The following is a 144,179-nucleotide window of genomic DNA, read 5'->3' as shown; positions in this document are numbered from 1 at the left end:
CAGGTACTCAACTAACGCTAGCACTAGCTAGCTAGCCTTTGTTGACAGGGGGCTATCGAACAAAGGCAACCAATCACTGAACAAAGGCGACCAAAATGTTCCAATTAACTTTCAAAAAGGGAAAACAAAGGGTCAAAGTTTAAGATGAAAACACGGTCATCACCCAAAAACAAGGTCAGGTTTATTTTAATGTCCACAGTGTTAGCATGGTTAGCATTGCAAAGCCTCTGTCCTGATTGAAGGTCCTATAGCATCCCCTGCTTTATCGTCTATTTTAAAATAAATGGGACCATTATTTACTGAATGAACATCATGCTGTATTAAAGAAGACTTAAAACAAGCAATTGAGGCTATGAACTCATTATGAAAATGTTTTAAATAATGGATTTTCTCATCGACGTATGTGCAAGCCAGCTTCTTTCTGCAACTAGTGGAATCGCCCCCTACTGGAAATGAGATAAAATACAGGTATAAGGCTTCACTTTTCAGACCCGGAATCTCAGTCAATTTTTTTTAAGACTATGAAAAGAACACAACGTCAGTCCATGGCTTACAAAACATTATTTTCAAAAATAGATTTACAAGTAAACTGCATTTGTATCTATATTCTTTGGGTATAAAATGTGTGTACACTATGTGTGGCTGGAATTGAGATTTCGCACTGTGAAAGAGAGGCCTGTGCCCCGGCATTGTGTTTCACATAAAGATGTGGGTCATGTATTTCCCTTTCAAAAATACATTTCTATATTTGTGCTAAAATATTCATGACTCTTCACTCTTTTGTTATGAATGTTTTGGTAGTTTTTGCACAGTATGCTTTTGCAATCTACCTCATGGATTTAGATAGTTGATGATCAAGAAAAGATATAATAATTTAATAATATTTAATACAAACATGATAAAATACAAGCCACAACCACAGTGATTTAAAATATATATATATATATATATTTTTTTTTTTAATTTTATTTCCTTTTAAGCTCAATGGACTTTTCTCACTTGCTTTTTTTGTGTGGGTTTTCTCTCAGCAAAATTAGTTTTCTGGTCAGGGATTTATACAAAGTTACACCAAACAACAGAAAGGTGAGAAGACATTCAAATCACAAGTTTGTCTGAGTAGATTTGCATTGACTCAATACTGTCTGCTTCAACTAATCAAAAGTGCTTTGATTAGTTAGGATGTGAGTTTCTGTTGGAGCCAACCTAGGCTCCAAACAAAAGGTCCCACTCACAGTGATCAAGCAAATGCTTCGTTTTAACACTAAAATGTAAAGAATCCCTTTAAAATGTTTCTGTACAAAAATGCCATCATATAAGCACAACTCAGTTTCAGGAACCCTTTTTAGAACATGTTTAATCATATTTTTAATGAGCTACACTTTTCCTAAAAGTCAGTGGGACAGAAATAATCCTGCTGTGATATGGTGTTGGAATCCCAGTCATGAAGAGCCACTCTGCAGTGAGTAATGTGAAGATCACCTCCAACACCAGCAGGGGTCCACCACGTTGCTCAAATAGCAGCTGAGGCAACCGCCTGAGGCATCCCAACCATGAGGACACTCCCCTATCAGCTGGCTGGCAGCCAAGCCTACTTTGTGCCGATTGGTTGGCGAGCAACTCCACTAACTTTCCATTGGCTGTTTAAAGAACCATATGACAGCATATGCAAATTGTCTCTATGGGGCAGTTGAAATCCCAGAGTGCTGAGCAACCCTCGTCACTGTAAGGCAGCAAGAGCAAGAGAGAGGAGGAAGAAAAGGATGAGTGAGGACAGCATGAACTTTTAGAAAAGATAGAACTCAAAAGGACTGACAACTGTTAAAAAGCTCTTCTCTCCTTGGAACTGTTTTTTTTCCTTTATTCCATGAGTGCTACAAGGTAAGGGTCAGAGAGAGTTCTTGGTTTTCAAAAGTGACGCATACCATGCTGAAACTTAGACAAGATTGAACGTCTGTATCAGTTTTTGTGTATGCATGATTTAGATTTGAAGCATTTTTAGATTGTAGCTGCATAACATAAAAGCAGAAGCATTATTTTTGAAATTTGGGACTTTTTTTTTGCAGAAACAGAAATTGCAAAGTATTGCCATTTTGCTGATTGCAGAAGTGACAAGTTACATCATCACCAGAACTTTTATAGGTAGAAAAGTGAAGCCACTGTTCTAATCCCTCCCTATCTATTTCCACCTCCCTCAAATTTCCTTCTCCCTCCCTCCTACACCAACTCCCTTCTTCTGTCCCCCTCTCTCCCTCGCTCCCTCAGTGTGCTCAGGTCTTTCAGTCCGTCAGCAATGCCTGGCCCAGTCATGCCGATGGACGTGGCTATGAGATTCTACATCAGCCACTCTCCGCCTCCTCTCCGAGGTTTCCTCAGCTCCTACGACAAGCTGCAGAGGACCCAGAAGAACCAGGCCAGCCAGTCGACCAGGCGCAGCCACAACCAGCAGCTCTACAAACCCCTGCGGCCCTGCCTCAGCAACCAGCAGAGAGCAGTGGACGATAGCGACTGCACGGCCTGGAACAACAGCAAGGCCGGCAAAAAGAAGGTGGTGTTCGCCGACACGAGGGGCATGTCGCTCACCGCCATCCACGTCTTCTCCAAGTTCGACGATGAGCCGTATCAAAACAAGCGCTGCAGTGGAATCAGCGAGGAGCTGCAGTTTGACATGTCAGACCTGGAAACGGCCACGATGGACCTGAAGATCAGCTCGGTGCGCAACCTGGCGCTGGACTTTAAACAGCCTTCGGCCGACTACCTGGACTTCCGGAACCGCCTGATTCAGAACTCGGTCTGCTTGGAGAACTGCTCGCTGCAGGAGCGCTCCCTAACCGGCACCATCAAGGTCCGGAACATGGGGTTTGAGAAGTCGGTGCAGTTGCGTGCCACCTTCGACTCGTGGGCAAGCTTCAGCGACATCGAGTGCACCTTCATGAACAACGTCTACAGCTGCCAGGATACCGACACCTTTGCGTTCGTCGTCGATCTACCCGCCTACATCCCCCCGCAGAACAGTGTCGAGTTCTGCATCTGCTTCACAGCCCAGGGCCAGACCTTCTGGGACAATAACGACGGCAAGAATTACGTTCTCAAGCACATCGGCTGGAACGGAGAGGACCTGAACGTTCGGATGCCCCCGACTTCCGTTGAGCAGAAAAAGCCTTCAGAGCACAAAAACGGAGGCGTGAAGTCGCTGGAGATGGAGTTTGATCAGTTTGGCAGTCCACGCATGTCCAGCGGACTCTTTCCTGGTTGGCAGAGCTGGGGTCAGATTGATAACACCGTGCCTTATTGGTGAACACATCAGGATGTTTGCTGAAAATGACATTGGACTAAGATAACAGACACTGACAGGCCATTCAGTGCAAATCCAGCTGCGGGTTTGAGTTTAGACTGGCTCTCAGCCACACAATGAAATTAAGCAAACAACTTTGCTTTTTTGTATTAGCAGAGAAAGTGTACAAACCAGTGAGAAACCTAACTTTAATGTGCTCAACTGACCTGCTTCTCGCAGTAACGTGGTCATGCGGCCCAAGAGACCTGATGGTCTGTGGTTGGAGGATGAGGGATAAATGGGAAAAATCTATCTTGTTTCACATATTCCTCCCATGTAAAATATTAATGTGCCTTCTCCGAGTGCTTGCCCACTAAAATACAGACAAGTTGTACAGCCCACAACAAATGCTGAGCCCCTTTTAAGGGCCTGATGTATTGGTTAAATATGCACTGATTGAGATGTCTCTCTCAATGTGATGTCTGTAAACCTAAAAAAGAAGTGGAAAGTGGAGCTGATTAAGTCCTTCATATTGAAGGGAAAGTACTGGGGAGTGCACGGTGACAAAATGCTTCTCTACTAAAGGAAACACAGCTGATTCAGTTCTGAAATGCAAAATGCACACTAAACTTTTGCACCTTCAAATGAGAAAGTAATTTAACATTGTTAAAAGTGGCCTTTAAATCATGCAGCCCATTCTTTCTTTCCCTCTGTGAAAATTGCACATGTCTGATGAGAGATGTTTGAATGATGTAATATTAAGGTGAGTTTGTTGAGGAATTTAGCTGCTGTCAACAGACGTGTCTCAAGAGAGACTGCACGTGATTGGTTGTCTCGAACAAGGAAGACCTTTGGAAATTCCGGTGGCTACCGTATGTCGAGAAAGGTGTGTTTATTCTGTGATGAGTGTACAGTATGTGTGGCTGGAAGGGAGATTTCTCTTTGTTTAAGAAAATCAATTTTTTCTCTCACTGTGAAAGAGAGGCCTGTGCTACAGCATTGTGTTTCACAAGATGTGGGCCATGTATTTCCCTTTCAGAAATAAATGTTTATATTTGTGCTAAAATATTCATGACTCTTGACCCTTTTGTTATGAATGTTTTGGTAGTTTTTGCACAGTATGCTTTTGCAATCTACCTCATGCATTAAGATACTTGATGATCAAGAAAAGAGCAAGAAAAACCTACTGTAAATATTTAATTATATTTAATACAAACAATAAAATACAAGCCACAACCACATAAATCACTTGCCTTTTTTCATTTATTTTTCTTCATTTGTTGTTGGATTTTCTCTCACCAGAATGAGTTTTCTGGTCAGTGTTTTATACAAAGTTACAGGAAACAGAATAAACAAAAGCTGAGAGGACATTCAACTCAGAAGTTTGTCTGAGTAGATTTGCATAGACTCAATACTGTCTGCTTCAACTAATCAAAAGTGCTTTGATTAGTTAGGATGTTTCTGTTGGAGCCAACCTAGGCTCCAAACAAAAGGTCCCACTCACAGTGATCAAGCGAATGCTTTGTTTTAACACTAAACTAGGGCAAAGGCAGACAGACCCTTTGGCATCCAAGGAAATCAATGCCTTTTTAAAACTTACTATATAGTCCAGTGAAATTAGTTGGTGGTCCAAATATAAAAAACATATTTTAGAGATGCGACATATACGCAGCAACATATCAAAGTTATTCATGGTTCTAATATACATATACAAATAAAAAAAATATACATTATGCTGAATGTACGGTGAAGGCCGTTGCAGTTTTAGGTACTTGTGACTGGGTTATCTCTAGTACAAAGTCCAAAGGTGTGAGAATTCACAGCCAGCGGGTGGGCGTATTGATGACGTTTCTATCATGCGGCTGGCTAAAAAAAACCGGAAGAAAACAAAAAGCATCTGAGTATAAGAAAGAAGAAGGGTGATTTACACAAAGATGGCAACCAAAATGTCTAGATAGATAGATAGATAGATACTTTATTGATCCCCAAGGGGAAATTCAAGGTCCCAGTAGCTTAAAGACATCACACACAATACACATACATCATAAACAGGATGATAAAATAACTAATCCACATGAATAATATGGACAATAAAAGAAAAGATATTAAATATCAACTGGAAAGACGCCGAGATTCAGGAACTTCTGTCTGTAAGGACTGACTCCAAAAAAAAGGACTGAAACGGCGAGAGACTCGCTTGTTTATCACCAAATTATGAACCAACTACTTGGCCGCGATGTAATCCGCACCATCTCCTGTAAACACATTCTCACTCCCAGCACGTCAAAAACCAATGCTTGGTGAGGTGCCTCTGGCGTCATTTTGACGGTCATTTTTCAACGTGCAGGGTTAACCCACTTAGTTAGGGTCTGGAAAGATCGTGGGTGGGGTTACAAAATGTACGTTGGGTACTCCTGGGTCTCCTCTGTCTTTCATATTACTCGCTACCGTTGTCGTTCGTCATCTTGCAGCGCCGCTGTCAAGAGCTATGCCCGGTGCGTTCCAAACAGGCGCTTAAGGGGGATTTTTGAGTCCGTATCTGACCCTGAAAGACACTGACCAAGCGTCAGTATTTGGCGAATATGGAATGAGAACGTTTTGGTCCTGCCTCCTGCACGCTCTACCCAGGCGCCACCCCTCGCCTTAACCATACGGAATATTTCCAGGAAGTTAGAAACGCATCCGTCACGGTGCTACGTGTGAGAAAGAGAAACTCTTGACTATGTCTGCACCTGATTCGTCGGACATTGTCCAGAGTGTATATGAGAAAAGCCTCACACATCTCTCAAATACCCAATTCTACACGCAAATCCATTCTGAACACAATCTACCTCATGCATTTAGAATTCAAAAATTCCCCTTTATGTGCAAGCTCCTGTGGCCGGGTTGGCTCTGTTGGTTGAGCAGGCGCACATAAACATAGAGGTTTATGCCTCGACGCAGAGTTCCAGGGTTCGAGTCTGGCCTGTGACAATTTCCTGCATGTCTCACCTAGCTGTCCTGTCCATTAAAAGGCAGAAAAGCCCAAAAATAATGATCTTAAAAAAAGAATCCCTAAACAAATCATTAAACCTCAAACTACATAGACTCCAAACTCCACAGTTGAAAACATAATTTCACTGTAAACTTCTCAAAATAATGCAAAACCCTGCGTTTATTGTACACACGGAATGAGGATGAAAGAAGGAAAAGGGCAGAATTGCCTGCAGCGTTGATTTTTCTGCAGTCTCATTTCCATTGTCCATGCTGCTGTCCATGTTGGATTTGTGTTCAGCAGGAAGAATGCTCACTCCCTTTCCTTGGCATGCACAAAGGAAGGACCGCAGGCTGAACCAGGATGAACTTTGGAAGCCTGAAAAATGCTGCCTTATCGTACTTTTAACTCTTAAAGTACAGGCTTAACTTTGCTTTTCTGGGTATTTCTCTTATATATAGAAAATCTTTACTTAAAGCAGTTAACAGTGGCGTGACGTAACAATTTAATGGCTCATAATGATATTTTACGTAATGTCTTTGCGGATATACGTGGTCATAATTGAATGTTACCTCGCCAAGGTTTTGAGCCTTGACTTCAGTTTTGTTGATGTTTCTAAAAATGTCATGGCTGCTCATTGGAACATGTAACGGAGTATTTCCCTAAAACTTCAAAACATCCTATGGGGTTATACATGACAAACACACTCTAAATGAAAGAATACATTTTGTGTAAAGCAAACTGTACAAGCATTAGCTTTTCATTTTGGGACAGTTTGTTGGATAATCTTAATATTCCAGGTTGATCTTCAGAGGTGAATCTGACCTGCAGGACCTCCAGTTATCACTGTAGAAAATGGAAAAGCTGATCCCACATCAGTTTCCAAAGACGGCTTCATCCTGAACTCAACCTGCCCTCAGGCTCCGGCTCATCTCCACCTGCTCTCTGATGGAACCACATTCCTCTAATACCTGTAATTTCCTGATGGATCACCGTAACCAGCCTCCTCCATCTTTCGGTTTTTTATTCCCTTTCGCGTACGAATGCAGGATTCTGTTCATACAGTAGCATTCACTGTCTTTCTGTTTATTGCACGGCCTACTCTCATTTCCTTTCCTTGGTTTGGTTTTACTGTTTACATTCTGTTCTTTCTTTATGTAAAGTCAAAAGGTACATCGGCAAAGAATGAAGGAAATACCAAGACATTTTTACCAATAGTGTGTCCACACTCGTCCGGCATTGTTTAATGGACATACTTTTCACATGCATCAGGCTGTTCTCATGGATCATTTGTACGTATTGCTACGAAAAGTAATGCACATATCCACATATTTGTTACACCAAGGCCCACATTGACTACTGCTGTATAAGAGCACGAAGATCCGATCAGGAAGGAGGTCGGGGTGGATGTGTGGGTCCTAAAACGCAGGGCTTCCAAGAGGGGGGGCAGAGTTCATGTTCTGGAAGAAGTTATTTGGAAAACACAAGACTTTCACCCAGGAAACCAGTGTTTGTGTCCCAGGAGTACTACTTAAGGGGGCCGGGTGTATTAACCCAAACCACAATCGTTTTTTCTAATCTCAACTTGTCGTTTTGGTAACCCTAAGGCCGGTTACACACTGCAGGCGTGGCGTGAGCATGGCGTTTCTGTTGCGTGTCAGCTGCGTGGATATTTCTATGTCTTTACACACCAGAAACGTGTCTGCGCTGCTGCTGCTAGCCTTGTCTGGACACATGTATGTTTCCCATTGATAAAATGAAATACCATGTTAAACATAAATATATACTGATTTGATTTCAGCAAAGACAACGTCGGCAGTATTGACGGCAATATAGGCTACAGAATATTTCGTTTTGTATTGACAGGCGCAATATTAGAAAATCGATTAAAAAAAATTACATTCATATAGGCCTATCTGCATTTATATCAAAACCTAGAGGCTTTCAAACATCAACATGTCATTTGTTAATATGTATTTGTGTCTAAATGACATAAAAACATATTTTCCTGTTCTATTTTGCCTGGAAACGCTTCCAACACGCTTGCGTCTCGCGTGAAAAATAGGCGTCGGTTCTATTTCTAGCACGCACGGATGAGACGCGCGTGTCACGCCGGCAGTGTGTAAGCTCTAACCTGTTAACATGGGAGCCGAAATATAAACGCCACGCGGCTGACACGCTCGCGTGACGCGTCCAGTGTGTAACCGGCCTAACCCTAACCACTGTCATCACCTTATGATTGCTCACCTTTTGTGAGCTAAACTTTACCGTAAAGTTTTCTCTACGGAGAGTAAAACAGGTGACCAAGTGGACGTCGGTGTGTACATGCACCTGTCCTCGTTTGTTTTTAACCGAGGTTAATATTAAAAAGCTTAACATCCGAACTTGATATCAAAGTGCATACGTGTGTTTGTGTGTGTGTACACTTGGACTTCACAAGGCTACACAAATGAGCTGACTGTTTATGTACTTTTGACTGTGCGTGTCAACTTGTCTAAGTTGAAAGCTCAGGACAGCTATTTATCTGGCAAGTAACCAGACAGATAAGCATCCAGCCGGGACAGGTGGTTTTATTTTAGTCTGTTTGTGTGTGTGCGTTCAGTGTGTTCTCTGATGGTCCTGTATCGATCCTGAGGGGTCCACCGGGGGATCAGACTCTGGGCAGTAACAAATTCAACTTCTTACTTGTGATCCCTCTGAAAAGAAGTTATTTTGGACTTTTAGGATGTTGTTGTCAACAATTGTCATTCAAAGTACTTTCAAATATGTTCTAATGTAAAGTGTTCACAATGAGGCCTTTGGGTTATTTTGTAACGAGAGGTTGCTGTGTAATTCTGTGTAAAAATTACAATTGCTATATATATCAGAGGTCACATGCCTCCGGAGCTACTAGGGGTTAAGTGTCTTGCTCAGGGACACATTGGTTGATGTATCGCAGTGGGAATAGAACCCAGGTCTCCCACAGCAAAGGCATGTGTCATAGCCACTGGGCCATCACCACCCCATATGTTCACTTCCATTGTATTGGGATGGAAGCAGAAATACGGACGAGGATTAGGGCCACATGTGAAAAATAAATTATTTGAGTTTAAAGTAAGAATTCTGAGAAAAAAGGTCTGAATTCTGACTTTATTCTCGGAATTCTGACTTTAATCTCAAATAATTTTTCTCAAGAACTCGATACATTTTTTCACATGTGGCCCTAATCCTCTTCTGTACAGAAATCTGAAGGTGAATACATACAACTTCTGAGCAATGTGCCAAAGTGCAACTGGACACAATGGAGGGGAATATAAGGGGTGTAAGAGTTGTGGAAATGCATCTCTCTCTCTCTCTCTCTCTCTCTCTCTCTCTCTCTCTCTGCATTTGTTTTCCCCTTCCGTTCCTTTGTCTTAACAAGCTCAAGAGACTATACAAGCAGGGGCGTAGCACAAAATTCTGGGCCCTGTAGAAAGGCATTTTCTATGGGCCCCTCCCTGCATCCACAGCTATTCATTCTAGCATCTTTTTGGGCCCTCCTGACATGAGGGCCTTGGGTCCCATTTTCCCCCCAGTCTGATGCCCCTGTATACAAGACACCTGCACAAGGCATGAATTGCATGTATTTAAAAATAAATTGTAGTTATGTTCTAAACAAATGGTTTTTCATTCCATTTTTTTCAATGTATAGGATCTCAATAAATTTCAGATTTGTGTAAATAACCAAACTTATTCGAGAATTAGCGTAGATATTCACTTACTGTATACATACGTAGAACACAAACGTATGGATTTGCCTGGGAGAAAGTCCAGCACCAGAGATGTGTTTGGAATTTTCTAGATGTTTTTTTTAAAGTCTTACAGGTTTGAGCACGTCTGTCTTAGCACTGAGGTTCTTTTTCTGTCGTGAAAAGGAGGAGAGTCATGGTGGTTAACCAGGATGGAAATAGTCAGAGTGTCCATGTCGGCCTGAGAGCTGCTCGCTGCAACAGACTGGAAGATAGCCAGGAGAGTTGTCTGTACATTAAGGAGACATGTAGGCATGTAAGGAGCCAAAAACACACACGCACAGGAAAAACTATAATTAGCACTAACCCATGACTCATGACTTTTGTTATCACTTGTGGTGCCATAAGAGAATGGTGAGCCACAAATAAAGTCCAAAATGAAGTGTAATTAAAGCTTCAATAAAAAAAACAATGTTGAAAGAAACCATTGTGAACAATGGTCTCCTGTGTCTCGACCACCTCCTTTAACAAATTTTAATGCTGTAACAACATCACGTAACTCTTTTCTTTGCCCTTTAGAGGACAGCGATCACTCTCTCAACTGTGTTTTACTAGCCTGACGTGGTCATACTCAGATTCTAGTCAGAATATGAGTCTGATGCTGCGCCATTGGGCTGTGATTATGGCGTTTCAACCAAACCACGAAAGAAAATGCCTCTGCACTCAATTGGGTAGACCCACAACCAATCAGAGCAACGGATAGACCTCTAACCAATCCGAGCAACGGATAGACCTCTAACCAATCAGAGCAACGGAGACAGACGTCACAGAAGCTGCAAGTCAAAGGCAGGCTTTGACAGAGCAAAGACAGAGGCGGCAGTTTCCGTGTCGTGTGGACGGGTGAGGCGATGTGTGTACATACGTGATGGCGGTTCTCCGTTCCTCTTTTAAGATTAATGCGCTGTCGATATCTTCTATAACAGACGCGACGGCAGCCATCTTTGTTGTAAACAAATTCAACCCAAGCGCTCTTTTGGTGACGTGGTTGATAACGTTACTGTTGATCATCTGTCCATCATCGTATAAAGCCCGCCCCCTGACAATTTGATTGGTCCAAACAGCTCTGGTTCGAGCATAGTTGCTCCACAACGGATCAAGTCCAGACCTAACTTCCCGACCTCAGATGTTGTTGCTAAGTTCGGCTGGCATCCAAGCTAGTGTTTTACAGTAAATGGACAAACTATCGATGCTCACAGTTTTGATCCAGTTTTGATAAAAAAAAATATTTTGGATTAATATCTGATTGTCAGTGTCATCTACCTTTTCTAACACGGCTTAATGGGTTCATCATGATGAAAACCACAAGATTGATCTTCTGGGGAACATGACTATTGACAGTAAATCATCAATCATGGAAATCTACCATTTCAACATTTCAATTTCAATTGTAAGTTTGACCTCATGCCACAGTCAGTGGCAATACACACATTGACTTTAATGGAAACCTATTGACTCTGTCGCAGATCCGGAGTGGAAATTGAGGCTAACTATCTTAGGAGTTATCGTCTGGGGACCATGATTACACAGCAGTTTGGCCATTAGTTGTTTGTGTAAAGGTCGTTAATAAATCCCAGGGTTTCCCGTACATTGCACAGCTGCGTTGAATCTAAAAGAGCTGCTAATGAAAAGATTTAATTGTTGTGGTGTCACTATAAAGTTTCAGTCTCCAAGGATATGAAGTAGAAATGCTCATTCAGAAGTATGTATTAACTACAGATTCAAAATCTCCTTTTATTCCAGACCTGAAAATAAAAAAACTCCCTACTGTGACACAAAGCAAAAACACTTATGTACTCAACCAACCATGCACAAATAGAGCAGCGTCTGTCTATGGTGCACAGGTTGGACTAATTTGCTATAAAAAAAACAAAATACAGCAAGCAACAAAGACCTTCCTGTTTCCATGCTTCCACTGCTGGCTTCGTCCCATAACCTGAAGGGTGTTTCTGGGGCTGAGCTTCACACACCAGGGCCTAAACAACCGCTGGGAATTGATTTCTGATTTATGGAAATGCAACACCTTTTAAATCTTTAGCTTTTGGAGGGCAGACAGGCAGAGGAGTTCGTGAAACAGGTTAGAGGGTCGGGTTAGCAGGGCTGCAAGTAGGTTGTGGCCTTGACCGCAACACCAAATTTGGGTACAAAGTGCTGTTTCAGCTCCCAGATTAGCCCGGCAGTACTAAATGTTCTGCAGGAAAAAGAAAAAAAACAGATTCAGAACACGACACATGTTTTTAGAGGTTTAACTGTGCTGGAAGTCTCATGTTGGGAACTTACCTGGCTCAGATACTGTAGTATATCACATATTATATTTGGTTCAGGGCCAAGCAACAAAACCAACTTCTTCTTTCCACAGAAGTGTAGCAAGTGTAGATTGCGTCTACGTCTACATGCGTTTATGGCGAACAGCCATCCCCTCCCTTATCAAAAACCACATCACATACTCTGCAGGAACCTTTTAGCTCCGTCTATTTGTGCACTATATGAAAGAGGTCATGATTGTTGCACAGTAGCAAGCTGCTCCTCAAAGAGCGTCTTTATTAAAGTTCAGTTACATAATGCAGTAAAAAGTAAATAGTGTAATGGCATCCTGTGTTTAATAAAGCTCACTGCTCCAAGACCTGACGTCAGCAGCACTTTATAAACATGGAATAAACAGAGACAGGCTGCCTGGGAGACATGCATCGGCCTGCTGTTTCTGCTTCTGCAAAAGGAAGAAACAAGAAAGACGGAACAAAAGCAGCAATGTGCATGCATACCTTTTAATAATAAACTTGCAATAATAATGATGTGTTGTAAATCCATACTACTGTGTCATGCAATGTCAAAACATTTCTGGTGAATCTAGATTGAGCATACATGTCCAAATCCAGTCCAAATGTTTTCTGCAAAGATAATAGAGGAGATGGGGATGAAGAACGGCATAGTCTCATAAAAACTGTATGATTGTCCTTAGTCTACGGACCACTTACCAGGGCTGTTCTCAAAAGTCTTTTGGAACCAATTGTACATCAACTTTTAAAGTGCTCATATTATGCTCATTTTCAGGTTCACAATTTTATTTAGAGACAATATCAGAATAGGTTTACATGTTTTAATTTTCAGAAAACGCCATATTTTTGTTGTACTGCACATTGCTGCAGCTCTTCTTTTCACCCTTTGTGTTGAGCTCTCTGTTTTAGATAGAGACCTCTCACTTCTGTTCCATCTTTGTTGGGAGTCGCACATGCGCTAGGTAAGGACTACTAGCCAGTCAGAAGCAGAGTATGAGGGCGTGCCCTGACAGTACCTAGGTAAGGACTACTAGCCAGTCAGAAGCAGAGTATGAGGGTGTGCCCTGACAGTACCTAGGTAAGGACTACTAGCCAGTCAGAAGCAGAGTATGAGGGCATGCCATGCTAGCAGCTAGGCGAGCATTAGAACGTGTGTTCCAAAGTGACCACGTTTGTCTTTGAAGTAAAGGCTGGACTACAATAGAGCTGTTTGGAGCAGTTGGTGAACAGTGTTTTCTGTTGGAGATGGTAAGTCCCTTTGGGGTGGATTTTGGGCTTTTTCACTTTGCAAATCTATAACGTGCACAAAAAAGATATATAACACAATAAAGGAAAAAAATAAAAAGCATAATATGAGCACTTTAAATTACTTTGTAAGTTCCGTAAGAACATCTCTGAATGCTAACCATTTAAAACGACACAATCTTTGACCATTTTCCTTTTAAAGCTATATTAATACAGTTCATTTAAATAACTGACCCCAAGTCCTGTCAAAGCAATAAGCCTAATCAACAGGGGTTTGGTAGAGACTTTGGTATGCAAAGCGTTCTGGTTTACATGTGTAGTCAGAGTAGTATTAACCAATCACATATGACTGGGATTTGGCTGCACGCACGTAAACAGTCCGTGTGATGCGGAACGAATTGGCCGAAATGCTATCTGATCGTCTTGTGGTTGGACAACGATTTAGCTTTGTATTAGCTTTTTATTTATTCATCTGCATTCAAATGCATGACATCTGTTCATAAAGACGTCGTCTCTCAACTCCATTCTCACGTCTCAAGTTGCTTTTCCGATCTGGCGCATTAAAAAGGAAGACTTTGCCCAAACGACTGCTGGCTACACTGAAACAAGAGAAATATTGGCCCTTTCTCCCAGAGGCTATCGTCGTCAGACTGATAGCACATGAGAGAGGTTAGTTTGTGCAAGCATCGGGTTAGTTGACCGTCCTGCAAATGAACATACCTCGAGCACGGATTTTAACTGTGTCTGAGCTGGCCTGATAGGACACCTGTCAGCCAATGAGACATACATATGTTCAGCTGCCATGACATAATTCAAAAACAGAGACATGAACATAATTAATTGCAGAATTAAAACAAATAACGGACAACTTCCTCTTTATTTTCCTGTCTTTGCCTCAGCAAACAATACTCGACCAATACAGAAGGGAGGAGACTTGAATATAGTAATTTAAAGGTAATGTAAGTGTATAGTTGTATGTCTTTGTATTGCTGTACGTGTGAGTGTTGTATGATGGATACGCATATCTACTTGATTTTTTTATGTAATAATATGATATTGTGAAGTAGGGGCAGGACTATATTAGCATTATGCCTTCTTCTCAAATGTATCCTTTTTTTGTTCTTTGGTAAAAAAAATCAAGTCAAAACCTCAGTTCAAGAGTGTGGTTTGCTGTACAGCATGTGAGGAGGTAACTCCACCTGTCAATAAAACGGATCAGACTGAAGGCTGGGGTCAGAGGTCAGGGGTCAGGGTTAGGTGTATGGTTAACATTGGATTATTGGATTATACTGATCTGTTGGAAAAATCCATACAGAGGTGAGGAGGGTGAGGATTCCTCTTCATCCTTCTGGTCCCAGCAGATCTGTGCAGTTGTTGCTGTTTGATGATAAACAATGAAGACTGCTCAGTTTATAAGGTTATAAACCAAAGCATGTTTTACCTTAAACAGAGTTGTTTGGTGTGTGTTTGTGTGTGTGTGTGTGTGTGTGTGTTTGTGTCATGTGAGAATCTTGTGCGTCAGAATGTATATTTGTGTCTGAGCGATGATTCTGGCTGTGTAAGTCAAAAAGCAGAAGATCACATTCCTCTGTGGCAGAAATGTGTGTGTGTGTGTGTGTGTGTGTGTGTGTGTGTGTGTGTGTGTGTGTGTGTGTGTGTGTGTGTGTGTGTGTGTGTGTGTGTTGCCGCACACAAGATTTGTGCATGCCTTCCCGGCTACGCCACACATCAAGAATATCTGTATTTTTCCATGTTGAAGTCCACATAACAGGAACTAAAATCAAATCAAATAAACTTGACATTAACTCTGACCTTTGACACGGATATCCGTGGTGCCCAAAGAGTCCTAAAGCCCTGTTAAAACTTGCAACAATTTGCAACCCGCCGCTCTGCAGTGTTCTGAAACCTGCCAGTTTACACCAATGCAGCAAGAGGAGACGGTGTATTATCTGCATAGAAACGACTCTTTGTTGAAACAGGAGACGTCTCTTACGTTGTAAAACCAGCCTCTGGAGACTCGACCAGCTGAGACTCTATTGGCTGTTGAAACAGGAGACGTCTCTTACGTTCTAAAACCAGCCTCTGGAGACTCGACCAGCTGAGACTCTATTGGTTGTTGAAACAGGAGACGTCTCTTACGTTCTAAAACCAGCCTCTGGAGACTCCACCAGCTGAGACTCTATTGGTTGTTGAAACAGGAGACGTCTCTTACGTTCTAAAACCAGCCTCTGGAGACTCGACCAGCTGAGACTCTATTGGCTGTTGAAACAGGAGACGTCTCTTACGTTCTAAAACCAGCCTCTGGAGACTAGAACAGCTGACTTCTCTGTTGGCTGTTGAAACAGGTGACATCCCTTATGTTCTAAAACCAGCCTCTGGAGACTTGACCAGCTGAGTCGCAGCGATGCCATCAGCTGGTTTGAGTCGAGCTGAGACGGGCCGGTTCAGACCGCTGCAAATTTCCCCTGCAATGTCCAAAATGGTTTTGTCTCGTTGCGAATCTTTAGGCTGAACTGGGTTTAATAAGGTTGGCTATCTCCTGACTTTTCATCCGGCACCATCATCAAGTACGTTACAGTAGCATGCTTGCTATAGCATTTAGTTCAGCAGCCTCACAGAACTGCGTGCATGGCTGCAGACTCTTGACCTATTTTTGGTCACAGCGTGTTAAAGAGACAGGAGATAAGGAAGCTCTGACAGAAAATAGTTGGAGATGTTAAGATAAAGATTATTCCACAGCTACAAAGACTTCTCTAAATCATAACTAACTAGAATTCAGAGTTCTTAGAATATTTTAAGTTTAATCTGTTGTAGGTCAACTTATTCATAATGATAATAAGAGCTGCTGGAGTTAAACACCCACTTTAACTTTGCTCTGACGCAAGCCGCAGGTACGAGGTAAAACTGATAAGACAGTCCATTTACCGAGAGTAGAACATGCCCCCAGATTTAAAACACATTTAACCAAGTATATTAACTCCAATTCTGTACAATTTGAGGTTCTGGTACTTTTTTAAATTTTTTAAGTTTGAGACACTTTGTAGACCTTGTCTAAACTAGTCTAAGTAGTTTAACTATTAGGAAGACCATGCACACATGCATACATAGGTTTTCTTTTTACAAAGGTAATCTGCATTTCAGAGTTTGTTCTCATTTCATGTTATCTACAGTATAAAGTTGTGTCGGTGCGGTCTCTGAACTGTGAGATGCTTCTTGTCTGTGTATTGCACCTCATGTCTCACACCTCAAAGGAATGTGCCAGTCAAACACAGACATGGACACTTGGCCAATACTCTCAGGATCTACTGAAAGCTAGTCTCGCATCGCCAGACCTTCCTCCACAGCGCTGCGGAGGACGGTCTGGCTAATCCACACAGCATTCCGGGATGGGAGAAAAACGTGCTCTGGTTAATTGTCATTTTTTCAAACCAAACGAAACGTTCTTTCTCCCATCGCATCCAAAAGCCACACTTGGTCAGATTTTTTATTGGCACAAAAAGTCTCTTTAGCTTTATATTTAGACGTGCTTGGTTGGGACTCTTGGCGGGTTACAAAATGGAAATGTTACGATACGCGGGACCAGAACGGGACTTGAAACCCGGTCTCCTGGGTGAAAGTCCTGTGTTGTTTGACCCATCCTCCACCCCAACCAACCTCCTTACGCAGATTTTCGGTCTAACTGAAAATCTGCCCACTGCATTCCATACAGACGCTAAAGGGTAATTTTTGCATTGGTATCTGACGCTAAGAGTGTCAGTATTTTACGAGTTGGTAGTGACCAGCTTGACCGGTCGGACACAGGTACAGTGGCGTTGCAAAATGGCCTCGGGAAGGAACTTGTTTAGGTGGAACTTGTGGGGAGATGAGCTAGCTCTGGAATCAAAATCAAAATGGGTGTTGAGTGTGTGATGAGGTTTCCCAGGTCGACCGGAGTTTAGAATGCCAAGACAAAATAGGAGAAAGTGACGGACATCAGGCCGAAAATGATCCGGCTGAATTTCCGCAGGCACCGAAGCAATCCCCTAAATAAAAATATCTTCGATATAGACTAACTGACTCCTGCAGTTTATGGTGCATCTGACCATCCTGCACGTTCTGACGTGTAGACAGCATGAACTCATTTGCAGCATCATGGGTGCCATCTTCTTTTGGAGATGTCAGCCTCACTCACGTTTAAGAATGAAGAGCAGCTATTCCTGGAGGGGCAGCTGAGGGGGTTTGCCTACAGCAGTGTGCTCTAACACTGTAACACGATGCCCTGCCGCCATGGCAGGTCCACGCTGTGGGAGCGTGATCAGCTGGAGAGGGGGAGGCAATAGGAGGGTGGTGAAAGTTGAGGGGAGTGGAGGACGGGGGGAGGAAATGTAAGGAGAGTTGGAGAGCAGAGAGAGAGGTGACGCAGAAATAAAGAGCCTTTCAGAGCCCTGACCTCAACTAGACCTTGTTTAAATCCAGACTGAGCCCCGAGTGTCAAGAAACCAGCATTTTCCATGTTGAGTATCATAATATAGCAGGAGTTCACAATTTGTCACAGAACGATATCGGATTTTGTCCGAGGGACCCCTAAGATAAATTGTTATGGTTGATTAAATACATTTAGAGCTTCAAAGACGAATTGATTAATCGATTTGTCAACTATTAAATTACTCGCCAACCGTTTTGATAAAAGATTAAGATTGAGTTATTTTTCATGATTCTTTGATGTCCGCTTGTTAAAGTGCCCATATTATGCTCATGTTCATAATTGTATTTAGAGGTTGTACCAGAATAGGGTGATGTGGTTTAATTTTCAAAAAACACCATATTTTTGTTGTACTGCACATTGCTGCAGCTCCTCTTTTCACCCTGTGTGTTGAGCTCTCTGTTTTAGCTACAGAGTGAGACATCTCACTTCTGTTCCATCTCGGTTGGGAGTCACACATGCGCAGTAGCTAGGTAAGGACTACTAGCTAAAAGCTAGCGCTGCTAGCGGTTAGCCACCTCGTTCTCAATGGCAAAACACTGCTACAACACTATAGAACTTCTTACATGTCCCTTGTCTGCAGGTATTCCACGCAAAGTTGGAAGTGCGCCCTCGTTTAGAAGAACTCTCCCCGCTAATCCTTGTACTGACCGAAGTTGGAGAAACAGCTAGCTGATGTGGCATTAGCTAAAGTGGTTGGCACACACCGAATGTTTCGGCCAATGATGTAGACGGCCCTGCCGATTTTGACCAGCTCACCCGGAGACTGACGGTAGGACACATTCAGAAACTTGTATCTCACTCAAAACAGCATGGATGTTTGTTTTTTCAAGTTTGTTTGCGTGTGGAAGCACCAGAGACACAAAATAACACCCCAAATCCCAGGAAAAAAGGTTTTTTTTTAATAATATGGGCACTTTAAATGTGAATATTGTTCTAGTTTCTTCTTTCTTCTGTGACAGTAAACTGAATATATTTGAGTTGTGGACAAAATGAGACATTTGAGGACATCATCTTGGGCTTTTTGGGAAACACTGATCCACATTTTTATACATTTTATACAGACATTTTATAGACCAAACAACTAATCCATTAATCAAGGAAAGAATCCACAGATTAATCGACAAAGAAAAAAATTGTTAGTTGCAGCCATATTAAATGTTTGTTTCTTTGGGTCAAGAGCAAAAAAAAAAACAACAAAAAAAACTTTACTGCTTATAAAGGCTCACAAGGCAGCAGCCAGCTCGAAACCAAACTGAAATAAATGCTGGAATGGACAGACAAATCATTTAAATAGCCTCGGGCTACTGTATGTGCCATCGGAGATAGGAACAAATTAAAGCATCCATTAGCACCAGTGATGCATACTGTATGCAGGAAGGGCAGCTCTGGGGTTTTTTTTGTCTGAGAGGGAATGTTAATGGGGTCTTGTTGTGTCTGCTGTCAGAGAAACGTGACGAGGAGAGCCGGAAAGAACCGGAATCCATGTGAGATGTGAGTTGTTGTGAATAGACAGAGAGGAGACAAAGAGAGCAAAAGCCTCATCAAAGCACGCACGCACGCACACACGCACACACACACACCACACATACACGCATTAATAGACTCTACGCGCTCCTACAAATCAAACAGTGATTGAACAAGCACAGTGACGAGGGGTGAGCAGTTGTAGCCCTTCATTTTTACTTCTACTTTAGAAACATAGGAACACACACACAAAAAAATTTTGTTGCCAAAAAATATCACACTTTCAAAAAGGTCAGATGCCAAATAAGGCAGAGTGAAGGACAGGGAGATTAAGAGGTTGCTTTGACTTTGGACTGTACTAATGAGGCTGCTGGGAGGCATGTTGGCAAAGTAAAATAGTAATTTAAAGTTTTATTTCTGACCCTTGTTAATCGATCATTAACCGTTTACCAACAAGCAAGCAAAGGCCTCCCAGTTCACCCCATCCCGGGAGGCTTGGACATACTTTCCACGTTCCGTGGAGCGCTGCACACTTGTACCTGTCATGCAGCCACGATGTTCCGTCCGTGCATTGTTGTGGACACATGCAGACGCTCCACAGCGGCTCGTGGTGTGTACTTCTAATCTGTCTCCACAGCCGCCACCTGGAAAAGTTACCTAGTGTTGCTTTAAACTTATGAAAGGACAACACAAATGTTAGAACTTTGTGAACGAAATTAAAGACTTTCTAAAGAAATGTAAGACTTTTAAGGTCTTATTTTTCAAATAAAAAAGAGCAGCTTAAAATGCAACTTTCTATTGCAAGTAGCAATTAAGAACTAGATTGTATAGCGTCGTTCTCTTTTATCATGCAAAAAGTTTTTTAGCAACTTGTTTTGTTACCAATATTGTTTCTAATGGTTTATCATTGACATCCCTACCCTCTAGTGATGCTCTTAATATTTGCTCTCTCACCAGGAGTTAGATGTGAAGACTGTTATAACTTTTATTTCCTTGATATGTTCAGTTTATGACTTTTGACATGATTTGCTGTCAATGACATCAGGATCTGCAAAACTCCAACCTGTTGCAACCAGGACAGCATGAAGGACAGGTTGATTTAGGGTGAAGATGAAGATATAATGGGGATAGAGGGCATTCACGGCGCTGTGGTTTCTATTCAGCGAGGCACAGCAGGTGCAGAATGAGGTTGACTTGATTACGTGGTGTTGAAAGTCACACAACACGGTGCTGACACGCAAGAACAGGACGAAATGTAACAGGAAGCTACGCAGAGCATGAGACTGTGAAGGGAACTGTTTCAATCCGTTCAAAACATTTGAACCTGTCAGGCCTCTGGCAAGAGGCTAGTTCGACTATAGCTTTACATTTTTAGACACAGTATCCCGACTGAACATTAACATAAACCCTTCTGTGATGATCCTTTATTTAATATTAGTCTAAATAATTCATAATTTATAAACTGTTTTAACTCAAGAATTAGGAATAATTTCCTATAAATGAGGTTTATTGACCATGAATTCCAAAAATAATTGTAAAACTGGTATTAAGTTGGTGTTAGTGCTGTGTATACATGGTAGTGAAAAGAAGCGTTAAACGTTGATTGAATGTTGATTTTGTCATCATAATTCTGTTATCACAGACACTATTGGGCTCTCTGACGACAACCACGTATATCCGGGCAAACAGAGCAAGGCTTGTAAAGCTTTCCATACAAACTTATATTAAATGACTAATTCCAAAGACTGCAATCTGCGCGAACAGAACACAGAAATCAGCTCCCAGAATTAGCTTCTTTTGGTTGATTTGTGAGGATTGGATATTGCTGCTGTGGAGCTCTATTCTTGAGTTTGAGTAGCTCAAAGACTCCAGCATGGCAATATTAACCAGAGCTGCAGATTTGTAGACCTTTTTGTGCATTTCTTCCACAAGAATAGTGTTCCAAAGTCAAAGTTTTATATTACCAGAAAAATATGCTAACCATATTGTAAATTTCCCCATCACGTATTTAAAGGCACAGTAGGTAAGACTTATAAACTAACTTTATGTCATATTTGCTGAAACTGACCCTATGTTTGAGTAGAACTACATGAAGCAAGTAATTAAAAAAATTTAATCCGGCTCCTCTGGCACCACCTACAGACTGCAGTGCGATTTGCAACAACAAAATCCACAGCTCCCTGTTCAGATGCACCAATCACGGCCAGGGGGGGGGGTGTCTAACCGTGTGGCAATCACTGCTCATGCACACACATTCATTCTCCCTTGGTGGTGGCTTAGGAGACAGTTTTGGGCTTTAGTGGAAAGTGGCGAGGGACTGAGAAGTTGTCGATGTTCAAATTTTTTGGCTAAATCCTGGACCTTTGCAATCCTACCTACGGCACCTTTAAGGCCAAATGTGCATGCAATTTGTACATGGAACATGTTATACATTTTTCTCTTCAGATGTACTGAATGCATTAACAGTCACAAGGTGACACATTTGAGTACAAAAAGTTCCGACAGCTCAAACAGGTGGATGCGAGATATTGATGGACGATGTGGCATGTGTGCTGCAATAAAGGCTATGTGGGGTAAAGGCCATATACTGTATATAACACTGTAGAGACAAGGGGGAGGGGAGACGAGACAAGAGAGTGGTAGGGGGTGAAAGGAGATTGGAAAGGGTGCAGAAAGTGGAAGAATAATTGAGAGACGGGAGAGGGATAATAAAAAAAAGTAAAAAATAAAAGTTGGGGACATTTTAGATAAAGAGGTGAGAGAAAAGATCAAAGTTTGGACAGAGAGACGTAATGGGTGAGTTTAGTATGTCCAGATAGGTGCAGCACAGTCCCCAGCTGACCCTGAATGGGGGTGGAGGAGATGGATTCTCCATGTCAAAGATTTGAAATAACTATACGTTGCTTTCAATAAATGTATGAACATTTTTAGGAGTTTCTGTAAGCACATGTGCATAAAGCTTTTAGCTGGCCATTGACAAACATGATTGGTTTAAAGAAATGCCAATATAACAGAGCACTTTTTCTCCCATCCCAGAATGCTGTGTGGACTAGCCAGACCTTTGTCCGCAGCGCTGTGGAGGAAGGTCTGGCAGAAGCGAGACTAGCTGAGACCCAATCCTGCAACCTGCTCCAGTCCATCAACATGGTGTAGAAGAAAATGAATTACCTAACAGTTTTAGTCTCATTTTATCCTAATATCCTCTTTCCTGGGAAGGAAATGTGGGAACATAGGGCCTAATTTTGGAATTCTTTTTTCGAAATGTGGGAACATAGGGCTATGGGAACATAGGGCATTCACTTTTTGTTGTTAATTTGGCAATAAAAGCTTTATATATACAGTATATATAAGCTGAAATATTGTTATCCCTTGTGTTGCCTTCCCGTCAACCTTTTTTTCATTTGTTTTTGCTTTTTCCAACGTTTTTAATTGTAAAATCTTTCTTCTACACATGTTCAGCACTTATTTCTACGTCCCATATTTTCTGATATAAAATAAAAATTGAAAACGGGTCAATTTGACCCGAAGTTAACACAAGGGTTAGATGTATTTCCTTCTTCATCCAAGGAAGTAAATGCAATTTGATGTGCCGAATAGAAAGCAGAAAGGGCTTCACATGAACACACAATATTAGAGGTTGGTTATGATTTTAGTAGTTTTATGGTATTTTTAAGTCTGTTATAAATTCTGCTAAGGTTGAGAAAGCTCATCAGTTGAGACAGCCGGGTCCGTGCATTTAAGTCATCACATAATTTTTTGGAAAAACAACAAAAATCAACTAAGAGGAAATAAACTACAAATCAAAACACCATGTGGTGAACCAAAAATGATGAAACAAAAAAAGGTTTAAAAATATTTGCGCTCTTGTGAAAGTTTGTTTACAATTTCTTTTGTATTCCGAACACATTTTCATGAACGGGTTCTTATATCTTACGAAAATGCATGCACACCAAAACGTAAGACATCGTAAAAAACTGGGAGACCGTCCGCTGAATACGTCGCATACTTTTCCAATGATAGTGCTTTTTGAACATATGGTTTATGAAAACAGTCTGTCCATAGCAACAAATATTAACTTTTTTTCAATTTGCTTTTGTGATGCCGCCGTCACCCACGTTTAGTTGCATCATCCTAATAGTTTAAACATTAAATGTGCTGATGTGACACAAAAATGCCATTGTCATTAAGCAGAGCTCCCACAGTGTGAAATCACTAACGATTACGGTTGAAAGTCCCAAACTAAACCCTGTCAGTCATGATGTTGTAACCACACCGGAGACGGTGATTCATGGGTTCTCGTGACATACTCACTGGTGAAATACTCGTGAAATACTCACCGGTCACAGGGCGGGCCCAGGATCAGTTGAGATCCAGAGCCCTGAAATCTTTCAATGAGTCTTCCATCGATAAATCTTGCACCGTCAATTAACTATTATTTTTTTTGTTATTATCATAATGTATGACCCTTACTGAATCACTATTTTATGTCACTTCATTGATTTAAGCTGGCATGGAAGAAATACATTTAATAAGGAATCAGCTTTGTCAAAAAGGCCAACAATGTCCAGTCAAATTAGCTGTAACTTTTATGGCAAACATAACAAAATGCTCCAGGTTTTGAACTAATTTTCCAACCACTCTGTCTTTGAAATAATAAACAAACAAACCAACAAAAAATGCCAAAAGTGATGAACAGTAGAAGATTAGATGGCTTGCGATAAGCCAGCCCCTTTAATTTAAAATTCTGACGAATACATCTGATTACTGTAAGTTCAGTTGGGCAAGACTCAGCCGTTTACCTAAGAAATTCAGTCTTTGCACAACACAGAAATACACACACACACACACACACACACACACACACACACACACACACACATTTCTAGGATGTGATTCAAGTGAACTCATCTCTCAGTCTCGTGCTGCCTGGGGGAAGATAAACCCTCCATCACTTTTTAAAGTCATGTCGCAGTCATTAGTGTTACAGGGATTTCTTGTCATTAACACAACAAACTCATAACTGTAGGGTGTCCCCGACTAAGAATTTTCAGTTAAAGCTTTAAATCTCTGCCGCCCACGATGCTCCTCCATCGGTCCTGGATCATGGCAAGTGGAATGTAAATCTGTCATTGGAGCATTTGGATTCATTCACGCGCTTTGAAAATATTTATTAATTCAATTCAATTTTATTTATAGTATCAAATCATAACAAGAGTTATCTCGAGACACTTTACAGATAGAGTAGGTCTAGACCACACTCTATAATTTCCAAAGCCCTAACAATTACAGTAATTGCCTCAAGAGCAAGCATTAGCAGTGGCTATTGCGACAGTGGTGAGGAGAAACTCCCTTTTAGGAAGAAACCTCGGCAGACCCAGACTCTTGGTAGGCGGTGTCTGACAGGGCCGGTTGGGGGTGTGATGAACAGTGGCGATAATAGTCACATTAAAGATAATGGAACAGTGACTTCGAAGGTAGTCGTTGTAGTTCATGTCATAGCAGGGCATATCGTGTCATACTGAGTAGTGCAGTCTCCTATACGGGATCCTGACTACTCTGTGCGTATGAACATCACATTGCAGGGAATCGCAGCAATCGCAGGTGCAAACAAATCCTGAATACATCTGCTCCAAATATATAATCTTGATTTCGATTTAACATCGGGGATGAAACTGACAGAAGTTTGACAACATACTGTATCAGAAATCTTTTTTTTTTTTAAAAGAACCTGTTTTATGAATGTTGCAATTACGGTTCAGTCCAGTACAACATGCTACATTGATCGTTTCAGATAGTTCAGATTTGATTATAATTTTAAAAGTGTACACACTTAGCTCATCTTAAAACTGGTTCTCCAGGTCTAAGACTTTTCTTTATACATTGCAGTTAAACAGTGTTTCACAGCACGGAGACAGAAGAACAAACAAGAGCACACATACAGATATTTACTTGACAGAGCACCAAGACGAGTGAGTCAAGTCTCTGCAGCCTTGTCCTTCTAGCCAAATTGTGTCATCCCCCAATGAAGAAGGTAAATAAACTTCTGGAATCTTTTTTGTTTTTTTTAAAACAGGTTGAAGTGCAAAGTACAGTTTCCAAAAGACACAAGAGTGCCCAGAACAGAGGATAGATAAAAGTTAACTTTATGTAGAGACTAAACAACTTCCTAAACTTAAAATTATTTTCAAATCAATATATCACATCCTAATAGCACGGATTCTTCAGGAAAGATTAAGATGAAACAACTTTTAGAACGAGTAAATGTCTATTAACTGATGGCAAAAAAAAAATCTTTCTGTTCCCACATTCTTCAAACTCCCCAAGAAAGAATCCTGTATAACAAAAATATCAACTTGTGTTTGGATTTCATAATGACCTTTGAACAGTGGTACCTTTTTATTATAAGAAAATATGAAATATTTATTCAAAATTCAATGCAATTCAATTTTATTTATAGTATCAAATCATAACAAGAGTTATCTCAAGACAAAGGGAAGGTCTAGACCAGGGATCTTCAACAGGGGGTCCGGGACCCCCAGGGGGTCCTCAGAGTCACTCCAAGGGGGCCTCCAAATTATTGTTAATTTTTGAAGGTTTTTAAAAAAATTAAAAAGTCTTAACATGATTTCAACATATTATTAGCAAATATAAATCCCCACTGATGGTAGGCTTACTGGCCAGTAAGTAATGTAGTCACTAAGGTAGCCATCCACAGAGACAGTTCATCCCAAAGGATTGACTGTTTCACATTTGTTTCACATTTTAGGGTTAAAAATTAAAACATGATTTATAAAATCATGCCAACAATTACTAGGCTATTTAAATAGCTTAGTATTCTATGCAAACAGGTATCTATAAATGCTTTAGGCTGCCCTAAAAGTTATTGTAGGACCAGATTAATATGCAACTTCATTTTATACAATATATGTAGGAGGGGGTCCCTGATCCATCTCTCTTTCAATTAAGGGGTCCTTGGCTTAAAAAAACGTTGAAGACCCCTGGTCTAGACCACACTCTATAATTTACAAAGACCCAACGATTACAGTAATTCCCCAAAGCAAGCATTTAGTACAACAGCGGTGAGGAAAAACTCCCTTTTAGGGAGAAACCTGGGACAGACCCAGGCTCTTGGTAGGCGGTGTCTAACGGTGCCGGTTTTGGGGGGTGATGAACAGTGGCAATATTAGTCACAATAAAGATAATGGAACTATGACTAGAAATAGTAGTTGTAGTAGTTCATGGTGTAGCAGGGCACTACAGGGCTTTACAGGGCTTTACAGGACATAGCAGGACATAGCAGGACATAGCAGGACGTAGCAGGGCACTGCAGAGCGTAGCAGGGTGTAGCGGGGCATAGCAGGGCGTGGAGCAGGACCACGGCGATAGCTGCAACCATGATTTAGGGGCCACCCTAGTCCAAGGAAAACTGCTGGGCGACAAAAAACATAAGGGCTCCGGGGAATAAGCTCCCCCAAAGCTAGGTTAGTAACAAGCATTTCTGGGACGTGGATGCTTTTCACCCCACTTCCCTCCGGAAGGCATCTCAGGTCTCTCCGTTCCCGAACCAGCAGGTTCAGAGGAAGCTTCTTTCCTGCGGCGGTCACCCTACTGAACTCTAGCTCTGCATCCCTGCAACCAACTAAGCCCTCAAACCCCCCTATCCCACCCATAGTGTCCTATTTATTTATTTACAAATGTACATACTGTAACTACACTTATACATAGCCATATTCTACTGCTCTTCATACTATTCATCCTGCACATACACTTATTCTCACTACTCTTATAATGTTACTGTTACATAGCTGTACATACTGTACATATCTGTCTATATGGTTCATACTGAATATCCATATGTACACTGCATTTATCTATATTATTTTTTACAACTATTACAATGTTACTGCTGCTACATTGTACATATCTGTACATGTTGTTCATACATTGTTCATATTATGTAGCCATATTTATTCCGCTCTTATAAGGTAACTGCTAATACACTGCACACATTTATATTTAATTCATATTGCTCTAAACCACCTCTTGTAAACCAACTGTACTCTGTCTTCACTGCACTATATTTATTGTCCTGTCTATGCTTGAATCACATTGCACTTTTCTGCTCTTTTTGCACTTTTTGTTGGACGCAAACTGCATTTCGTTGTCTTTGTACTTGTACTCTGCACAATGACAATAAAGTTGAATCTAATCTAATCTAAATAGCAAATGAAGAGAACTAATCTTGGCAGACAGTAGGACCATCAGCTCTTTAAAGACCGATGATGTGCAGGCTGCTCCTTTGGTTTGTATCAGATTCTCACCTGATTTGATCATTACTCATGCTGCTTGTCTGCTCAAACATAAAGGAGAAATTGCATGTTAACTTTGGCAATAGTTAATTCGAGTGATGCAATGTTTAACCAGCAGTTAATGAGTAATGTGAGAAAGAGCACGTAGACACTTTGGGTGTGTTTGCTTTGTAAATTACAAAACCAATAAAAACAAACATGATGAAACAGCTGTGAAGTTAAGAAAAGTCAAGGTTTAATTTCCCTTCGCCTGCCGACTGGGGAAAAAAAAATGCAGAAAAATAGAGAAACATTTTGAGTATGATGGAGATGGTGCAGAGTAAAACGTCAGCCTTAAATGGCTCTTGGCTTGGAGTTTCCCCTGTTGCATCGTCTTTCCTCTTTGCTCAGCAAACTACAAACAACCACAAAAGTCACACCTGACACTAAGGAGTGATGAAAATATTGTGACAATAAAAAAGACTGGACGGCTCGGATGAGGTCACTTTTTTTTTTATTAAAGTCCAACAAAGAAACAATACACTTTGCGTATGTTCTTGTGTGGCTCTGAAATGCTATTTCTGCTTCTACATTATGCTAGCCTAGAAATCTAGACGCACCCTGGCGGCAGCAAATGTAGTTTTGCAGCCAGGGTCAGTCTAGCAACGCTCCGTTGGCTTGCGAGCTGGAAAAACCAAACTCTAGTCATGCCAATCAAATCGTGTATAGAGTCAGTGGGCGGGGCTTAACATAATGTAATGACTCGCACACAGGCAAGAGTTCAGTTAGCTCGTTTATTAGCCAAAAGCACAGCCAACAGGCATTGGAACATAGAGGCCCAAGTCTCGGCCGGAACTCAGAGGAAGAACTTCCTCCACAAGCCCCCTCTCGCCAGGCTGCCAACCATCAGCTTGCCCGGGGTTATACATAGGTGACTGGCAGCCGGTCGCTACAATAATGACGGCAGAGTTGCGACGGTTTCTGCGTGAATTCCCTGTTACTTGAAAACAAAGTAGATGGCTGCCCTGACTCTGCAGACCGGGTACGGCAAAAGTTCAATCTATCAACTAGCTCTGGTTGGTTGTAGCACTATCCTATTGCGTGCAGAGTGAATTTGAAAGACAACCGTTGATCCCGCCCCTCGGATTGAGCCCTGCCAATGGTGAGTTCCATTTTTGTGTATTCATACATTTAAATCAGTGATTCTGTAAAGCACTTTGAAAATGGGCTTCATGGGCCTACGCTTAATGAAGATGGATTATGTTGATGGGGTCTAATCGACAAAGTCCTTCTCTGTTGTCCCAATAACCTCATTAAACGTAATGTACTTTCCAATTGATTACACCTTGTTGTATTAGATTCTGCTTTATGAGTTGAATTTGATTGTATCCATCACCAGGCACAAAATGACTTTTCCCTCTGCTAATTAACTATCAGACTGTAGCTTACATGCTCATTTCTCATAACACTGTTCAGATCATGAAGTAATTTTTAAACACTGCAGCAAGCTTTGGAGAATAGTAGAAGGGTTGTAAAGTAGATTGTAAATGAACTAAACCATGGAAAAGCATGGCTATGGTTATAAGAATGATAAGAAAGAGTCCATAAACATGTGATGCCATATGGGTCCAGAGGTTTATTTTAGCCCCCAGTAGTCGTCTGTAAAAGGTTAAGGAACATTTTAAAGGACTCAGAATGTCGACTGTCAGAGAGACTGACTCACTCTTACAGGGGGGAATGCCCACATGTCTGCATGTCCTACATTATGTAGGACATATAGACAGCTAAACGATAAACTTGAACCGGCTGTCTGTTTCAAGTAGTCAGTGAAGGACAAAGTGGTCTAAACTGGGTGAAGAAATAAAAAAAAAAAAGAATTTTAAATCATACATTTTTTATAATTGGGCTTGAAGTAAAAGAGGAATGTATTTTGAATGCATTGGATTACATTTTTCTTTAACCTTCATCAAGTAGCATCAAACCTGCTTAAGGACGCTAACGTTTGTTTTTATTATTATTAAAAAAACCTCCATTAACATTGATTTTGAATAACAAATGTGATAAATATCAAGAAAACTAATTGAATGAAATGGAAAACACTCAAACAAGTGCAATGTTTTTTTTTTTTCTCTGAAGTGATGTGAAAGTGATGAAGGTGAAGGGAAGTGATGCAAGTTTAAAATGTCATAGTGATCTTTATGAACGTTACAACAGCACGTCCTCCTGCTCGGACAAAAAAGGAAACTGTGACGGCGATACTGAATGGAGAGGAAGTAAAAAAATTAAAACCACTTCAGTTCACTTTGAAGAAGTGGCTTATGGGCTGCTGTCATTTTTCTTTATATAAAATACTTTCACACTGCAGACATTCAAGCTACTTGTGAAGGGTCACTGGTAGTGATGAACCTCCAACGATCGATTAGTGTGTGTGTGTGTGTGTGTGTGTGTGTGTGTGTGTGTGTGTGTGTGTGTGTGTGTGTACCCTTATTAGTGGGAGATTGACCACCTAGGGACCATATACAGTCAGCAGAACAGGGAGGACAGTCTCCAAGTTTATGGCCTAAATGTTGCGTCATGCAGAGATCATTTTACATCACACACCCTGTCACTAGAGAACTGTGGACAGGTCGTGTTTACTTCTGGATATTTGGCATATGCTTAATGTTGTTTACATGCATTGGAATTAATCTGATGACTTTTCACTGGTGTCGGATGGATATATACTAAAAATATCCACTTGTGGATGGACAGAGAGGAGTTTGGGTGGAGTAAAGGAGGAGAAAACAAGTTTGGGGGAAGAGGATAACCAGCTCAAGTTCTGTCTTCTGCCTCAAATGTTTCCAGGCGTTTGGCATAAGTGGCAGAGATCTGCTCAAAGAGGTGATTATTTTCATGTTGAAAAATACAGGAAGGTTGGCAGGGCTTCATAATGAGAGCCTTGGCAGAGGACGGAGCACTGTAGCCAATTTTAGCATGAATAATGAGCTAGCTGAGGCCTGCTATCTTGGGTTATAATGTGCCATTTCTAAAGCTGTTACATGCGTCACATCAATACATCATTACTTGAGACAGTGGTATGATTAAAGGAAACCTGACACCTGAGCAGTTTGGTCCGTTTGAGCCAAACCCTGGAGCGTATCGTCAGATAGTCCGGTTTGTTTAAAAGGTCCCATGGCATGAAAATGTCACTTTATGAGGTTTTTTAACATTAATATGAGTTCCCCAAGGCTGCTAGTGGCTAGAAATGGTGATAGGTGTAAACCGAGCCCTGGGTATCCTGCTCTGCCTTTGAGAAAATGAAAGCTCAGATGGACCAATCAGGAATCTTCTCCTTATGAGGTCATAAGGAGCAACGTTACCTCCCCTTTCTCTGCTTTGCCCGCCAGAGAATTTGGCCCACCCATGAGAGAGAGAGAGACATCATGGCTTTCATCAAGGCAAAGTGGCAGTTGGTCAAGGCCACACCCCACCCTCCACCTTGCCCCCCTCTCTCCTCCTCAATAGCTACAGACACAGAAATGGCACACCTAAGGAAAGCTCATTGTGGGACTGGTTCTAGTGGCTGTAATTCTGCACCAAGGCTGAATTTCGGGAAAGAGACTTCAGATACAGTATTAGGGGACCACTAAGGTCTATATAAAAGAGACTTCAGATACAGTATTAGGGAACCACTAAGGTCTATATAAAAGAGACTTCAGATACAGTATTAGGGGACCACTAAGGTCTATATAAAAGAGACTTCAGATACAGTATTAGGGGACCACTAAGGTTTATATAAAAGAGACTTCAGATACAGTATTAGGGGACCACTAAGGTCTATATAAAAGAGACTTCAGATACAGTATTAGGGGACCACTAAGGTCTATATAAAAGAGACTTCAGATACAGTATTAGGGAACCACTAAGGTCTATATAAAAGAGACTTCAGATACAGTATTAGGGGACCACTAAGGTCTATATAAAAGAGACTTCAGATACAGTATTGGGGACCACTAAGTTCTATATAAAAGAGACTTCAGATACAGTATTAGGGGACCACTAAGGTCTATATAAAACAGACTTCAGATACAGTATTAGGGGACCACTAAGGTCTATATAAAACAGACTTCAGATACAGTATTAGGGGACTATTAAGGTCTATATAAAAGCATGCAAAGAGCACCATGTCATGGGACCTTTAAAGCGTCGTAAAAGCTCATTCAAACTCTGGTGCGGACCAAACAACTAAACTCTGGTCCGCTGGAAAACAGGGGTCTTGGTTTGCTTCCAAGTTAACTAGTGTTCAGTTCACTTTAGGTGAGAACGCAATCCGACCCAAATACAGGAAGTGAACCAAAAACAGAGCATTTACTAGCCTGCAGTTTCAAGCTTGCACACAATTTACCAACTTATATAAGAGTTGTTTTTCACAACAAACGGAAAGTTTGGTATTATCAGTTCCCAAGATCAAAGTTTAAATATGGCAAGGTGGATGCCCTCAATCTGCTGTTGCAATTATAGTGAAGAAACTATCTTTATCTCTGTCTGCTCTGAAAGAACAGCACTCTTGCTATTTTGTGATATAAAGCAATCCAGCAGGGTTCCGTCTAAATTTAATCTAAAATGTAGGCTACATGATGTCACTCTTTGTGGCTGTCTTAGGCCGCTTTCACACCTACAGTTCAGTAGAGAGATAAAGATAGTTTCTTCACTAGAATTGCAACAGCAAATGGAGGACATCCACCTTGCCATATTAAAAATTTGGGTTAGGGTTATACCAAACTTTCTGTTTGCTGTGGACAACAACTTTGGTTGGACCTCTGTGTCTATCAGAAACATGTTCATTGATTGACTAATTCATCCTCCCAACATAATATTCTCTTGACTCAACTAAATTAGTAGATTGTACGTGAGGAAAACATACTGATGAGGAGATGGAAAAGTGGAGGTAGGAAGCAGACTTTTGCACTTCTCTCACTTTGGTGTGATGAGGAAGCAATGACGAAGCTAACAAGCTGCTTGTGTAACTGTTCTCGCTCTCTGCCAGTTATTTTTCTCCCCAAAACCAGGTTGGTAAAGTCTGCAAATCTGTCGAGTCAAACTCTGAAACTCCTCCAGACCGCGGACGGAATGAGAGTTTACAGCACACAAAGACTGCTTCTTTACATCTGGAGCAGAAACAGCAAGAGCATGTTTGGGCTGTGTGTGTGTGTGTGTGTGTGTGTGTGTGTGTGTGTTTGAGAGACAGATTTTATCATGAGGGAGAGAAAAAGACTGTGGGGAACCAATACGAAAGGTTTTTTTTTTTTTTACATTCACTTTTCAGAAAACAAGGCAAGCAGTTGTGAGCTGTCTTAAAACTAAATTAAATGACAAATGAAAATCACATTAGGCTTAATTTAAACTTAAAAATCTCAAGAGTTTCTGTTCTATCACAGCATAGGAATTCAAGTTATTTTGTTGAATATTAAAAAGTATTTCTTCCCCCAACAAACATTTTAAATATTCTTATTGGGCTTTAAATTGTCTTCTAGAAGAAATTACAAAAGGCAATCTACTTTATATGCTTATATAAATAGTCTTTAGCGTTGCGTGTGAACGTGTGTGTGTCACTGTGCATGCACAATGAATGTCTGTCTCCTTATCTGCAGTCTGTTTATTTTATTTTGGCCGACACATCAGTTTAATGTGTCAAGACTGGAGAGAGTAGACTCGGGTCAGCTGAGGACAGAAGGCTGCAGGAGGGTTTAACCACAGGAGGAACATTTACTGTAACGTTCCAGACGGGAGAATTAGTGGTGTGTGTGTGTGTGTGTGTGTGTGTGTGTGTGTGTGTGTGTGTGTGTGTGTGTGTACCTGTTTTACTATATTCGTGGGGTCCAAAAACCGGAGAATACAGTATACTTGTGGGGTCTGCACAGCCTTGTGGGGACCAAAATGTTGGACCCCACAAGGTTAAAGGGCTGTTTGAGGGTTAAGACTTGGTTGTAGGATTAGGGATAGAATTAGGTTATGGTTAGGGTAAGGGTTAAGGTTAGGCATTTAGTTGTGATGGTTAAGGTTAGGGTAAGGGGCTAGGGAATGCATTATGTCAATGGCGGGTCCCCACAAAGACAGTGAAACAAACATGTGTGTTAGAAATTACAAAAATATATATATATTTATATATATATATATATATATATATATATATTTTTTTTTTTTTTTGTGTGTGTGTGTGTGTGTGTGTGTGTGTGTGTTATGGTTCATGGGTTGTTAACACTGGAGAGGGTTAACCCTAAAATTTACAGTTCAGTATAATAATTTAAGGAACTGAGAGATAAAATACACGAATAAAAGTTACAGTGCAGTATAAGAAATTACAGTTATTTATTTTTCAATGTGATCGTCACCACAAGGCTAAGTTATTTTCTTCGGCAACCTTGTCAAAAACCCGGAACGGACTCGCAGACGGTCTCTTAATAGCGGACTCGCAGACCGTCTCTTAAATACCACTAGATAAAAGACAAGAATAAAATTGACAGTGCAGTATAAGAACTGAGAGATAAAATACATGAATAAAAGTTACAGTGCAGTATAAGAAATTAAACAGCAGTTCTAGAATGTCACACAGCGTCATCAATGCCACTTCAGTATAACAAATGAACAGTTATTTAAAGAAAGGCAACATCAAAAAGATAGGTCTTTAGCTTTGATTTAAAAGAACAGAGTTGCTGCGGACCTGCAGTTTTCTGGGAGTTTGTTCTAGATATGTGGAGCATAACAACTGAATGCTGCTTCCCCCTGTTTAGTTCTGACTCTGGGGACAACAAGTAGACCTGTCCCAGATGACCTGAGAGGTCTGGGTGGGTCATAGCTAGCAGCAGATCAGAGATGTATTTTGGCCCTAAACCGTTTAGTGATTTATAAACCAGCAAAAGTATTTTGAAATCAATTCTTTGAGGCACTGGAAGCCAGTGTAGAGACTTCAGTACTGGAGTGATGTGATCCACTTTCTTGGTCTTAGTGAGAACTCTGGCAGCAGCGTTCTGAATCAGCCGCAGCTGTCTTGATTGATTTTTTAGGGAGACCTGTAAAGACACCGTTGCAGTAGTCAAGTCTACTGAAGATAAAAGCATGGACACGTTTTTCCAAATCCTGCTGAGACATAAGTCCTTTAACCCTTGATATATTTTTAAAGGTGGTAATAGACTGACTTTGTAATTTGTTAAAATTCAGGTCTGAGTCCTTGACTACACAAAGATTTCTGGCTTTGTCTGTTGTTTTTAACATTGTCGTTTGAAGCTGAGTGATGACTTTTAATCGTTCCTCTTTTGCTCCATAAACAACCACCTCAGTTTTTTCGTCATTTAATTTAAGAAAGTTCTGGCACATCCAGTTGTTAATTTGTTCAATGCACTCAGTTGTTGTACTGGACTATAGTCCCCTGGCGATAAGGTTCTATAAATTTGTGTTTCATCCGCATAACTATGGTAGCTTATTTTATTGTTTTCCATAATTTGAGCCAGTGGAAGCATGTAGATGTTAAACAGGAGAGGCCCCAGAACTGAGCCTTGGGGAACGCCGCACGTCATATTTGTATGCTCAGATGACTCAGAAAGACTGAAATTTGCCACTATCTGTGTTTAAGTGGATGTCATTAAAGACTTTAACAAGAGCCGTCTCAGTGCTGTGGTGTGGTCGAAAACCTGACTGGAAGGCATCAAAACTGTTGTTTAGTGACAAGAAAAGGTTGAGTTATAGAGAAACCGTTTTTTCAATGATTTTACTTAAAAATGGAAGGTTTGATATCGGCCTATAGTTGCTCATTAGTGACGTGTCTAGATTGTTCTTTTTTAAGAGTGGCTTGATGACTGCCGTTTTCAGGGCCTGTGGGAAGATACCTGAAAGAAGAGACGTGTTTACAATCTGTAGAAGATCTGTAGCCAAACAATTCAAAACATTTTTGAAAAGGCCTGTTGGTAGAATATCAAGGCAACAGGAGGAGGTTTTCAGATGTTGTATAATGTCATCCAGGTTTTTACGGTTAATCATATGGAATTGGGTCATATTGGAATTTGTTTTGCCTGGAAACTGTGACAACAAACTCTGTATTTGATATGGAAGCACTGACTGTTTGTCTAATTTTCTGAATTTTGTCTTTGAAGAATGTGGCAAAATCATTGCAGGCCTCGGTGGATAAAAGTTCAGATGCTACTGGTACTGGAGGGTTGGTTAACCTATCATCAGTAGCAAACAAATCACGTGAATTATTATTGTTTTTGGCAATAATGTCCAAAAAGAAAGATCGCCTAGCATTCCTCAGTTCCAAATTATAAATGCAAAGTCTCTCTTTATAAGTGTTGTAGTGGACCTGGAGATTAGTTTTTCGCCACCTGCGTTCTGCTTTTCGACACTCGTTTTTCTGTTCTTACCAGTATGACATTTCTCCATGGAAATCTTTACTTACCAGAGACAGCTTTGACCTTAGTGGGAGCAATGGCATCAATAACATTTGTAATTTTACAAAAAAATAAATTACATAATGAAATTATCTTTGCTCGGCTGGAGACTCACCAATGTTAACAACCCATGAACCATATCTCACACGCACACACACACACACACACACACACACACACACACACACACACACACACACAGTGTAGAGAAAGGTCTACTATGTTTTGATCAACGTTTGAATAAAGAATCATTAACTGTTTTTATGGCAGAAAATGATCAAACACACCTTTGGAAGTTAAAAGGCCTGCAGATTAATACTTTAACTTATTAGGTTCTGCAGTTGATTGATTTGTGGTTTTGACATCATTGCTACTGTCTCAATCAAAGACAATTGTCATATTAAGACACTATGTTTTGCCAGAACTTAAGATATGGATGACTACTTAAAGAGGAAGAAGACCTAATTGTTAGTCAAACTTACTGCAGAGGGCTGTTACTGTGTATGGCCATTACTCAGATGTACAGAAGAGACGCACATTGCTGGGATAAAAGCCTGACATGTGGGGGATAGCATCGCCCAGGACGGGTGTGATTGGTTTAAAGAAATTGAAACAAGCCAGAGTGTTTTATTCCCCGTATCTCAGAATAGATACGTGGGTAAGCCAGACCATACTGTGCGGACAAAGCGCTGTGGACATAGGTCTGGCAATGCGAGACATTGGGTCAACAAAAAAAAAAAAAAAAAAATGTGTTAACGTTTTCCACTAGAATTTAAGACTGCTGGCAGAATTACATTAATTCAAAGCACTGTTTTGAGTATGGTGAATGACCTTTTAAGCCCAATAAAAACATTTCTAAGTAACATGAACTTAATTGTCAACATGAATGCAAGTATTTAAGTTGATGCAACATAATGTTTTAAGTTAGGTGAAGAAGCTTTTTGGCTCTTTGTCTAAGAGAGTTGGAGATTTTTGATGGGACAATAAGGACGTCAGACAGGACCTCAATTTTAAAATATAAACCAACATTATTAATGATCAGACTTTTTTCCAAATGATATTCAGGCAAGTCCTCATAAATCCACCAGAGTTTAAAATTCACAAACAAAGCGGAAAGTAACGGACATCCGGCTGGAAAGAATGAAATCCGGCAGAATTTCTGGCTGCAACGGAGCAATCCCGGAAGTGGAACATCATAGATATACGCTATATCCTTTCTAATAAATATTAACTTCCAGCTTTATTATATTGTATCAAATTAGCTTTAAATCACGGTATATTGTAAGATTACAATTTATGTAATTATGACGTTGCTGTGTCACGGAGGTGAGAGTTTCTGTCTGCAGTCCTGCGCAGGACATTATCGGACATAGGACACAGACCGTCGTTGCCCGTGGTCTACATATTATTTCTGTTTGTTAAAGAAAAACATTAAAGTAGGACAAGTCCCAGCCACAGCGGTCCGGTACCAGACAGAGGACACGGACTGTCCCTGGACGCGTCCCAAAAACAAAAACAAGAATGAGACTTTGACTTAAAAAATGAGTTTGTATTAACTGAAGTGTCAATAACAAACCGTTCCTCCCCTGGCTACAGATCAACGGCAGGAGGAACTTTATTTGACTTCATGAAGAGATTGTAAAGGCCTCTGTGTTGAACCAACTGAATCAACACCAACAAATAAAATAAAAAAAGGACCAGCTTAAGGTCATTGCCCCAACACTTGGCACTACAGTGTGATTATTTTTGAAAATGAATAGGGTGAAATTTGCTTAGTCAGCCGGTCTGCTCTCCTATTAAAAAACATAATGGTGGACTGTCAGCGGGTTACTGAGTGACAAAGCGGCGCTGGCCGTGGCCTACATATTTCTGTTTGTTAAAGAAAAGATAAGAATGCTCGTTCCCAGCATTAAAGTAGGACAACTCCCGGCCACAGAGGGACCAACAGGCAGAGAGAAAACGCTGAGCATTAATTGGTTTTTACAGCGACGGAGAGGGAAACACAGAATGTGAACATGTGTGTGTATAAGGCAGTACAGCTAGGGGGCGTAACTTTGGGTTAACCCTTGTGTTGTCTTCAGACTTCAAAATGTCTACATCAGAAATATGGGTTTCTCTTTAACTACCTAATTTTAATTACCCCAAAATAACATGGATGATTCCATACAAACGGGCTTTGCAAGTACAACAAAAGATCGGATCTCCACTTTTGAATTTTGGGTGTTTTATTCAATGTTTTAAAACAGTATCCTCACTGAACGTTGACATATACAAGTCTGTGATTATCCTTCCTTCATATATTATAATATTAGTCTAAATTCATAATTTTTGCTTTTTTTAAATGAAGAATTAGGTATAATTATACCAGGGAGAACCCGCATGCATGGTGGAATGGAAGAAAACACAAGGGTTATAAGAAATTATAGTTTAAGAGGGTTATTGGGGGACATATCCTTGGTGAACAGTCAAGGCAGTAATCTTAAACGTAATTTATGGTTCTGCGGAGGCTCCACAGAGCTTTCGCCGTAGCCTACATAAGTGGCCTGAGGTTTATACTTGTGCGTTGGTGTGTGCGTTGATTTCTTTAAGAGAATTGCATGGCCGGCGTGTGTGTGTGTGTGTGTGTGTGTGTGTGTGTGTGTGTGTTTGTTAGCGCGAGAGTGACCGTGATTAGCTTCAGAGCGAGTAGTGACTCTAGAGTCATAGTGAGAGGAACCCCTATGTTTTCTGTGAGCTGCACCAGTCACATCGGTGTATCTGATATAGGCGGGCCAGATTCGAGCTAAACAGATGACGACAGTGCTGCGACGTCAAAGTCATTAGTAAACATTGCAAGATGGTTATGGATGAACACCAGTTGTTTGATACAGTTGTGGCCGCTATAATGAAAGAGTTAGACTTGGCTTTTTATCTAAAAGAGGAACAGAAGACGGCGCTCCAATCGTTCCTTTGCAAAGGGACGTTTTTGCCGACCGGATATGCCAATAGTTTAATGTACCAGTTAGCTCCTCTGGTAGCTAAGAGTTTAATGTACCAGTTAGCTCCTCTGGTAGCTAAGAGTTTAATCTACCAGTTAGCTCCGCTGGTAGCTAAGCATATGCATTGTTGTGATTGCTCGTAGTGTTATCCAATTGCGTGCAGTGAGATTTTCAAACGCATGCTTGGTGCCGGCCCTCGAGTTGGGCCATTTTCATTTCATTCATCTTTCGGATTTGGGTCTGGATTTCCAGGCTATTGCACGTGTTATTTTTTTAAATGTTGCAGCCTCGTGCTGAACTTGTTTAAACAAATTTTCCCCTTGACTAATCTCAAAACTAGCAGCAACTCACAATTATTTTTATTGTTGATTTTTCTGGATGAATGGATTAGTTGTTGTGAAAAACTGTGAAAAATGTGGATCAGGGTTTCCCAAAAGCACAAGATGACGTCCTCAAATGTTTTGTTTCGTCCACAACTCAAAGATATTCAGTTTACTGTAATGGGAGCGTGCCTTTGTTCCTACAGCTCTATGTTCTCACATTTCTAAGAAATCTTTTTTTTTTTCACTGAAAATTAGGCCCTATGTTCCCATATTTCTAAGATTTCTTTCAAAATTAGGCCCTATGTTCCCACATTTCTGAGATCTTTTTCCAAAATTAGGCCCTATTTTCCTTTTTCATAAGTTTGTATCAGATTTTATCCCCCTGTCTCCCAATTTGGTAGCAAATTACACCCAACCTATTATCCAGTACCAATGGACTACAGATGGAAGGTAACCTAATTTTAAGAGAAATCTTAGAAATGTGGGAACATAGGGCTGTGGGAACATAGGGCCTAATTTGCAGTGAAAAAAGAATTCTTAGAAATGTGGGAAGATAGGGCTTACCCCACTAGGGCTGTGCTCAATTAAAGAAATTCTTAGTCGACTAACACTCATTCAATTGTATCGACTAATCGATTAGTTGATTTAATCGACAGATCTGTAAATCTGAGTTTCTCCGCAAAGAGTCATGCAAAAGCACCACTTTAATTCTTGTGTTTACCAGAGATGTGCTTGTACGTTTCTTAGAAATAGGTCATTCACCATGAAAAAAAGCATAAAACATGACCAATCGACTAAAGAAATCTAAGTTGACTAAGACCAAAACGACCAAATTAGTCGACTAAGAGGGAGCAGCCCTAGACCCCACTGTCACAGAGGAGAGAAGAAACTAGAATATATTCACATTTAACAAGTTGCAATAACAGAATTGCTTACTTTCATCTCAAAGTGACTTTTTACCATGGAATTAAAAAAGAAAAAAACTATTATAGTATAAATATATAGTATTATAGTAGTCTCTGGACAATTATTTCATTAGAAAGGTACTTTGCTCAGTTCAACTTAAACCCTGAGCAGTCCCTCAGTTCCTGCTGCTAAAAAAAAAGCCACACAGCATAATGCTGCTTACACCATGCTTCACAGTTAGGTTGGTATTTTGCAGGTGATGAGCGGTGCCTGGTTTCCTCCCGACATGGAGCTTAGAATTGAGGCCAAACACTTCAATCTTGGTTTCATCAGTCTTCTTACAGTCTTAGACTCCTCTAGGTGCTTCTTACAAGCTCAAAGCAGGCTTTCATGCATAACTTAAGCCCAGAACTTCTTCCATGTAAAAATTATGGAGGGCACAGAGTTCTTATGGTCCTTCAATGTAGCAAACTCTCCCCAGATCTGTGCTTTAACACAATCCTGCCTCTGTGCTTTGCAGGCAGTTCCTTCCACCTCAATGTTTGCTCTGAGATGTCAGCTGTGAAGCCTTATATAGACAGGTGTGTGTGCCATTCCAAATCATGGCCAATCAGTGGAATTTAGCACAGGTGGACTCCCATCAAAGGTGGACTTCTCAATCAAGAGAAATGGGAGTAGCACCTGAGCTGATCTCAAGTGTCTAAACAAAGAGCCAGCATGTCAATGGGATATTTCAGTTTTTTTGTATTAAATTTGCAAAACATTCTAATATTCTCTTCTTTCTTTCTCATTATGGGGTATTGAGTGTAGATTGATGAGAGAAAAATGTTAATGTCATGTTTTTCCCTTGGTTCACTGCTTTAAGCCCAATTCATGGTCCTGCGTTAAATCGACGACCTTGGTACTTATGTAGGTATGTATGTGCACCTCTCCAGAATTGTAACACGTTGCAGCGCCATAGACCGCAACAACTGTGATTGGTTGGGGTCAGCCCTATGTTCCCACAGCCCAATGGTCCCACAGCCCTATGTTCCCATATTTGTAATAAAAAAGATTTTTCTTAAAATTAGGCCCTATGTTCAGGGTTAGGGTTAACCCTATAAATGTGGGAACTGTGGGAACATAGGGCCTAATTTTGAAAAAAATCTTAGAAATGTGGGAACATAGGGCCTAATTTTGAAAGAAAATCTTAGAAATGTGGGAACATAGGGCCTGATTTTGAAAGAAAATCTTAGAAATGTGGGAACATAGGGCTGTGAGAACATAGGGCCTAATTTTCAATGAAAAATAAGGTCTTAGAAATGTGGGAACATAGGCACGCTCCCGATTGGTCCGCTCGGCCGTGGCTTGGCTCGCATTTCGCCCTGCTCATTTCCGAGTTCTCCTCCTCTGAACAACATGAAATCAAGGGGAGGGTTAACTTCCCCGCCCTTCCTCGTTTTTGTAGTTCAGGTTTTAAAAGATGCATTTACTGAAGTTTGTGATGTGGGAAAAACAAGAACAGTGTTTCAGCGTCTGTGTCTTCAGTAGTTTTTCTCTGTGTAGTTTGCGACTGCTTCCCGCCGGAAGCAATCTCCTTCCAAATTACATCTCTCTCAAACCTTAAAATCTGGGTTATATCAGCGTCACACAAACGCGTCAGCACTTACCCTATCAATTAACTACTCAAAAGACACTAAACTGATAAGATAACACAGACGTGAACTAACCACAGTCAGTTGCCTCATTTACGGACTAACGGCATAAACGTTAGTCAAAGTGTCAAAGTATATTTTCTGTACATTAAAAAGGCACTGAGTGACATTCCTTTTCATCTAAATTTTAAATAAAGGGCCTATTATTCCCATATATTAATGACATAACTGCAGAATGAATATAAAGGAAACACAATAGATATTTGACGATATTTTTGGCATTAAAAAAACATTCCGGCCTGGCGGGGGTCCTGGTTGGCCTGGCGGCCCTCCAGGCCTGTACAATTATAGGGAAAACACTGAACTTCAACAAAATGTGAAAAGGTCTGAATACTTCCTGAATCGCTTCGTGCTGCTGTCAGTGTGAATGTTAAGGTGTGAGGTGTCTAACAAAAACAAGCACAGTCAGCAAATCTTTTTTTAGAGAGTGAGGACCCCTCGTCAGCTTTTACTGTAGATACAGTTAGCAGTACATACAGCACATTATATAAGACTTGGGCAACAGAAAAGCACGGTACGTAACGGTAACTAACTAAGGACAGAGAGGCATAACAAACTGTTGAAACTCAGGTTAAAAACCCAACACAAGTGTACACAACATTTAACAGATACTGATGGACCTGAAGGTTTATAATTGTTAAATAATAATACCGAAAAAAAACACATCCAAAATACATTACCTTTCTCTACTTTTCAAACATCTGACAAGTGAAAATAATTACATCTCAACAAAATCCTTAGAATCAGTTTGAACTATTTTCAAACAGATTTTTGACCAGGTCTTTACTCTGCCATCCCACTGTATAACCTGACACAGTTTGGTCCCATTTACAAACACACATCTCACAAAAACTACCTTTCTGACGTCACGTTATCCCATGTGTCTGAGCATGAGTTCCTCCCACATCATCTCCCATTTCAAAGCCATACAATGTGTCCTTTTTGTATTCAGCACATGGATGCTGACCTTTTTTCGCAGTCAGCAGTTGCTTTTGATGATAAGTCCGACTCGGGATGTGAATGTGGTCCTTCTCAAACAGATTCTTGGAGAGGAGCTGCTTCTGGCTCCTGCTGTTGCCGTTAACTGATAGAAAGGGTCCATTGTTGTATAAGGTACATTTTCAGACCCTTTAGACGCTCAGTGAGTGACCCAGATCAGAGCTGATTGACTATTGCCTGGTACACCTATGGGTCTCAAGACCACTTTTTGAAGGTTTTGGTCTCGTCTTGGAATCGACCGCATTTTTACTCTTTTTACTCGGTCTCAGGTAAAGAGGACTCAGGATTTTATTTCAAGATCGGTCAAGACCACAACTGCCTTTTGATTCTTTTACTGAGGCATTTCTCATGATACACTTATTAGAGGTAAATGAAGAAGAATCTTAATTTTTTTTTATGGGAACGTGGATCTTTCAGACCAGTTTGAGGAGTGCCTTTGGTTAGCATTTTTTCCACATGTATCCAATCCAATCCAATCCAATTTTATTTATATAGCGCATTTCACAGATAAACAAATCAACAAAGCGCTTCACAAGGTACATACAAACAAATATGGGGTAAAGAAAATACAGCATGACATGAGGAGAGACGAGGAGAAAAAGGCAACTCCCAGACTATGCCCCCACTAGGAGTACAGTGTGGGAACAGGAAAAAAACACCTCAGCAACATAATATAAGCACATAACCAGTACAAGGGCAAACAAGACACGCAATGTGGAGGGGGGGTGTTGGGTGCATGGGGATGGGGGTGTTGGGGTTGAGGTAGTCCAGCACAGGCAAGCAGACATCTGGTCCTGCAGCCAAACAAAGGCGCTGGTCCCAGACCTGCCCACCTGACTGGGGGTTTAAGCGGTGAAGGCGCTGGATAGGGGGGTGGGGGGTGGTTGCATATCTGTATGTATGTAAGAGTTTGTGTATGTGTAGGCCTGAGTAGTCAAGCTACGTCTGGCCCCCGTAATCTGGTTTTCTCAGTCCGCACGATTATCATTGCGATACACAGCCGGTCGCCATGGAGTCAGCCTTGAAACAGGACCCAGTACGAGTCAACAATCAACAGGTGTCAGTGGGAGTGGGGTAGGGAACGCAAGAGTGTGCCTCGCTGTAGTGTATCGTGTAGTGTATCGTGTCATGCAGTGTGGGAATCGCACTCGCACTGGTCTCAACCCCTAAAAGTCTTGGTCTTGTCACAATCACTGAAACACCTAGGCTGTCTTCACCCGAAAAACGCCCACATAGGTTGTTTGTGCAAGCAGCAATTATGACTTATATTTACGTTTATAATAGAGGCGTCTTGACAGGAGCAAAGCTGGAAGTAAGGTGAAGAAGTATTAAGGCCTTTACACACTGGGGATGTTTTTCGTGTGTAAATAATTTGCATGTCAATAGATTTTTTGTTGTTTTAGTCATGACTACTTCACACAGAACGCAATAAAGCGACGTAATGTTTTTCGAAATAAGGTCGATTTTCCTGAGCTTTCGCACCGCAAATGAAGACATCAACCAATCACGTTGTGTTGTTTACTTATAAGGATCATAATACAAGAACACGGAGGCTGCTGTCCCAACCACAGACTGTACAGACGGCAAACTGTGTTACTCCTTTCAACCTTGACAAAGGCAGCGTTTACCAGAGACACTTTTTCTGTACATGTCTACTTTGTTTTTTTCCCGTCACGTTCAGCGTCATGTGCGTAACCGGAAGTAAAGTAGCGTCTGATTTTAACCCAAACCAACATTGTTTTTCTAAACTTAACTAGGTAGATTTTGTAATATAATAATAATAATAATAATAATAATATTGGAGGGAATGATCACTTCGGTATCATTCTCATTTTCATTGAAAAATGAAAAGAAATGATTAGGATCAGGATCCGTACCAAACAAAGATTTGTTCTTTAGTCTGTAGGATCCGATTTGTAGGCCAGTACGTCTCTGCAGCACCACAATACTTCATTCAGAATGGTTTGACAAAGATTTTGCCTTTAACAAATATTAACACTAGTCCATATTGCGATTTCGAAAAATTGCGATTAATTGTGCATCCCCAAATTAGATGGATGAAATAAATGACCTATAGAGACGCATTGCGTCATACTCTGAAAGCCACACCCATCTCTCCATTGACTTGTATTGCATAAAGGTGTCCTTCTCGTCAATTTTGTCTGCTAGCAAACAACAGAAAAATGCCTAAAAGCTGCTGTGTGTTGATATTCACCACCAACAATGTAAAGCACTTAACTTAAGTTTTTATAAGCTGCTAACCCAAAATGCTGAGATTTTATGAAGACAAAAGTGCAAACAGATGTGAGGAATCAGCAGAGAGAATGCGGGCTCCTGACACTAAGGTAATTATGTCCGACGTTAGGTTTGGAGCAAGCATTGTGATACCATTTTGAATATCCGAATGTCAGTTTTAGCTTAACCATATGTCTTTAAGTTGGGCTGACACACGTAACGTTGGACATTAAGTTAGCTTAGCGTCAGGATCCCACAGGCTCTCCATTCTCTCTGCTGATTCCTCCCGTCTGTATCATGTCTGTCTTCATAAAAGCTCAGTTCTTAGGTTCGGCAGCTTATATAAATTTAAGTAATGGGTTCTGTACATTGTTGGTAGTAAATATCAACCATAGAGCAGCTTTTAAGCATTCTTCTGTTGTTTGCAAGCAGACAAAAATGACGAGGAGGAAAGCGTCACGCAACACAAGTCAACGGAGAGCAGCAAGTTCTTTTCCACTCGGTTGGGGGCGGGACTTAAATGCGCTCAGTCTCTATATTGTCGTATCGTCTCAATACCCAAATAACTAGTCTATTAGTTCTAGACTAGACTATTCACCTATAGGTTAACAACAGAACAGGACATCCAGAAGCAGGTGGCTACCTGCTTCATATTCTCCACGACACAAAAAAAACAAACTGAACTGTCAATCAACAGCTCTGGTTCAACCATACCGTGATATTACAACATTTAAAACAAAATGAACAAAACTTCTGCTGCAGCCTTTTTGTTCATTAAAACAGGCAGCAATGTCAAAAATGTCAAACAATCTAAATCTCATGACACATCCTTCCCTCACCGCGAAGCTTTACATCCTGACAGTGTGCCGCAAACAAAGCTAAATGATACAAAACATGCCTATGCCTTCATGAAAATAGATTTCAAACGTCACCAAAAGCAGTGACGTCAAAATGAACACAATATTAAAACCATACATCTCCATTCTTTAGTGACCTCCAGAAATAAATTTACGTATTTTTAATGAGACCGTTCTGTCTTTTATCTTATTTTTTGAATATTATCATCATACTTCCCTCTCTGTTTTTCTGTACCTCACACACAAGGATGTACTATTGTGTAATGTAATTTGAGGATTTGAAATTTGAACTGAAGCCTATTTTTCTGTTCAACTCATTTTAACCGGCTTAATGCAGACGTGCTCTCAGTTTATTCTCCACCATTAAATAGAGGCTCATTAAACAGCGTGTCCAAAAGTTAACGTCAATGATGGGCGAATACCAGCCACCCAGTAACAGCCTTTCCGCCAATTTTGATCAGTGGCCACTCACGATATTGCAACGAGAAATCCCCCTGTGGCCCAAAAAGGCCCCTATTGTAAAAGAGACATCTGTAAAACTACTGCCAGGATACCTTGAACTACAAACAATGTCAGTTAGGACTATTTCTATTGTGAATTTTTAATCCACGGAGTTTCGTATTTGGAAAAACTTCATGTAAAGTTTCTGGGCCCAGCGGGCGAAACACTACTGTGCATATTCAGCGGGCCACATATCACGGAGGTTAACCCGGAAGCTTAGAAATGTTTTTTGGCAAATGCGCCACTGAACAACTCTCATAGGAATGAACAGGGCTCTGCCATTAACGCTGTATTTACGTCTTTAGTACCTCCATGGCGAATACCTGGCAATCTGGTTAATAAATAGTCATATTGACAATAATAATTACCTGAGCAAAGCAGCAACCTATTATAAGTTTACGTTTTTTGGTGATAGGTTTCTGAGAAAATTGATTGGTATAATTTCAATGGTATGGGACCAGAAATATTAAAACATTTAATTTATGAAATTCATTTGAGCAGTACAGTTTCTCGAAGGATGACATGATAAGTTAACTTCTTATAAGTGACATCCAAAATATAATGGTCATCACCAGGGTTGTCTTGTAATAGAGCGAACACAGACAATGTGCAAATAAAAATATTCCTCTGTAGCTGCTGCGTGGGGGAAGCTCTCATCTTATCTGCTGCAAATTAAAAAAGTTCTACATCGACAAACTGATGAGTCCAACCCCAACATAACAATACAAACTGCATTAGAGTCCATGATAATATTGTTTGACATTAGAAAGCACTTATTGAAGATCTCGTTTCCTCCACAGTCTGATCCACGACCGCATAATGTGCGCTGTGGCAGTCGTGACAGAGAGAGTGTGTGTGTGTGTGTGTGTGTGTGTGTGTGTGTGTGTGTGTGTGTGCAGGCTGGTCACTCCAGGCCGAAGCCCTCAGCGTTGGAGATGGCGATGGTGAGTTTGTGTTTGAGCTCCTTCCTGGTGCGGTACATAGGGAGACAGATCTGATTAAAACAGGTGTGAGAGATCGGCAACCTGCAGAGACACAAAGAGAGAGGACATTAGTTATGCAAATCATAACTTTGATATGTCTTTAAACATTTAACTGTGAAAATTTGTGTTAACCACATCTAATAAAAAAATAAAAAAAAATCCTCCAAACCATAAGACAATATAAGTTTGTTTATTCCTTGAACTAATAAGTTCCACAGGAGCATATTTAAACCAGAGAAACGGTCGTACTTTTATTTTCACACGGGACATGAACCCCAGTCTCCTGGGTGAAAGTCCTGTGTTTCCACCACCCCAATCTGCCTCCTTACGAGGAACTTGGCGCTCTTATACTCTTATGCTCTCCACGTCATAACTACTACGATGACTAGAGGGCGCCGTCTTTATAAAACGTAATATGAGTCATTGCTGCTTGAACAAACAATTTATGGGAGTGTTATTTTGGGGGATGACAGTGTCAGAAGCTTAGGGACTTGGGAACGCATTATGTGAACGTGGGTCCTCACAAGGACAGACAAACGTGTGGGTGTGTGTGTCCATTCACTGACCCAGATTCAGGGTCTTTGCTGTTAAAGTTAGCGTGTAATCTCCTGCAGACTTTGATTACAGTCAGTTCAGTACGATGCACGGAGACGAGAGAGAACGGTTACAGTGCTAGGGTTGGGCATCGTTTTGATTCTAACAGTTCTGATTCCAAAAAAAAAGGGTAGGACCCAAAAAGATTAAGAGTATTTACTTATTTTGTTTATTCTTGCTTTTTCTTAAAGTGAAATTCTTTCTGTCTTGTATTTTAAGTTTTGTGTTAGTTTTTTTTTATGTTGTTAAATAAAACCATTAATTCATTCAAATTAAAAGTTATGTGTAAGACAAGCTTCTATGTCTCGTTGTGGTGGTTCAGTGTAGCCAAAAGAAGCAAGTCTTTCTTTTTTTTTCTCTTTTTAAAGTGCTCATATTATGCTTTTTGGCTTTTTCCTTCCCTTTATTGTGTTATATATCTTTTTTGTGCACGTTATAAGTTTACAAAGTGAAAAAGCCCAAAGTCCCCCCCAAAGGGACTTACCATCTCCAACAGAAAACACTGTTCACCAACTGCTCCAAACAGCTCTATTGTAGTCCAGCCTTTACTTCAGAGACAAACGTGGTCACTTTGGAACACACGTTATAATGCTCGCCTAGCTGCTAGCATGGCACGCCCTCATGCTCTGCTTCTGACTGGCTAGTAGTCCTTACCTAGATACTGTCAGGGCACGCCCTCATACTCTGCTTCTGACTGGCTAGTAGTCCTTACCTAACTACTGCACATGTGCGACTCCCAACAAAGATGGAACAGAAGTGCGATGTCTCACTCTGTAGCTAAAACAGAGAGCTCAACACACAGGGTGAAAAGAGGAGCTGCAGCGATGTGCATTACAACAATAATATGGTGTTTTTTGAAAATTTAACTACGTAAACCTATTCTGATATAACCTCTAAATACAATTATGAACTTGAAAATTAGCATAATATGATATATTTTAGGGGGCTTTTCCCTTTATTTGATAGTGACAGTGGATAGACAGGAAAGGTGGGAGAGAGAGATGGTGAATGACACGCACCAAAGGGCCGGAGGTTGGACTCGAACCCGGGCCACTGCAAAGGACTCAGCCTACATGGGGCGCACGCTCTTACTGGGTGAGCTAGAGGCCGCTCCGAGAAGCAAGTCTTTCTTTGTACTTGCACTATGTTTAATGTACAAAGTCGTCAGAAGCAGATCTCTCAGTTTTTCTGGAACCTACCAGTCAGTTGGAACGTCGATCTTGGAGATTTTGAAGTTGAGGTCGGCCATTCCTCCGACGGGAACGCGGTCACTTCCTGTGGCGAAGTGGAGCAGCTTCTTCTGTAGCTCCAGAGGGAAGGCCAACACCACTTCCCAGAAACACCTGGTGCAACACATAAACTGTATATGTATCACATTTGCTGCAAAAGAGGCCTCAGTGTGACCAGGATGAGAGCTACAGGGAGTGACTGGGCACAGTGCACATTGCCATACAAATGTGCTTCTTGAAAACGTTAAATTTGAAGATTGTACTCGGAACAAGAACAACAAAACCTTTCCCCAACCAGGATGTTTGCATTAGGGCTGCAACTAACGATTATAATCTCACTGTCAATTAATCTGTGGATCACGTTCTCATTAGGAGCTGAGCCCCACTAAACGTCTGATCCTAGAATCGCCCCTGCAGAGGAGTGAAGAAACTAGAAAATATTTTTACGTTAATCTTGATCGCTATAAATATGCGAGTACAGTCGATAGACAAAAAAAGCCGAATCGGTGCAGTCAACACGGAGTAGCTGCAGCTACGTCTACGAGCTTCCACTTAGCTAAAACGGCAGTGGTCGGGGCAAGTTTTAGAGTGCCTTTATGCCTCTTAACAGACACAAAAGGCCCCTCCGTGACAACAATATGCATTTTCAACTCCGACATTTTTTAAATTCACCTACCCTGTCTCTATCCTGCCAGTAGCTAGTGCACACATATTTATAGCGATCAAGATTAACTTAAAAATTGGCCGGAATTCTCCTTTAACAGGCTGGAATCAGAGAATTTTGTCTGTTTTCCCATCAAACAATTACTCAAACTGATTAATCGATAGTATAGTTGCCGATTATTTTAATAGTTGATAACTAATCTTTGCAGGTCTAGTTTGCATGGAAAGAGTTTCTAAAAGTACAAAAACAAACAAGACAGACAGAAAGACAGACAGACAGACAGACAGGCAGGCAGACAGACAGACAGACAGACAGACAGACAGACAGACAGACACACACACACACAAACACACACACACAGACAGGCAGGCACGCGTACACACACACACACACACACACACACACACACACACAGACAGACAGTAGTGAAGTTGTATAACAGTCCTGCAGCTGTCAGCACCGTGCTGAGTTACATTATCTGTGGCTGACAAGTATTGGCTCAGACTGAAGGACATCTATGTGTGTGTGTGTGTGTGTGTGTGTGTGTGTGTGTGTGTGTGTGAGATAGAGAGTTGCTTCCTGTTACAAAATGAATGCCTTGCATACAAACATTTGCAGGCTAAACACACTGTAAACCCTTTAGTGAGTCATCTCTGACTTTCACATGAACACATGAATTTGATTTGCAACTTCTTCCACACAGGGATCAGTGTATTCATTGTATCTATGGGAGTGTATTAAAAGGAAATGGGAGGTGATTGGTGTGCATGGTGTCAGTAAACAGGAAGTGCAGGCCTCTTACCGGACAGTGGTCTCGGTCTTGCTGTATCCTTCATACTGAGCAGCTTTCTGCAGAGCGCTCATGTCGAGCTCTGGACTCCCGCACACCAACATCTCCACCTCCTCCGGCCGCAGCAGCTGCAAAACAAGACACACATCAGAAACACACACTACTGACAGAGTTCACCGCAAGTCTCAATTCAGACTTTTTGCTCAGATCCGATTTTTTTGTTTGGCTCTTCACATGATCTTTTAAAACGTGGCCTATATCAGATTCCAGTGTGAATTGTTTGCGGTTTCGAACTGACCCGCATACGCAAAAGAACAATAACAATGACATCAGACGCAGCACGCTGTTGCACTAAAGTTAGGGAAGTAATGGAGGAAGTCAGCATTTTCACTTTTATTTCAAAATGTTTGTGCAATGGCAGCCGTAACATTAATGAGCAGGTGCTGGGAAGGAGAAGAATGAAGAGAAAGAGAGACAAATTGGCTATTATTTTGGCCTTTTGCTGGGTTATGGCTACATATTCACTACAGAGGTCTGTGTTAGGGTTAGGTAACCTTAGGTAACCTCACTCTCCCTCCATTGACTTGCTCCATCACTGTTCTCCATTTTGTAGGCCTAGTCAAGTTTTGAATGTTACCGTCTGTGTCTAGGGCTAACGATGTAGATTGACGTAAAAGTCACATCAAATCCGCCTTGGTTGTTCACACTGCGGCCACATTGAAAAAACCCAGACCTGGGTCTGATTCAGGACCACATATGGAAGTGGTCTAAATCTGATTTGAAAAAAATCTGATCTGGGCAAGATTTGAGTGTTCACACTACTTCTGAAGAAGTCTGACCTTGTCACTTGACCCCCCCAAAAAAAATCAGATTTGGGCTACTTTTACCTAGAGTCTGAACATAGTCAGAATGGCACATGAGTAATTTAAAAAAAAAAAATTTTATTTTTATTTTTATGTACAAAAATGTATGAAAATATTTGCCACAGTTACGGGGGCCAGAGGCCCCTTCATCAAAAAAAAAAAAAAAATCTAATCAATATCTTTTTTACAACTTTTAAACAAGCCAAGTGTAAAGCTGCAAAGATAATTTGATTAGTTGCCAACTATTAAATTAATCCCCAACTATTTTGATAATTGATTAATCAGTTTGAATAATTTTTTCTATGATGAAAAAAGTAAAACTTCTCTGATGTCAGCTTGTTAAATGTGAATATTGTTGTAGTTTCGTCTCTGCTCTATGACAGTGAACTGAATATCTTTGAGTTGTGGACAAAAAAGACATTTGAGGACGTCATCTTGGGCTTTTTGGGAATCACTGATCTACATTTTTCAAAATTTTCTGACATTTTAGAGACCAAACAACTAATCCATTAATCAAGGAAATAATCCACAGATAAATCAAGAATGAAAATCAACCGTTAGTTGCACCCCTAGCCAGGTGTTCACATTTTTTTTTATGTACAGCGATATACAATCAGTGTTGTCATTATCTCACATATGAGAACCTCCAACCCCGAGCTCAACCCACAGAGATACAGCCATGACCAAGCGTTTCTGAAAACAGCTGGACGGACGCAACATCCGCCGTTCTGCAGAACTTCCACTAAAACACGCAACAATCGCTTCCGCTGCTTGAATGGCGTAGAAAAAATTAATAAGTCATGCAAGAGCAACACGACCAGTAAACTAAGAGAGGAAACAGGAAGTCCGGCCGCGTCACAGCAGCTGATCACAGATAAAGAGTCAAACTGCCAAAACACAAGTTCAAGTGGGGAAAGTCTGTTTCTTATTTACAACCAGACAAAAAAAAGGGAAACTGCATTTCAGATTTTGTGAGCCAACTTGATGTCTTACTCTTTGGGCAGGTCTGCCCACAGGAGGAATCTGACTCTGCAGGTTGCTCATTGTAGGTAACAGAACACCCAAGAGCTAATTGTAAAAGTACATGCCTGTACAGCTTAAAACTGACACACCCACACAACCACACACCCGCACACAAACACACACACACACACACACCCTGAGACGTCAGACATTGTGGACGTGACTGAGTGATTGCATGCAAACAGAAGAGGCAGACAGAAGCATGCCGAATAAAAACCAGAAGGACGTAACGTAAAGAATATGAAATATGGAATATGTCTGGCTTCTCTACCCTTTTAAACTATTTTTAACGATGAAGTCTAATTCCCAAAGACGCTGTACATTTCATATTATGCTTATGTACAATCAATCTTTGCATATCTGCAACGAAGTCTCTCCTGATTGAAATATAAAGTAGAAGAACGATATTAAAGAGTAAAAACAGCAGTAAAACATAAGATAAGTGCACTGGAAAAAATACACTGAGATATTATTGCACCCCAGGTTTTTCACACATTGCACACACATAGGGTCCTATCTCGCACCCAGTGCAGCTCAAAGCCCGACGCAAGTGTCTTTGCTAGTTTAAGACCAACACAGTTAGTTGTCAGTTTCCCGTCCAGCACCTACGAGCACCTGCTCCCATCTGTGCTCCCATGGGCGTGCTGGTCTTACAGGGAGGTGTGTTCAGGTGCATTCTGGGCTTATTGCTATCTTGAGGCAGCGGGAAGTGATCTCGCCATTGACCAACAAAAACCTGCTCTAAAGTCAATAGCGCAGCATTTCATTGTTATTTTAACAACAAATTAATAAAATGCTGCTAGGCACAGTGCGCGCACACTATGCTTGTTACACACACAGGGATGCGCAGCATCACACACACATGCAAAAGATTACAAATAAAAATATTACGGTGCAAATCCGACATCATAACAGCAATGCTCCAAGGTCCAAACACACCTGGCTTTTAAAGGGAATGGGAGATGATCTCTGATTGGTTGATTGCATGTTACACCCAAAACACACCTCTGATTAATGAAGACACTAAGTACAACCCTTTAGAACCAGGCACCTGGCGCATGGAGCCTTTTTTCCGCCGTCAAACTAAACACACCTGCGCCATGCGCTTCCTCGGATTGTTAAAATAGGGCCCTTTGTGTCATGTTGCTGAGCGCTGAATTATTTTTTCACAGCTATTATTGCAGGTGTGGGTGTGATTCGTTCTTAATTACAGAGCCACAGAGATCAATTTTCAACTCAAACATGATATAGGAAAGCTGTTTTTTCAAACTGTAGGATGAAAAGGAGGCAACAAGCAGGTTGGTTATTATCTGCCCCGCTGAGACTTAAGTCCTCATGGTTTCAGACTCAACAGTTTAGACCAGCTTTTCCCTTCTCTGACCCAGATTCAAGCTCTCAGCTGATAAACTGCAGTCCAACTGTCTGACTGTCCGACTGTTCTGCGGTCAGACACAGAGTTTCCCTCTGCTGCCTGTACTTAAGGGGGCCGGTGTTTTAACCCAAACCACAATCTTTTTTTCTAATCTTATCTAGTTGATTTGGTGTCCAAACCTAATTGTAGTCGCCGCATGAAGCTAATCTTTTGTCGGCTACACTCAACGGTGACGGCCGATGAAACGACTGTCGCTTCCCGCCTCACAGTCAACCTTTTCTGAGCTAAATATAACTGTCACGTGACCGGCCGGCAGGCGCGACAGCATTGTAGGATATCAAACGAACTGTTGTGCATACAGTAAGTTTTTGTACAATATCATTTGAACCCGTTCATGAGAATGCGTTGAGACATGATATAGGAGAGTTGTTTTTTCAAACTGTGTGATGATGGAACATGTGTACGTTCAAAGGTTGTTTTAGTCGTGCAACAGAAAACTCAGATTGGACAGATAGTCTAGCTAGCTGTCTGGATTTACCCTGCAGAGATCTGAGAAGCAGCTAACCAAAGAAAGAGGAAGGTGACGGACATCTGGCAGAATGTCCGGCGGCACCGGAGCAATCGATATAGACTATGTCAACTGTAACACCTGAACACCTATGTAAGAGTGGGGGAAAAAAGCTGGTCAGCATGCAAGCACAGAAGTGTAAACAGCTAAAAGTAATGACTAAACTGTTCAAATGATTAGCTTAAACTAATTTTAATGGGTAAATAGTTGAAACGTTCAACTTTACTACAAGCAGTAGTAGCCTATCGTAAGATTGACAGTTCCAATTGTACGTGAAAATTAACATATCCACTTTTATATAATGAATAGTGGAACATAAATTGGGAATCGATGACAGGGTACATAAGTTCATCTGATAGGGCTGTGGGGGCACTTCGATATAAAAAGGTTGGGAACCACTGACGTAAGGAACAAAAGATAGACTTTTTATATTTGCAGGTTGGATGCATGTTGGTCTATTGTGTAGTAGGGTTTAATCCCGGGAAACCTGATCAAAACCATTTCCCATTTCCCGGGAAAGGTTATGACGGGAAACGGGAAATAAAATAAAACTAGAACTGCAAGCAGTTATGACGGGGCCCAAGCCTCCGATGCCATTCGCCTCCGATGCCATTCGCCTCCGATGCCATTCGCCTCCGATGCCAGTCGTCCGCGATGCCCCCGGGAGCCGCGCGCGAAGCATTACGTAGGGGGGACAAACGTTGGTGAATATCGAGAGGTTTGATGCACGAGGTCTGTGGTACTCTGCCGTTGCAAATGTAGTGGTTAAAAGTTCATCTCCGTGCATGTACAGACTACTTTTAACAATTCTCTAATATAAACAAACTTCTTAACCCCCCTGACCACAGGGGACAGCAGAGAGAAATGACAGAGTGACTTAGAGGGTGGAGGTACCGGCAAGTGTGGTGGTTGAAAGAGCAGGGGAGGTGGTCAGGTTGTTGTAAATGGTGTCATAGGCGCCGATTGATGTTTTCCTCCGTGGGTGGTCACAGGTGCACGTCGTAAAAAAAAAAAAGTAGTCAAAAGTTATTTGCATTTCAAAACCTTAGGAAAGGGACAGCGGCTGACACGAACACACGCGCCTATTAACTCGATAATAAAGCAGTAAAGTAGGCTTTCAACTCAGGACAGAACCACTTCTCACAAATACAGATAGGATTGGATATGAGAAGTTTAACTGACACGTAACCGCGATCACCTTCGTGGGAAATTAAGAATCAATGCCACCAACATACCCAATCACACTATGACAGACTCTCCACTTAGCACCAACTGCAATGTTTAATTGCACGGTATCAGGGTATATGAATGGTGTTGATTTTGGATTGAAAAAGTGGGAGAAAAGTGGGAGAAAAGAGTTACATTATACAAACAAATAAACGTTGCTTATAGCGCCCCCTAAATGCAGATCTTCGCCAAATTTGCTACAGAGTATCGGCGTCAGATGTTGAACAAGGACCTCAAGTTATTTGCTGATAACATTTAATTTGGCCGAGATATATGACATGTGTGTGGTAGCTAGCTAGGAAAATTTGTTTTGTTGTCAAATGCGCATACTTTGATGTAGCAAAATTCCTTCAATAACTTTTTGTCACGTCCATCTGGAGATGCTATCTACCAGGTTTCGTGCAGATCGGTCGCACGGCCTAGGACGAGTTCGAAAAAGTTGGTTTTGCACATAGCGCGATATTGCGAAAAAACTTTTGCGCGGAAATGGGGTTGGCCTATATCAGGTAATTCAGCTTGATTAAAGGAACATGTGGATGTAAACATTTCTAATGTACGATGTGTAATGTGGGAGTTAAAGACAAAAAAACATTACACCGCCACCTAGTGGTCCACATGTGTAATCTTTGGTAGGTGTGGTCCATGGCTCATTATCCATCTACCCTGTAAATTTAAACTTGTTGACATTAGGTAAGTGGCATATCTAGACTTGGGTCACATTGGGTCCCATAGGCCACGCCCACTTCGACGCGTCAGTACCCCACTTTAGGGTTGGCCTCAGGATTGGCCCTTGATGGTACGCATCAAATTTTTTATAAATCGGATGAGCCGTTTATGAGATATAAACTTTTTGTAGTTGTAGCGCCCCCTAGTGACCAATTTTCGTAAAACGCATGGGGTACGTCCAGAGGGTCATGGCAAAGAATAATCTAAAGTTTGGGGTTGATAGCATTTATTTTGGCTGAGATATGGCAAAGTTGGTGTTTTCATAGTTAGCTACACAAATTAGTTTGTGCGTTATATGCACAATTTTTATTGTACAAAAATTCCCTTTATAGCTTTTTGTCAGGTCAGTCTGGGGATGCTAGGTTCCAAGTTTCTTGAAGATCGGTCGCACGGTCTAGGAGGAGTTCGAAAAAGTAGGTTTTTGATAAAGTTGCCTTGCAGCACGCGGTTCCCATGCCCCCTCGGGCTTGGACCCCTAATAATAATAATAATAATAATCCTTAGAAAAACAATAGGGTTCCACGCTCCGTTGGAGCTGTGAACCGCGTTGCCTTGCAACACGCGGTTCCCATGCCCCTTCGGGCTTGGACCCCTAATAAAAAATCCTTAGAAAAACAATAGGGTTCCACGCTCCGTTGGCAACGCGGTTCACAGCTCCAACGGAGCGTGGAACCCTAATAAAAAAAGGCAAAGAGCGCGTGTCTATTGTTCTCATACGGTAACGTTGATGCAGGCGACGGTAGCTACGGTAATACAGGCTCCCTAAATCATTACACAGGCTCAATACATTCATTCATTAAAGAAGAAGAAGTTCATTATGCAGCACGCACTACGCAGCTGGGCTACCTAGCTCCGCTAATGATGTCTGCGGCCAGCTTTGTTGGGAGCATTTTGAAAGACTGGACAATGAAACAGCTCAGTGCAAGTTGTGCGACCGGTTTATAAGGTGTTCCGGGGGGTCGACAACCGGATTGTGCAGACATTTAGAATCTCAGCATGAGAAAGTTCCCGACGAAAACCCACCGAAAGTTTCAAAACGTCCGAGAACGAAAGAAATATTTGGTTAACTTTGAGTGATTATTCCCCGTTTGCAACTGCTTACACATCCTCAACAGCCACAGAATGGATTTCGATAACGTAATGGTTTAGGAATCATTCAATGGTTTACTTAAGCATATTTTGTTAGTTTTTATAATAGATTTCTATAAAACATTGATTATATAAGGGTTGCCTAAATTTTCAGAAGACAAGTCCCAGACATTCCACCTGGCATTTCATAATTAGTGCTGCAGCAGATGTCACGCTGAAGCACGCAGCTCACTTGATCACGCAGCAGAATTGATCATTGAAAACTGTGTTGATGATGGACATTAACTGTGTTCTTTAGTCCTAAAAATGATACAAATAATATAAAAAATATCAGTTTGGGATTTTGGGAACGCATATTTGATATCAATACATTACTTGGGCTAAAAACAAACCAAAAAAACACAGCCATTTCCCGGGATTCCCGGAATATGGACTGTCTATTTCCCGCGATCTGATTCATCTCATTTTCGGGAAAAATATTAAACCCTACTGTGTAGGCCTATATTTGGGTCCCTTAGGGGCCTTTGACCCTTTTCAGAGTCCTCAGAGTTCAACAAACTACAACATGAGTCAGCAGCTCTTTATCAGAGAGAGCCACCATTTAGCTAAGGACAAAGACAAACAGAATTTACTGCCTAAGCTCCATTTTTGGGCAACGGTCTTTGTCCATGATGGAGGAAGTGAAGGAACGATTCCAAAAAAATGTGATTCACATTCTGATGTGAACATACATTGGGAATCGATGACGGGGTAAGTAAGTTAATCTGATAGGGCTGTGGGGGGTACTTCGGTACAGAGAGGTTTATCTTGAAACAAGCTTGAGGAACGCTGCTGAAATCATTCAGCAGGCGTGTGTTGGTTCAGTACAGAGTCTGCTGACTCATGTCTGCAGAGTGAGCAGTTGTTAATGATGTCTGTTCTTCAAATTGATAAAATGTTTGTGCACAGTGAGTAAGTAAAGAGAGGGTTGATAACATCTGATGTACTGTGAACGATGTGACTGAGTAAAGTAGTAATGTCATACCCTCTCCAGTCTGTGACCATCTCTGTGCATCCATACCAGAACCTGAACCAATTCTGGATTTCTGAGGCCAATACAAATGGGAACTGATATTATAACATCAAAATCTATCAACAATCTGATGGAAAATGGTAATTGTGAACAGTAAAGTCTACTTGTGTTTTGTTGGGGGTGCGGGGGGTAACAACACAACAGGACGTCACACAAATGGGCTGTTTCAAGTGCCACGAAATAGTATAGCTTTAGCTCAACGGTCCGACCAATAATTACTTACATAATTACAGTTAGGCACATAAACAAAATTAACCATTACCATCTACAGTCATATTCCTTAAGACCTTAGCTAATGTTAGCAGTTAATTGTGGTTAAACAAAGATACCGCGATTACGTTACATTATTTAATAAGTTACAGGCCTACATACAACCAAGTTGTTGTTGCTCTACGTACAAACACCTAGTGATACATCTGTCAGAAGCTACAATAGCAGTTGGTTGGCTTAGTTTCAGGCTTAAAATGCTTTACATAAAGAATTTTTTGCCCAAAGCTGTGGGCGGTCACTGTTAAGCCCCACCAACCCGTTCTCATTCCCAAATCGTCATATACTGACGCTTGGTCAGTGGCTCTCAGTGTCAGACGGCGAAGCCAAAATCCCCCTTTAGTGTATGGGACACACCGGGCAGTGCAGCAGCTCGACCGCGGCGCTGTAAGATGACGTAGTGTTAAGAGAGACAGCAGCAGCAGGTAGGTAGCCTGGATGGCAGCCGAACTTAGCCTTGTCCACAACATTTGAGGTCGTGGAAGTTGGGTCTGGACTTGATCCTTTGCGGAGCAACTATGCTCGAACCAGAGCTGTTCGGACCAATCAAATTGTCAGGACGGGCTTTATACGATGATGGACAGACGAAAGATGTTTTTGCCTTCCTTCCTACGGGATTCGGCAACGTCACATACTCGGTTTCTCGGATTGGTTGTAGGTCTATCCAATTGAGTGCAGAGGCATTTTCTTTCCTGGTTCGGTTGGAACACGCCCCATAATCACAGCCCAATGGAGCAGTATCAGACTCAGATTCTAGTCAGTATCTGAGTCTGATACTGCTCCATTGGACCACATCAGGCTAGCAGGTAGTAGGAAAGAGCGAGAATCCGCGTAAGGAGGTTGGTTGGGTCAAACAACACAGGACTTTCACCCAGGAGACCTGGGTTCATGTCCCGTTCTTGTCCCGCGTGTCACTGAAGCGTACATTTTGTAACCCCACCCACCATCTTTTCCTAAACCTTGTTCCTGTGCCGCATGTCAGTTAAACGTAATTTTTTTTAAATGACGCCAAATCGGACCGTCAAAAAGTGACGCCAAGAGTCCCGACGCTAAAGGAGACTTTTTTGCATCAGTAACAAACGCGCTGGGAGTGAGAATGTGTTACAACCCAAGGAAAGCCACATTTGCCATGTAACTTGTGTTTTTGCCCTGAACGGAGCTAACTGCTTAATGGATGCCATTCGATTTGCCTATAAAATGCTATGTAATGTCAGCAAGTAGTGCACGCCATTGACCTACACTAACATGCTTGCAAGCTTTAGCACAATATGTTTGAAAAGACTGCAACATTTTTTTGGCTGCAATGAAGAGAAACTGCAAGCATTGACTGATGGAAAGTGTGCATGTTTTATTTGTGCAACAATTAAGCAAGTCACACACACACACACACACTCACATTCACTCGGTGGACTCACCATGAGTGCATCAGAGGCACACACACTGTGGAAGCCGTGGTAGAAGGCAGCAAACTGTTTATAAATGGATTTGTTCAGCAGGAAGTCGACGTACAGCTGGACGTACTCTGTGGAGAGAGAAGAAACAACATTGTGATTTTCAATATTCCATTGCAAACTTTTCCCCATTCACCCTCCAGTCTTGGCCCTTCCATTCAACACACGGGGTGTGGGGGGGACGGACACTGGCACAGAGCTGGACCTGGATGGCAACACGAGCTGCTCTGAAAAATGAGGCTTCATAAAAGAAATAAAGCGGACTTTAAATGTCTTAAAAAGAACAAAGAAGCGTTTGAGCTGAGCCAGGGCTCCGTGTCGACACAAGAGGGTTTCAACAGTCACTGCGTATTAGGCCGGCGACAGACTGGAGTCGTCGCGTGAGCGTGGCGTTTCTCTTGCGTGTCAGCTGCGTGGATTTGTCTTTACACACCAGAAAGGTGTCTGACGCAGCGCTGCTGCTCCAAGCCTTGTCTGGACACATGGATGTCTCCCATTGATTTACTGCACTCAAGCAGTAGTATACTTCATGTTAAACATAAATATATACTGATCTGATTACAGCAAAGACACCTCCGGCAGTATTGACGGCAACATAGGCTAAAGAATATTTTGTGCAGATGCAATATTTTTTTTAATTACATTTATATCTGCATTTATGTCAAAACCTAGAGACTTTCAAACATCAACATGTCTATGTTTATTAATATGTATTTGTGTCAAAATTACATATAAACATCTTTTCCTATTCTATTTTGCCTGGAAACGCTTCCAACACGCTTGCGTGTCTCGTGAAAAACAGGCGTCGGTCCTATTTCTAGCACGCACGCGTTTTCGCCGTGGCTCGAGCCGCGCCTGAGACGTGCGTGTCACGCAGGCGGTGTGCAAGCTCTAACCTGTTAACATGGGAGCCGATATCAAAAACGGATACGCCACGCAGCTGACACGCTCACGCCACACATCCAGTCTGTCACCGGGCCTTACAATCTTCACACACACTACAGCAGCTTTCACCGTCTGTACGCAATGCACGTTGCACCAAAGTGCTTTGTATTAAACTCAGAAAAAAAAATGGTGGGTGCTTTTGTATTGTATATTGTAATCGCCATTGAGTCCAGCTCCTCCCCCCCCTCCCCACACCCCACAATGTTCCTGGCCTTGTGGATCAGCTTGTTAAGTCGGTTGGCGTCTGCTACCCTAAGCCTGCTTCCCCAGCACACAACACTGGCCACCGTCGACTCATTGAACATGCTCATGTGGTCAGCCTTCTCAGAAAATCAGTTATGGGTAGTACTTTGTGTCTGTTTGGTTGATCTGCTCTATATTGCATAGTGTATTTAATGTGTTTTTGCTCTATTCCAGTCTGATCCACCAGCAAGGTTTTGTTTCGGCCTCTTTTTTTTACTTTCTTTCCAAAAGCTATAGTGCGTAGTTTCTGTCGCCCCCATGAGGAATTCTAAGTAATGACAACAAAACTGGCACGTCCACATGATACAAGCCTTCCGTGATCGCGCACGCCCCGCCCCTCCTCCTCCTCCACGCAGTCGCTAGTAGCCAAGGAAACACGGAGGATTAAAAAAAACATGATGGACTCTTCAGAAGAGGTCATTATCTTCACTCGAGTTTCTGTGTGAGAAAGTCACCGGACGACACAACCTTCTGAACATAGTCACACTGAGAGATCCAGAGAGAGTTGTGTGGAGCTGATGGTCTTAATTAGCTTTGTAGAAACTCATTTGGCAACGGCTTGAATGTAACGGACGTTCATTAATATCAAAAAGTTACGCACTAAAGCTTTAATGTCATATAGTTATATTTATGTGTTATGTGTTTCTGTATTTGTTTGTTTATTTCATATTAATATTTAAATTTGGGTTTATGTATGCACCATCACCCAAAGCAAATACTTAAAGCAACACTAGAGCACTTTTACAGCTTTGGTCCCCCTACAGGTTGGAAGCGGAATTGTCCATTACCGCTGTTGTAATGTCTCATTATGTCTCATTCGAACTACAGATCCGCTACCCGATCTGGCAAACTTGCATAATGTAATGTAACGGTCAACTCCGCTTCCAACCTGTAGGGGGCGAAGCGGGAAAAGTTCTCTATTGTTGCTTTAATAAGTGCTACTACCTGGCAATAAATCTTTTTCAGATTGTAAGTAAGTAAGTAAGTAAGTACATTTTATTTATACAGCGCTTTTCACTGACAAGGTCACAAAGTGCTTTACAATGTGCATAGACAATAAAAAATGGTAAAAATAGTCAATAGAATAAAACAATTTTCAAATAAATAAAAGACATAGGCTACCCAAAAGCTAGCCTGAACAAGTGAGTCTTCACTTGTCCCTTAAACAATCCACATTCTCAGCAAACCTAATCCTGGTAGGTAAAGCATTCCAGAGTCTGGGCGACATAGCCTCAAAGGCTCTGTCCCCACATGTCTTTAGACGAGTGTGATTGTGATTCAGAAGATGCAGCGTCATGCAGGTATGAAGGAGGTCCATGTGTCAGCGAGCACGATTGATGAACTGCTGAGTCAAGTGGAGAAACGTGCCGCTCACTGCGGCGACTCACCCTTTCTGTTCTGCTTGGTGACGGGGATTTTGTCCCCTCCAGGCTTCAGGTTGTGGGATTTGACCACGCCCATTTCCTCCTGGAACACCTGGAACAATCGCGCACACAAACACAGAGAATGTCACATAGGTGAGAAAGGACTCCCAAATCCTTTCATTGTCTCGTAAAATGGTGAATGGCTCCATTTATATTGCAGTACACTTTGCCTCTCATTCACACACTCGCACACTAAAGGTGCTTACACACCAACCAGACGGCCATCCATCGGCAGAAAAGCCAGTCGGGCTGATCAGTCTCCCCGAGTTGGTCCAAAAAGTGCCTCAGAACACACCGAAGAGACGAGACGTAATACGTCTCCATAACAACAGGCGGCGCTAATCTGTATTGTTGCCCAAAAAATGAACACCGGCAGCTGATTGGACGAACGCGTCACGTGGGGTTTGTTTTCTCCGGAAATTCAAAGCCAGACTGTCGTGGCGGCCGTTCAGAATACGATCTCATATTGTACGAAGATAGTTCACCGAAACGTGTTTCTGAAAACATATTAAGCGAGAAATAGGCCGTGCAGTTGCTGAATTGGTCTACATTTGAGATCAACAAAGGTCAGTTTAAAAGATTTGTGTCCGATTTTGAGAGACTCTAGTCACGCTCATCCCGCTCGACATTTCCGGGTGAGTACCGACTGCCCTGCCGCCGACCGAACATGTCAGGTCGGCCAAAATGAAGACCGACCCTCAGACAGACGACAGCACGGGACACACCGAACAGACTCGAGTAACCGACCTCGCCAGACTGTCCAACGGCCGATTATCTGGCTAGTGTGTTCAGTGTATTGCTCAAGGACACTTGGAAATGATACAGCACAAAGGCAGCAATGATCAGGAACAGGTACTGAATATGTAATATGTAAAGAGAAATCGTGGCCGTTTGGCTCAGTTGGTAGAGCGGGCGCACATATACAGAGGTTTATTCCTCTACGCAGAAGGTCCACGGTTCAAGTCCAACCTGTGACAGTTTTCTTGCATATCTTCCACTCTTTCTCTCCCCAGTCATATTGAATAAAGGCAGAAATGCTCCCCCCAAAAAAAACAAGGTTAATCACAGGAACGTTTTCAGAAAATAGGGCTTGTCAGCCTTTAGTCAAACTCATTTTCAAAAGTTATTGACACTGCATATTGGAAATGTCTGCTTTTCCAAAAATGGATGTCTGATTACTTTTCCAGAAAAAAACAAAAAAAAAGTTTCAGGGAAGAGAGGAAATTCAAAATGATATGACTTCATTGCCAACTAACAGAATAACATTTTAAAAAAAAATTACGTTTTTACGCTAGGCAACCCTAAGGCTTTGGTCCTAGAATCGCCCCTGGTATGTGGTATATAAATAAAGTTTGGGTTTATAGTTAGAATTAGGTGGAGGTTAGGGTTGACGGGGTTATAGGGAATGCATTTAGTCAGTGAGGGCTTTTGCAAGTACAGCAGTGCAAACTTAGAGGGGTATAAATATGAAATACTTATAAATATATACAGTAAACCAGACACAAATTGATGAACAAACATGCAGGAGAAAGCGGGGATCCACAGTGAGTGGGCGAAATGACAGAGAGAGACGCAGTGTGTGCTGCAGGTCATTGGGTTTATCTGTGCCACAGTGGTGTGACTGAGACCAGCATATAGCTCACACTGTGGGTTCAAAAAACACCTCCACTCAGCCTTTTACATCATGTTTCTTCTCACATATGTTCCAGCCTTATTTAGAACTCCAGCTGCACCACAAAGTATGCCTTTATGTATCTGGTTACTCCACTCAGCGGCAGGGACACGCTGCTTCATAAAACATGCTGATGTCACGTTCAGTCGAACTTACAGTGATGTTTTAAAGGATCACCGTGGACCACCGTGGCAGGATTTGGAAGCTGCCTTAAATGACTTGTAATGCAATTACACTTAAGTCTGTGGGAACATACTTCATGGGTTATAAAACAGAGATAATAATAATCATTTGCTTTCAGTTCCAGGTAGGGCTGGGTACAGAAGTCAATACTTTTTAGGCACCGACCAAATTGCCTTTTAAAGCAGCAAGTATCAAAACATGCCTCGTCATTCAATACCCAATTTCTCTACCTTAAGGAGTAAATCTCATCAGCGTCACTGAGCCAATAAGCACACAGGATGCTTCTACCAAGATCTAATAATGTCTCTGATTGGCTGTTTAATGTTACATGTTGTAGAGGCACGCAGGAAAAGCTCTACGTTACACAGAGACGGGGCTCACATATTAGGATCTGAAAAATAAAATTGATATCGAAAAAAGTAATGTTTTGGAACAAGTATAGAAGTCACAGTGTTGGTATCGGTACCGCTAGCGGATTTTTTTTAACGACCCAGCCCTGGTTTCGGGAAGTTGTGGTGGTGATGGCGCAGTGGATATGACACATGCCTTTGGTGTGGGAGATCTGGGTTCCATTCCCACTGTGATACATCAGCCAATGTGTCTCTGAGCAAGACGTTTAACCTCTAGTTGCTCCAACCTCTGATATATAGCAATTGTAAGTCGCTTTGGATAAAAGCGTCAGCTAAATGACATGTAATGTAATGTAAGTTAAAAGGCAAGCAGTTGCTCAACATCCCTGCACTGCTCTGTAGCTGCTAACCAACACAGATATTATCTCACCAGGACGTGTTTGGGCCTGCAGTGCTTCTTTACTTTTTGTCCGGGCACACCTGATTTAACTTTATGCAAATTAGGAGCGGGCAACTCGACGCGGCCGTCTATTGAAAGCCGCCGCAGCGCTACCAGAATGCATCGCACGGCATACAATGAAAGAGACACATACCGTCTTTGTCTGTTTCATTGAAATATATCTACTAAGAACTAATAGTTTTCAGACCAGTGAATATCTAAAACGTTTTCATGGTGATCAAGATTCCATCATTTCCACTTCATGTTCAGGTATGAAACATTTTCACTTATTTGCTAAATAACGTTTGAATATTAAGCTTGTCTGAGGTCACTAGAGTTATGGCCGGACACCAACTGCAGGCCTCGTATCTGTTATGTAACCACATGGCCCGTTCTGGCACCGCAGTGTGTGTGTGTCCGTTTTTTTTTTAACACAATCTGGTTATTTTATCCTATCAATTATTTTGTACAAGTAGGTGTAATATTTGGAACCAAAATATTCATGTTTACCCAAACCTATATTTTGATGATTAAATACATTTTAATACATTTTTTTTAAAATACGTTTTTGCCTGATGATGGTCTAGTACTGAAACGTTGCCTACTATTAAACTTTATATTTTTTGCAAGTAAGACAGTGTGCAACCAATGTTTAAATAAATAACAAGTTATATTTTTGACATTTTAACTCATTTGCTGTGGGACATCAGTGGGACTGAATAAACTTTATTAAAATCACACAGCAGTGACAGCAGTCAGCTGTCTGTCAGCACCGCCAGACCTGCCGAGACACTGTGGTCATGACATCTGTGATGTGTGTGTGTGTGTGTGTGTGTGTGTGTCCTGACTTTTAACAGAGTTGCTGGAAGAGTTTTATTTGTACTGATTGTATTTATTGTTTCTCACATTCTATTCTACTCTATCACATTCAATTTTCAACTGCAATAAATAAAATGAAAATCAAAACCTGGCAAATAAATTGCAGATAACCATAATGGCAATGCAGAACTGATACCTTGATGAGATGACAACAAATACTGTTTTGGGGCCATTTTTGTACTTTTATGCATCTAACGGAAGAAAAAAATAAATTGATTTAAAAAAAATGGTCAAATCATAACCGAAGTTATCTATCTCAGGACATTTTATTTACAAAGACCCAACAATTCCCACAGGGGCATCCATTTAGTGTAAATGTATGTTGATACCTGGAAGGTGAGGTAGAAGTCTTCCTCTACGTTTCCCTCGTAGCTCAGCAGCTCTCGCAAACCGTGAGCCAGCTCCTGCACATAGACACAAGAGTTCAGGATCAGGACCAATCTTTTGGACAGTGATGGGACTCAGAGATCACTGGTTTACTCTCAAATAAACTGAAAGGAATTAAAATCAATAAATTCTCTTAGAAGGGGATTCATTGACTCATTATGGTGCATGTAATGCAGCCATTTGAACCAGGAAAAGACAACACTTGTGTCACATCACGATATAAGGATATCCAACATTTTAAACAATATTTAAACGTATGTCAATGTTGATTTAATATCGATATATTGCCCAGCTCTAGCTAGATGGGACTCAGAGGTTACTAGTTCAGTCCCAAATAAACAGAGAGAATAAAAACCAATGAATTCTCTTAGAAGGGGATTCATTGATTCATTATGGTGCGTGTCCACAGGGATGTTCGCATTCGGCTTTGGATTCGCCCGAATAGTGGGCTTTTTTACGGGCTTCGGTTTCTGCCAGTGACCAGTGAATAGCTGAAAAGTTTTTATGGTGATCCAGATTCCATCATTTCCACTTCATGTTCAGGTATGAAACAGTTTCACTTATTTGCTAAATAACGTTGAATTTTAAGCTCATCTGAGGTCACTAGAGTTATGGCCGGACACCAACTGCAGGCCTCGTATCTGATATCCTGCTGTTATGTAACCACATGGCCCGTTCTGGCACCGCAGTGGGTGGGTGTGTGTGTGTGTGTGTGTGTGTGTGTGTGTGTGTGTGTGTGTGAGCGCGCTTGTGTCCTAGTGCGATCCAGAGTTTTCAACCTTCAGGATAGTTTTGGATGTGAAACTTGAGGACTAACTTTGAGTGAATGTTCTGGATCTTTGGCTCAAAGCTGACGCACAACACAGCTGAATTGTTCCATTGGTCACAAGAGTTCCTCTGTTGCAAAGTGACAGCTTTGACCCTAATCTACTTATTGAATCGCTCTTTTCTTACTCATGCTTTTACCGTGAATCTGACTGTAAGAAACTGCCGGACCCCTGCTGCCAGCTGTGGAGGAAGTATTCAGTTGTTTATCGTATCAAGACTATCTCTCCACCGTTACATATTCCATATTTATGGTGATGATCCCCGTGAGGTCAGGTAAGCGGATACTTCTTTTAAACACACTGGCTTGCCCGGCCACGCCCTATAAAGCACCTGTGCTGGCGTGGAATCACTGATAGTATGATGGGAACTGTCTCCGAGCGGCCTACAAGCTGGAGAGCTAGTCTCTTCGCTCAGAGAACCAAGGTTACAACGTAACCGAGCGATCCTTTACTTCGGTAAAAGTGCTAATACCAGAAGCAACATTAGAAGCAACATTCCTGCATTGAAAATGTTACTTAAGTAAAAGAAGTGTGGAAGTATGTCTATATAAATTCCAAAATGTCTAGAAAAAAATATATAAAAACGTGGGAAAAACTAACAAAAAGGTAAAAACAAACACACACAAAAATGCCCCAAAATGTCGAAAAAAGGGTAAAAAACTTTAAATATGTTGTAAACTTGTAAAAAGTGACACAAGTCCAAAAAAATCGACAACATGGACTTTATCCTTAATCTCTGAAAACCCTCCGTGGCGGACAGAAGTTGTCGAAGCACAAAGTGTGCAATGCAAAAAATGTTAAAAACAGAAATTCACAACTGTGAATCATGATCTATGGAAAAATTTATGTTAATACACAGATATTTCTACGTGAGCCCTGTCTCTGTGTAACGTAGAGTTCTTTTCTGCGTGCCTCTACGACGTGTTAAAGTTAGACAGCCAATCACAGACGTTGTTAGATCTTGGTAGAAGCATGCTGCGTGCCTATTGGCTCACTGACGCTGATGAGACTTACTCTTAGGGTATTAAAATTGGGTATTGCATGACGAGGCATTTTTCGATACGTGATACTTTAGAGGCCATTCGGTCGGTGCCTCAAAGCATTGAATTCTGCACCCAGCCCTAAGCACTCTAACTATAGATCAAAGACAATCATATACTTTGAATATTATCTCAAAAACTCTAAATATCAAATCAATAAATACAATTGTAAATAAAAGTACAATTGAAAACTACTGCATGTTAAATATATTTAAAGTGACGTAAAAGTTGGAGCAGTGGACATACATAATGCATGAATGGGTTTTGACACAAAATTACCAAAGCTGTATTAAGTATATATCTGGTGGGAGACTTAACTTCAATCCGACAGCAGCACATGAAGTTAAATTTAGACTTTACAAAGACCATGCTTTGAGGGATTAGGGGGGCGGGGGTCAAAGTGAACACACAGAGATCACAAGTTGATCTCTGGCACCCTCTAGTGACAGCACACTGAATTACAAGTTCAATTCAATATTCAAAATAACAACAGGCGTTATCTCAGGTGAGAGAGAGAGAAAGAGTGAGCTTTTTTAGTTTAATGCAAAGATGTAGGTTTTGTGTCATCATTGGGGGGGCGGGGGGGGGTTAAGATCTCCAACTATTTAGGTAGTTACTACTGCTATGTAGGTCCCGGGACATATATGCATGTATTTTTTATAAAAAAGGACAAAAACAACAAAAATATTGTAGAAAAAAAAACTGTGGATTTGGAAAAAGTGATAAAATCGTCAACATTTAAAAACAAAAAAAATCAGAAAAAGGTGACAAAAACGTTGAAAATGTTTTCTTTTTTCTCTTCAATACTGTAAGAAAGTGTTTCAACTTTCTGACAATATTGAAGAGAAAAAACAAAACATTTTGAATCGGTTTCAAGCTTCAACCTTTGGAGAACCGCAACCCTAAGAAGGATATAGAAATGATTTGAGCCCCCTGAACGGCTATCTTTACGTCTTTTTGGGGGGTCTTTGATATTTTTTGAAGGGGAAGAAATCTACCCTGCATCTCCCCCTGCATCTACACCTGTATGGTTTAATGTAACACAATGTCTTTAACACAACTCAGCTTGAACATGTTTCTTTGCTGATTCCTAAACCTAAGTCTCTAGTCACTTTAAGCTCGTAGCTCATCCTAAAATCCGAGAGATTTTCACACACAGCCGGGCGATTCAAACCAGCAGCACGTACCGGCATGATCTGCTGCAGGTCGTCCAGGGTGGCGGTTGCCATGCCGACAAGGCCATTTTGGTCGCATGGTGCAGTGGGCGGAGTGAGGAGCTTCCTGTGAGAGTGGACAGACATTCAGGGAAACATTAACCCAGTTACCAGTGACTGTACATTCCTGCTGGTTGGGGTTGGAGCAGACAGACACACACACACACACACACACACACACACACACACACACACACACACACGTACATGTGTCTATGTAGCTCTATATAAATTTAACATGGTACAAACTAAAATATCAACACACACACACATACACACACACCATACACACATGTGTATGTAGCTATATATACATAAAACATGGGATAAACAAAAAAATACACACACACACACTTACATATGTCTATGTAGCTCTATATACATTTAACATGGTACAAACTAAAATATCAACACACACATACACACACACACACCATACACACACATATGTGTATGTAGCTCTATATACCTAAAACATGGGATAAACAAAAATATCAACACACACATACACACACACACAGACACAGACACACACACACACGTACCTGTAACAGTAGAGGGGGAAGTGGATGTCCAGAGCGATGCTGTTGTAAACGGCTAAGCCCATCAGCTGATAACACAGCAGGTTAAGGAGGAAGTTACATATTCTGGTATTTCATCTGATCCATAATGTCATATAGACAGTAGTGTCGCATGTCCAGACCTTCCTCCACAGCGCTGCAGAGGAGGGTCTGGCTAGTCCACACAGCATCCTGGGATGGGAGAAAAACGTGCTCTAGTTTATAGGCATTTCTTTAACCCTCCTCTTCGTTTTTATTTTTGACACGTTTACTTTTACTTCTGGTCACCTGTCTTGATTTCATTTCTTTTCTTCGAATGTAAAAACGATAAGTGAACTTGGGAAAAAAAAACACTTTCCTCTGTCTCTGTGTTGGCGTTCTAACCTCCGGTGGATTTGTGAGGACTATGGTTAACTGCTCCTCAGATCTCTGCAGGGTAAATCCAGACAGCTAGCTAGACTGTCCAGTCGGAGTTTTCTCTCGCACAACTAAAACTTCTTTTGAACGTACACGTTCCACCAAAACAAGTTCCTTCCCGAGACTATTTTGCAGAGGCACTGTGGCTCCGTCCCAAGATGACTGTGATTGGTTTAACCCTTGTGTTGTCTTCCTGTCGACCTGCAACTTTTAGTTTTTCTGGGACAAAATTAAAATTAAAAGAAAATGTCAATTTTCTTTTTTGCGCTTTGGACACTTATTGTTTTTTTCCCACGTTTTTGATGTTTTTTTTCGACATTTTTCCCCCTTTTTTCAATGTTCTTTTATCATTTTTTTTTTCAAATTCTATAAAACTGAAATGAATAAAACAAGTACAAAACAAAAAAGTAGTGAACCGATCATTTATTTTACTTGTAAAGAGTAATGGTTGTAGGGAACCATCCACATTATTTATTTATTTTTTGACAATTTGTTTGAAAGAAACCAAAATTTATGATGTAGATTTCTTTTTTTAAATGGGTCAAATTTGACACGAGGACAACAGGAGGGTTAACTATTCTATTAGTCAAAATTATTCATAATAAGTACTTAGAGTTAAGGGGTTAGGGTTAACTAAAAAATTTGGTATAATGTCATTTTATTAGGTTTATTGACCATGAATTAAAAAAAAGTGTTGAAAAGAGGGACAAAAACGTTTAAAAAAGCGTCAAAAAAGTCTGAAAAAAAAAAAAAAAAATTCAATTTTGACCCGGAATGACAAGTTCATGGACGATGGTGAAGACAACACAAGGGTTAAAAAATATATATATATCCTCAATAACCCTCAACAGTAACACAATCATGTTATCTTAGAGTAATATGGACAGGCATGATTCAGATTAGGGCTGTGCAATGGGTCACATTTTGATGGTAATTTCAATTTCGGCTCCTAACAATCACAAAACAGAGTAATCAAGAAAAACCATTATTTATGCAAATTATATTTTGTAAATAAACTCTTATTTTGTCTTGTGTTCTGAATGAAGAAAATAACATTTAAACAGGAAAAGCATTCAGGGGAATTTCACAGTTCCAGATGTTTATGCCGTTGATTTGTTGAACTGTTTCCCGGTTTTCTAACTTCAATAAATGCAACATCTTTCCAAAAGTCAATGAGTAATCGTCTTAAATAATCCTGATTTCACTAATGACCAAAACAATCATGATTATTTTTTTTTTTCATAATCGAGCAGCCCTAAGGCCCCGATACACAGATAATAAAAGCTGTCAGAACAGAAGCTGAAGTCTTTATAAAAAAGGTGGAGCTGAAAATCCAACACAGACAACAGTCGGACAGAAAACAGCTGGATTTTACTGGTGTTCGGTCTGAAACGCACAGTGTAAAATCTGACCTAATGGTCCGTGTGTGTGTGTGTGTGTGTGTGTGTGTGTGTGTGTGTGTGTGTGTGTGTGTGTGTGTGTGTGTGTGTGTGTACTGAAAAAAAGACCAGCCAGTCTTTTTTTTTCTTCTTTTATGGCAGAAAGAGTTTAATGTCGGCTATAAATTACTTCATTGTGTAACTGTAATGTGTGTGTGTGTTTGTGTTTAGTTCATGTACAGAACTGAATGTCCCATCCACCTGCGCGCACACACACACACACACACACACACACACACACACACGCACACACAAAGTGTTCACAGCTGCCACATGTGGTGACCAGATGTAGTGTAATTGCGTGTGTAGGTTGGATGTGTGTGTGTGTGTGTGTGTGTGTGTGTGTGTGTACTACTGATTACAGGTAGGCACACACAAAGGCACCGACATCAAAATAAACATTAACTGTACTATTACCGCAACCATTAAGGTCATTATGAAGTCAAAGAAACACACACAGACACACAAACACACACACACACACGCGCACACACACACACGCACACACAGATATCAAACAGAGTGTACAGAACAGAAAAGTATTTAGAGGCCCTTGATCATATATCTTCATTTTATGGGACAGACATATAAATCTCTCTCTCTCTCTCTCTCTTTATTCATGCCCTCTCTGTTTCAGATTATCTCTCCGTCTGTTTTTCTACCCACTTCCTTCTGTTTGCCAGACTGTTTCTTAAACTCTTGATGCAACAGCAGAGCCGCAAATAACAAACAGATTTTTCCTCAAAATTCAAAATCCTGCAAATAGAAACATCACAAAAACTCAGGAAATGAAGAAGGTTCCACCTTAAGGCTCTTATCGAGCACATTTAGAAGTAAATTAGGACTAGGCAGTTGACACGGAATAAGCCTGGAGCTTCCCCGATCTTATGGGTCTGCGTTTGAAGTTGTACACGTTTCCCACTGTGTCCTGTTGCTATTACAAAGTTAGTGACCAAACTGACGTGCACACACACTGCTCTCCTCACACAGTGCAGTGTGGAGGCTGACTTGGTTCGCAGTTAGCGAGGCATGATGATGGTCTGCTTTCCAGCTATCTTTCTGGAACAGATATTGGGCCCTATCTTGCACCCGGCGCAGTGCAGCACAACGCAGCACAACGCACAGCCTGACACAAGTTTAAGACCGACCCAGTTGTCAGTTTCACATCCAGCACCCGCGTCGTTTAAATAGCAAATGCACCTGCGCCCATCTGTGGCCCATGGGCGTGCTGGTCTTACAGGGAGGTGTGTTCAAGTGCATTCTGGGAGTATTGCTATCTTGAGGCAGCGGGAAGCGATCGCACCATTGATCAACAAAAACCTGGTCTAAAGTCAATAACGCAGCATTTCATTGTTATTTTAACAGAGCATTAGTGAAATGCTCCTAGGCTCGTGCACAGCGCACGCACACTATGCTTGTTACACACACAGGGACGCACAGCAGCACACACACACACACACACACATGCAGAAGATTACTAATAAAAATATGACGGTGCAAATCTCCATCATAATAGCAATGCTCCAAGGTCCAAACGCGCCTAGCTTTTAAAGGGAATGGGAGATGATCTCTGATTGGTTTATTACATGTTACGCCCAAACCACACCTCTGATTAATGAAGACACTAAGGACAACCCTTTAGGACCAGGCGCCTGGCGCACAGACCCTTTTTTTTTCCGCCGTCAAGGGCCCTAGATGTTAGTCCGTGGTGGTTGTGTCCCTCGGGTTGGGTGTCAAACTCAATGTCGCTAAGGGCCACACTGGAAAATTCAAATCACATGGAGGGGCAGACATGTTTAGTTTATTGACATGCTTGTATTTTATCGAAAAAGTGAAATACCTTTGACTGTATTATTGCATGTCTCATATACACTAGTCTTCTCGCTTACAGTCTGGTCGACATAAAGCCCTAAAAAAGACAATGATTTCCTTTTTTAAAAGCAGCTGCCACACAGCCGACCTGTCTCCCAGCCTGAATATGAATGGGGTTATTTTTGTGATTTTAATACCAAGCAACACTTCTCAAGTATCAAACAAAAATAACTACCTCAAGCAAAAAAAAAAATGGCCATCTCTAAATTAAACATTTGTGTAGTCGTAAACTATTTTTTATATATTTTATTCGTTTGATAATATGTCCTTTTGTTTACAGTTGAGTTGCTCTCTCCATCATGTTTGCAGTAAAGGCAAACATGATGGAGAGACACGATGGAGAGCAAAAGACTGATCGCTGAGAAAGAAGCCGAGGGAACTGTTAAAAGGTGCTCTAAGTGATGTGACGCGTTTTTTATGCTACAACATTTTTGTAACATACAGCAAACATCTCCTCACTCTCTGCTAGCTGCCTGTCCCCTGAACACACTGTAAAAAACATCTCCTCACTATGTTCTAGCTGTCTGTCCCCTGAACACACTGTAAAAAACATCTCCTCACTATGTTCTAGCTGCCTGTCCCCTGAACACACTGTAAAAAACATCTCCTCACTATGTTCTAGCTGTCTGTCCCCTGAACACACTGTAAAAAAACATCTCACTATCTGCTAGCTGCCTGTCCCCTGAACACACTGTAAAAAACATCTCCTCACTATGTTCTAGCTGCCTGTCCCCTGAACACACTGTAAAAAAAACGTCACATCACTTAGAGCGCCTTTAACAAAAGGACATAATATCAAACAAATAAAAGAGCAACAGTTTACGACTACACCAATGTTTTGTGCGCAAGTTTTACTTTTGAGATGAATTTTTTTTTTTGCTCAAGTTAGTGATTTTTGTTTGATACTTAAAGAAGAATTTATAGAAGTTTTGCCTGGAATTAGAAGGCACAAAAATAATCCCATAAATATGCAAACTCTCCGCTTCTGTGGGGATTTCTGAGTCTCAAAGTCGACAACTGTGCCAAAATTCTGCTTTAAGTGTAGCGTAATTGCGGTTTAAAAAACAGTTTCCTGTATTTTTTGGTTGTGTGCACAACAAGGCGGGTATTGTCAACCTTTATTGATATGCGAGCCGGATACAAATTTGCGAGGGGCCGGATTTGGCCCGCGGGGCCTCGAGTTTGACACGTGTCCTAGAAGGATAAATAAATTAATTTGGGTAATTATAAACAAATGAACCAATGGAGGAGCCATATGCAAAAAAAAAAAAAAAAGGAACGAAAGACAGAGTGAAGAAATGAAGAGATGGAAGACAGATGAAAGCCTTAAAGGAAGGAAGGAAGGAAGGAAGGAAGGAAAGACAAAGAAACATACAGAGCAGAGAAAAGTAGAGAAGAACAAATATGTTTATGTTTGATCAAAGTACCACACAGCAAACCTGGGACTGTGTAATACTGCAATACAGGAATATGTACACATTGCCAGGGAAATGAAGAAGAAGGGAAACAGGGCAGCTGCTCTTCGTCTCTAAATTAATATTCATGTTTGTTCCTTTATGTTTACATCTGTTAACACGCTCTTTCCATCTCAGCCTCTTTCTTTCTGCTTTACATGTCTCTCTCTCTCTCTCTCTCCCTTTCTCCCTCTCTCTCACACACATTTTCTCTCCAGCGTCCTTATTTCTCACCGCTCCCTCTTTATCTCCACAGTGACGCAACGCTACCATGACGACTAAACCGGAACGAGGGAGATTGATAAATTAGCTCTTACTGCGAGCACACATGTGGAACACCCAGGAGCAAGCACGCATGCACGCGCGCACACACACACACACACACACACACACACACACACACACACACACATTCAACACAAAGTAGTATGCACGGGGCACGCACACCCACCCACACGCACACACACACACACCCAGACACACACACACACCCACACATACATACCCAGACACACACGCACACACACACACAGACACATACACAAACATTTCCCACCCTTCCATGTTTTTTTTCTTCTCCATCCTCTCTTTCTCTCTGTCTTGCTCCCTCCATCTGATTTTTTTCCCTTGCACACTCACACCCACCCACACACACACACACACACACACTAACCTGGCGAGGAACAGTCAGCTATTAGGTTATATAACCTTTTGACAGTTCCCAGCTGGCCAGTAACTTAGGATGAAGTGCTGGATCCTTCTCTATTCACATAAACTACACACACACACACACACACACACACACACACACACACACAAACACAGTATACTGTACATACAAACTCTCACAGAATTAAAAACACACACGCACGTAGTCCTGAAAGTACATTTTACAAATAGCAGGAACACCAGAAAAGCAACGCTGTAGTATTTTAAACTACAGAAGAAAAGGTAATGCGTGATTGTTTGACTCAGAAATCTGGATTCCTTCCATTAACTGTCCACCTGACGACCATTTCTTATCACGCAGCGCTGCGACTTTCTGATGAATGGAGGTACACATGGTGCACTTGTAAGTGTTGAGCATAATAGGCTCATTTCCTGCTCAAAAAGGCTGCAAAGTGGAGGGACAAACGTGCAGCTGTCTGAGGTAGAATACGTTCCCTTTAGTCGGAAAAGCTGCAGGACACAACCCTGTCTCCGAGAAATTACACTCGCATGCTTATTAATAGAAAACAGAAAATGCTTTTGAAATAAACATAATGCCACCCGATTGGGTTTTCTTAGAACTCTAATAAGAAATAGTTAACAAAGTGTCTCATACTAAGTGTAAAAATGCTCCGCTCTTACAAAAAAAAAAAAAAAAAAAAAAAAAAAACATCTGCAAAAAAAACATGTAGCAACAAAAGCATGAGTCAATTTCGTTTCATATTGCCGCTGTTGGGCAGAAACCTTGTATATAAATATTTTATTATTAATTAATTTACTTCTTTGGATGTTTTTGTCGCATTTTCAATGTTTTTGTCACTTCTTTAAACGTTTTTGTTGGTAATTTTGTCACCTTTTAAAAAAAGAAATTAGGCAATGTTTTTCACGTTTTTGTTACTTCTTTCGGAGTTTTTGTCGCCTTTTTCGGGGAGGGGTTTGATAATTTTTTTGGAGGTTTTTGTCGCTTTTTCCGACATTGCCTTTTGACATCATTGTCGTTTTTTTCCAACAATTTTTTTTCTAAATGTTTGGTTGCTTTTTTCAAGGTTTTTTTTCCACAATTTTTCTTTCAGATTTCTTTGTCGCTTTTTTCAATACATGCAGACATGCCCCGGGACCTCAACCAGCCCCCTGTTCCTGAGGGCATACATGCCCTCTCAGACCAGGTAGGGGAGACAACATTTGACTCTGACAAGATAACAATTGACGACATCTACTCTGTATCATAATTTATTACATTTCACTTGGTAATTATAAAAAGCAGCTGTAGAGAGCTTTTCGTTTGGTCATTGTCTGTACTATTCTGTAGTGCGGAGACTGCCTCCTTGTTGGGTTCTCAAGTAAAATGAACTTTGATATATCTTCAGTGGTCCCTGTCTATTATTTGATAATGTAAATTATTCTAACTCAAGGTCTTTGCCCGACAGCGACAATATGACATGTTTACTTTACTGACATTTAACCGAATGCTTCAAAAGTGTAGAGAAAAGAGTCAAAAGAAGAGACACCTTAGGAAACAGCTGCAGTCGGAGTCTGGTGTTAGACAGCTTAGACCAAACATCTGGTCAGTGGGTGCACCGGCTGTTCCGTATACGCTATGTGACTGCAAACCAGCTTATAAAACTACAGCGTTGCTAGTATATCATTTAAAGCATGCAGCGGCCAAGTACAAGTACCTGTGAAATGCCTTTTACAATATTTCGTTGAGCTATTTTTTCTTTTTTTTTTTTTTTTGACGCATATGTTATGTAAGAGCATGTGGGTGTGAAATCACTGAAGCTGAACTGTTTCGGGGAAATGTTTCATTTTGAAACCTTGCCTGTTTTATTTCACATTCTGTGCTGAAATAAGACGCATTTAGTTTGAGATATATGTGTTCGGTGTGCAGATTTATGGCCTAAAAACACACATTATAGTATCTCCTTCTCCTCTGTGGTTTAAAATAGAGGAGTGTTATGGTGTGTGAGACGGGGAGGAAGGGGGAGTAAAAGAGAAAACTTTGTATGCGTGTGTGTGTACATGTGGGTGTGTGTGTGTGTGTGTGTGTGTGTGTGTGTTTCCAACATCCCAAAACTCTCCCTGCCAACAGCTCCAACCAGAAGCTGTGAAACCAGTTTGTGCACTGCAGACGCTAAACAAGCTACTCTTGCTGGGGAAAAAAAAAAGTCAAAAACGAACAAACAAACTGTAAAACCTTAACATACAACCACTGCGGGTGCAACCTCACATCGATCTGGATCGATATATCGATTCAATCCTCAACGATCCAATTCCATGGTTACAAAGTGAAAATATCGATACATATCATCATCTTTAAAGGATCATTTTTGGTTTGTTTCAACCTGGACCCTATTTTTCTATGTTTTTGTGTGTAAGTGAATGCGACAATCTTTGAAATTGGTCCAGTATTAAGCGAGAACGCTGTAATGTAACCCTGTGGGGCAAATGTGCATCGTCAGTTTGCGTCCACTAAAAGTTATTTTGTCTGCTGAAAGGCTCAGATTAATATTCTAAGTGTCTGACAACATTATGGAAAGGATTCCTATGGAGATAGACCTTTAAAACCTCTTTAAGACCTTTCTGTTTAACCAGAAACAGCTCTGAGGCTGCTAGCGCTAAACCCACCAGACTCCATTTAAAAAAGCAATACTTTACATACCTACATATTTTCACATGTAAATCAGTAAACTATGTGTTTATTTCAACCAAAACTAGAGTTGCGATCGTTGGAAAAGTGGAAAGACGTCCCAAAGTGCTGTTACATAGTTTTATTTTGTTTCTGTCGACTTTGAATGAAGTGTATTTTACGATGATAAATTACTGTTTATTTACATGGAGTCTGGTGGGTTTAGTGAACGCAATTTTGCGGATGTTTTTATGTTTAAAAAAAAAGGATCTTACTCTTTGTCTAATAAAAGGAAAAGCCACAAAAATGTATCTTACATTTTTTTTATAAATAATAAAGAGCTTAGTAATGAAATTGTCAAATCATATTTTAGTTGCTTTTTGTAAATATACTGTACAGTATATCAATGTGAGTGATTGTGTTAAATGTGTTGTCTCTTATTGATGGCATTGATGGATTCAATCGAATCAAAATCTTATCGTGGCAGACTTTGTGCTGTCGGTAAATATTGTATCGTTGATATAACGTGTGATTTACAACCATTGGTCCCTTGACAGATGGGTTAAAGTTCATGTGAACAGAAAACTTTGTTGTTCAAGTTCATGTGAACAGAAAATTTTGTTGTCTCCTATCCTGTCCTTTTCACGGCAACCATCCATAGAAATTTATCAGCGTCACTTAAACCGTTGTGTTGTCTTTGGGTCAACTTTTACCCATTTTCAAAATTTCTATATTAGCAATATGGGTTTCTTTTTAACTACTTAAAAAACTTAAGTTTGATTAACCCAAAATAACATGAACGATTCCACACAACGGCTTCGCAAGAAGAACAAAATATCGGCTCTCCACTTTCATTGAATTTTAGGGTGTTTTATTAAATTTTTTTAGCATTTGAAAATAAAACGGAAATGTTTCTAAACAGTATCCCGACTGAACACTGACCCTTCTGTGATTATCCTTCCTTTAATATAAGTCTGAATAATTCATAATTTCTGCTTTTGTAACTCAAGAATTAGGTATAATTTTCTATATATTAGGTTTATTGACCATGAATTCCGTGATAAGTTGGTTTTAGTGGTGTTCATACATGGTAGTGAAAAGAAACTTAAACGTCAAAAAAGCGCTAAAAACATTTTAAAGAGTCAGTCAGAAAGTCAGAAAAAGTGTTGATTTTCAGTTTTCAACCGGCAAGTGCATGTTTCAATGGAAGACAACACAAGGGCTAAGTAACAGCAACAGTTTAACACTATTATTATAGTTAATCTCTGCAATTGATCCGCTACATGATGCAGAACTGGATTTAAATCCCTTTAACAAAAAATATACCACCCAAGGTCCCCCAAAAATGTACATTACATCACGATCTACGTCTTTTGTTTCTTGTACAAAGGATACAGTCCCGACCAACTGGAACTCTGAATAGTTGTCGCACTTCCAACTGCTGAACCAATGGCAGCGCGAGTCCTTCATGTAGGTGAACATGCCTGTAAAAAATAAAAATAAAAATATGGTTTAGATTAGGTATGGCACATTTCTGGTGGTTGATGAATGAATGAAGCATGGAGAAATGAGAGAGTGATAGATTGACAAGAGAAGGGAGGGAATGGGGGGGGGAATGGAGGCGAGGATGGAAGGAATACAGTTGAAAGTGAAGGGGAAACAAAAGGAAGAGAAGGAAGATGGGTAAAAAGGAAAAAAAGACACCTTTTCACATTCAATACATTATTGTAAAAAATATAAATTATTGCTGCTTTAACCCTCGTGTTGTCCTCGGGTCAAATTTGACCCATTTAAAAAAAAAAAAAATCTTTATCAGAAAAGTGAGTTTCTTTCAACCAAATTTTCAGAAACATAATGATACGAACGAACACACAATGCTCTTCCCCAGTAAAATAAATGATCAGCCCACTACTTTCTTTAAATTTGGATGTTTTATTCAATTTTATAGCATAAAAAAAAAAAAGAACGTTGAAAAAAGTGACAAAAATGTCCACAAAAGCCCCAAAAACGTGGGAACCCCACCCCCCCCCCAAAAAAAAAAATTTGACAGAAACATCAAGAGGAAAAGCAACAAATGTTTGAAAAATATAACAAAAACATTGAAAAAAAAAAAAGTTTACATTTTGACCCAAAACTCAAAAAATTGAGAAATTAGACTGAAACTGATTATAACACATAACATTGTGATTGGTGGAATAAAAAGCTGTTTTAAACTGTCACTGCTTTTTAACTGTTAATGAGGTCTCCTCTTCGCCGTCAGTCTCCACGGTACCAAAGGACACAAACACCCCCACACACACACACACACACACACACACACACACACACACAACGGCGAGTGTCGGAGTGATAAAGGACGATGAGCAGCGGGAAGTTAAGTCGAATAAACTCGACAGAATCGTTTTCCAGCGAGAGAAACAGCAGCAGTCTGTTCTGAGCGGAGACACACATCTGGAGCGCTCACATCTCTGAACACCAGAAACTGACACCGCTTCACGCATAAAAGAGCCTGTGTGTGTGTGTCTGTGTGTGTGTGTGTGTGGGGGTGTGTGTGTTTGTGTGTGTGTGTGTGTGCGCGAGGCAGAGCTGGGGCTTTCCCTGCACTGCTAATGAGGGGAACACAGCTTTCATTGAGTGTGCACCAAAAACACAGACGACCGCGGAAAGATGGAAAGACGATGGAAAGATGATGGAAAGAACAACTCGGCCAGAGGAGAGAGAGAGAGAGAGAGAGAGAGAGAGAGAGAGAGAGAGAGATACACAGATAGAAAGTAAGAGACAGAGAAAGGCAGATGCAGACAAACGTTTCCATTCAAGTATTTTCTAATGTTAATCCCTAGGTACTGAAGGAGAAACAGAAAATCTTGGGAGAAAATTCTATATCAATGTTACGAAAATGTTTTTTATCCACACATGACGAGAGAATGCGTCTCGTGGTTAAAGGAAATATTGCAGTGACGGAAACACATGAATAAAAGAGAGCATGAGAAATGTTTTAATCACATTTCGCATAAATTTAATTTGGATTACAAATGTCACCATTAGTTTGTGCCTCAGGTTGCTAAACGAGAAGAGCGTTTCAGCAAGTGGCCCCAAAAAGACACTGGTAGGAATCAGACACATCCGTGGGTCCGTGTGATATAGTACGGAAACTTCTGCACAACAATTTGTACGATACCTTAAGAAAATTAAGGGTTCTGCCGCTGGTCATAACTAATAATAACTAATAACTGTTTCACAATACAGTTGAGTTTAGCCGAAAAAAAGGTGACAACAGTTAACCCTTGTGTTGTCCTCCCGGGTAAAAATAATAAAAGAAAGTCTTTCTGTTGCTTTTGTTTCTTTTTTTCTGTGCTTACTTACTAGTTTTACACAGATTTTTGGAATTCATGACCAATAAACTTCATTTATATGAAATGATACCTATTTTTTGAGTTGAAAAAAAGCTGAAATTATGAATTAAGATGACTCATATATGAAATCAGAGGAACATATTGAAAGAATCACAGACTTGTATAAGTCAAAGTTTAGTCAGGATACTGTTTTGATGCTAAAAATGCTGTAAAATTGAATAAAACACACAAAATAAAAATGAAAGTAGTCAACTGATCCTTAATTAGACTTGAAGATCGTTTCTATGGAACTATCAGTGTAATTGTTGTGCAATTTGGTTGAAAGAAACCCACATTTCTGACATAGAAACTTTATAAACGGGTCATATTTGACCTGAGGACAACAGAAGGGTTAAGTGTAGACACCAAAAAGACTAGATTAAGATTTTTGAATTTTCCTCTGGGTAAAAACACCGCCCCCTTTATGCCAGGATCAGACTACACAAATTCAGCCTGATATTGACCCGACAGACACGTTGTGGACAAACGTTCAGAATCGTGCCCGACGGGACCGACGAACCTCCGGACTTTCTTCTACCCACCTACTGTGCAATATTTAATATTTCATATTATTGATAATACTGTGCAATTCCATTACTGTGCAATATCATTACTCTCAGTGTCCAATATCTATTACTCATTGAATATGATCACCACTGTTGGGCATCATTCAAATAATGTGCAATAACCCACACTGCATATCACACTGTATATACAGTAAAACCAAAGGTTTTTTTATATACATCTCAGAACTGTGCACCTTACCTCCCGTTTTTGCACTACTTATTTTCTTCCATGTTGTTACATTTATTTGACGTACATGTTGGCACTGGGAAAGGAGTTGCTTTTAATCTCATTGTACATGTGTATAGTGACAATGAAAGGCATTCTAGTATTTTATTTAAAGGTCAGCGATCTAACGCCTGGGACACTTCACCACCACCACGCAGAACAGGTCTGTAGCCAGCCTAGTGGAATGGATTTAATTATGAGGTTCAAATGCTTCATTTTGATGTCCTTGGCCTCACAGATTTTGCTAGGAGTGCACAAAGTTAGTCGCGTGCATTGTTGATACATTAGACGTGAGATTTTTACATGTCACATTCACACAACGCATTCACAGAAATGGTGCTTTTAACAAGATTAGGGCTTCACTTTGGATAATTTCGAACCACCCGAAGAAGTCGATTGTGCTGCAGGAGCGGTTTAAGAGGCTTCCATGGAAGTCTAAGGATCTCTCAGCGCCATTTCTCAACCCTACAGGGAGAGAATTTGATACTAAAAAAAAGAAACTGTTTCTTTAAATTGGCAGAATTGGAGAGGCTTAAGTTTTTTTTTTTAAAGGATTAAAGAAGAAGAGAGGAGGCGGAAGAGACAAAGGCTCAAAGTCACACGGCAAAGTGACAGGGATATGGAGATAATTAGAGTCAGGCAGGAGCGTACACTGAAAAGAGAAACCAACAGAGAGAAGAGGACAGTCATAACAAGAGCTGCTCCGGTCTGAAATAAGAGTTTGTTGCTGAGTTTCCGAAAGCACAACAGACCACTTTTCTCAGCCATCTGACACTCATTCACCGACCTGAAAACTTACACAGCTCGTCCACTGAGACCTCCGTGTAATAAAAATGTACTTTGCATTTTGATCCAATAAAAACATGATTTTCTTTCCACTTGATTCCAATAAAGTATGGCTTCGCTTCCCATTGACATTGCATCAAGCTAGATTTCCCTCCAGATTCTCAACGTTATCTGTGGTTCTCTGCTCTCCTTTAAACTTTAATCGCACTTGATTGAGGCCGTTTTCACAGACATACTTTATACATTTGATGTCAGCTGAAGGCCTTCTGAACTACACTGCAGACATACTGATGGCAAACGCTTATCGACATCCCAGACTTGGCCCTGTTTAGACCTGCCGTTAACATACGTCTTGGGTGATCCGATCACAAGTGCACAGCTCTGAGTATGTCAGGTCAAACCTGGCAATCAGATCTCACTTCCCTGCTCTATACAGATCTAACCCTTCATCTCAGGGTCTATCCATCAATAAACTTACAAATTACGTAACTCATTTTTTATTTGCCAAGATCCCATACGTGTTTTTAACCAGCGGGAGGCAGTAATATAATCATATTCGTGAATTCAGGGACATTTTATGAGCCTAAAAATATAACCTTAACCCACTGATGACACCTCCGCCTTTGCCAGGCAACGGTGGCGCACATAACATATTTGTGAACACACTGCAAAAAATACTGTGGCCGTATGCGGCCCAGACCACCTCCGAAAGTGGTCTGAGTGATCGGATCTCAATGCGTCCTCCTGCGTTAATGCGTACAGGTCTGAATAGGGTCTTGTTTGGTCCGTTTAAAACGAACCCTGGAGCATTTGGTAGTCCGGTTGGTCTGGGGCGGTGTGAAAACTCATCCAAACTCTTGTGGGGATCAAACAAACTCTGGTCCGCTTGACCACTCTGGTCCGCTGCGAACTGGAAGTGTGTCTCACCGTAGTCTGTGTGGAAGATCTGTCGGACCAGCAGCAGGAACCACTCCTTGGTCAGGCCGCCCATGTCCAGCCCCGCCTCCCCGACAAAAGTCACCCGCAGCTTCTTCTTCAGGTCGCACCGCTTCCTTGTCAACTACAGAGGGAGGAAGAGGACGAATACATTAGCCTGGTCCTACCAGACTCTGGTCCATTAGCCTGGTCCTACCAGACTCTGGTACACTAGCCTGGTCCTACCAGACTCTGGTCCATTAGCCTGGTCCTACCAGACTCTGGTCCATTAGCCTGGTCCTACCAGACTCTGGTCCATTTCATTTGTACAGAGAGTCTGGCCATTCTCCATTGACAAGTGTTAACTTCCTTGAAGGCGGGTAATCTGTTGAAGTTAAAAACTATTGGATCTGCCCAGAGCCGCTCTGGATCTGCCATAACCAATCGCTAACGTTTGGTCGGGATGTCGTTTGGGTACTTAAAACACCAAACACCAACTTCTGCAGACCAAATAACTTCACAAAGACAGAAACGTGGATAATCTTAAAACTGAAAACCTTTAGGCTGAATCAGACTTCAAACCGTTATCATCCCTTGGACTTGGATTTCGGGGTTCACATGAGATTTACAGTTTAGGTCAGACTAAGCGTCTGAGGTTGAGACATGAATGTAGAACATTAAAGGCTTATCCATCATGAATGGTTCTGTATTTTCACGCCCTCTCTGTGTTGGCAGACCACAAATGTGCCTGTTTTTTTTTCCTCTCTCATTACAATTTGTTTTTCAAAAAAGATATTTCTGTTTGGCATCAAAACCTCATTAAGGCCCAACTACAGTATTTCAAGACATTCGTCTACATCTGTGAGAATTCCTTCCTTCTTCATTATCTTTGCTTAATGCTTCAGTGGAGGATGCCTGTAACACACTACTTACAGGCAAAAACATGCAGATAGGTCAATTAAACGGGAAATGATAGTTTTTTTTTTTAATTAACAATTAGTTTGACACTGGACCAGCAGATTGGTTTGGAAACCTTTAACATATTTCAGCAAAACAACCACTGCTCTACGTTATGTCACAGCTCAAGGTATTCTGTGATCACAGAGGCCCGTACAGTAAAGCAGCCGAGTGTCAAACAAGCTGTTTAGTTGCTCCAGCTTCCTGTCGGGAGAACATATAACAACGTGTGTGTGTGTGTGTGTGTGTGTGTGTGTGTGTGTGTGTGTGTGTGTGTGTGTGTGTGTGCGTGTGTGCGTACCAACCTCATCCAGTGAGTCGCTGAGGAGTTGTGCTCGTCGTACTTTAATGTTGAGGAACAGAAGGTTCATATCCACTCTCTGCCTGCGAGAAACCTTATTGACCAGGCTTTGCTGTGAAAACACACACACACACACACACACACACACACACACACACACACACACACACACACACACACACACAATTAAACTGTGTGGACATGTAGACATTTGTTGCTTGCGCACAGTACATCCTTGCACGTTCTGCCTGCTTTCCAGTTTGCATGTGTCTGTGTTACTGTACTTCTATCTTTTTGAGGACCTCGTGAACAAAGAACATCTGAAAAGTGAGGTCACTTCTTCAAAAGGCAGTTCAACAGTGTGTGTGTGTGTGTGTGTGTGTGTGTGTGTGTGTGTGTGTGTGTGTGTGTCTCTCTCTCACCCGGGCCTGACTGATCATCTGTTGCTCGGAGTCTTTCTGGATGATGGCTTTCTTCACCACCGTTGAAAGGATGAAGGGGAACTGACAGAAGGAAAACCTGAGCAAAGGACAAGAAGAAATATGAAGAGTTAGTAACCCTGAAAAAGGATTTCTAAATCTGTTTGAATACATGAATAATTTTTTTTTTTTTAATCACAAGGCTCTGAAATGGACACACTCCGAGCCTGAAACAAGCAGAATTCCCCCACCGCACCAACCAGGGACATTTGAACTGTAATCTCTGGATCCGTTTCCTTTTTCGGACGCTAAGGAGCCGTGACGCAGCGTGAAACAGACTTCACGGCTTCTCAAAGTGTTTCTCCGCCATTCTGGATAAACTGCAGCAGTGGGACCGTCGCTTTGTCTCTGCACAGGCGGAGACACTCGAGTCTGGCTTCCAGGAAGCTCCAGCAAGGAGCTAACGGCGCTCTCGGTCATGGGTAAGTGGGTAAAGCTAATGTGTTGTCACGTCTGTTAGCATTTCTGCTCCTTATTACCAGGCGAGGAAGAGCCACTTTCCCTGGGAAAAGTCAGTACGTCTGTTCCACTGCTTGTTCATTTGAAGGAACATGCCGAATATTGGGACTTTGTCTTATTCCCCGTATCCCCAGAGTTAGATAAGTCCATACCCTTCTCATCTCCATGTGTGTCGTAACTCTGTCTGACAGCACCCACCGCTAGATGGAGCCGGTTACCTCCAGGATCTGGGCTAAGCTAGGCTAGATGGAGCCGGTTACCTCCAGGATCTGGACTAAGCTAGGCTCCAGGATCTGGACTAAGCTAGGCTAGATGGAGCTGGTTACCTCAGGATCTGGGCTAAGCTAGGCTAGATGGAGCCGGTTACCTCCAGGATCTGGACTAAGCTAGGCTAGATGGAGCCGGTTACCTCCAGGATCTGGACTAAGCTAGGCTAGATGGAGCCGGTTACCTCCAGGATCTGGGCTAAGCTAGGCTAGATGGAGCCGGTTACCTCCAGGATCTGGACTAAGCTAGGCTAGATGGAGCCGGTTACCTCCAGGATCTGGACTAAGCTAGGCTAGATGGAGCCGGTTACCTCCAGGATCTGGGCTAAGCTAGGCTAGATGGAGCCGGTTACCTCCAGGATCTGGGCTAAGCTAGGCTAGATGGAGCCGGTTACCTCCAGGATCTGGGCTAAGCTAGGCTAGATGGAGCCGGTTACCTCCAGGATACGGGCTAAGCTAGGCTAGATGGAGCCGGTTACCTCCAGGATACGGGCTAAGCTAGGCTAGATGGAGCCGGTTACCTCCAGGATCTGGGCTAAGCTAGGCTAGATGGAGCCGGTTACCTCCAGGATACGGGCTAAGCTAGGCTAGGCTAGCGGTGGGTCCGTTACAGACGGAAAAGTCAGTCAGCTTAATAGTCAAACTGGATAGGCAAAAAGAAGGACCGATATCTGACCTATTGGAGTTGCCGTAGTTCTGCCAGGTCCTGTACTCCTCCATGAAGTCTATGTGCTCCAGAGTGATGTTGTAGAAGTCGGTGAAAGGCATGATGGGAGTAGAGGAGACACTGTTGGCTGCATCTGAGGACAGGAAAAGAAGAAAGAAAGTCAAGTGTGACAAAATGATCTGTGTGTGTCAGTCTGTAAAAATAGTGGACGTAGCAGTAGGGATGTGTGTGTGTGTGTGTGTGTGTGTGTGTGTGTGTGTGTGTGTGTGTGTGTGTGTGTGTAACAAATACAAGCTGAGGTCTGTTTCAATGTCCGCAGTGTTAGCATGGTTAGCATGGTTAGTATTGCTAACAGGCCCGCCGGGGCCAGGGTAAAAAGATTAATGGGGCAGGTAAAAATTGAGAGGGGGCGATTATGGTTTCATAAAGTAGGCTAAAATGAACTAATTTACACAGACTTTTGTGTTGTGTGTGTGTGTGTGTGTGTGTGTGTGTGTGTGTGTGAGACTCACTGAACAGGCTAAGAACTTTAGTAGCAGAGGGAATCCACCAGGAGCACTTGGCCAGAGGAGGAAGTTCGTCTGGTTCTGCAGGAAACAGACGAGTGGAGATGAACTGTAGGAGGCGCTCTACCAGCTGCCTGAAACGCCTCGCCGTCAGCCTGAAAACACACACACACACACACACACACACACACACACACACACACACAGTTAGCATTGGTTGGGCAGATCTTGGCAGAGTCCAAACCGCACAAACCCTGAAATATACACATGCACATAAATAGACACTTGAATAGAGAAAAATAGCAGCGTTGGATGGTTAAATTGGGTTTTTGGATCTAAGGCAGAAGCAAAGACAACTTGTAATTTGAAGCAGCTCGCTTGTAAATCATCACCACATACAGGACGCATTGGTCAGCGCTCCTTCTTCAGGCTGAGAGAGAGAGACGCACAGAAGATGGCTTGTTGTTTGTTACTGTAAAGGCTGAGTCACCTTTAAAAAGATACAAGGATTTGATAAAACTGCCTGATAGTGGATTATGTTTTCCAAAAAAGAGATCATAAATTAACAGAGACACAGTTGGTACATACTACCCTGTAAAAAATGTTTGACTGGACACCAGTAAAAGCTGGAAAGTACAATTATGATACCTAATTTTAATTTTTAGCACAGACTAAAATTATGTTTCATTCGGGACTCAAAATGTAGCTAATATTTAGGAGAAATTCATTCTCCTTTGCTTAATTTGGCATGCACATACCATGAGCTAAACCCTCCATTATGTACACACAATATACAGTACAGACCAAAAGTTTGGACACACCTTCTCATTCAATGCGTTTTTTTATTTATTTTCATGACTATTTACATTGTAGATTCTCACTGAAGGCATCAAAACTATGAATGAACACATATGAAATTATGTTCTTAACAAAAAAGTGTGAAATAACTGAAAACATGTACATGAAGAGGGAATTGTTTGTATTTGACCAGACATGGGAGCCCTTCTGGACACGTTTGTCGCCTTTTTTTCAACATTTTTGTGACTTTTTTTCTTCTTCTAGGTTTTTGTCGCTATTTCCGTCATTTTATCGCTTGTTTGAAGGTGGTTTTTTTGCCATTTTTTTCTCTTTCCCCCCAATGTTTTGGTTGCTTTTGAATTTTTTGTCAATTTTTTTCAATGTTTTTGACAATTTTTTATTTTTTTTTCACTGAAACCTGTAAACAAATCTGCAGATTCCGTTTTGGGTCTGGCGATTATTTTTCTGTGGATCGACTAATTGATCAGTAAATAAACGTCAGCAGACACTTTTTCTGACATTTTTGTCGCTTATATCGTCTTCTTGAGGTTTCGGTGCTTTTTGTCGCCTTTTCTGGACATATTTGTCACTTTTTTCATGGTTGTTGTCGTCTTCTTTGACATTTTTGGTCACTTTTTTCAAGGTTTTTGTCGCCTTTTTTGACATTTTTGTCACATATTTGAAAATGGCAAACATGTCATTTCCATTACGGCTGCATGTCGACTTCTCCTCAGTTTAGCGCTGGGGAAACAAAGATGATGATGATGATGAAAAAAAAGTCGGTTGTTAAAAAGAATGCAACTGCTGCAGGTTCCAATGTGGCTTTTGTACAAGATGACATGAGAGATTTATCAAAGCACGAAAGCTGTGTGTGATATTTGCATAAGCAGCTCTAGAGAGAGAGAGAGAGAGAGAGAGAGAGAGAGAGAGAGAGAATTTTCAGTCAGAGATGGAAAAACTTTAAATTTACATTGCCATCACAACATCAATCAGCGGCTAACCCTGCTGCAAAGACCAGATGACAAGACCTAATCCGCCTACACGTCCAAAAGTTATTTACGGAGCCTCAAATTTCTCTCAGAGAGCTTTACAATGTGTTCAACATACAACCAGCCTCCCTCCTGATACTCGGTTCGGACGAGGACAAACTGTGAAAGATCATACAGAAACAATGCAAATATGAAGATAAAGAAAATACGCCTTGGCTGATGGAAACAACAAGTTAAAGACAGGAAGAGGACGACAAAGAGAACAGAGAGAAATAGCTAGATAGAAAGCTATGGTAACTAAGGCTGCACGATATTGGAAAAAAAATGACGTTTTTTTTCCTGCAATATATATCGCCATATGAAAAAAGTAATTTTTACAAGATCACATGAATAGCTCTATTTGGAAATAATAAATCATTCTCGACTACTAGGGTGATTTTGTAGGAGAGTGCATCTACATAGAACAGGGGTCTTCAACGTTTTTTAAGCCAAGGACCCCTTAACGGAAAGAGAGATGGAGCAGTGACCTCATATACTGTATTGTATATTGTTTCCCCATAAAATCTATCTTATCTTATCTTATGTTGATATGTCAGGTCCGTTAAATGGGATATAGCGGTATAATGTCAATGGTTCGATGTCTGTTGCTAACCAACTAATTAGCCATAGCAGGTATCCTACGCATTGTTTCTGCACAGAAGAACTTTTCTCATATTTCAAAATGAATCGATCTTTTATCCCTTTGTATAATTACACACTCATGTTTGTTATTAAAAGTTAAGAATTCAGATTTGTTCATCAGTACCATAGCAATGCTAACTTCCGCTCAGATTGTCAGATAGGAACCGTCCATTGCCTGTCGTACGAGTTCAACTTTTTTAACGCATCCGGATGACCAACGGACCTGATTTTCTTTTCGCATCGCACTCTTTCGCATCGGTTCGGACCCATCAGCATGCGGCCTGCGAATCTCCAGAGGAAATGAATGACTTCCGGTCGTTTCGCAGCAGTAATCTACTGTGCCAATGTGAAGGCAGCGTGACACACGCTAGGGCTGCAACTAACCCTTCTTTTCATTGTCGACTAATCGGTGTTTCAAAAGGCCCGAGATGACGTCATCAAACGTCTTGTTTTGTCCACAGCTCATAGATATTCAGTTTACTGTCACAGAGGAGTGAAGAAACTTGACAATATTCACTTTTTTATATTCTTTTTTAGGCAACTTTAGGCCTTTTCTAATATAGGACAGCTGAAGATGGAAAAGGGGAGGGGGAGAGAGAGAGAGATAGAGAGAGAGAGGGAATAACATACAGCAAAAGGCTGCAGGTCGGAGTCGAACACGCGACCGCCGCGACAAGAACCGAGCCCCTGTACATGGGGCGCAGGCTCCACCAGGTAAGCTATCCCTGCACCCCGACAATATTCATTTAACAAGATGGAACGTTTACTTTTTCCATAAAAAAATTACTTAAAGAGGTTAATCGATTTCCAAAATTGTTGTTAATTTAGTAGTTGACAACTAATCAATTAGGTAATTCATCCTTGCAGCTCTAACACACACACTTACAGACACACACTTACTTTTTTAGCCAATGAACCAGGAAGTGGTGGTCGGCCTCAGACAGAGCTGCGATCTGCCTCAGCAGGTGAGCGTAGATCACATAGGTGCTGGTGCTGGAATACTGGGGGTTCTACACACACACACACACACACACACACACACACACACACACACACACACACACACACACACACACACAGAGCAGTATGTCATATTGTGGTCTTGAAACTAGTGACTTCAGAAGATCCAGCTGAATCGGGACACGTGCAGCTGGTGACTCTGGAACACAACTTAAAATGAGTTTTTCCATATCTGTTGTGCATTGCATTTTGGGACAAAAGTGTCCATCACCACACTCAAAACCCCAGGATTTTCAGTCAGTCCTTCCAGAAAAATGCAGAATTTTTTTTTTGATTGTTGTGTGCAAAAATCCTTGATCATGCGGCACATTTTCTTAAAAAATGCAATGGAATATACGGGATATTTATGCAATTTTCTGCAATGAAATTGCGGGAACTTGCAAAAACTGCGGTTTGATGAACAAGAGAAAAAAAAGTGATTCCCCCCAACACCCTGCTTTTCGATGATGTTCACGTCGCATAATTACGTCACTTCATAACGTTCCCATGGCAACGTTGAGCAACAGGGGAAAACGGCTGTTCTTGTGTGAAGTAAACGCAAACATTTTCAAATTTCTGCTAAGATATATGTGACTATTTTGCAACAAAAATGCGGGAATTATGAAATCATGCAAGCCCCACATATTATGCACAGAAATTGGCAATTTATGCAGCGAAAGTGCAACGTATTTGAAAAAATGCGGCCCCCGCAGAAATATGCAGACTTTGGCTGATCGCGTTTTTCTGGAGGGACTGTTCAGTCTGCATGCTAGCATAATAAATAGCTGATCTGATGGGTCAAAAAGACAAAAAACACAAACACAACAAACCAATGGTCATAATGTCATAATGTTCCAAGTCCTCCAAACCAGACAATGATATGGGTTTGTCCCCCCCAATATGACCCTATGAGCCTTTCATAAAACAGCTCCCCTAGCTTTTTGAACGAATGGTTCATGACAACAGGTTGCCCCCTAGCCTGGTCCTACCAGACTCTGGTCCATTAGCCTGGTCCTACCAGACTCTGGTACATTAGCCTGGTCCTAACAGACTCTGGTCCATTAGCCTGGTCCTACCAGACTCTGGTCCACTAGCCTGGTACTACCAGACTCTGGTCCATTAGCCTGGTCCTACCAGACTGGTACATTAGCCTGGTCTTACCAGACTCTGGTCCACTAGCCTGGTCCTACCAGACTCTGGTACACTAGCCTGGTCCTACCAGACTCCGGTCCACTAGCCTGGTCCTACCAGACTCCGGTACATTAGCCTGGTCCTACCAGACTCTGGTACACTAGCCTGGTCCTACCAGACCCTGGTACACTAGCCTGGTCCTACCAGACTCTGGTACACTAGCCTGGTCCTACCAGACTCTGGTACACTAGCCTGGTCCTACCAGACCCTGGTACACTAGCCTGGTCCTACCAGACCCTTGTACACTAGCCTGGTCCTACCAGACTCTGGTCCAAGTGTTAACTTCCTTGAAAGCGGGTACTCTGTTGAAGTTTAAAACTATTGGATCTGCCCAGAGCCACTCTGGATCTGCCATAACCAATCGCTAACGTTTGGTCGCGACGTCGGCTTAGCATCGCTAGCGTTAGCCTTAGCCAAGTCCTTCACCACTAACGGAGCGAGCTGGAAAATGTAACTCTTCCCAAACCCCCGTGGTGTAGGAGGGCCACAACATCATGGCCACCAACATAACTCAGCAAAGATTGTTCTCGCTCGGGCTTTAACTTCTGTATTTTCGGCAGCGTTACCACAACGGACCGAATGGCTTCGCTCGCGTCTTTCTCCGCCGCCATTACGGAACTACAACTCAAACTAGAGCACGACCTCAACGTCATCGTTCTCAGCCACTCCCTCTGTTCGCTGATTGGACCGGTAAATATTTGGCCGGAGAAAACCCAAGAATATAGCAAACGCAGACCCAGAAGTACGTAGGAGGGCGGAGCCAGGCTAGGCTGCCCGTAGCGGTAGCAGGCAATATGACCTCATATCTAACCAGATATGACCAGACCGCTGATCGCGGATTTGAACGTCAAGGTTGTGATTTTAAACACGTCTTTAACGTTGTGAAATGCTCACAGTTTGGTTAGGTTTAGGCACATAAACTACTTAGTTAAGTTGATAAAAAAGATGGTGGTTTGGTTTAAAATAAGACGTCTGGGAGTGTTTTTCTGTCCCGTCCGTGAAAAGAAAACGGAGACGGGTCAGGTTCTTCAGCTACGACTAAAGCTGCATCTAAGTTGTGTTTTTCCGTCAAAAACATGACTCACTGTGACTTTGAGAACATGAAGTTCTTTCTGTTAGATTGCTGTTTGGATTTAATAAGAATCAGAAAAACACATGACATAATAAGTGAGATAATGAGTGTTCAGTCTTTACACGGTTCAAACACACAGACGAAGGGAGAGAGGCGAGGTGAATGTGCAGCTTTCAGAGCCCGTAACGGAGAGAGTCGTCATCATACAGGAAACCAGCAGTCCTCAACTCCAGCATGACCTCACCAAGTCCCAATCTGTGTGTGTGTGTGTGTGTGTGTGTGTGTGTGCATGTGTGTGTGCGTGCGTGCGTGTTTGCGGTTATGTTCTCATGAGAGTTGGAAGACGAGGCGAGTCGTCAAAGTCAAATGGGACAAAATCAGACATTTGGCTTGTGTGTGTGTGTGTGTGTGTGTGTGTGTGTGTGTGTGTGTGTGTATTGATGGAGCGTGGAACCACAGTGGAACTACTGTGGATTCCTGTCTTTATCTGATTCTAATCCCCAAAACCATATATGGAAATCGGACTGGAGAGAGCGAGAGAGGGAGGAGAGAGAGAGAGAGAGAGAGAAAAAGAGAAAGGGAGATATTGAATATAGGATCAAACAGGATCAAAGAAAGGACCCAACAAACAAAAAAAAGACTGAAAGGCTGAAAAGGAGGGGGGTCAGAGAGAGGTACGAGGGAAAGATTTCTGTGCCCCAGCACTGATGAGAAAAGAAAAAAGATGGGAGAGAAGAAAAAACTTTGTGGGGAAAACGAAGGAAAGAAAGAAAAAAAAGCAGTTGTTGTCCGGTGTTACAGTTCCCATATTGTAAAAAGTGAGACTTCCATGTCTTTTTAAAAAATATAAAGCCGGTCAAAGTGCTATCTAAATACTGTGACAGTATCAAAACTAGTCAGTCTACAAAGAAAGGCACACAGCTCGTAATCAGAAACTGTGCCTGTAAATGAGCTGTCAGGAATTCTTGTACAGTTGTGATTATTCCCCGGCTGCAATAACGCTGCAAAGACTCACAGAGCATAGATGCGAAAGACCCGTAACGCTGACCAATCACAGCAAACTGGGCTTTTTCAGGAGGGGGGCTTAAAGAGAAAGCACTAAAACAGAGGCCCTATTTTAACGATCTAAGGGCACAGCGTGAAGAGCCTGGCGCAGGTGCGTTTAGGGCCTGTCCAAATCCACTTTTACTAGTTTGACGGCGGAAAAATGGGTCTGTGCGCCAGGCGCATGGTTCAGAAGGATTGTACTAAGTGTCTTCATTAATCAGAGGTGTGTTTTGGGCGTAACATGTAATAAACCAATCAGAGATCATCTCCCATTCCCTTTAAAAGCCAGGCGCGTTTGGACCTTGGAGCATTGCTGTTATGATGGCGGGCTTGCACCGTAATATTTTTATTTGTAATCTTTTGCATGCGTGTGTGCTGCTGTGTGTCCCCGCTTGTGTGTAACAAGCATAGTGTGTGTAACAAGCATAGTGTGTGTAACAAGCATAGTGTGTGTGCGCTGTGCACGAGCCTAGGAGCATTTTACTAATTTGCTGTTAAAATAATAATGAAATGCTGCGTTATTGACTTTAGACCAAGTTTTTGTTGGTCAATGGCGCGATCACTTCTTGCTGCCTGAAGATAGCAATACTGAAGATAGCAACTGGGTCGGTCTCAAACTAGCAAAGACACTTGGGTCGGGCTTTGAGCTGCGCTGGGTGCAAGGTAGGACCCAAAATGTGAAAACAGGTATATTCAGTAGTAGACAGTATGAGAAAAATAATGAATTTGTTTTTACATTAAAGCATGTAAACAAAATTTTTAAATGCAATTATGAACCTGGAAATGAGCATGATATGGGACCTTTAAATACGTTTTACAGAAAGTATGGAATCCCCTCCTTATATACAGCAGCTTGAATGCAACACAACAGATAAGACAAAGATCAGGACGGATCATGTTTATGGATCAGAATCAGCACTACAAACCTAATGCGCTTGTGATCCTGGTTTTTGGAACCCTGAGTGTCCCCCCAGCTGACTCACAGCATTGAGGTGTAGTGAACCACAGCTGCATATGAACAGCAGCCAACGGCTTTTAATTAATGATATTGATTAATGACAGCATGCGTCTGTGATCAACACTGGCACGGTTGCTCTGGATTACATTTTCACCAACCCACTGACATTTGTAACTATGCTAATAACCAGGTGAAAAAAAACAGAGGGGGGGTCATGCACAACAAAACAAAACATGCAACAATTAAACCCCCTTTCCAATACCACCATGGATATAGTACCCATCGGCCAGCCAGGCTTCACGCTTCATGCGTTTATTTGAGGAAAGTACTTATAAGTACCATATAATCTTTGTTTATTCAATATGTATGTTTTTTTAGCTCCACTCTACTCTGTATCTTCGCCTCCCGAGCTTTTATTGTGACGAGCCTGTTATTTCTTTGTATCAGGAAACCTTTGACTGTCTGTACTGTGTCTCGAGGATTTTCATTCTCACCTGAACCAGAATGAAATAAGCTCGCAGGTCGTCTTTGGTTCGAGGCCTGAAATCAGAAACACACAGAACAAAACTTGACACACAAAAGAATGACTGCACCGCAACAACGTAGGGCTGGGTGATATGGCCATACATGGCGTTAACAACCATATAAAAATGATGTTGAACAACCAGAGGCTGACCTGTACTACGGCAATATTTACGTAATTTTGATGACGCTTCATGTTCTGTTCCTTGCACGTTGTATTCATTTTGCACTAAAGTTCTTAATAAAATGTTGTTTTCATTTGTCAAGTATTTAACTCTCTGGGGTCTAATGGCATTTTCTCAACTGTTACACATCTTGGCTGTGTCTCATTCGGCATACTTCTGTCAGTACACTGCTAATGTGCACTGACCACTCACTGCCGTAGTTCCCACTTTGGATGGTCAGTATTGTCCCAAAAGGAACACTTATGTTAAAACACTTACCGGAAATGACGAGAGGGATGAGCGTGACGAACGTGACGAACGCAACCCATGGCATCTGATTGCACGAACACGTCACGTGGGTCGGGCTGCTCCCGAATTTCAAAACCGACCATAATGGCGGCACGTTCGGAATACAATCTTGTATTTTACGAAAATAGCTCACTGAAACGTGTTTCTGAAAACATTGTAAGCGAGAAATAGGCCGTGCAGTTGCTGAATCTATCTGTTTTTTTGATCGACAAAGGTCAGTTTAAAAGATTTTCATCAGAGCCGAGAGGAGCGCTCCTCATTAGCATAAAGTAGCCTGGATTCAATTAAAAACTTGCCAACATCGCTGGTCCCTCCCGTTATGCTTTGTAGTCAAGAACTTTTTGACCGTTTTTAGGGGGTCAGCCGGGTACTTTCAGTGCACTGACTTTATCTACACTATATACTTAAAACTAAGTGTTTGAAGTGTGCAAGTAGGCGGTTTGAGACACAGCCCTTCATAAATTCACCTTTTAAAGGTTACTTGCATATAAGCTGATCCCTGTGTTTCCTATCAAAATGTTCAGAAGAAATTCAACTTTCTGTACAGTGAGCTACAGATTTGTCCTAGAGCGATGTGTAAGGAGATCATTTGACCTTACAGCGAACTGAGTCCAACAATTACGCACAGAGAGGCAGAGAATAAGTGTCAGTGTTCCCTGTCTCCTAATTTGGAGGGTGAGTGACGAATGATCTCGAGATGAAAGGGAACGCGAAAGCAGCGATTCTGCCGTTTCCGCCAATATCCAAACCACATTACTGCGCTGTACATTATTAGAAACATTGAAAAAAACATTGTTTGGACGCACACAAGTGTCCGTCAACCTCAGAGAGTTAGTTCACACGAAAATAGCAACTGCAATATATTATTTCATATAGACTATTTATTTATTGAATTAACAGAAAACATGCTTCATGTATATTCTGATCAACACTTTAGGCACTTTTTTTGTAATTTTTTATCCTTTTCTGACGTTTTTTGTCATTTTATATCCTTTTTCCGACGTTTTTTGACACTTCATTGACAATTTTTTCACTTTTTATTCTTTTTTTCTGACGCATTTTGTCGCTTTTTCTGGCACTTTTTACATTCAGGAAGTTGTACAGGTTATGGTCGCTTCTTTCAACATTTTTATTTTTTTCTTCATTTTTCAGAACCTTAGGATGCTTTACCCCATTGCCTCCTTTAGTTGTGTTGAATGTCTCTAGAGTTAGTTTTCCCTCTTGGTTTAACAGTTGCTGCATGAAATGACCAATTTTGGGATGGATGATTGTAGCCATATCACCCAGCACTGCAACGTAGCACAACAAAAACCACACAAGCTCTGTGCTAAGCCTGGTGAATGAGTCACAGAGCTGTACTGAAGAAAACAGAGATGGAACTGAGATTATTTCTTAATTTCAGTCTAACTACTGCACCTAAACAAATAAACCATTAGGAATATTCCTTCTGTAAAGTTACACTTTCTGTTTTAGTTTGTTTACCTGCTTGCCAATCATCCATTTTACTATGATTTTTTTTTTTTAATGAATAAAATCTCTGATTTGAATTTGTATTGCTAGGAAATGACATTGAAGCTGAAAGCGATCAAGTAGAAAACTAAATTAAGCACATGGATGAAAAGTAAAATGCAGAAAGTGTCACAGCGGTGGACTCACCCTTTCCACTCCCTCAGCAAGCTGTTGATGATCCCTTTCAACACTGACTTCTGGATGTCCTGAGGCTAGACACACACACGCACGCACGCACGCACGCACACACACACACACACACACACACACACACACACACACACACACACACACACACACACACACACACACGCACACACGCACACACGAAGACGCAAGCACACACACGCAGACACACACACGCGCATGCACACACACACACACACACATGCACACACACACACACAAGCAGACGCAAGCACACACACGCAGACACACACACACAGACACACACGCACGCGCACACGTACACACACGCAGACACACAGACACACACGAAGACGCAAGCACACACAGACACACACAAAAACATGTTCAACATCCAACACATAAAAGATCACCAAGATTAAGTCCACATTCCTGAATGTTAGAGAACCACAACGAGAAATGGAAATGTTGGTGGCCATATTTAGTTGTGGGCGGGACATGAAGTCCGACTCAGTGGTGAGTGGAACCGAAGCAGAGGGACAGACACACAGAAGTAGCCGTGCACTTTTTCATTCAATAACTTTATCGGTTATCAGGCAATTATAAACCCTGATACAGACTGCCCAAAAAACTAAACAAACGGCCCGCTACATAGCACTGTCCATTTGTGATCCGATCGCACCAAGACGCATGTTAAAACGGCGTCCTAAATGCTGTGAACTCAGTTCCAGGTGGTGATGATCTATGGCTACGTGTTGGTCGGGCGGGGTCTCGTTGTCACCTGCTTACCGTGCCGAGCAGAGCATCGTAAACGGCGTTGACGAACTTGGCGTTGACTCCCGAGTCGTCGATGGTGTTGAACGATCCGTTCGCCTCTCGCTGGGAAAAGGAGGGAGGACAGAAAATGAGTAAAGAAAGAGAAGGAGAGAGCGTGAGAAAAGAAAAAGGGAGAAAAACAGCAGAGAGAGAAAAAAAACAATGCTTTCCCATCGTAAAAACGGGTACGGCGTCTGGTGAAATTTTAACAGCATCTAAAACACTTTTCTCACAGCAGGCATTCTGCTGAGATCCAGAATGTGTGTGTGTGTGTGTGTGTGTGCGTGCGTGCGTGCGTGCGTGTTCTACCTTGAAGGCAGCGTTGATTTCTATGAACGAGTCGAAGGTGGTCAGGTAAAACTCTCGCACCTCCCTCCAGTCACCTGATTGGACGGCCCGCTCCATGTCCTCCCTGGCAACACACACACACACACACACGATATTGTGGCGATATTGTAGGGGCTATCACAAAATATTAACACAATGAGATTTTTGATATTTTGATAAATAATCACCAATAATGTGGATAAAGTTACTAAGTGGGTAAAGACAAATAGTAACATAGCTAGTAAGTTCAGACAATGACATCACTTCACTGTAATGCAGCATTTAAAACCAGGAAAAGACGGCACTTGTGTCATATCACGGCATTACGATATGCCAAATTTAAGACGATATCTAGCCTCATATATGGATGTCGATATGATATCGAAGTATTGCCCAGCCCTAATCCAAAGTGTTTTACACCATGGACCAAGACTAAAACCGCATGACATACAATAAAAAGAATAAAACATAGTAAAATCAGAAAAGGTTGCATAAAAGCAGGATGAAGAAAGGAAACATGCTGCTATGTCTCAAAAGCCATTCTGAAAACAGAGGGAGAACAGCCTTGATGTGATGAGGGACTCACTGAAACTCCTTGGTGGTCTTGGTGCGCAGCGGGATGACGGGGTCGGAGGGGAACGGAGCTTTGACTTCTGGGGGAAGAGTGTCGATGGAGAGCCGCTGCTTCTGACGGACATCGCTGCAGATCGGAGGCAGTTCTCTCCCTGCACCACGGACACACAATGAGCCACTCCGTCAGCATTCAAGGTCCCATGACATGCTGCTTTTTGGATGCTTTTATATAGACCTTAGTGGTCCCCTAATACTGTATCTGAAGTCTCTTTTATATAGACCTTAGTGGTCCCCTAATACTGTATCTGAAGTCTATTTTATATAGACCTTAGTGGTCCCCTAATACTGTATCTGAAGTCTCTTTTATATAGACCTTAGTGGTCCCCTAATACTGTATCTGAAGTCTCTTTTATATAGACCTTAGTGGTCCCCTAATACTGTATCTGAAGTCTCTTTTATATAGACCTTAGTGGTCCCCTAATACTGTATCTGAAGTCTCTTTTATATAGACCTTAGTGGTCCCCTAATACTGTATCTGAAGTCTCTTTTATATAGACCTTAGTGGTCCCCTAATACTGTATCTGAAGTCTCTTTTATATAGACCTTAGTGGTCCCCTAATACTGTATCTGAAGTCTATTTTATATAGACCTTAGTGGTCCCCTAATACTGTATCTGAAGTCTCTTTTATATAGACCTTAGTGGTCCCCCTGTAATACTGTATCTGAAGTCTCTTTTATATAGACCTTAGTGGTCCCCTAATACTGTATCTGAAGTCTCTTTTTATAGACCTTAGTGGTCCCCTAATACTGTATCTGAAGTCTCTTTTATATAGACCTTAGTGGTCCCCTAATACTGTATCTGAAGTCTCTTTTATATAGACCTTAGTGGTCCCCTAATACTGTATCTGAAGTCTCTTTCATGAAATTCAGCCTTGGTGCAGAATTACAGCCACTAGAGCCAGTCCCACAATGAGCTTTAAAATAAAGTAAATGCTATTGAGGAGGAGAGAGGGGGGGCAAGGTGGAGGAGGGGGTGGGGGGTGTGGCCTTGACCAACTGCCACTTTGCTCGTTTGAAAGCCATGATGTCTCTCTCTCTCTCTCATGGGAAGGCCAAATTCTCTGGGCGGGCAAAGCAGAGAAAGGGGAGGTAACCTTGCTCCTTATGACCTCATAAGGAGAAGATTCCTGATTGGTCCATCTGAGCTTTCATTTTCTCAAAGGCAGAGCAGGATACCCAGGGCTCGGTTTACACCTATCAGCATTTCTAGCCACTGGGGGACCATAGGCAGGCTGGGGGAACTCCTATTAATGTTAAAACACCTCATAAAGTGACATTTTCATGCCATGGGACCTTTAAACGTGCCTCCTAGGGGTCCCTCAATCAAAACAATGGACGGTAAACACAGACTTTTGATGACGTTGTGCAGTTGCGTGGAGTTATGGGAGTTGTAGTTTTTATTGTTAAACACCAGCACATTGTAGCAACCCTAAGCTGGATCAATCCATATTAAAACGTCTCAATAAAAAAGGTCTCTGCTGTATGATTTACAATTACTCTTGAAGGTCTCATCGGAGTTCTCATGTTTTGACGAAACAAAGGGATCAAAGGTTATGCACACACACACACACACACACACACACACACACACACACACACACACACACACACACACACACACACACACAGCTATTACCCTCAATCAGTGTGTAATCACAGAGTCGCTGCTGCACTATGTGACCACACACACAAACACACACACACACACACACACACACACACACATGTCCCCCCATCCTCCCACATCTCTGACCATCTATTCATCCTCTGTATAATTAGGCCGCTATATTGTCTCCATCTCCACAGTAACAACAGACACCAGCAGGCCTCTCCAGGTGCATTGTGGGTGCTCATTCTGTAGGCACGGACAGATTGTACAAGCCTGAAGATAATAGGGTCACGACAGACAGCTGTTACATCACAGGAACCCAAGTGTTTCTTTCTGTGAGAGTAGAGGAGGAGCTTTAGATGGTTTCGAGGGAAAATATCATTGAGTTATTATTATTGCTTGGACACTAGTGTTGACTAGGGCTGCGTTATATGAGAAAAGTATGCGATAACATTGTTGAATATCGCGATAAGGATATTACTTGTGATAAATAAACAGATATAAAGTATATTCAGTTCTGCCTTTCTGCTGCTGTTGCTCCTGTTGCAGGGGAGCAGCAGCACTTTGGCAGAATAAAAGAAGGGAGAGACAGTTTTTTCCAAGCTTTGACTAACTTTTTTCGTTGTATTTGTTGCTTTTTTTTTAAAGTGCTCATATTATGCTCATTTTCAGGTTCATAATTGTATTTAGATGTTATATCAGAATAGGTTTACATGGCTTAATTTTCAAAAAACACCATATTTTTGTTGTACTGCACATTGCTGCAGCTCCTCTTTTCACCCTGTGTGTTGAGCTCTCTGTTTTAGCTACAGAGTGAGGCATCGCACTTCTGTTCCATCTTTGTTGGGAGTCGCACATGCTCAGTAGCTAGGTAAGGACTACTAGCCAGTCAGAAGCAGAGTATGAGGTTGTGCCATGCTAGCAGCTAGGCGAGCATTATAACGTGTGTTCCAAAGTGACCACGTTGGTCTCTGAAGTAAAGGCTGGACTACAATAGAGCTGTTTGGAGCAGTTGGTGAACAGTGTTTTCTGTCGGAGATGGTAAGTTCCTTTGGGCTTTTTCACTTTGTAAACCTATAATGTGCACAAACAAGATATATAACACAATACAGGGAAGGGGAAGTTGTTCTCAAACAGTTTACCTGGATAAATAAAGGTTTAAAAAAATAAAAATAAAAAGCCAAAAAGCATAATATGAGAACCTGACAAACATTTCTGATGCTTGTTAGGTGGATTTCATAGCAACCTGGCCATGGACATTTGTTGTTTCTTTTTCAATGTATTCTCTTTGCCTTTTTCGATGTATTTGTTGCTTATTTTCGCTGTATGCGTTGCCAATTTTTGACATTTTTAAAAACCCTGCTGCTTGCTTCAACGTTTTTGTTGCTTTAAAAAAAAAGAAAAGAAAATTCCTGATGCTTTTTTTCCGACGCTTTCTGCAAAAGGCAGCAAACGATAAAGCTCCTGTTGCAGCCGATTACTTTTAAGAAGAATAAAAGAATGGAAAGACAGTTTGTCTGAGTGTTTGTTTTCGCTGTATTCGCAAAAAAAAAAAAAAAAAAAAACATTTCTGACGCTTATCAGGTATGTTTCATAGACACCTGGCCATGAAATGTGTTAATGAGCGCAGGTGATAGAAGCAGATGGAAAATTGGCATTTCGTCCCGCGGGACAGAGAGAGAGAGAGAGAGAGAGAGAGAGAGAAACGTAGAGCTGATGAGCACTGCAACACATAGATGAAAATCCTCCTTTCACTGCTTCCACTGCTTTGTCAGCTTGTGCGTCACACAATTGAGTCCTGACAGCAACGAGTCTCGGTCGCCATGACACCCTTTCATCAGCACAGCCCCCTTGAAGACCTCTGAGGACATCCCCCTCCCTTCTCTTCGTCTTCCATCAAGGTTTAATTCAACAGAAGCCACCGATGTCTTCGCGAGGGACACGAGGACGAGCTCGTTATCTCCCTCGAGTTTTGTCATTGAGTGCCGTCCGCTCATTCCAACGCGCCGAGGTTTAATGGAGCAGTCCACAAACATCAGATTGAAGATCAGCTGTTAACCGTGCACGGTTCATTCGAACAAATGTGTCTACTTAGCAGAGCCAAACAGAATCTGCGGCAGGGCTGCACGATATGGGGAAAATCTTGTGATGATAATAATACTTGGGATAAATAATCAGATACTAAAGTGTACTTCAGTTCGGCCTTCCTGCTGCTTTCAGTATTCTGCTGAAATACAAGAAATTGCTTGCTGAATTTGGAAGAAATGAAAGGAAATCCATTCCAACGTCATTCTTTAATTGAATAAATTGAACGTTGAATTGAATACAAAAATATAATGAACGTTACAGTTTTGTGTGTGCAGTTTTCTAATACAGTTTTCTATATTCTATCTTTCAACTAACGCCGACGACTTTTCCACTGCGATTCCACTGTCGCAAACTGTCGGAATGAAATCCTGAGTCTTGCTAGAGTCGTGGCGCTTCCGTCGTCTCCGTTGTTTGGTGTAAGGTGGTCATAAAAACTCAGTCCCAGTCAGTCTTTTTTTTGCATCTTGACCTTCCGACAAAATCAAACATGTTCGATATTATGGTAAGTTTGAAGTCTTGGTAGTGAAGTTAAATCATGTGAACATTGTCAACAACCAATGGGTGCGCTCAGGGGGCGGACTGGGACACAAATTTGGCACTGGCATTTCCATCCCTTACCGGCCCAATTTCAGACGGGGACATTATTTGCTTTATAATTATGTTACCGTCTTAGAATAGAATGGAAACCAAAGTATGAAGGCTAGCCGGACGCAAGCTTATATTTTGAAAAGTAGAAGCCTGACGGCAAGACGGGAGGCTTCAGGCTGCAGATGTACAGTTTTGCATATTTTTGTCAAACTAGTGTGAAACGCCAGTGTTGCCGCCATTTCTTTTCTTTTTTTCCAGCAGCCCAAATCGGCCCAAGAGTGCATCTGTCCTTCTGGCATTCGCCAGAGCTGCCAGATTGGCAGTCCGCCTATTTGTGCGCTCCCTCCAGCACCAAACAGGAAGCAGCAAACGGCTAGAGGGTAGATCTTAATTTGGATCTGCTAGAATGGTTGACGTAGTTAGGTTTAGGCATGGGGAGTGGGAATTGGTTAGGGTTAGGGTAAGAATACCAGGGTTAGCCAATCAGAGGCAGAATATGGCGGGCCACGAGGCACGTCCTTTGACGTCAACGCGTCTAGCAGCTCCGATCTAGCATCTCCCCAGCTAGAGCCAGAGTTGTTTATGGTTTAAGGTAAACTCTAAAGAGGGAACGTTGACGATTTTCAACCCTTCTGAAGCGAGTCATCCGGCGGTAGAAAATCTGCAGACTTTCCCTTAAGTTACCAGCTAACGCTAGCGGTAGCTAGCTAGCTTGGGTATATTTTTCAAAACAAATCTAGTCTAGTCTTGCAATGTGTGACTCTGCAAGAACCCCCAGTCTTTACGTATTATGACTTTAATGACTTTAACTTTATCTTTAACGCTAGATGTGAGATGATTGTCTTTAGATGTGAGATGGTGTCAGACTTTAGTCTTTTCAATCTCTGAGGGTCTTTCGCGATATTTTTTCGCCTTTATCGTGCCAGTTTATCCAGTTGAGCGAGAGAACTTGCTCAAGTTGTTCAAGGTGGCAATGAGGCCCTGCATCGTGTATTCTGACAATCAGTTGAACTGCAACATCCAGGTGCGTCAGGCAGTAATACGCTCTAGCCCAAAAAATACTTTTTTCCCCCATAGACTTACATGGCCAAAAAGATGTCTGTAAATCAGTGGATACGTTTTTTTAGAGCGTCTAATAGAAAATTACTTGTTTCACCGACAGAATTTCATTTTTTCGGTAGCGTAACCACTGGAAAGTCTAGAAGAGCCGCACGATTAAATCATTTACTTGGGGAAACTTTAGAATTTATGAACAAGAGAGAAAACAGATGTGATAATAAAGCAACCGTTTGTGCTATTTTCTTCTCTGTAGATGCAGTGGCTACATCCTGCCGCAGTGCCCCAGTGCCCCTGCTGAGATCAATAAAGCTTGAAATCTTATTCCGTAACAACCTGGACTTTGGTGGCAGATTGTTTTTATTTTATTTTTTTAGAAAAGGTGTTGGTGTTTTTTAAATCTTGTAATGAGACTCAGACGGACCTCGGCTCAGCCATATTTGACAATATTTAAAAGGAAATACAAACCTAGTGTAATACTTTACAGATGAAACAAATTGTAGTGATTATCCAGTGGGCCGGACGACTTAATGGGCCCGAGGAACGCTGCACTATCTCCTGTGTGTGTGTGTGTGTGTGTGTGTGTGTTAACACACCATATGGTTTTCATTTGGGGCGGAGGTTTGCATAATTATTCTGGCATCAGTAGCCGTGGTGACAAAGCGGACTCGGCTCGGTCTGCATTCACACGGCAGTCAGGAATAACCTCGCCTTCGACAGGAAGCAATGCTCCCTTTCATGTCAAAACGCTGACAGCGAATAAACAACAGAGAACCTCATGACACGTTTGTCGTCTTGGTTGTCATGATGGTTCTGATTTCATTACATTTCCGTCGCTAATGATTTAGTTTCTGAGAACTCGATCAAACATCAGTAAACTCTCATTTTTCATGAAACGTCCTGAGCAGGGAGAATATTTTGAACACCTTTCAACAGAGAATCTTAAAATGTCTTCTTAAAACATAAAGTTGAAATGGCAATAAATCAAAAAAAACCTTGATTTTCTTCTTTCTTTAAAGGGTAACTACCGTTTATCTCAACCTGGACCCTATTTTCCCATGTTTTTGTGTCTAAGTGACTGATGGGAACAACAATCTTTGACATTGGTCCAGTATTAAGCGAGATCGCTGCAGTCGGCAGCGGAGAAACAAACTACAATGAAAGTTAACAGGACAATTGTGCAGCTTCTATTTACCTTCACAAAAGTGCTTGTTTTGCTGCTGACAGACTCAGGTTAATATTCAAAGGTTGACCTTTCTGTTAAAGAGTAAGATCCTTTTTTTAAACATAAACATATCCGCTAAATCGCGTTCGCTAAAGCCACCAGACTCCATGTAAATAAACAGTCATTTTAGCATCGTAAAACACACTTCATTCCAAGTCGAGAGAAACTAAATAAAACTATGAAACACCGTTTTGGGCCGTCTTTCCACTTTTCCAACCATCACAACTCTAGTTTGGGTTGAAATAAACACAGTTGACTGATTTACATGTGAAAATATGTTGGCTCTATACACACTAAAAGTATTGCTTTTTAAATGGAGTCTGGTGGGTTTAGCGCTAGCAGCCTCAGAGCTGTTTCTGGTTAAACAGAAAGGTCTCAAAGAGGTTTTAAAGGTATTTCTCTGTAGGGATCCTTTCCATAATGTTGTCAGACACTTAGAATAATAATCAGAGCCTTTTAATGGCAAAAAAGCACTTTTGTGAAGGTAATTACTCTGTCACCAACTGGAAAACATGAACTGCTTTTTTTTCCTCTTTTGTTTTTTCTGAAAACCTTACAAACAACTAAACTTTCACATTTGTTTTGGAACAAGCTGAGCAGAGAGTATTTTGAACACATTTCAACAGAGAATCTGAAATTTCTTCTTGAACCATGAAGTTAAAATGGCAGAAAGTCAAGAAGAGAAGCCGTAGGTCAGCTGAGACGTGTATCGCTCCATAAAGACGCCAGTTTATATCTAATCAGATGTGTGATCCTGCGATTTGTCTGCATGCTGCAAAGTTCTATTAATTCACGGTCTGCAAAACTGGAAAACATAAAACAGCTTTTCTTCCTCTTCTCTTCTCTTTTTTTTTTTTGTTTCTTCTGAAAACCTTCCATTTTGGAGCTGCTGCTCCGATGGCGTTGCTAGCAGCTCAACATAAACAGAGCATAGTGTAAACAGAGGAAGTAACACATCATTACATCCTGGACGAGACAGAGACTACGGCAGGAACTAAGACAGACAGTGAACACACCACCCCGACGTTCACGCTGCAGTTTAGCCACTCGGAGCTGCTTTAACCTTTGCTTTGAAATCAGTCAATCAATCAAACAATCAATCACATGTATTTAAAGTGTTAAATCCATATTAAACATGGTCTCAGTGCTCTTTACAATTATAGGAACTCATAACAGACAGCAACAAAACAATCAAACAGCATTAAAGCAGTTATAATAAACAATACAAAACCAGCACCATAAGACAAGATGTTTGTGAAAGACGCAGAAAGGATGCTGTGTTATGGTTGGCTGTAGTATAATGAGTAGTGTGGGGTGTTTTTTCTGGAGTATTTCCATCTTGCTAAAACTGATTGCAAAGTATAATTTGATTGGGCCAAAAAAATGTGCCTTACCAATGCATCAGGCTTGAGTGCTGTGTTTAACGACATGGAGAAGAACATTTGGACTTGAACTCACCGTGTCGGAGCCAGTGGGTGCTGCTCAGGCCGCCCGTCATGCCGCCAGCTAAGCCCCGCCCCCCTGCGTCCCTCCTCTGGCTCAGCGTGGAAATGAAGGTGCCCAGAGACGGAAACGGCTGCTTCGCTCCACGCCCAAAACCCTGGCGCGGGAAGATGACATCATCAGCACGACAAAGAAACAGAGAAGAAACATGTTCTGCTGACGTTGGAGACATTCTGAGGGACACAAACAATGAACCAGCATGTGAACATGTTGTTGATTACTCTACACTAGGGAAAGTAAAGATTGTAATAATTTTTTTAACCCTCCTGTTGTCCTCGGGTCAAATTTAACTCGTCAAAATTCTATTTGAAAAAAAAACTATTGATAAAATAACTTTGAAAAAAGTGGCAAACGTCAAAAAAGTGACAAATGTGTAAAAAGAAGTGACAAAGATGTCAGAAAAGTGACAAAAATGTCAAAAAAGTGACAAATATGTCAGAAAAAAGTGACAAAAATGTCAAAAAAAGTGACAAAGATTTCAGAAAAAAGTGACAACAAAGTGACACAAATGTCAAAAAAGTTACAAATGTAAAAAAAAAAAAAACACTTAAAAATTTTTGGAAAAAAACCACAAAAACTTCAAAAGGCTCAGAAAAAATTGACAAACATTGTAAAAAAATGACAAAAACATCGGGTTAAAGACACTAAAGTGTCGAAAAAGACGACCAAAACGTAGATAAAAGGTTTTTCATTTAAAATTTTGACTCAGAAAAAAAAATTACTCTACACAAGGGAAAGTAAAGATTGTAATAATTTTTTTAACCCTCCTGTTGTCCTCGGGTCAAATTTAACTCGTCAAAATTCTATTTGAAGAAAAAACTACTGATAAAATAACTTTGAAAAAAGTGGCAAACGTCAAAAAAGTGACAAATGTGTAAAAAGAAGTGACAAAGATGTCAGAAAAGTGACAAAAATGTCAAAAAAGTGACAAATATGTCAGAAAAACGTGACAAAAATGTCAAAAAAAGTGACAAAGATGTCAGAAAAAAAGTGACAACAAAGTGACACAAATGTCAAAAAAGTTACAAATGTAAAAAAAAAAACACTTAAAAAATTTGGGAAAAAAACCACAAAAACTTCAAAAGGCTCAGAAAAAATTGACAAACATTGTAAAAAAATGACAAAAACATCGGGTTAAAGACACTAAAGTGTCAAAAAAGACGACCAAAACGTAGATAAAAGGTTTTTCATTTAAAATTTAAAAACAAAAAGTGGCAGGTTGACAGGAAGACAACACAAGGATTAAATACTTTTTACATTCAGAAATAACATTCACAAACCTTTTTGGCATGGATCTTTTTTTTAAATTTCATACAAATGTAAACATACATTGAAACTTTACGGGTTGATAATATTTCATGGTTAATAATGTTACTTTTACTATCCAAGATAACAGTAAGAAAAATCAAATACACACTTTGACATGTAAATGTAATTCTGCAATTCCCTGCACTGCAATTTACTTCGCCAAGATATTCACTGATATAGGGCTGGGCAATATATCAATATTATATCGATATCGTGGTGGGAGACTAGATATCATCTAGATTTTGGATATCCTAACATGGTAATATGGCATCAGGTGTTGTCTTTTTCTGTTTTTAAGGGCTGCATTACAGGAAAGTGATGTCCTTACCTGAATGTTCTAGCTCTATTATTTGCCTTTAGCCTCTTAGTCATTAAATATTGATGATTATTTATCACAAATCTCTTTGTATGAATATTTTGTTAAAGCACCAAATGTCAACCCTACAATATCGCTGCAATATCGATATCGAGGTAATGGGACAAAAATATCGTCATATTTAATTTTCTCCATATGGCCCAGCCCTAATCTGCGATAAGGCAACAATATCAATAATATTCATACATCAGATCTGTCAGTAATATAAATTAAAGCTACTTTAAAAAAGGTATCCACAGTGACTGAAGCTAAACACTTTTAGAAACTGGAGCGCCAGTTTCCACAAGCATTTACCATTTTATTACTGACAAAAAAGAGGCACGAAATGTCCAAAAATGCTAATTTCTAATTGTAAATGTATATTCTTTGATACGCTTTTCTAAAGAATATATTGAACAAAAACCTGAGTAGTAGTAGTGAGTGATTTTTATGTATGTGAGATATATATGTGTGTGTATGTGTGTTTGTTGTGTTATGGTTCTGGATGCTTAAAATGTCCCTCGGGATGAATAAAATATCTATCTATCTATCTATCTATCTACGTTAGCAAACAATTTGAAGAAATGAATTGACCAGAGTGACTCTTAGATGTTGAGGTTTCCTCACCCGAATGTAATCCAGACAATTGAGATACAATATGATCTAAAATAACGTTTACTACGTGTTTCCTGTGATTAATCGCCGTCTGCTCTTCTGGTTTTTCACACAAAGTCTCTGCAAGCTGCAGACGAGCCGCAAGTGCAAAGCAGAGGAAGATGGAGAGAGGAGAGAAAGGAGGGATTTAGAGGAGCAAATTACACCACAAAAAAAGGAGAGAGGGAATGAAGTAAGGCCTAAGTGGGAATGAGGCATGGGAAAGGAGATATGAGGGTTAAGAAAAAGAACAAGAAAAATGGATAGGAATTACAGATGAGTAATTCTCATCTGAGGATGGAAGGAAGGAGAAGAAATAGAACAAGAAAGGAGAAATAAGTAATGCTAGAAAGTGATGTGAAAATGATGTAGATAAGACAGAGAAGAACTAAAGATGAGGGATAAAAGAAGGAAAATAGCGGAGAACAAAGGATAGAAGGAGAAGAGGACAGCAGGGGAAGAAAAAAGGAATGTACAATTAGATGGAGAGCATACAGGAGGAAGAGAAGAGGAGGAGGGATGGAAGGTGGGGAGATCAACAGATGCACAGCAGCCGCTCCTGACAGTAGCACGCACACACACACACACACACACACACACACACACACACACACACACACACACACACACAGAGCGATGTGTTCAGGGGCTGCAGAACAGAAGGAGCAGAAAGACAGTTAATCCGATATATTGAATCTAAAGAAATAAAAACTTGAGGAAGAATTGAAACAAATCTTTGGCATCAGTGCAGCACACACACACACACACACACACACACACACACACACACACACACACACACACACACACACCACGAGCGATGTGTTCAGGGGCTGCAGAACAGAAGGAGCAGAAAGACAGTTAATCCGTTAAAATGTATCAGTTTCCAAAGAAATAAAACCTCGAGGAAGAATTGGAACAAATTCTTGGCATCTGCGCACAGCGCACACACACACACACACACACACACACACACACACACACACACACACACACACACACACACACACACACACACACACACACACACACTTACTTACTTACATGCTGTTTTCTCTCTTGCAAACAGCAACGTCAAGAGAAAACAAAGGACAGTTTGTGTCCGGAGAAACCTCAGATGGCAACAGGTTGAGTTTCCAGAGTTATGACACAACGTACCAATAGACATACATGTATAGTACACAAACGCGTGTGCGAGAACACTTATCAGATACAGCAGCTTCCATTCAGATCGGATCAAAGAAACGCTAATAAGGCTGACTGATCCGCACACAACACAGACACAAAGTTTGTTTTATAATGCAGATAGACAGCAATCATTGCAAAGAATAGAGCTGCAAAGATCAATGATGAATTGATTAGTTGTCAACTATTAAATTAATAGACAGCTATTTTGACAATCAATTAAATCAGCTTGAGTCATTTCATCTGGAAAAAAGTAAAGATTCTCTGCTGTCACCATGTTAAATGGGAATCTGTTCTAGTTCTAGTCACAAGGCCGACTACACGCCGGCTGCATGGCGCGAGCGTGTCAGCTGCGTGGCATCTCCGTTTTTATTTCGGCTCACGCACGTCTGAGGCGCGGCTCGAGCCTAGAAATAGAACCGACGCCTATTTTTCCCGCGACACGCAAGCGTGTTGGAAGCGTTTCCAGGCGTTTATATGTCATTTAGACACAAATACATATTAATAAATGACATTTAGATGTTTAAAAAAGTCTCGAGGTTTTGATATAAATGCAGATATAATTATTATTAACATACAGGACTTTGAAGCCAGAGATCAGAGTTCGCTTCCCCGGGACTAATGCATTTCACCCAGGAAATGTTTGGGACTGATTACAACCAGAGATCCAGCTTGACGGCATCCGAAGCAGAACCAGAATGTGAGAGTGAATATTTCGGCGTGGTCTTTAAAACATCAGCAAACCTCTTTCCAGCACGTGTGTTGACAGGGAGAGTCTAACCTGTCAGCTGTGTTGTCGATGCCTCGAGAGAAAAGGAAGCTCAGAGCTTGCCGTAAAGCAGTATCTCTGGCCGTATATGTGTATGACGTCATCAACATTTTAAAAGGCTTTTTAGAACAAAAAAGCGACTTCAAAAAATCTAACACCCAGCAGTGTGTATTTTCTTAGCCTCCCCTTTGAAATGCAACATTCAAATTACTAATCAAAAAATGATATCCTGAGAAAAGTGGATTTTGAGGGGTATAGCTCCATAGACCTCCATTCATTCTGCAATTGCCCGTGAGCCCCCCCTAATGGAACCAGAGTGGAACGGCAACCAGTTCAGAAGCCGGAAGTTTCCCCGAGACTGGAAGTTCTCCCCTTATTAGAAATTGTCCGGTTTTAACCCAATCCACGATCTTTTTCCTAATCTTAACGAGTTGTTTCGGTTATTAATCTTAACCTTTGTCGCGGTAAAACGCTCATATTTTGTGGACTAAATTTAACCGTAATGTCCGCCGAAACCAGCGGCAGCTCGCGGTGCTCTGTACCCGGCTCAAAGTCACCTATTTACGGGTAACTAACTCAACCACCAACTACCACTGATACAACGGAGGTCTGTAGCCGGCGTCATGGAGCTCGAAAATCTACGCCTACGATGTCTGCCGTTGTATTGGTTTGCCCTCTTATGGACATAATGTCCAAAAATAGGTATTTGAATATATTCAAACCTCTGTGTTTTTTTTAAAACGAATGATCAAACAGCATCTTTGGCCAGTTTTGACAGCCCTACTTTGGCCTGAGTGTCCTCAGATATAAGCTTGACGTTACAGAAGACCACTGGAGGAGGAAATAGAGAATCAGTTCCAGAGAAAAGGAGCTGCAGCGAGAGAAACGCATGCAGCCCGCTGTATGGCATTTACAGACACAAGCAGAGTCAGTCTGAGCAATGACCGACTGTTTATTGGTCAAAAACTGTCAGATCTGCACATTCCTGCTCCCTGACACAATGGAGATGACATCAACCAATCAACGAGGGCCTGCAAACCCCCGCCAGTCTGCTCCGGAGCGACACCGAGGAGAAAAAACCTTTAAACACAGCGAGACACCAGCACTCGGCTCGCTGCTGTGCAAGTCCAAAACACGACAATGACATCATCAGACACTGCTGCCGCCGTGATGTCAGGGGGGGTGGGGGGGGTGTTATGTAACACAGGGACATCACTTTTTCCACAAAACTACAGTCTTTCGGTTGGCTGGAATGTAACTAAGTACATTTACTCCAGTACTGTACTCAAGTACAAATGCTGAGCTACTTAAATTGTACTTCACTTGAGTCTTTTTCTTTTCGTGCCACTTTCTACTTCTACTCCGCTGCATTTTCAGAGAGAAATATTGGACTTTTTACTCCACTACATCAATCTGACAGCTGTAGTTGCAGCGGTGGAAGGAGTATTCAGTGGTGGAAGGAGTATTCAGATCCTTTACTGCAGTAAAAGTACTTATACCACTCTGTAGAAATCCTCTGTTACAAGTTAAGGTCCTGCTTTGAGAATGTCACTTAAGTAAAAGTATATAAGTAGCATCAGGAAAATGTACTTTAAGTATTAAAAGTAAAAGCACTGGGGCCGCCTGGGTAGCTCACCTGGAAGAGCATGCGCCCTGGGCTCAGTCCTCGACACAGCGGCGGCGGGTTCGATCCCGACTTGCGGCCCTTTGTTGCATGTCATCCCCCCTCTCTCTCTCTCTCTCTCTCCTGTTTCAAGTCTTCAGCTGTCCTATCAAATAAAGGCCTAGTCTGACTATCACCAGACCATGCTCAGTCTTTTAAGACTGAACATCAGTCTGGGGAGTCTGCTCTGGATTTTCTGCCGTACAAGAGGCGGGATCAACGGGTCATAGTTCAGATGACTCTGTACGCAATTGGATAGTCCTTCAACCAATCAGAGCAACTAGCCGCTTGCCGTCGCTTCTCTATCGTCATGGTGTTAAACCCGCCAATAGCGCGCCAGGTGGATAAGCCAGTTTGTGATTGGTCCCCGCGGATTTGTAACGGAAGCAGGTAGGGTTGGGCAATTTTATATATTATATATTATATCGATATCGTGATATGAGACTAGAGATCGTCTTAGATTTTGGATATCGTAATATCGTGATATGACATAATGTTATCTTTTCCTGGTTTTAAAGGCTGCATTACAGTAAAGTGATGTACTTTTCTGAACTTACCAGACTGTTTTAGCTGTTCTATTATTTGCCTTTTCCCCACTTAGATATTATGTTCACATTACTGATGATTATTTATCTAAAATCTAAGTGTGAAGATATTTTGTTAAAGCACCAATTGTCAACCCTAGAATATCGCCGCAATATCGATATTGAGGTATTTGGTCAAGAATATCGTGATATCTGATTGTCTCCATATCGCCCAGCCCTAGAAGCAGGATAGAAAGACATACAGGTCTCCAGCCTGAGCGGGAAAGTCGCCGGAACATAGAATAGTAGAACATAGTCCTACTGAGATCTCCAGAGAGAGTTGTGTGGAGCTGATAGTCTTAATTAGCTTTGTAGCAACTCATTTGGCAACGGCTTGAATGTAACGGACGTTCATTGATATCAAAAAGTTACGCACCAAAGCTTTAATGAATTAAAAAGTGTGTTACTGGGTATTTTGTTGAAAGTTTCTAATTCATTAAATAATTGCTTAAAGCAATAAAACAATTTTTTTTGTTTGAGTTTGTAACATTCCACAATCTTCATTTCGATTGAAAGATTTTCACTTTTTCACTGTAAATGCATAACGGTTCCAAATATCAATTCCATTAACTACTTATAATTAGGGTTGGGAATCGTTTGGATTTGTACGATTCCGATGCCGAAGCGGTATTTTTAAAACGATTCCGATTCCTAAACCGATTCTTGAAAAAACTGAAAAATGACATCAAAGAAAGGCTCTTTCTTATTTTTATTTAAAATTCAAAATGATATAAATGTATCAATATATTAATGTTTTAAAGTACTTAAATGTATAATAAGAAAGAGAAAGGGTGATATTTTTACACTCCGTTTCGGGGCAACAGAGGGAAAATATTTCAGTCGACACATTAAATGGAACCGAAATGAGGAACCAAAATTTGCGTTCTAATCCGGTCCGATTCCTACCGGTTGTGTAGGAACCGGTTCCATAGTGGAACCGGGTTTCGGTACCCAACCCTACTTTTATTCGCTATATCGGCCTTGAGAAACCAGTAGCGGTCGATCCCTAACGATAATGATCATGCTGTGTTCCCTAATTATGTGTGGCGTTTGTTTGGCATGTTTTTTTTTTTTTTAAAAATAATAATAATAATAATAATAATAAAGTGTAATAATCATTACAGTAAAACAAGAAGCATCATTCAGACTTGTATCGCAAGTAATAAAGTGTTTTGAAATGTGGTTTATACAATTGTTTATTCTAACTATTTTATTTTTTGCAAAGGATGAATATAATATTACCTGTAGTTCAATGCTCCCTGGAGTTTATACATTATAACTAACATTGTTATTTCTAATTTGAAATGAACAAAAACAAATAGAAGATGCTCATTGGATGCGTTACTGTTTCCTTTCCCATTTTGACTTACACTACTATCTATTTACTACTACTACTTCTACCAACACAAACAAAAACATATTTTGTGCACATCAAAGAGAGAAATGAAGGTGTGAATCACTTTTTTTTGGACTATATGTAATATAAATGAGGAAAAGGCAGTTTTCTTACAGCAGGAGCGGAGCTGTTGTAAATTGGCGGAAGCCTCTCTCTTTCCCTCTCAACTCCTGACAGCGAAAAATGTTCTCCATCCATCCTCTCGGTGTGGAAGAGCGGAACAAAAAGTTGTTGTTTTCTCCCCCCCTCCCTGGAAAGAGTCAGTCCTCTGCAGCCTCTGTGTTTCTGCACATGGTTTTTTTTCCCCCAGAGCTACGCGTCTGTCTGCTCGCTCCGGTATTCCACGGTTAATCAGGCACGTTCACATCCTCAAAGTAACGGGAGTGAAGTGTACCTTCGTCGGACAGGTGGGCTCTCCGTTGCGCGCACAGCCTGGCGCGTAAACGTCTCCAAAATGCTGCAAGTAAAGTCTCCGCGGGAAATAGCTTAGAGTGTGAAGTTTGGTTCTTTTTAAAAAAAATAGTTGTTGTTCTTTTAAAACACGTTCAGGGTGAGTTGTTGACCACTTCTCCTTCTTCTTCTCCTCCTCCTCCTCCGTCTCTCCCTCTCTGTGCGTCGTCTCTCGGGGAAGCAGCAGCGCTGCGGGCCGGCGCCATGTTTGGAGCAGGAGGAGGCGCCTAGTGTGCGCACACACACACACACACACACACACACACACACAGAGAGAGAGAGAGAGAGAGAGAGAGAGAGAGAGAGAGAGAGAGAGAGAGAGAGAGAGAGTAACGGGAAATAGGAGCTTTGGCTACACAGTAAAAGTGGAAGAAAAAAAGAAGGAAATACAAATAAATGAATAAATAAAGCCAAATGTAGAATGAATGAAATATGTAAGTAAGACAGAAGGAAATACAAATAAATTAAGACAATGAAAGAAAGAAAGAACTAAGGGAGTTCTTTGTCACTTTTTCCAATGCCTGTCGATTTTTTTCTGTGTTTTTTTTTGCCGTTTTTGTTGTTTTTTCCCTACATAACATTTTTTTCTTCTTCAAATGCTCTAAAATAAAACACCAAAATTCAATGGAAATAGTGAACTGATCAGTTATTTAACATGTGAAGAGTAACGGTTGTGGGGAACTATCCACGTTATTTTTTTGACAATTTGGTTGAAGGAAAGCCAAATGTTCTGATATAGAAACTTTTTGAAAATGGGTCCAATTTGACCCGAGGACATCAGGAGGGTTAAACATTAAAGGTTGTTTCTTCACTTAAAAAATTAAATGTAGGTATAGGCTATAACTTTTTCCTGTACACTTGATTTGAAAATAATCCGCATTATTACTGCAGTAAGAGTCTATATCGACAACGATTCATTTAGGGTACTGCTCCGTTTCCGCCAGATCCGTCCCTCACCTTACCTGCTAACCTCTGGTGGATTTGTGAGGACTATGGTTAACTGCTCCTCAGATCTCTGCAGGGTAAATCCAGACAGCTAGCTAGACTATCTGTCCAATTGGAGTTTTCTAAAACTACTTTTGAACGTACACACGTTCCACCAAAACAAGTTCCTTCCCGAGACTATTTAGCAGAGGCACCCTTGCTCAGTCTGGCGCTTAGCACCGCCCAAGACGATTGTTATTGGTTTAAAGAAATGCCAGTAAACCAGGGCATGTTTTATTCCCATCCCAGAATGCTGTGTGGACTAGCCAGACCTTCCTTCGCAGCGCTGTGGAGGCTGGTCTGGCAATGCCAGACTAGATAAAACCTGATTTATTGACTTGTGACTGTATGGATTTTTAGTATCTTTTCCCCACTTCTGTTTCTTTTTATGTTACCCCATACCCAGGCTTTTATTTTGACAGTTGGGAGAGGAAGTGATGTGCTGTGATCCCCTCGGTCTTGACTGTGTGGCCCTGCAGACTCTGCGTCACCGCTGCGATTTCACTTCGGTCCATAATTAGTAAGAAACAGGATCCGGGCTGCAGGCCAACTCGCACCGAACATAAAGAAACTGAAGAGCTCCTGATGTGTGTGATGTGTGTCTGTCTGTCTGTCTGTCTATCTCTGTGTGTGTGTGTGTGTGTGTGTGTGTGTGTGTGTGTGTGTGTGTGTGTGTGTGTGTGTGTGTGTGCGTGAGTGTATGTGCGTGTGTGTGCGTACGTGCGTGTGTGTGTGTGCATGTGCGTGTCTGTGTGTGTGTGTTTGAGTGTGTTTGTGTGCATGTGTTTGTGTGTGCCTGTGCGTGTATGTGCGTGAATGTGCGTTTCTGTGTGTATGCGTGTGTGTGTGTGTCTCTGTGTGTGTGTGTGTGTGTGTGTGTGTGTGTGTGTGTGTGTGTGTGTGTGTGTGTGTGTGTGTGTGTGTGTGTGTGTGTGTGTGTGGTTTCTCGGTATAGTTGAGGTACAGCTTTCTGCAGGTCCAGGAAAAGCCTTGAAGCCTTGAAGCCACTTTTAGATCTGACATTCCTTTAATGACAACTCTGATTGTTGTTGTCGTTCTGTTGTCCTCGGGTCTAATTGGACCCATTTTCAAAAAGTTTCTATATCAGAAATTTGGGTTTCTTTCAACCAAATTGTCAAAAAAAAATAACGTGGATGGTTCCATACAACCATTACTCTTCACAAGTCAAATAAATGATCAGTTCACTACTTTTATTGAATTTGGGTGTTTGGTGTTCAATTCATTTTAATTTTTTTTTTTTTAAAGAACGTTGAAAAAAGGGATAATTAAAAAAAAAAAAAAAAGCTTCAAAAACATCGGGGAAAAAACAACAAAACCCACAGAAAAAAATGTCAAAAACGTTGGAAAAAGTGACAAAAACATCAAACAAATTGACCAAAAAAGCAACGAAAGTGGCGAAAAGGACGACCAAAACGTTGAAAAAAAAGTCTAAATTTGACATTTCTTTAACCAGAGAAACAGAACGTTGCATGGTCGACAGAAGACAACACGAGGGTTAAACAACTCGTTGGAGGAGGAGACACAATATGAGAAACAGCTCACACTCACCCAGAACAGTCTGGCTGTCATTAAGATTGAACATGAGGCCCCGTCGACACGAATACGATCGCAGGGTGAAAACTGATCAGATGGGCCTTTTGTTTAGACGGCGACAGCGTTTTTGGGGCTTAAAAACGCAAAAAAGTGAAACAACCCTCCAGAGAGGAAATCTTAAAAACACTCTACCATCGTGTTCCCGTCTAAAGGGTAAAATTGCACGGTGCGATTGTGTGTGTGTGTGTATGTGTGCCATGTGTTTGTGTGTATGTGTGCCGTGTGTGTGCGCCGTGTGTGTCCGCTGTACGGGTGTGTGCGTGTGTGTGTGTGTCATGTGTGTTTGCTGCGTGTGTCCGCCGTACGTGTGTGTGTGTGTGCCGTGTTTGTGCGTGTGTGTGTGTGCCGTATGTGTGGCTGTGTGTGTGTGTGTGTGTGTGTGTGTGTGTTCCGCATGTGTGTGTGTGTGCATTGTTTGGAGCACTAACTCCACCTCCTTGTCTATCCAGACCAGATTGTCGCGCTCCTACGGAGAGTAGAAGGGTGTGTCGTGCGGCAGTGCTTCACACTACCACCTAGCCGCCTGGCCTGCATACTACATCGAATTTCCCGCACTTTTGCGTCACCATATGCACGCAGATTTTCCCCCCAAAATGCTCGTCTAAACGCGCAATAAAAAGTGAAAACGCAACGCCACTTTAGCATTTTCTCTTCAGATCGTTTCCTTCTAAACATAGCCTCAGTCTGGGGAGTCTGCTCTGGATCTTTTACCGCACAAGAGGCGGGATCAACGGGTCATAGTTCAAATGACTCTGTACGCAATCGGATAGTCCTTCAACCAATCAGAGCAACGATCCGGGTGACGTACTTTGCGGAGCTGAGCTCCATTCTTTTGGCCACCAGCGGGGCTAGCTGGTAAATTAGGCTTTTACCAAAACCGGTCGGTAGTAAGGCAAACCCATCCTTCTTTTGTAGGAATTGTTCCAGGGCGAGTTTGTGTTCCCTTCTCAGAGAAAACTTTCCTTTTGAAATCTTTTAAAACAGCAGCGACAGCGACATCAACGGGGTCGCTGCTCTTCGGAGGCCACCATGAATGTAAACAAAAAGCCGCTTCCTGTCGCTTCTCTGTCGTCATCGTGTTAAACCCGCCAATAGCGCGCCAGGTGGATAAGCCAGTTTGTGATTGGCCCCCGCAGATTTGTAACGGAAGCAGGTTAGAAAGACGTACAGGTTTCCAGCCCGAGCTGCAGGGAGAAATCAAATCCCCGGCAGATCGGGCTGGGGTTACCCGGTCTAGACCTAGAGGGGCCATTAGTTGAATTTGAAAAAGGACAACAAATAGTGTCACAAGTCTTCTTTGCTATGAAACTAGATGACTGCTGCTGGCCATTTCTTCTATCCTGGGAAATGGCGAGCATCATCTTTTCTACTCTGGGTTGGGTGCAGGCGTCAGGTTGAGCTCTGCTGGTTTTCGGAGCTCAGACGGTCGGTCGTGGTTCTGTTACAGCAGATGGGTTTTGCTCCAGTTTTTATGGCGTCTGGACCTCAAAGTCTCCGTCCAGCCTCTCTGCAGTCTCGTGCACCTGATGTGGAAACACAAAGCCTGCTGGGAGTTTCGGCAAGTGGTTTACTGTACGCCACCAGAAATCTCAGCTTCAGGAAGTCAAAGTACAGCAGTACTGTCAGCTTTAGGAAGTAAAAGTACAGCAGTACTATCAGCTTCAGGAAGTCAAAGTACAGCAGTACTGTCAGCTTTAGGAAGTAAAAGTACAGCAGTCTTTTTTCCGACGTTTCTATTGCCTTATTTGTCTTTTTCAGCGTTTTAACCACCTTTTTCGGCTACTTGGTTGCGTTTTGGTTGCTTTTTTTTCTAAATATTTGTCGCCTTGTCCGCCTTTTTTCATTTCTTTTTACTTTTTTGACAGCTTTTCTTTACTTTTCTGTCATGTTTTTTGTCACATCACCTTTCTTGACTTTAGTCGTAGCCATTTTATTCAATTTTTTTGGGATATTTTTGTTGCCTTTTTTCAACGCCTTTTGAAGTTTGAGAATGCATTCCACTAATCTCGCATTACCTCCACAGCGATGCGGAGGAGGGTCTGGCTAGTCCACACAGCATTCCTGGATGAGAGAGAAACATGCTCTGGTTTATTGGCATTTCTTTAAACCAATCTCAATAGTCATGGGCGGCGCTAAGCGCCGTACGGAGTAACGGTGCCGCTGCAAAATAACCTCAGGAAGGAACTTGTTTTGAGAAAGAAAGAAAACTCAAATGCCAACACAAAGAAAGCAAAAGTTGATGGACATCCAGTCCAAAATGAGTGGAATTTCCGGCACCTGAACAATCCCGGAAATGAATGGTGGTTGATATGACTATGCAAAAGGTAGTCTATAACAAAGCTCCTGTTGCAGGTGAGCAGCTGCACTTTGAAACACTTTGGCAGAATCAACAACACATTCTCACTCCCATCGCGTAAAATACGGACGCTTGGTCACGTGATTTTGGCGTTTGTTATTGACGCTAAAAGTCTCCTTTACGGTCAGTTCTAAACGCGATTTATCTAAACGCGCTGGGTCGGGACTATTGGCGTCACACTGCTAAACAGCCTCGGGAAGGAAGTTGTTTTGGTGGAACACGTGTACGTTCAAAAGTAGTTTTAGTAGTCCTCACAAATCAGCCGGAGGTTAGAACGCCAACACAAAGAAAGTGGAAGGTAACGGACATCCGGCTGATATATCCGGCTTCACCCGAGCAATCCCGGAAATGAAACGCCGTCGATATAGACTAACGTCCACTGACTGACTCAGTTTGAAACCATTTCCTGGCTGCCGGCTGACTCTGAACAGAAGTAGAGAAGACTATAGGACCGGTTGGCAGAGGGGAAACTCTGCAGTATTTTTAACCCACATAAGCATCAAAGCTGCTGACCTATGCAAGTTTCTGAAGTCTGGGCACTCCTGGAGAAAATTGCCAAACCGAAAAAAAAAAAAAAAAAGCAAAGCAAAGAAAAACAGAAGCCTGCCTCCAGGTTTTCCACCCGCATCCTAAAGAAGGTCCTGCACAAGAACAAGTCAAATATTTCAACCTCTGCCTGTCCACTCACTGGTCATACAAACACATTGATTCCACTTTCACACAAGTGGTGAATATAGAAAAACAATAAAGGTCAAACCAGCGGTGGATGAAGTGTTCAGATCCTTTACTTCAGTAACAGTACTAATACCACACTGTAAAAAATACTCTGTTACAACTAAACGTCCTGCATTGAACATGTCACTTAAGTAAAAGTATCATCAGGAAAATGTAGTAAAAAAAATTCTCACATTTTAGAAACAGTTGTGTGTTTTGTGTACAGGAATCTTAATGTGTAAAGTAACTAGTAACTAAAGCTGTAACAGATGAATGTAGTGGAGTAAAAAGTCCAATATTTCTCTCTGAAATGTAGCGTACAATGTGGCGTAATGTAGAGTAGAAGTAGAAAGTGGCATGAAGAGAAAACACTCAAGTTAAGTACAAGTACCTCAACATTTGGACTTAAGTACAGTACTGGAGTACATGTATGTTATGTATCTACAGTACTGGAGTAAATGTATTAAGTTACATGTTTTCTTCAGCATGTGGTCCTTTCAGGCACAACAGATAAAAGAAGTAAGGATGCACTGAATCCAGATTTTTGGGGTTCGGCCGAATACCGAATCCACTGGTTAAGATTCTGCCAAATTCGAATACCGAATCCTCCTCCCATCCTCAGTCCATGAAGTAAACAGGGACTGTCCTTCCTTTGCTGTACCTGAAGTTGCTGCATTCTGGCTGCTGTCTGGAGATTCCTTCGTGCACAACTCGTATTCTTTCAGATGTTTCAGACCAGATGTTGTAGCAGCGGCCATGTTGTGTATAGTTTAGGGTCCTCGCCACCACCAGACCAATCAGCATTGAACAGATTGAACATGTAGCTGGACTTGAATGGCCTTCATTTGACTGAAAGTACTGCCAAACAACAACTTTTTCTGCTCACCAGTTCCATGTCCACTTTCTCACAGCCTGCTGCATTGAACGCTACACCTACGTAACGGCGGCTAGAGTGGTGATCGGGACGCATTTTTCTGTCCGAGCCCGACCCGAGTCTGACACTGTTAAAAATAATAATAATAAGCTCTTTAATTTAAAATGTTCAATGTGTTAACCTTTCCTGATTATCGAGCCCGACCAGAACCCGAACATCTTTTCTAAATATCTGTCCGAACCCGGCCCGGGTCGGGTATCACCACAGTAATGGCGCCGTCATTACATCGACCAGCGTAGCGCGCGTAGTACAAACGTAGGGTTCGGTTCGCTGGAAAAAAATTCAAACGTTCGGCAGAAACCCAACCCCGTCAAAGAGCCGAATATTCAGCTGAATCCAAGGCCGAATCCTGGATTTGGTGCATCCCTGAAAAGAAGATTAATAAAAGACTCTATGAATGACCATTAAGAACCAAATTGACTTTAATCTTCTCTGACACCATGAAGCCGCAGAATGTTTGGTTTTTGCCCGTGTAGTTACTGAATCTGTCCAGAATAAAACTGGCCTAAATTTGAAATGTAAAGTGAAAGAAAAGACATCTGGGTTCCATTTAAACAGCAATATTTCTCTGTGAAAGTGGTGTAAGTATACATCAGTGTCACTCTCTTTAAACCTAAACGTCTAAACATCTGTTGAGCTACGATTCACCAAAAATCAGAGGGAATATGAGCTGAGCTGCTTCGTCTCGTTACTGTAGAAAGAACTACAGCTACTTTATTGGAGTAAAGATGTGTGCAGAGAGAGAGCCCAGTGCAAAAAACACAAGCAAAAGGAAATAAACACATTCGTAACACTTAGGGAGGAAAAAAAAGCTGAATAAAACCGGAGCAAACTGAGCAACATATCTATCTGTGTGTGTGTGTGTGTGTGTGTGTGTGTGTGTGTGTGTGTGTGTCGGCTGTGATCCCCGCGAGTTTGCACTGATGTGAGAACACAGAGGAGCCGAGACGGAGGAGAGGCATCTGTTGTCAGGAGGAATATTTGGTTTGATTCATAGCAACGCCTCAAACTGTGGGACAGAGAGAGAGGGAGGGAGGGAGAGAGAGAGGGAGGGAGGGAGAGAGAGAGGGAGGGAGGGAGGGAGAGAGAGAGGGAGAGAGAGAGAGAGAGAGAAAAAAAGAGAGAGAGAGAGAAAGAACACAGAATGAACATCTGGGGGGGAAAAAAAGAAGCAGAATTCTCTTCTCAGACCTTTTGGCAGGAACACAAACACACACACACACGCACACACACAGATACCCGCGCGCACGCACGCCATACACACACACACGTGCGCCTTTTCTCAAAAACCAGAGTGGAGAGGGAGAGAGGTTACTCCAGTTCAACTGAGATCCAGAGAGAGAGAGAGAGAGACAGAGAGACAGAGAGACAGAGAGACAGAGAGAGAGAGAGAAGAGAGGGAGAGAGAGACAGAGAGAGAAAGAAGGAGAGAGTGGGTGAGAGGGAGGAGGGTGAACGGTGCACCCATTTCCTGCACATGAGGGTGTTTCTGCGTCCGTTCTGAACATTTCAGTACACACGAGTGCGCAGAAGAAAGAAAAACAGAAAGTAGTGAAAGTAAAAAACAGGGAAACCAAGTGAATGTAGGCTACAGACCAATGGACATTTGGGAAAGGTAAAGGAAAGGGAACAGATATGAACACAAAGAAACTCTTGCATCCTTCTTTTTTTTGGTCTTATTTGGAACGAAGATGACGAGTGTGTGCAGCTGACCGTCCAGTAGTCCATCTTCAACGCAGAACACACGGCACGTCTTCTTTCAACACCAGATGGTGCAGTTTACCCATGATTCCCACTCACTTCAGTCAGCACAGTAGTTGTCTTCCAGTGGTTCTCATTGCTGCATTATGACTGTCATTGTGACTGTTCTCAGTCTATTGAATAGGGTTTCAAAAGGCTTCAAGGTTGTTTTTTCGGGAAGTATTCATTCAACTCTCAAAGCCTCCAGTGTTCACTGTTTTGGTGGGTGAAGTCCATTTTTTTTTTTTTCGATTTCAACCAAGCATTTAGTATGTGTTCGTACGGAAGAGGATTAGGGCCACATGTGAAAAAAAATTTATTTGAGTTCTGACTTTAAAATCGGAATTCTGACTGTGTGTTTAAAATCTAATCCGTATGTTTGCAATGTAATGTTTGGAAGATTTTAACATTGAACATACAAATAACAAAGTAAGACCCATCAAGAAAAAAAAAAAAAAAAACAGACAAACAGCCAGCACACACAAGAAAATGTGGAAATACACATGTCAAAAAAAAGTCCAGTCCCAGTTGGCGGTTTTTCCCTCCTGATGTAGTCAGTGAAAGGGCCTCAAATCTTCTTAAAGTGCTCATATTATGCTCATTTTCAGGTTCATAATTGTATTTAGAGATACCAGAATAGGTTTACCATCCATCCATCCATCCATCCAGGTTTACATGGGTCGGGGGAGCAGCTCCAGCAGGGGACCCCAAACTTTTTCGAGCAACATTAACCAGCTCCGACTGGGGATCCGGCGTTCCCAGGCCAGGTTGGAGATATAATCCCTCCACCTAGTCCTGGGTCTTCCCGAGGCCTCCTCCCAGCTGGACGTGCCTGGAACACCTCCAGGGAGGCGCCCAGGGGCATCCTTACCAGATGCCCGAACCACCTCAACTGGCTCCTTTCGACGCAAAGGAGCAGCGGCTCCTCGAGCTCCTCACGGATGACTGAGCTTCTCACCCTATCTCTGACGCCAGCCACCCTCCTGAAACCCATTTCGGCCGCTTGTACCCTGGATCTCGTTCTTTCGGTCATGACCCAGCCTTCATGACCATAGGTGAGGGTAGGAACAAAAACTGACCGGTAGATCGAGAATAGAATAGGTTTACATGGTTTAATTTTCAGAAAGCACCATATTTTGTTGTACCGCACATTGCTGCAGCTCCTCTTTTCACCCTGTGTGTTGAGCTCTCTGTTTTAGCTACAGAGTGAGACATCACACTTCTGTTCCATCTTTGTTGGGAGTCGCACATGCTCAGTACCTAGGTAAGGACTACTAGCCAGTCAGAAGCAGAGTATGAGGGCGTGCCCTGACAGTACCTAGGTAAGGACTACTAGCCAGTCAGAAGCAGAGTATGAGGGTGTGCCCTGACAGTACCTAGGTAAGGACTACTAGCCAGTCAGAAGCAGAGTATGAGGGCGTGCCCTGACAGTACCTAGGTAAGGACTACTAGCCAGTCAGAAGCAGAGTATGAGGACAAAGAGAACCAAATTTCTTCAAAGTTCAAACAAGAAACCATATCATTCAGCCACTTTTTGAGGAGGAGGAGAAGTCGACTTCCATTCCCTTATAATGACCCGTTTTGCAATGAGCCTACCAACCATGAGGGCTTGTTGTAAAACTGAGGGGAGAGCCAGAGCCCAGTCTCTCCAAGAGCCGTCGTCTGTCATGTACCACACTGTACAAACGAAAAACGTCAACCCAAAACCTTGTGACCTTAGAGCTCACCTGCTGCTGTTTGACAGACGGATGAAAACCTGCCTTAGGCTATGTTCACACTTGGTGTCTTTTCTAGAAGCTGTCAGCGTCTGTTTAAACCTCGTTTTCAACAAAGCCCTGAGCGCTTTTTTAAACGCCACTGCCGGCTTTTTTTTCCTGCAGCTCGGAGCGTCTTTTTGAAGTTGAAAAATAAAAATCTTCTGATGCGCCCCTCGCTCCACCCCTGCCTACCTCCTATATAGATATACAAAGTTTTTCACCTGATATATGTTTGTCGTATGTGTGTGTGTGTGTGAGAGACATTTTGTCCGATCCTCACTTCTGTCAGGCTAGAATTAGGTATAGGTTAGTGTGTGAGCTAGTGTCCTCCCAAGTATAGTAGAACAAACTGTGTGTGTGTTTGTGTGTGTGTGTGTGTGTGTGTGTGTCGTTTACTGCCTCACATTACCACCTATTTACAGCCTCCCGCTGCTGTGGAAACATGATCTAATTAATCACACACATCAAACTGCTCAGATGTTGGGGGTTCTGTGTGTGTGTGTGTGTGTGTGTGTGTGTGTGTGTGTGTGTGTGTGTTGCACCTGCTGGGCCATCTGTGAGACTGCTTTAAACACTGGCCCATGTTCGATTCAGACTAATATGAGGTGTGATTTGTAATCATTAATGCATTAAATGGGTTAATTTTGATAAATTAGTAAAAGAATGAGAAGAAGAAGAAGAAGAAGAAGAAGAAGAAGAAGAAGAAGAAGAAGAGGAAGAAGAAGAAGAATACAAGTAAAAGTCCTGCATTGAAAATGTTACTTAATGCTTGTAAGTGTAAATCTTTGATATTAAAGGGGAACAATGCAGTTTTTTTTAGCTTAATTTACCTTAACTGAAGAGCTTATGAGTTATTGGAATGGTTATATGATTCTTTTTGGGTTGAATGGTGGCTGTCTCGCTTCCCCCTAGCGCACATGTGTCAAAGTCAAGGCCCGCGGGCCAAATCCGGCCCATCGCAAACTTTGATCCGGCCCACATATCAATTCAGTTTCACAATAACTTTTTGCCCACCTAGTTTTTGTCGCTTTGTCCGACAGTCTTGGTGCTATTTTCAACATAATTTATTGTCAATAAACTGTCTCGCAAGGTAGCGATGAAGTTTTTCACACTATCGTCAAGGCTGAGCCGGCAAAAAAAGAAGCAGAAAGCTAGGAAAGCATTGTCGGAGGAACAGAGAAAGAGGAAACGGCAGACTGACCGAGAGAGGAGTCAGACACTTTATCTGCCACAGTTTCTTGTCAGCTTGATGTTGGCAAATGCAAGTTGCTTCTGCTCCGACAGCATTCTAAGGCTACTGTAGGAAAAACAAATAATATTACGGAATCGGGAGAGAAGGGTAATATTTTGAGAAAAACCTCAGTGGACATATCTCTGTGCGTTTGCCGGCTTCTATGAAAACAAATGCACATGACCAGAGGAAGAAGATTTTTACGACAGTGTTGCCAAATATCTATTCCGAAGCTGTAGGGGGAGCTCTATAGAGAAACCTGCAAGCACTCATCATTTATTTAACTTGTGAAGAGCGTTGTATGGAACCATCCACATTATTTTGTTTAAAAATCTGGTTGAAAGAAACCCAAATTTCTGATATAGAAACTTTTTGAAAATGGGTCAGATTTTCACGTGAACAAAACACATGGCGATCCACATAAAACCACATGATGTGTCCGAGTATGTGGAAGGTATATTTATAGTGTGATACGTGTACTGTTTATAGATGTCTTGCCCTGTACTTTATGTCAGCATGCACTGTACGACAGCATGTCGTCTCTGCACCGTGTCTCACATTCTGACGCGTTTGAGTGTTAACGGTTCCAAATTCACATGTTGTTACGAACAAACAGCGGACTAATAAACCTCTAAAAACATGTCTGAGAGGTAGAACTAATATTGGATTGAATATCCGAGTACAAAGCTCATGAAATTTCATGAAGCTTTATTCCCGAAGCTTCTGTGTCAAGAAAAAAAAGATCCATTTTGGCCAAAAAAGTCAACGCTCCGTTATTTAGCATGAAGAGTTTCTAAAGAACTTAGGCCTAGTCGACTTGAATAGAACAAAGGCTGGAAGAACTACACTACATTTAACATTTTCCATTCATATATTGTCACATTTGGTACCCAAAGAGGCAGTAAAATATGGAATTCTTTTTGCGTCTTCAAGTCCAAGCAAAACTTCTCAAGTATCCAAAAGAAAAAATCACTAACTCAAGCAAAACAAAATGTCATCTCAAAGGTCACGGTTCCCTCTGCTTGTTTCCCAATGATCAAATAAAAAGGGATACAACAAAAGGAGTCCTGAAGAAAGCAGGCAAAAAACGGTACCAAAAAGCAGTGGAATCGCCATCGTTCTAAAATATACTGGCCAAAATACAGATAATGAAGAGATAATGTTGTGCTGATGTTCACAACTTTGTTGTCAGCTCTGTGTTATTAAAGAGCATAACAGAGATATCTTGTGTATGTCCTCATTATAATAAGGGTTTGTGTTGATCTGGGCATACATGAGGTTTAACTTTATATTGGTATTTGGCAAGTAAGTTATAGTGCATCTCAGGTGATGTTACAAAGTAATCCAAAAGTAATGTGAGCAGTTCAGCAGTGAGTAATATAGTAAAATAAGGCTGTTTAAAGCTTTTTTGAACAATCCCAGCACTGACACACACACACACACACACACACACACACACACACACACACACACACACACACACACACACCATTCATTCAAAGTGCAGAGTTGCTTGGCTATAAATCTGACTCTGATTTACTCCTGCCATCGGGATTTTTTCCATTCAGTCCGAGTATAGAAAGCAGTCACAAGTGTTGATGTCACGGATTAGTTTAGCCGTGAATGTTCACAATGCCGATGATTCCCAGCGGCAGTGACCTGGGGGAGGCAGCGTGTGCAGGTATGCTCGGCCGAAACGTCTTTAGATCTCGTAAAGCGATCCCGTAAGAGACGATGCTGCTGAAACCTGATAACGCAGCAGTCGGATGTCAAAGCAAGCCGCTCAATGTGTGGAGAGAGCTGTAAAAGGTACAGCATTTACACTTTGCTCACACAATACACATAAAACTAAAAACTACACTTTTAAATTCTCTAAGGCCCACGTGTTAAACTCCAGACCCGCGGGCTGTATCCGGCCCTGGCAAATTTGTATCTGGCTAGCATATCAATTAAGGTTGACAATAAACTTTGGCCCGCCTAGTTGTGCGCCAAACCAAAAAAATACAGGCAATTATGCAGCACTCAATGCAGAATTTGGCAGAGTTGCTGACTTTGAGACCCAGAAATTCCCACAGAACTGGACAGTTCAGGCTGTGAGAGGTTGCTGGGAGTCGACTGTGTGGTAGCCTGCCTGATCGTTTTCTTGTTTTGCTAAATTCTCTGACGGCTAATGAACTTTTTTGCTGACTTTTTTAGGGCTTTATGTCGACCAAACTGTAAGTGAGAAGGCTATATGAGACACGCAATAATACAGTCGGGAGCGTGCCTATGTTCCCACAGCCCTATGTTCCCACATTTCTAAGATTTTTTTTCAAAATTAGGCCTTTCTCCCAATTTGGTAGCCAATTACACCCAACCTATTATCCAGTAGCAATGAACTATTGCCTAACCCTAACATAGGGCCTAATTTTAAGAAAAATCTTAGAAATGTGGAAACATAGGGCCTAATTTTCAGTGAAAAAGAAATTCTTAGACATGTGGGACCATAGGGCTGAGGGACCATTGGGCTGTGTGAACATAGGGCTGACCCCATAAATCAATGATATTTTACTTTTTTAAATAAATAAATGTACATGTTCAGCTCTTGATGTAATTCTCATTTTCCAGTGTGGCCCTTGGCCCTGAAGTTGAGTTTTACACCCCTGCTCTAAGGTATTGGTTAGGCTTTATTTGATTTTTTTGTGGGAAGGGGGGTGTACAAAGATGCCACATCATTAATAAGTCTTGTTTATTAATTTTTTCTTTAGTAATTATTATGATTTTTGTTAAGTTATGTATTTTGGTTATGATTTGGATGAGGTATTATTCAAACTTTTGTGTTTGACTAAGACTAAAACATTACACATTTTCTTGTGACGTCGACTCAGCATTCATGCGACAGAAGATGTTTACGTTCAATTTTTATGCACCACGTATCTGGAACAAACTCCCAGAAGACTGCAGCTCCGCTACAGCTCTCCCTTCTTTAAAATCAAAGCTGAAACCTTGTCTTTTTGATGCTGCCTTTCTTCAACCCTCGGAGTTCTAAGGGCATTTCTACATTGCTTTTTTAAATTCACATTTTAAGGATAATTACACATAACCCATGTGTTTCATATCAAAATGTTCAGAGTAAACTCAGCTTTCTGTATAGTGAGGCTCAAATGTGTTCCAGAGCAATGTGTAGAGAGATAATTTGGCCCTGAAGCTGAAAAGCTGATGTTTGCTTTTTGAAATTTCTCAAATCTCTCTCCTAAACTCAATTGTTTTGGTGCTTGAAATGAGTTCACAAAGGTCCTGGGTTCACAAAAGTAGCATAATACAGTATATATATATATATATATATATATATATATATATATATATATATATATATATATATATATTTATAAAATAGTAAATAAATGTTTGAAATGAAATTTTCTAATATCGCTTTTTGAGTGTTCAATGTGTCAAACGCTTGGACTCGCCGCTGCGTCTTTTGTCCTCAGAGGGCATTTCTTTTACTGCACTGTAACTTTAGTACACTTCTTGTACTTTATCTGTTTTTTTTCATATATTTTTGACCGTTTTTAAAGGCTCCTTAATGTTGTATGTAAAGCAATTAGAATCGCCTTGTTGCTGAAATGTGAAATCGAAATAAAGCTGTCTTGCTTTGCGTTGCTGATAGCTTACGTTGTTGTCTTTTGGGTTCGCCAGAGAAATAAGGTGCCCTGAATGAAAATTCAGCTTGATTTCATTACTGCAGAAAGCAGCAGATTTCCTCTAATAACATCTTGCTATATAGAGTCATACACTGCACCAAAGACATCTCATTGATTCTACTTGTAATTCACATTTTTTGGGGCTTTTGTGGCCTTTAATCATCAGGATAGTGCGAAGACAGTAAAGGGAAGCTGTAAGCCCATGCAGGGATTTAATGATTTTACAGTTTATTCTCTCACGATCTAAGAAGAATTATGTTATAAACTCACTCTTTTTCTGGATTGTTGACGACATATAAAGAAACCAAAGTTCACTTCAGGTCTGATCTAAGGTTCCTATTTTGCACACTACTACCACAAGCACATATCACTTCCTACAGAATATTATAACTGTTCGGTTGCAGCTGCAGTCAGAAAACAAATCTTGATCACGAGACGAGAGCAATAAATTATTATTCTGATCAGATAATACAAACGTGGAAAAATGTTCAGCCTTTTGCGTATATGTGCTGCCATTTCAAAGCAGTTGGATATTTGAGAGCATGCATTTTTTGTGTGTTAGAGAGACAAACGGCAGCAGCCAATGACAGCTCAGTTGGCTGCGTGGTGAGGTAGAGTCCTGGCAGACAAATGTTTTAACATCTTCAATACATTCAATATAAACACACACACACACACACACACACACTCACACACACACACACACACACACATGGGCGTTGAAGTAACAGCATATTTCACATATTTACTGCATGCTGTCACACACCTGCTGCCAAAAAACCCACACACCCACATACACATATTAACACACACACACACACACACACACACACACACACACACACACCCACACATGCATCACCGTATAGATCTTCCATATAAGACACACACTTCGTTACCCGCCCTGTTCTCACACTTTCACACAACTCTCTCTCCTTTTTCCGACACAAAATCTTTTCACTAACACACACGCACACACACGCACACACACACACACACACACACACACACACACACACACACACACACACACACTTCTGTATCATCAGGCCGCCTGTCAAAGCATTATGTCATCTTTCTATTCCAGAAAAACACCTGTGGCTCAGCGACACACACACACACACACACACACACACACACACGCTCCTCCACATATCGGTGGCTGAGATGATGCATATATTTTGGCTCCAAACCTGTTACATGTATTTTTATGCCATCATAATTACATTGAGGCCTATTTATACACATCTATTAACATTTTAAAGCCACAAAGATGTTAATATTTTAGTCCATGGCTACTTTTGCCATGTTTCTCTCCTACAGTAATATGTATTTGCTGTAATATTTGATCTTTATTCATAGTCTCGTTGAGATTGAGGACTTTGTTTAGGCAGTAAGTATCTGAGCCCATCAATATGAAGAACTCTCTGTTCACCTGACAAAGTGATGACATATTTAAAAGTGGTGACACTCACAGAGATTAGCTATCTTTGATGCCTGCTCTTAAACCGGGTTTCCACCAGGCACAGATGCACTGGCGTGCTGTCGTTGTGTCCTCCGTTGTGCCTCATACCACACACTGGGAGAGTCTCAGAGGAGAAGCGTTTTGCCTGCGCAACTTGCAGATCTTGTAGGTTTTTGTAATTTTTTCCGGACATTTGTGTTTTTACAAAGAAGTAATTGATCTACATAGTTAAATGGCCTCTTCTATTTTGTCGAGTTATAAAGACATGGATCACAGATTTGTTGCTGTGTTTTAGTTGTTAGTGATGTGATTTACCATCGGGATACTGCACACGGTGTTTATTTTGAAAATTTACCTTATGCTCGGTTCCATTTCCTCTCTGGCCTATGCAATGCCCCTCGGCTCCGCCAACAACAGACTTAGCATGTATTTTTAGGGGAGCAGAGCGCAGACCCTAACCCAACACGAATCTAACCCAACCCCAGTGACGGACTATGGACCCCCATATGTTAATTTTAATACGTTATTTTATGCATGCAGCCTCAGTACTCCGGCGAGGTGCGTGGAAAGATTAACTCGGAAGGCAGAGTTACTAATTTCCAAGCTAGGTTATTGACAAAAATAGGGCCGGTGTGTTGCAAATGCCAGGGCTGTTTTTTCTTGTCACTGCCCAACCCTAACCCAACCCTAACCTAACACAACGCAATGCAACGCAACCCTACCCTACCCTAACCCAACCCAGCCCTACCCTTATCCTTACCCAACCCTAACCCTCTTGTAAACTGCTTATATGAACCTCAGTAAATAAGTGTCTCTGTATGTTCAGTATGTCACTAGTAGTGATGATAAACCTTAAAAAACGACGGTGAGTCACATCTGAATGAAGCATTTGCATCTCTTTACTTAGGAAAATCTGGCTAAATAAAACATTAGATGATAATTACAGCAAAGTAAACTGATAACCCAGCCATATATCATGTAGAATAACAACTATTCTAGATAGAAACTTGGGTTAAAGAGTTAACAAAGTACATTTTTCTACATGGGTCCTCTAGAAGACAACAGCCTCGTCAAATCAGCAGGTTCTGAGGCCAGACTCATTTACATTTTGCAAGGACAGTTCTTTATTAAATCTGTCCTTTATTCACAATCTAAACTCCTCAAGAGAGAGCAGCTCTTTCAACTTTAAATCATCCCGCTGCTGCTGCTCCCAATAAGTTGGAGCAGAATTTAGAGAGGCACTTTTGCATAATTCATTTCGGACTCTCTGGACAGATAGCAACTCCTCTGAGACAGAAAACACCAACAACTGTATATGCAGCTGTAAGAGGACAAAGAGTTAGGAAGCACATATAAAGGGTTAGCAGAATGTCATTCCAGAATTAGATTGTTGTTTTCAAGTTACAGCAAGCAAATGAGAATGCATGAGAAGACACAACATTCTGTCCTGATGCAGACTGAGTAATGTTACGGTCGCTTCCCTTCTGCATCTTTAATTCTCGAGGGGCTGGAGAAGTAATTCAGATCCTTTTCTTTAGTAAAAGTTCTAATACCACACTGTAAAAAATACTCTCTTACACGTGAAAGTCCTGCAGTGAAAATTTTACTTAAGTAAAAGTCTGTATGTATCATCACTTAAAGAATTCAAAATAAAATATAAAATAAATGGGACCTCAATTTACAAAATGAACATCATGCTGTATTGAAGAAGACTTGAAACCCATTATGAAATGGCTATGGTAATAGATCAAGTGAGAAGTAGGCTCATCGTCAAGAATCTGACTTTTTTTTGGAGCCAGTGGAGTCGCCCCTTGCTGTAAATTAGATAAAAATGCAGAACTTTGCTTCTATACTGATGGAAGTTTAATGAACTGTATCAGCTGATTCTTTTTATGGACATTGACTTTGGTACATCAGCAATGCAGAAGGCGCGTATTGACTTCAGACTAAATCTGTGAACCTGTGGTTCTGCAAACAGAAAAATGAAAACACAGAGTTTTGTGGGCCTTTTTTACAGCTTCACTTTTCAGACCTGTCCATTATTTTTACAGTCTCTGGCCTGTCCTTTAAGTAAAAGTTCTCTTAGACGTGCTCCATAAACACTTCATCCGCCACACATGCACTTAACTGTATCAAAAATCACACACGTGGCAGTCTCTCTAATATACTGTATCCTCCGCCTCCTGGACCATCACACCCTGTTCAATGGGTTTGACCTCTGACCCCGCAGCCTGTCTGCAGTCATGCAGTCACTCCTTTGGCATCCTCATGTGTCGCCAGCTCTAGCAGAAGCTGGCTCATTACACCAACGTGACATTCCCGCAAATGGCTGCCGTTGTTGAGCCATGTGCTGAGTCGACGGCCCTGCATGTCATCATCCTCATCATCACTAACACACTCCTAGTATGTCCAACAAATCCCTCACACACGGGAAGAGGCAAAATAAAGTCACAAGTCAGTTTACTGTAACTAAATATAGCGGTCAGTAATGCAACTGAGTGAATATTTCCACCTGAAAGTAGTGGAGTAAGTGTATAGCAGCATATGTAAATACAAAAAGTACCTACAATTATTCTAAAGGACTGGATTTGAGACATGAGGAATGTTACTAAGTTACACTTCACCTCAGCTGTGTTGTGCCATTAGATCATAAAAGGTGAACCCTTGCTTGGGATCTGGGCTCGTTTCGCTGTGGAAATCAGTTCCAGTTGGCAGTCAGCCTTGGGCCATAGATGAAACATGGAACCAGACCAAGTATGCTTGAGCCGATTCTGGTTCTTCATCCGTCACAAGTCTGACATGTCTCTGGCAACCACGAGTGCCAGATTAAGACCACTCATGTATAAGGCCATTTTGGATCTCTTAACCTTCATGTTGTCCTCAGGTCAAATTTGACCCATTTTCAAAAGGTTTCTATATCAGAAATTTAAATTTTGTTCAACAAAATTGTCAAAAACAATAATCGCAATGGTTCAATCCAACGTTCTTCAGTAGTAAAATACATAATCAATTCAAAATTGAATTTGGGTGTTTTATTAAAAAAAATAAAAATAAAAGAACGTTGAAAAGTGACTAAAATGTTGGAAAAAGCATCAAAAACGTGATAAAGCGCCAAACAGACAAAAACATCAAGTAAAGCTTCAGAAACATCGGATAAACTGACAAAAACATCAGGAAAAACGACAAAAGTGTTGAAAAAGAAAAAAAAAAATTTATTTTTAAATTTTGACCCAGAAAAAACTAAAAGTTGCACGGTCGACGGGAAGGCAACACGAGGATTAGAAGGCTGCTTATAGTGAACTGCATGGGATTGTTAAGTGTTAAGTCAAAAACTGTATATAAAAATTTACGGCATGACAGCTTCCTAAACGGGAAGCCAAAAGTAGCCATCTCGATTGCCCTCTGGTGGCTGGCTGCAGTAATAAACCCCGCCCCCTCCATTTTAGCCGATCTGACATGGGACAAAAAAAATAAATAATCTAGGGTGTCCAGGTGTATTGGCGGGACCTTGATACCGCGTGTCATGGATGTATTATAAGACCTGGATACAGCGTTCAAGGAGGAGCCCCGTTCATTCCTATAACAGTTTCTCGGTGGTGCATGAAGCCATCATGGAGCCAAAAATGACCCGGATGATTGGCAGTGGGGAATAAATGATTAAATTGTGTGGCTCTTCTAGCCTTTCCAAATGTCATCAAACTGAATGTATCAAATTCTGATGGTGAAACGAGTCATTCCGCCGGGGTTGAGACACTCAAAGAAAAGATCCACTGATTTACAGACGCCGCTTTCGCCATGTAAGTCTGTGGGAAAAAGTCTTTCATCATGTGATGGGCTGGTAGCCTGCCAGAAAGTCCAAGTTTGGGTGAAGGAGTGAAGCCTGTATGGCACAAGAATACAGCTACAGTAACTGTGACAGGCTTTGTCACCTGTCAACTAAGCACACAAACACAAACACACTCACACACACACACACACACACACACACACACACACACACACACACACACACACACACACACACACACACCTCCTGTAATGTCACCTATAAAAACATGTTCATCTTATTAATAGCACATACTTCACCCCACCAGGGTGATACAGTCGTCTTTTATTAGTGTGACCTTCAATCAGAATCCATTTCCAAACATATTTCATAATTCATTCATTTTAGAAATGAACTGAAATAAAAGTCGATGAATATGTGGGACTTTTGTGGTGACATCAGTGCTATTGCAGCAGTCCAAGGCAAATACTAACGACGCTCGCACATCAAGATCACCGCACCCAGTCCGAGAAAACACACCGCTGCTGCTGCTGCGTTACCGCCCGTTTCCGACACTTTATTGGCCGGGAAGTCGGGTAGTCTGCAGAAACTTCCTGTGTTCTTGAGATTGTAAATGTTGTGATTTGTAAATAAACCTGAAAATGACAATAACCATGAATAAACTGCAATCAAGATGTGTTTGTTCATCCGTCTGACATTGGATCAACTCACTGATGTCACTTTTGAAAAGGGAAGTGATGCATCTCCCAACTGTAATCTATCCTTCAAACTCACCGATCGACTGCAGACAGTTGTCTCGCCCTTCGTTGTTGTTGTTAAAATTAGGGTACGGGCCGCCAAAATGGGTTTCCTCAGGAAGGGGGGCTGGTGTCTCCCTTAGAGATAGGGTGAGAAGCTCAGTCATCCGGGAACGCCTCAGGATCCCCCAGTAAGAGCTGGTTAATGTTGCTTGGGAAAGGGAAGTTTGGGGTCCCCTGCTGGAGCTGCTGCCCCCGCGACCCGATCCCGGATAAGCGGACGAAGATGGATGGGAGGATGTTACAATTACGCTCACTTTATCGTTTGCTGCTTATTTTGTTCTACATGGAAGCCCCTTAAGGTCACAGTGAAACGGAAGTCACTTTACATTACAAGTCATTTAGCTGACGCTTTAATCCAAAGCAACTTCCAATTAAGTGAGAGGGAGGGGGACATGTTTATATTGGTGGGGGATACCACAGTGCTAATCATTGGGCACCCTGTGGTGCCTTGAGCGTCTTTAGTTAGAGAGTCTTTAGCGTCAGTAATGTGACAGAATATGTGGATGTGGATTAGATACAAGAGGGATTTTAATCAGGTCCTACAGGTGTGATGGATCGCAAAAAAGTTCGTGGTTTGGTAGTCTCGCTTTGCCAGACCTTCCTCCACCGCAGTGCTGCAGAGGAGGGTCTGGCGAGTCTACACAACATTCTGGAACGTGCTTAGGTTTGACCGGGAAAAGCCAAGGTGCCGCTGCAAAATAGCCTCGGGAAGAAACTTGTTTTGGTGGAACATGTGTACGTTCAAAACCTGCAGAGATCTGAGGAGCAGTTAACCATAGTCCTCAGAAATCCACCAGAGGTTAGAACGCCAACACAAAGGAAACCCAAGGCAACGGATATCCCGATTGAATGAGTGAAATAGGGAAAATAAGTGGAATTTCAAGGATACCGGTTAGTGGGTTTAGCAATGACAGGGCGATGCAGACCAAAGAGATATTCCAATATGCATCTTGCACAGTATTGCACTTTACATCCCACTCCATGTGTACTTGTCTTGATGTTATGTTGATATGTGCCTATATGTATATTGTTGTCTCTATTGTACAGTAAGTGTCTACATTACTTTTTTTCTATGTTTACTACTACATGTCTATTTGTTGAATGTATAAAGAGTTAACACCTACCAAGTCAAATTCCTTGTGTATGTAAGTACACTTGGCCAATAAATCTGATTCTGATTCTGATATTGAGCTGCAGAGGACCATTGGCTTCCATGCACGCCTCCCTCACCTGTGTTGTTAGATCAGGAGGAATGAGGAAGAAATTAATTATTTAGACCTCAAACATTCTTATGGAATGTAAGCAAAGTTTACCAGCTCAAATCCAAACACACACACACCTTCTATGATATTGCTCACTGCAGTCAACTGCAGTTTTATATTGAGCGTGGTTAGCTTGCACCGCAAATCCTATTGGATTGATACAGTTGTGTAACCGTCCCTGAGTTCAAGATTTACAGGAAGACAAGAAAGAGCGATTTTGAAATAAAAGGTGGTGGAAGAAGTATTCAGACCCTTTACTTACAGTAAGTAAAAGTACTAGTACCACACTGTATATAATACTCTGTTACAAGTAAAAGTCCTGCATTGAAAAAGTTACTTAAGTTAAAGTATGTAAGTATCATCCGGAAAATGTACTCATTTTCAAAACTGGAAACGATCACAACAGTTGTGTCAATCAACTAACTGTTTAATCTTCTATAATGGCTGTACTTGTAGGACATTATATTGTTGGCTAGTTTAATTTAAATTGTAACTTATTTTATCAACTACATGTGTTTTGTGTGCAAACATCTTGCAAAGTAACTAGTAACTAAAGCTGTCAGATGAATGTAGTGGAGTAAAAAGAACAATATTTCTCTCTGAAATGTAGAAAAGACAAGTACAAATACCTCAAATTTCTACAGACGTACAGTAGTTGAGCAAATGTACTTATTTACATTGCACCATTGAAAAACACAATTTTTTCCCCGATTTTTTTTGACATATTTAGCATGTAACAAACTAAATCAACACAGGGATACTGGATTAGAACTTTGTAAATTTATATTTTCATTGTCTTTAATACATTTTTTTGTGTTATGTAATGTTAATGTATTTTGCAGTGATCCAACCAACACAGTGTGAACATGCGTTCGTGATGCCTCGGTGTCACACATGCAGCCCCTCTCAGCGGGATCCTGCCGGCTGCTGTGTGTCTAAGCAGACTCCGTGTCAGCTCCCCTCAGGCTGCGGGACGTCCCGTGCCATCTGCTGTATAACTTGGCCTAACCTTTGACGCGCTGATATCTGTGTCGATGTCGTGTTGATAGTGATACCCAGTGGTCAGATGGTATCAGGGTGACGTAGCGTCATGAAGCTGCATCTATGTTACATATTTCCTCTGATATCAGAGTGTGTCAAATTCCCGGAGATTCCCCCCGTGTTTCCTAATGTGCAAAATTTAAATGTGGAAACATATTCGTGAAAGGCTTGGTCCCACCAGCAGAGTTTATTTGGCGACTTTAATTCATTCCAATGGCATCGCTGTGACAAGTGGAAGTAAATCTGCATTTTTTTGTGAATTTTGGTCCTCCATTGACCTGATTGCGCATTGGCGCCATGCGCTTCACGCCATGCACTTAGATTGTTAAAATAGGGCCCACAATCTCCAAGATGTCTTTTTCCTTTCCTATGGCCATAAGCGGTATTTGCAGCTGTGTTTTTTTAGACCTCACCTCACCGAGTGTCACCTGTGTGACATCATTCAGTTGAAGAGCGAGTCTGTAATGTTAGCTGTGCCTCTAGCGGACCACACTGACTGCCGCTGTATAAGACCGTGACGATCCACATAAAAAGAAGGTCGGGGTGGATGTTTGGGTCCTAAAGCACAGCGCTTTCAAGCAGGGGTGTGTAGTTTGCGTCCCGAAACAAGTTAAGGGGAAAAGACAAGACTTTCACCCAGGAAATGCATGTTTGTGTCCCGGGTGTACTACTAAGGGGACAGGTGTTTAAACCCAAACCACAATCTTCTTTTCTAATCTTAACTAGTCGTTTTGGTGCCTAAACTTAACTGTCGTTGCCGTATGACAGTTACCTTTTGTCGGCTAAAATTAACTGTAAAGGTCGCTAAACTTAATCGTCATATTACCGGTCGCCGTAATTTCGTAGGATATTATAGAAATCGTTGTGCATACGTTTTTGTACCACATCATATGTACCAGTTTTAAGAATGCGTTGTCGCCACAGAGATCCAGTTTGCAAAAGCAAGATCTTTCATCGGTGGTGATCGGGCCAAAAGCATCACACAAGACTCCTCCCACCCAGCCAATCACCTTTTCACCCTGCTGCCCTCTGGGAAGTGATACAGGTCCATTAAGGCCCACACATCCAGACTTATGAAGAGTTTCTACCCATGTGCCATAAAAGAACTGAACATTAACAAATAATGGTGCGAAGCAGTCTTTCTGCGAATAAAAATGTGCAATATCTGACTTTTTTATTATAGTATTTATTATATTTATTATTTGTATTCTGTGTCTTTTGCCTTATAAGGGTACTTGTCATTTTATTTGTGTATCACTGAGGATGAGTTGCAGAAATATTTTGTTGGACCGCTGCTGTCCAATGACAATAAAACATATTCTAATCTAAAGTGACTGAACAGACATTTAAATGTTGGAGATCATCAGTTTAGGCAAAAATCAACACATCGCTCTTTCAAATAACTTATGAATAAATAACTGACCCTGCGCGCACAGTGACGCTCTTTCTGCCACTGTTGTCCTTAGCAACACATTTCTCCTGCAGATGATGCAATGTCAACGAGTGTATACGTACGGTGTTCAGCCATACTGCTACACTAGAGTCACATTGAGGAGCGTCCTCCATGGATAATGTATTCGTAATGAAAGGACACGGCCGTATCCAAGGTCGAAGCCACTGTCAGTCCACCTGAGCTGCGGGGATGAGACGTATCTCTATCTCGGGCCAGACGCTGTTTGCCTTCAACGTCACTGATGCCACTGCACTGTCTCTGTGTCTGGCAGACTTCTAGCAGTCCAGAGCTGAAGGACTTAGAGGAGATGTGAAAGGATGTCTTTAGAAACTAGATTTAATTCAGTCGGTTTTACTAAACAGATCAGAACAGATCCACAAGGTTGTGCTTGTACAGAGACGGTGGTTTTTAAAATCAGGTTCAAATATTGTTTTTTGTGTTGTCCAAAGCCAAAGGTAGAAATACAGTAATTAAAGATGGTCCAATACCATTTTTTCGCTTCCCGACATTGATTCTGACACCTGAACTTGTGTATGACACGATACCGAGTAAGGATCCGATTCGAGTGTGTCATATGTTTGATTAGGTTTTAACTCTCCCTGTATGGATGTAATATGATTTTAATATTTGCTGTACGGCCTGGCTCGGGTGAAACATGAACAAACACAAAAAATGAATGGCAAAGAACTTTCTTTTATTTTCCACTTTGACAGTCAGTCATAACGGAATTACTTTACAGTTTTTTCCGATTGCTAAACGTCAGTGGGCACAACTGGAGTCAGATGTGCAAAACAGGCTCAGTGCAGCCAAACACTATGCACACTCCTCACTGAGATAACACACACTGTCACTCAGAACACACTGAGGGTAAAAACACTAGCATCAAACACCAATACAGAAATTACAAACTTTTTCATCTTTACAGTTTGAACAATTTGAGTGACTTGACACTACTCAACAGTTTATTTAAGGAAAAAATATAGATTGTATAGCATACCAATTTTTTCATAAGGTAAAAAAGAAGGAATGAAAATCAGCAGTTTTCTTCAATAAAGTATTTTGTCTCTAGTAATTTATGGAATTACTGGGTAAAAAAAACTAAAGGTACATACGTAACAGTACCAAATAATGGTGTGACTAATCCTGCCTCTCTCCAGCATCATGTGGCAAGTTTTCTTCATCACATTGGATGTCTGCATCATCTCTAAATACTAATGAATGTGGTGTTTCTATTGCTTTCACCTCCATTACTTTCTGAAAAACAGTAAGAACACAGTTTTACTATTGTAAAGATATAGTGTTTTTCACTTTTTTTATAGCTGTGTACATAACCTCAGACATCTTACCTGGACATGTTGGTATCTTTGATATTTTACCTGTTTATCTCAAACGGTACAGTGTATAATTGTTTCATTCTTATTTGGTGTTTGTATACAAAAAAAGGCTTTCTGAGCTTTCTCTGTATAAATACCATATATGTTCACTAACTAGTCTAAAATAAGACACCTACTTAGGCTTTCAGCTAAAATTGCAATCAGCAGTATTTGATAGGCACCAGACTGAAATCTATTCTGTTTTGAATGTATGGTTAACAGTTTTGACAGCATTGTTTGAGTAATGAAACAAAGTGCTGTATATCTACAGTGTTGTGCAGGTTGTGGTTAAAGTCATGGGATAAGTGTGTAGAGTTTTGAAAACTGTGTTCAAGCGATGAAAAAGGAACTAGAGTTTGGTCCACATGAACTGCTGCTGTGCAGACTGTAGTTAGAGTTTTGCACACGTGACTCCAGTTGTGCCCACTGTCGTTTAGCAATCGAAAAAAACTGTAAAGTAGATTTTCTTACATGTATTTTTTTCACTTTATATATATGTATATATATATATATATATGTTTCTATCTGTACATAGTTGTCAAATGGTTATGTTTTACCTTTGTTCAGCGTTGTTGTCCATGTCTTAGCTGCATGTCTATTTCTGTGTACGTTG

At 41.4% G+C, this 144,179-nt stretch overlaps 2 protein-coding genes across 2 annotated transcripts; one reads left to right on the top strand and one right to left on the bottom strand.

Moving 5' to 3' along the window:
• Positions 1–1,694: 1,694 nt before the first annotated feature.
• Positions 1,695–4,339, top strand: LOC114572074 (protein phosphatase 1 regulatory subunit 3C-B). The gene is made up of 2 exons (XM_028603509.1): positions 1,695–1,878; positions 2,263–4,339. Exons 1-2 carry the CDS (start codon positions 1,865–1,867, stop codon positions 3,293–3,295), a joined length of 1,047 nt encoding a protein of 348 aa, XP_028459310.1. The 5' UTR covers positions 1,695–1,864; the 3' UTR covers positions 3,296–4,339.
• A 41,739-nt stretch (positions 4,340–46,078) lies between these two features.
• hectd2 (HECT domain containing 2) lies at positions 46,079–117,584 on the bottom strand. The gene is made up of 22 exons (XM_028604056.1): positions 117,037–117,584; positions 108,964–109,105; positions 100,893–101,031; positions 100,289–100,391; positions 99,953–100,042; positions 99,164–99,228; positions 97,007–97,052; positions 92,146–92,255; positions 88,784–88,932; positions 88,281–88,404; positions 86,823–86,919; positions 86,405–86,512; positions 85,155–85,287; positions 80,653–80,741; positions 70,727–70,791; positions 70,155–70,248; positions 67,043–67,117; positions 63,155–63,242; positions 60,543–60,649; positions 50,933–51,048; positions 49,437–49,580; positions 46,079–47,685 (listed from the first exon to the last, which is right to left on the bottom strand). The coding sequence occupies exons 1-22, from the start codon at positions 117,118–117,120 to the stop codon at positions 47,565–47,567; spliced, it is 2,289 nt and encodes a 762-aa protein (XP_028459857.1). The 5' UTR covers positions 117,121–117,584; the 3' UTR covers positions 46,079–47,564.
• Between the last annotated feature and the right edge of the window lie 26,595 nt (positions 117,585–144,179).

This window comes from Perca flavescens, chromosome 17, assembly GCF_004354835.1.
Source record: "Perca flavescens isolate YP-PL-M2 chromosome 17, PFLA_1.0, whole genome shotgun sequence".
In the NCBI taxonomy this organism is placed as follows: Eukaryota; Metazoa; Chordata; class Actinopteri; order Perciformes; family Percidae; genus Perca; species Perca flavescens.
The sequence above is the reverse complement of the archived record's forward strand: the minus strand, read 5'-3'. Positions and strand labels throughout refer to the sequence as shown.

Bases quoted from the DNA above. Each gene is read 5' to 3' on its own strand.
- hectd2 (XM_028604056.1), bottom strand. From the start codon at position 117,120: ATGGATGGAGAACATTTTTCGCTGTCAGGAGTTGAGAGGGAAAGAGAG. The intron at 70,249-70,726 runs GTACGTGTGTGT...CCACTCTCACAG, and splicing joins TTCCCCCTCTACTGTTACAG to GAAGCTCCTCACTCCGCCCA. The intron at 47,686-49,436 runs GTAGGTTCCAGA...GTGTCTCTGCAG, and splicing joins ATCGACGTTCCAACTGACTG to GTTGCCGATCTCTCACACCT.